The sequence below is a fragment of the Cololabis saira genome, chromosome 18 (assembly GCF_033807715.1).
Source record: "Cololabis saira isolate AMF1-May2022 chromosome 18, fColSai1.1, whole genome shotgun sequence".
Classification (NCBI taxonomy): Eukaryota; Metazoa; Chordata; class Actinopteri; order Beloniformes; family Belonidae; genus Cololabis; species Cololabis saira.
Genome location: NC_084604.1, coordinates 2,108,718 through 2,243,231, shown reverse-complemented (window position 1 = coordinate 2,243,231; position 134,514 = coordinate 2,108,718). Strand labels below are relative to the sequence as shown.

General features: G+C 44.1%; 3 protein-coding genes across 4 annotated transcripts in view; 1 reads left to right on the top strand and 2 right to left on the bottom strand.

Moving 5' to 3' along the window:
• Window positions 1-26,186: 26,186 nt before the first annotated feature.
• On the top strand, window positions 26,187-87,318 carry ccn6 (cellular communication network factor 6). Of its 2 annotated transcripts, none has more exons than XM_061706918.1 (5): window positions 26,187-26,320; window positions 68,735-69,020; window positions 73,863-74,099; window positions 78,491-78,663; window positions 85,097-87,318. In XM_061706918.1, the coding sequence occupies exons 1-5, from the start codon at window positions 26,273-26,275 to the stop codon at window positions 85,376-85,378; spliced, it is 1,026 nt and encodes a 341-aa protein (XP_061562902.1). In that variant the 5' UTR covers window positions 26,187-26,272; the 3' UTR covers window positions 85,379-87,318. The 2 variants fall into 2 exon arrangements, with proteins under 2 accessions (XP_061562902.1, XP_061562901.1); XM_061706917.1 differs by having other exon boundaries at window positions 78,470-78,663.
• On the bottom strand, window positions 87,186-126,853 carry tube1 (tubulin, epsilon 1). Its single transcript, XM_061706916.1, has 12 exons — window positions 126,716-126,853; window positions 125,572-125,645; window positions 117,674-117,726; window positions 117,381-117,435; window positions 117,025-117,140; window positions 109,682-109,803; window positions 104,018-104,205; window positions 103,755-103,927; window positions 97,102-97,242; window positions 92,228-92,368; window positions 88,374-88,548; window positions 87,186-87,485 (listed from the first exon to the last, which is right to left on the bottom strand). The coding sequence occupies exons 1-12, from the start codon at window positions 126,738-126,740 to the stop codon at window positions 87,330-87,332; spliced, it is 1,419 nt and encodes a 472-aa protein (XP_061562900.1). The 5' UTR covers window positions 126,741-126,853; the 3' UTR covers window positions 87,186-87,329.
• A 7,625-nt stretch (window positions 126,854-134,478) lies between these two features.
• LOC133418667 (laminin subunit alpha-4-like) overlaps window positions 134,479-134,514 on the bottom strand; it is a 114,115-nt gene continuing 114,079 nt past the window's right edge. Inside the window, exon 40 of the mRNA XM_061707485.1 lies at window positions 134,479-134,514. This exon is cut by the window's right edge and continues 1,487 nt beyond it. The gene's annotated coding sequence lies outside the window, so the exon portion shown is untranslated.

Here is a 134,514-nt window from a genome sequence, read left to right as displayed (position 1 = left end):
TTTTCCTTGCCACTGTTTGGCTTAAGGTTTTTCTCCCACTAGGGGAGTTTTTACCTGCCATTGTTTATGTAATAACTGCTCGGGGGTCATGTTCTGGGTATGGGTCTCTGTAAAGCGTCTAGAGACAACTCTGTTGTATTAGACGCTATATAAATAAAATTGAATTGAATTGAATTGAATCAAAATATGCGTCTCCATCCTGTGACTACGGGCATAACTTTTCTCTTTCAAAAGTGTTACCGTGGCAACGCTAGACGCCAAAAAGCGCGCCCACCCTTCATCTGATTGGTTCAAACAGAAAAAACTTTGTGCCTCAAGCCCCACAATACGGTTTGATGTACATGAAAGAAAATTGGTACACACCTGTATCATGTCGCAACTTAAAGAAAAGTCTCTTGGCGCCATGGCTGAAACCGAACAGGAAGTCGGCCATTTTCAACATTCTGAATTAATTGCGTAATTTTGTAGCAATTTATGCCATTCCTTCGACAATTAATACGGCCCGAACCGTAACGTGAACCCAGATGTGTCATCAAAATATGCGTCTCCATCCTGTGACTACGCGCATTACTTTTCTCTTTCAAAAGTGTTACCGTGGCGACGCTAGACGGCAAAATGCGTGCCCCCTCTTCATCTGATTGGTCCATATTTGATAGTTCTCCAAAAGTCATCAAATTTTGCATGCAAGCCAGGCCTGGCGATAAATTTGATATTTCATGGTTTGCATTAATGGGCGTGGCAAAATGGCTCAACAGCGCCTCCCGGAAAACTTTGTGCCTCAAGCCCCAAAATACGGTTTGACGTACATGCATGAAAATCGGTACACACCTGTATCATGTCGCAATTTAAAGAAAAGTCTCTTGGAGCCATGGCCGAAACGGAACAGGAAGTCGGCCATTTTGAATTAATTGTGTAATTTTGGCGCAATTTATGCCAATCCTTCGGCAATTAATACAGCCCAAACCGTAACGTGCACCAACGTGTGTTCAATTCAATTCAATTCAATTTTATTTATATAACGTCTAATACAACAGAGTTGTCTCTAGACGCTTTACAGAGACCCATACCCAGAACATGACCCCCGAGCAGTTATTACATAAACAATGGCAGGTAAAAACTCCCCTGGTGGGAGAAAAACCTTAAGCCAAACAGTGGCAAGGAAAAACTCCCCTTTAGGAGGGAAGAAACCTTGAGCAGGACCAGGCTCATCAGGGGGGACCCTCCTGCCGAGGGCCAGACTGGTGGGTCAGGGACGGCAACAGCACAGCAGGCAGGTGGAAGCAGCAACGGGATGACCGGGGGTGGGGACCGCAGGCCAGCACGCAGCTCCCGAAGCTCCGGCCCAATCAGCAAGTCCCAGGTTGGGGTGCAGGGTCAGGAAAAGACTTGTGCTCCGTAATGCAAGCTACAGCCACCCACGACCACCTGCAGGACAAAAGAGAGAAAAGGGAGGAGAAGAGGGGGCCAGCAACGGGATGACCAGTGTTATAGATCAAAATGTGCGTCTCCATCTTGTGACTACGTGCATTACTTTTCTCTTTTAAAAGTGTTACCGTGGCGACGATAGACGCCAAAAAGCGTGCCCCCCCTTCATCTGATTGGTCCATATTTGATAGTTCTCCAAAAGTCACCAAGTTTTGCCTGCAAGCCAGGCCTGGCGATAAATTTGATATTTCATGGTTTGCATTAATGGGCGTGGGCCGCGTGGCCTAACGGCTCAACAGCGCCCCCTAGAAAACTTTTCTCTGCCATAACATTTGAATGGTTTGACATAAAGAGTCGTGGGTGGTGTCATGGGACTCGGTATTGAGTCCTTGACCATAATTGGTGAAAATTAGCCCCGCCCCTTCTTTTGATTAGTTGTCACTATTTCCTGCTATAACTTTTGAATGGTTTGACATAGAGAGTCGTGGGTGGTGTCATCAGACTCTGTATGGACTCCTTGACCTTCATTGGCTTGAATTAGTCCCGCCCCTTCTTCTGATTGGTTGTCCCTTTTTTCTGCTATAACTTTTGAATGGTTTGACATAGGAAGTTGTGGGTGGTGTCATTTCTGATATGCTTATGGGGGACGGTGGCCGTGAGTGCGAGGGCCCGTTCATCGCTGCTTGCAGCTTTAATTAATTTTTTTTATTGCACTTTTTGTTTTAGTTTACAATTTCATGTTTTTACATTTTTTGGCACCAGAACTGATAAGCTTTGTTGAAATATATGTCCATGTTGTTCTCCAATGGACAATAAAAGAAACTTGGGATAATTTAGTTTTAGTCCTCTTTTTTTTTTAATTCATTGCCAAAATGTATCTGATCAGGAAGTATCCCGAAATGTTTCGGGAGCCAAAAAAAGTGATTGGATCGGGAAAAATTGGCAGAAACTCAAACTCAAGTGATCGGGATCGGATCGGGAGCTAAAAAATCCTGATCGGGACAACCCTAATATGTAATAAAACATTTAAGGTTCATTTTACTTGACACTGAACATTTAAACTGAGATCTGTGGATTCTGAGATGCAGAACGCAGGTTTCTGACTATTTCTCTGAGCATAGCATTGTGTCCAAAGTCGGTCCTCGAGGGCCGGTGTCCTGCATGTTTTAGTTGTTTCCTGCATCAACACACCTGATTCTAATTAACGGTCGTCACCACCTTGTCATCAAAGTCTGGATAGTTCTGTCGATGACCAAGCTCCTTGTAGCACGGTTTGATAAAAAAAGGGACATATCTAAAACATGCAGGACACCGGCCCTTGAGGACCGACTTTGGACAACCCTGCATTAGGGCGAACTTGCCGTGACGAAGATGGGAAACTGTCTGGAATAGTTGACGCTTGAGAATAATTTTTTTTTTTTTTTTTTTCAGAATAATTTATCTTGCTACAGAAAGATGGATTTCAAATTGGACAAAGACAAACAAGGACAAAGACCATCTCAAGGTGTTGTAATGTAACCTGTACTGAGACGATGGTCATGAATGTGTACGTCCTTTGGGTCAAGGGGAGGGCTTTCTGTGGAATGGCCTTGGCTGCCACACATCAGAGCCTGTCACACTGGCATCTGGTGAGCTTGAACGCTGAGCAAACACCTCTGTTAGACCTCCCTAAACAGTTTTGATGGGGTCCACTGATGTCCTGCTGGGAAAGCTGGCTGCTGTTGCCATGAGGGGGAGGGCTCTGCAAGGATGTTCAGGTAGTCGGCGACAAGTGTGTTAAATACGCATAGTGTTGCACTGTCTGACCCCCCCCCACCAGTCTCCCGGGCTGCTGAGCTGTCAGCTTTGACCGCTGTACACTGCACCAAAGTCAAGAGTGCCAAGAAGTCTCAGCTTTAATTAGAATTTACAACGACAGAGAAAGAACTCTTGGGGAATATCAAGTACTTTTAAGTTGCTGAGTGTCTAAGGATCCAAAGATGACGAGGCACTTGGTCTTTGACTGTGTCTTGGTCCACTCTGTGTGGTTCCAGTATTTGTTGACAGGAAGAAAAAGCATACAAATAAAGAAGATAGGATAAGAGACATACCCCTGGCAGTTATGTTGGCTTCTGGACTACATCTGGTCGAGACTACACCTAGACCTCTGGACTACATCTGGTCGAGACTACTGCTAGACCTCTGGACTACATCTGGTCGAGACTACTGCTAGACCTCTGGACTACATCTGGTCGAGACTACTGCTAGACCTCTGGACTACATCTGGTCCAGACTACGCCTAGACCTCTGGACTACATCTGCTCAAAACTACACCTAGACCACTGGACTACATCTGGTCCAGACTACACCTAGACCTCTGGACTACATCAGGTCCAGACTACACCTAGACCTCTGGACTACATCTGGTCCAGACTACACCTAGACCACTGGACTACATCTGGCCCAGACTACATCTAGACCTCTGGACTACATCTGGTCCAGACTACATCTAGACCTCTGGACTACATCTGGTCTAGAATACAGTCGAGACTACAGACTAAATATATCTTGGAGTTGGTTCGGCAGGTGAGGACCATACAAGCTGAACGCTGCCTCACCGGGTTTGGTTCTAACTCTGGGTGCAGGAAGTAGGCATGGCCCTGACCACCTGAGGGTTCTGCTTCCCTCCCAGATTTCTGGCTTGGCTCTTCGTTTTTAGCTTCATTGCTTCAAGTTGAGTGCTGACTTTTAATCTTCATTCTTTGGCTCCAAACACTATTATTTCTGTTCTATCTTCATTTAACTGAAGATTCTGGCACATCCACTCTTTAATTTGATCAATGTTTGAATGATATTATAGTCTCCTGTACTGCAGCGGATGTTATTAAGGCCCTTTACTAGAGCTGTCTCAGCGCTGTGATGTTTCTGGAAACATGAATGGAAAACATCAAAACAGTCATTTAGTGTCAGGAGGTTGTAAAGCTTTTTCTATGGTTTTACTAAGAAAGGGGAGCTTTGATACCTATAGCTGTTCGTGAGTGGTCTGTGTAGAAAGTGTTTTTTCAAAGTGGCTTAACGACGGCTGTTTTTAGGGACCGAAGACAGAGACCTGAAAGTAGAGACATATTTACAACGTCTAGAAGATCTGAGGACATACAATGTTCAACACTCTTAAAAACCCAGTTGGCCGAGTATCAAGGCAGCAGGTGGTGGAGTTCAGGTGTATGATGTCACCCAGGTTCTGATGGGTGACTGGACAGAATTGTGTCCTGGTTTCTCTCATTGGACCCACGGGAGACACATATCCTGCATCTAGCATAGGAGCTGACTGAATCTTGTTCAGGGTCAGCTCTGAATTATATCTGCTCAGTCTCTCTTTATAGACGTCATAATGAACCTGTAAGTTAGGGTTACACCTGCGTTCAGCTCTTTCACTCTAGTTTCAGCTCCGACCCGTGCAGTCTTTCTCCAGGGAGGTTTCTTTCTAGCTGTGATGACCTTCACCTTGGTGGGGGAAATGGTACCAATACTACTTCACCTTGGTGGGGGAAATGGTACCAATAATACTTCACCTTGGTGGGGGAAATGGTACCAATAATACTTGACCTTGGTGGGGGAAATGGTACCAATAATACTTCAGCTTGGTGGGGACAATGGTACCAATAATACTTCACCTTGGTGGTAGCAATGGTACCAATAATACTTCACCTTGGTGGTAGCAATGGTACCAATAATACTTCACCTTGGTGGGAGCAATGGTACCAATAATACTTCACCTTAGTGGGAGCAATGGTACCAATAATACTTCACCTTGGTGGTAGCAATGGTACCAATAATACTAGTAATCTTACTACTGAATGTATCCACAAGCTCACCGGGACCGGGACCGCAGGCCAGAATGCAGCCCCCGAAGCTCCGGCCTGCAAACATGCACAAAAGAGAAAAAAGGGGGGCCGGCACAAGAAACTACAGGAGCGATGGACAAAAATGATAGCTATGAGATATTTATAATAAATAAAAATGGAAAAGGAGAAGAGAGGAAGGGAAAAGGAGAGGAGAAGAAGGGTGAGAGGCACCGCCCAGCGGATCATGTCGGTGCCCCCCTGCAGCATAAGCCTATAGCAGCATATCTACCGCGAAGCTATATTTGAGACTAACTATTATAGTCTTGTTCAATAGCTGCAACTATGACTACTAACTACTAACACACTAGAGTTTACACTACCTAGAGATTTACCAACACCAGCTAGAGGTTTACTAAACACTAACTATAGGTTTACTAAACACTAACTGTTCAGAGTGTTCACAATGTTCGGCTGTTAACATCTCTGGACTCGGAGGCTTCTGGGATGGACCATCACACCGTGGGAATGTGTCTTATGAACACTGAGGTTTTAGAGCTACATCTACTGGCTTCCAGACCACACCTTTCCCAGGAATGTCCATGAAGTTATCAGTAAGACAATGGAAAACCATCTTGTGTGCGCATCACAAAGACATGGCTGAAGAAGAGGAAGAAGGCACAGGTACAGGACAGGCCAGGCTGCAGTCCTGACATATCCTCAATACCAAAACCACAACTCTGTTTGTAGGAAGAATGGGACTCTTCATCACTTGGTATCCTCAATGCCAGAACACCTTTTAAGGTTTATGGGAAGGAACGGCAACATTACAAAATTAAACATTTTTAAAATGAAATTGCTGCAACTGGTTTTGGAACGTGTCACCGGTCTGAAATGAACAATTGGCTGTATAAATGAAACTGACAAGATGAAAGCATGGTATACCTTAGGTCCATGCTGCTGACAAGAAAAGACAAGACAGTCAATGTAAATGTAAAAATGGCCTTTTGTTGTTGTTTTGTTTGCATTTTTGGTGTCATTCCAATTTTTTCTAATTTGGGGTCATATTATTATATTATATGGGGTCACATTATTATAATATTATCACATTAATATTTAAATACTGCACTTTTCCTCTTGTCTACATATCTTAGGTTAAATCATTTGATGATGTTTGGCAGTCTGAGCGCGGTTTACAAAGCCAGAGAGAATATGACTGACCATCCATCATATTCACATGCTTATCCCGACGAAGAGCACGAGGAGAACATGGACCCTCCGGATCTGAACCAGGAACCTGTTCACTATGTGGCTACATGGCTACGTGGCTACCTGGCTACGTGGCTACGTGGCATCAGTGTCGACCATCGAACCTCCGTCCTGTCTGAGATTGAATGGCACGCCATTATCATGGTTACAATGAAAGCGGAATAATTACCCATAAGGCAAGGCAAGTTTATTTCTATAGCACAATTCAATTTCTTTTCAATTTCAATTCAAAGTGCTTTACATCAACATTAAAAGCGGCAAGACACAATTAAAACATAAATAACAAATAAAATGAAATAAAATGATAAGAAAAGAGGTAAAATAATAAAAAGCACAAGTTGTTAAAAAGTAAGGGCAGTAGAGTCCAGCAGGTTCATCTCATTCTTACAATGGCAAGAATTAGGTTTCTATACGGTCAAAACGTACAAAGACCAGGTCAAATACAGTATTACAAAAGTAATCTGTAACAATTTGTGCGGTGAATCAAACCAATTTGACATTTCTACAGGTACATCACAATGCCTGCATTCAGGGCTTCTCCATAACTTCGCGCGGTTTTCAAAAAGTATTTAATTTAAGAGTAACACCCATAAGACATTTCTAGAAAACACGGCAACCCTAACAAGTGTCACAGAGAGGCCTAAACAGAGATATCCCCTGAATAATTACCACTTCAGCCTTTGGTTGAAAGTATCTTAACTCACAAAAGAAAGCTTGTTGGAGAAACCCCTTATACAATGTGGAGCGGTGATTTTTGGTAACGGTGCAGTTTCCGTTGTTAATGTGGTTAGATGACTTATTTTCATGATCTCAGACGAGACAAGTTGATAGATGAGACAAGCTTGAATAATCAGCAATACAAGCTGTTTGATCATGTTACATCATGTTTGTACTGACTGGAAGACGAAGATAAAGTTAGTGGTGCATCACTTAACACCAGAGGCATCCACATACCACTCTGATGACTCAGGGGAAGTCTTACAGGAGCAGCTTCCTTTTCAGTCAAGTCTTCACCAATCGAGCGTGTCCTGGTAAAACACACAGCTATTTGGTGCATCGCCACAAACGTCAGTGAGAGTCCATTCATTGAACCGAAGGTGCAGGGAAGACGCCCTGTCACCTACTGGGAAAACCCCCAACGAGCAGCCTCTGAGCTGTTTCCAGGGCCGTTCCAGCCTGAAAACACTTACCCTGGGCACAGGGCCGCCGCAAGGGGTGTGCGAACCGTGCGACCGCACGGGGCCTCGCGCCCCAAGGGCCTCGCGCTATGGGCCGTTTTTTTTTTCTCGTTTTTTTTCCTTCTTTCCCTTATAAATATCAACAGTCACGTTCCATTACAGACCTATATGTGTAGTAGTCTGTGCATATCAATAAATATATGTGCAGTGATGTGTTTGCTGATTGATGTCTCTGCGCAGCTGCGCGTGTCTGTTGTTCAATACAACTGATCAGACCAAGCGCAGACACAAGCTGCTCTGATCCAGACGGTGGAGTTGGAACAAATTGTCACACATTGTCGAGAGAACGAGACAGATTCAGGAAATTTACATCAGGGGATGAAAAAAGAAAAAAACTAAAGAAAATGGAAGAGTTTAATGTCTCTCTGAAAGGCTTGTTTGATAAATTTGTTTATCGGGGGCCGGATTCACCAATATGTTCTTAAGAACGATCTTAAGAAATGTTTTAAGATCTAAAATTAAGAAGTTCATAACAAAGTTCTTAAGTGCAATTCCTCAATATTTTCTTAAGAACCGTCTTAAGAACTGTCATTTCTTACGGATTTCTTATTTTTCCTACTTAAGAACTTCTTAAAATATGTCATTGCATTGCACGCGCCAACAAACAACATTTATACAGGTAGTTTGGGTCTTACACAGTCACTCACTAAACACGGAGAAGGAGAAAAAGAGAAGCAGGAACTTTTCGAGGTTATGGTGGATGAGATTAATGTGTTGAAAAAGGTGATATTAGAGTCTTACCTTTTCATTGAAGAAATTTTAAGACAGGTCAAGGTTGTCTTAAAGTCAAGAACAAATTTTAGAACTTTTATGTCAAGAATACCATGTATTCTTAAGTTTTTTCTTAAGAAGAAACTTAAGAAGAAAGTTGAGAAAATACTTAAAAACTTTTTTGGAGAATATGACTTCTTCTCCTTTTTCTTCTTAAGACTGAACTTAAGAAAAAAATTACACTTAAGAAGATTTTTTTTCTTAAGAATGTTTTGTGAATCCGGCCCCGGGTCTCAAGCAGCCGCGGGGCCCCGCATCGAGGCAGTCGAGGCACAAATTTTTCATTTTCATTTATTTAGCCTCTATAATTTGAGAAGATTACGACTTTTATGCCTAAGCATGTTGTTAATGTGTTAACTTCTGGAGCAATTTTGTTTTGTGTAGAACTGGAATGAATCACACACTATATAATCCAGAATGCAGCAGCACGAGTGCTGACAGGAATCAGCAGGAGATACCACGTCTCTCCAGTGTTAGCGTCGCTCCATTGGCTACCTGTAAAATTCAGAATTCAATTTAAAATTTTATTACTTTCATATAAAGCCCAAAACGGCTTAGCTCCGCAGTATTTACAAGATTTGATAGTGCCTTATGTTCCTGGCAGAGCTCTCCGCTCCCAGGGTGCAGGTTTACTCATAGTTCCTAGAGTATCTAAATGTAGATTTGGAGGGCGGGCGTTCTGCTATCAGGCACCATTACTTTGGGACCAACTTCCAATCTGGGTTAAGGAGGCTGACACCACCTCCACCTTTAAAACTAAACTTAAAACCTTTCTGTTTAGTAAAGCCTATAGTTAGTGTTTAGTAAACCTCTAGCTGGTGTTGGTAAATCTCTAGGTAGTGTAAACTCTAGTGTGGTAGAGTCAGTAGTCATAGTTGCAGCTATAGAACAAGACTATAATAGTTAGTCTCAAATATAGCTTGGTGGTAGATATGCTGCTATAGGCTTATGCTGCAGGGGGGCACCGACATGATCCGCTGGGCGGTGCCTCTCACCCTTCTTCTCCTCTCCTTTTCCCTGCCTCTCTTCTCCATTACCATTTTTATTTATTATAAATATCTCATAGCTATCATTTTGTCCATCGTTCCTGTAGTTTCTGCTGTTGCTGCTTCCGCCTCCCCCCCCCCCCCCCCCCCCCCCCCTCTGGTCATCCCACTGCTGCTTCCACATGACTGCTGTGTGCTGCTGACACCCCCACCTCTGGTCATCCCGCTGTTGCTTCCACCTGCCTGCTGTGTGCTGCTGACGTCCCTGACTCCCCCGGTCTGGCCTTCGGCAGGAGGGTCCCCCCTTATGAGCCTGGTCCTGCTCAAGGTTTCTTCCCTCCTAAAGGGGAGTTTTTCTTGCCACTGTTTGGCTTAAGGCTTTTCTCCCACTATGGGAGTTTTTACCTGCCATTGTTTATATATTGCTCGGGGGTTTATGTTTATGTTTATGTTCATGTTCTGGATCTCTGGAAAGCGTCTAGAGACAACATCTGTTGTATTAGACGCTATATAAATAAAATTGAATTGAATTGAATTGAATAATGTCAGAGAGCTATGTCTCTAAAATATAACTCGCTCTCAGTAACAGGCTATTTGATTCATGTAAGATTATTTGTGTGTGAACAATGTTGTAATAAACAGGCATTACTATAAAAAATATCTTGACTTGTCATGTCTTGTCAATGCAATGCTTCATAATGAAACATGTGTATGTGTTTGTATCCAGTATTTTGCTTATTGGAGAGTTAAAATTGCGCATATAGACACCCGATCCAACCGAAAAACCCCAAAATTTCGCGCACCAGGGCCCCCCCCGGCCATTTCGCATAGGGCCTCGCAAATCTCCCAGACGGCTCGGCCTGGGCAGCTCCTGCCCCTCAGAAGATCTCATGCCGTCTCATCATATCACATAGGTATGAACAGTGACCGAGGGCAGGGGGTGGGGAACCCTGGCCCTCCAGGGCCGCTGTTTTAGATGTTTATCTGTTTCAACACACCTGACTGAAACAAAGAGTCACTAGCAGCTTGTCTTCAAGGTCTGCACAAGTATGTGAGTGACAGTCATTAGTATCGGGGGTGTTAAAGCAGGAAACATCTAAAACAGGCAGGACAGCAGGTTCCCCACCCCTGCTCTAGGGCCAATGTACGTCTCAGTTATGTTCAAACACTTATGGTATCGCTGCTGCGGAAGTTTGACGTTGTTTTGTGGTTCATTTGAAGTTTGACAGATGTGTCTGGTCCCAGAACACGTTCAGTCCTCCAGCCGCTCATTACTTTCTTACAGGCCTTCAAAACACGCCCCGTTTAATCCCCAGTTATGTCTCGCTAACAACGCCCCTCCCAGCTGCTTCTCACTTCATTCCCAGCTGAATAAAGGTCACAAAAGCTTTTCTTCATTTCTCTTTCCGTCATTTTTTTTTCCATGTTTCTTTATTGGGTAGTCGATGTAATGCATATTACAGAATAAACATTTTTAAAAGGATTCAACAGATTACCTCGTTTTATATTTTAGCACACACACACAAAACAAAAAAAAACAAAAAAAGTATAATAAATAAAGACACAAAACTTAACATAACAAACCCCCCAAAACACACACACTGTAAAATACGTAATTATAAACAGGTCCCAAAGTAAGTACCAATTACCAATCAAACTCTGACTGAAGACAATAATAATAGGAAAAATAAATTAATAAAATAAAATACAGGACCCACAAAACAACAACAAAAATAATAAAAAAAATAAAATGAAATAAAATAAATAAATAAAAATTAAAATAAACAGACATAAGAGGAACCCTAAATAAAATAGACATGGTTAGCAATATCATACTTCCCTATAATTAAATTAAATCAAATTAAATTAATCTTCCAAGGATGCCAAAGAATTAACAAGAGAAAGAATAGGTTCCCAAATATAAGAAAACTTATCAGAACAACCCCTAATACCGTATTTAATTTTCTCTAAATATAAAAAGGACATCAGGTCTTTCAACCAAGAATTGGGAGATGGAGGTTTTTGGTCCTTCCATTGAAGTAAAATACGTCTACGAGCTACAAGAGAGGAAAAAGCTATTATATTAATCTGCTCTTTCCGTCATTTTTTCATGTTTAGTTCAACAATTGTCTCAATACTGCCACCACCATTTCATAAACACCTAGACGATGTGCAGAAAGGTTTCATCCTGGATGAATCCATCGCTGAGGCTCCACATAAAGGCCTTCAAGCTGGTTACGGAACCGGATTCTTTGGTTAAGTTGGAACAAACATCCTGGTACAGCGTCTGTCCCTTTCACACCTCCATCTCATGCAAGTAAGGAAAACATAATCAATCCATATCTATGTATCCAGTACTCCAGTTGTAAAACAAAATTGGGGGGGGTGGTGGATTTTATCATATGGGGACAGATCATTTGTGCTGATTATAAATAATATAATATATTACAAATAATAGCAGTGACCAAAACACCTGCAGAAATACTGCAGGAATGACATAGCAGCAGTCAAATGCAGCCTTCTGTAAGCTTTAAATATCCACTGGGCTTACATCAAATACATCAAAACACAACAATAAAAAACACTTTTCTGAACTTATCAATATGACTCTGTCCTTCACAGGATAAGTAACATGGATCACTGCAAAAACTCACAATCTTAACAAGAATATTTGTCTTATTTCTAGTTAAAATGTCTCATTTTAGTAAAAACAACTCATTACACTTAAAACAAGACTCATCACTGGAAAAAACAACAATTTTCACCTGTTTCAAGTAGATTTTCACGTGAAATAAGTAGAAAAATCTGCCAGTGGAACAAGATTTTTCGCTTGTAATGAGAAGATAAATCTTGTCCCACTGGCAGATTTTTCTACTTATTTCAAGTGAAAATTTACTTGAAACAGGTGAAAATTGTCAAATAAGTTATTTTTCTGGTGATGACTCTAAATGTTGAAATAGCAGTAAAACCACATTCATTGATGAAATTACATATGGGATGGAAAGGAGGGATGGCAGTTTTACAGGGGGGATGATTTGGACCATTTTTATTTCAGGGGGGATGATTTGGACCGTTTTTATTTCAGGGGGGATGCCATCCCCCGTCATCCCCCCTCATCCCCCTCAACTCCAGTACTGACTGTATCTGAAGCAAAAGAGGGATCCATTTAACAGATTATCATCAACAGCCTTGATGAATCTCTGGGGAGCGAAGGTGGACGGAGATGTTCACTGCCAACAAATGTGACAAAATCCTCAAAGTGAGATTGCAAGACGCATATATGTAACTTCTTCTAATTCTCTTTCTCCTTCTATCATAAAATCATTCAAGGAATCTGGAGGAACTTAAACTGCAGTTGTGATCTCTGATGCCATGGAGAACCATTATTAATTGGTCGCGATGCGCCCCCGAGACAAGGATTTACTGCGTGAGGCCTTTGTGAGACACGAGACATTAGAGCCACATTCACAATAACAATCAAGACTTTACAGAAAAGACTTAGGTTAGCCTTTGCAGAGGTCGCATCGCTGACCTCAGAGGCATATGGGACGGAGTTCAGATCTCATTCTCATTATCTGCATTCTGAGATCATCTAGTGTGGATTGGTTGGCGGTAACGTATTGCGTCACTTCCTGTTTCTTATTTGCAGTCTGTTGGTATTTGCACGGTGTTGTGGGCTCGGATTCTTCCAAACTTTTTAGTCTAAACTGAGCTTGTTTTTTCTGATAAAATACTACATTTGGTAAACTTCTGTTTTCAATTGAGCATTTGAACATTTTCCCTTCTTAACTTTCATTGTCACCAATTACTGATACATTTTCTGTCTGTTAGCCTCTGTTAGCCTCTTAGCATGGCCTCCCCTTCTCCCACCGTTTCACCTCTTTGCTGCTCAGTGTGTGAAATGTTTAGCTATTGCTCTGCCTCCTTTAGCGAAGACGGTAAGTGCTTGAAGTGTAGTTTATTTGCAGGGCTGGAGGTGAGGCTCAGCCAGTTAGAGGTCCGGTTCTGCCAACTTGACCATAGTCCAATAGACTCGTCAGCTAGCCAGGCTAAGTTAGCGGCAGACCGGCCTGTAGCAGCAGCTGGTAGCCGCTCCCCTGCAGCTCTCGAGCAGCCGGCCAGGCAGGGCGGCTGGGTGACGGTTCGGAGGAAGCGTAGTCCTAAAAGGCGCACGGGACACCACCACTCGCTTCACGTGTCTAACCAATTTTCCCCACTCAGCGACACACCCATTGAGAAGCCGACCCCTTGGAGACTCCATAGTCAGGCATGTGAAGCAGACTCCAGTGACCATAGTTAGGTGCATCCCGGGGGCCAGAGCGGGCGACATTGAAGCAAATTTGAAGCTGCTGGCAAAGAGTAATCGTAAATTTGGTAAATTTATCATACTGTACATATCAGCACTAATGAAACCCGCCTACGCCAGTCGGAAGTCACTAAAAGGAATATTGTGTCGGTGTGTAAGTACGCCAAAACCATGTCGGACTCCGTAGGTTTCTCTGGTCCCCTCCCCAATCTGACCAGCGATGACATGTTTAGATAGATAGATAGATTTATTTACTGTACCCTTGGGTAAATTTGGTTTACAGTAAGTGCTTCCTCATACAATCTAAAACCATATACTCAACAACACAAGATAAGATAAAGTGACGACAGTTTTGGCTAAAAGAACAAAGAACAAGAAGGACGGCCCCAAGATATGAATCAAGATAAGTTAGGGTCAGTAGATAAACATCAGTAGATAAAAAACACTAAAATATTCAAACCAAGCCAAAGGATAAAAAATGTGCCTTTTCATAAAAACAAGATAAAGGAAACAATACAAAACATAAATACAAGGTTATGTTGCAGTTCCCTCACTTGTTAATAGCACTGATGGCTGCTGGTACAAAGCTGTTTTTGTAGCGTTTAGTTTTACAAGCAGGAACCATGAACCTCCGACCTGATGGAGCAGCTGAAACTCACCTTTAAGAGGGTGGGAGTTGTCTTTTAAAATAAACTCACCTTTGAGAGAGAGGGAGTTGTCTTTTAAAATAAACTCACCTTTAAGAGGGTGGGAGTTGTCTTTTAAAATAAACTCACCTTTAAGAGGGTGGGAGTTGTCTTTTAAAATAGAGCCAGCTCTCCTCTGTAACCGTTTAGAATACAGGGATTCTGGATGAAGCTGAGACTCACCAATCAGCTTGCTCGACCATTTCACGATTTGGTTTAAACAATTTTTGTTTTTAAGGGACACATTTCCAAACCATGAAGCAAGACAGAAAGATAAAGATAGCTGCATGCTCTTGCTCCGTCGCTGGGTGTCGTGGTTCAGAAAGCGACGTGGCCTTTATTGACAATTGGAAGATGTTTTGGGGAAAGCCCGGTCTGATTAGAAGAGATGGCATTCACGGGGGGCACGCTGGCGCAGCAGGTAGTGCAGCCGTCTCACAGCAAGAAGGCCCTGGGTTCGATTCCCGCCGGGGACGCTGTGGGTGCTGAAGTGCGTGTAAGTTCCTCCATGACTTCAGTGCCCACACCCTGGGTGGGGTTGGAACCCTCAACCCTCACCCTGGGTGGGGTTGGTGAAAGGTCTTTCTGTGTGGAGTTTGCATGTTCTCCCCGTGTTCCCTTGGGTAGCTAATGTTCTCTACCCTCACAAAAACATGCATACAGTCCTGGGCTCTACTGCCCCCTCTGGCCAACAGGATGGGGTGGGGAGGATCCGGCCGGAATAACGTGATCCTTCCACGCGCTACGTCCGGCCAGAGAAACCCCACCCTGTCTGGTGAAAAGATGCTGCTGCTCCTCAGGTTAAGGATAAAATGGTGAGATAAAATGGGGGAAAAAAACGGGATAAAAATATATATAAAAAAAAAAAAGAAGAGACACAGGTGCAGCTCTTGTCTCTAGTAATCTGGCCAGTCTTATTAGACCCTCCCCCTGACAATGCAGGGTCCAGGCCAGGATTACAGTCTTACACGCTTCTCTGCTGCTTCTCGAGGACCAACGCCTGCCAATAAAACTGTAGGATTGCATTATGAAATTGACGATTCTAACAATCATCCTTATGATCCAGGTCTTGGTCCAGGTTTCTTCCTCCTAAAGGGGAGTTTTTCTTGCCATTGTTTGGCTTAAGGCTTTTCTCCCACTAGGGGAGTTTTTACCTGCCATTGTTTATGTAATAATTGCTCGGGGGTTCATGTTCTGGTGTCTGGAAAGATCTTAGAGACAACTTCTGTTGTAAAAGACGCTATATAAATAAAGTCTAATTGAACTGAATTGAATTTGGAAGAAATGGCTGCCAAAGAGGAAGAGGACTGTTCAGGCACTGTGACGGTACGGGGTTGACTCCGTGTCCTTGGCGAAGGTCATACCAAATGTTACGTGTCTCTCCTTCCCTCTTCTCTCTGTAGAGGATTTTATTGACCACATCCTGACCACGACTGGGTCAGGAGGACCGTCTTGGTCTTCACCACCGGTGAGGCCCGCTTGGGTTGTCCAAGTGCAAAAGCAGAAACAAGCATTGTTTCCGTCAGATTTAGACTCTGTATTCTTTTACAGCTCCCAGTCACGGTATAGTCCCACTTCACTCCTCCATGTTTGGGCAACACTTATATAATTATCGTTTGCATAGATTTAAAGTAGTTCTCTTAATTTCCCATAAGAACTGTGACATCTATTAAAAACCCTGCTAAAACCAGAGAGAATTATGCAAAAGTTCATTTTTTTTTTCAGACTGAAGAAAATAAGAAACACAAAATAAAGAACTTGAGAGGTCCTTCTTTTTGCATCGAAGTAGCCGATATTCTTAAAGATTAGGGGCTGTTTGACTAAAATGTTAAGCCGATGCGTGTGAAAGGTAAAAACGTGCACATGTTTCATCAGTAAATGACGGGTTAAACCTCTACAATTACCACAGAACACAAACTGAAATATGCGAGTGGTACGCACATTCTCACCACACATTCTTCCTTTCATAAACACCAGTTTATGAGTTAGAAAAGACTTGCACATGTCTTTTGTGCACACCCATCAGGTCCCCAGATGCTGCTGTCTGAGACTTCATCCGCTGGAAACCACAAATGCACTTTTTTCTTTGTACCCCGTCTCACGCAGAACAATTAGGAATAAAAGGTGAGCAAATTAAGTTTGGTCGGAGCGATGTGGTAGTATGTTGACATCGTTTCAGAGCTCACTACATGCGCTTTACTACACTCTACAATTACCCAGGTGGCAATTTGGGCCAAATCTGGTCTACTTTGTTTATGTTAAGGCAGTACACGCTGCCTACACACAGTTTCCTGAAGTCCATTAAATGTCGCACTTGGGCTTTGACATGTGTTGCATGAACCAGATATTGCAAAGGCTCGTTTCAACGTGGGCTACTGGACTGGTCAGAGGCTCAAAGAAGATGAACTGGGTTTCTGCCGCTTCATTCACCGAGTTAGTGCTGTCAATCAAACCCAAATATGAATCAAAGAAACTTGCAGATTTGAGCCAAACATCCTTTGCTTTCTTGGCTCTGTCACTGCTTCAGTAATCTACAGGACTGTCTCGGAAAATTAGAATATTGTGATAAAGTCCATTATTTTCTGTAATGCAAAAATGCCATACATTCTGGATTCATTACAAATCAACTGAAATATTGCAAGCCTTTTATTTTAATATTGCTGATCATGGCTTACAGCTTAAGAAAACTCAAATATCCTATCTCAAAAAATTAGAATATTCTGGGAATCTTAATCTTAAACTGTAATCCATAATCAGCAATATTAAAATAATAAAAGGCTTGCAATATTTCAGTTGATTTGTAATGAATCCAGAATGTATGACATTTTTGTTTTTTTAATTGCATTACAGAAAATAAAGAACTTTATCACAATATTCTAATTTTCTGAGACAGTCCTGTAATTCAATTCAATTCAATTCAATTTTATTTATATAGCGTCTAATACAACAGAGTTGTCTCTAGACGCTTTCCAGAGACCCATACCCAGAACATGACCCCCGAGCAGTTATTACATAAACAATGGCAGGTAAAAACTCCCCTAGTGGGAGAAAAACCTTAAGCCAAACAGTGGCAAGGAAAAACTCCCCTTTAGGAGGGAAGAAACCTTGAGCAGGACCAGGCTCATCAGGGGGGACCCTCCTGCCGAGGGCCAGACTGGGGGGTCAGGGACGGCAACAGCACAGCAGGCAGGTGGAAGCAGCAACGGGATGACCGGGGGTGGGGACCGCAGGCCAGCACGCAGCTCCCGAAGCTCCGGCCCAATCAGCAAGTCCCAGGTTGGGGTGCAGGATCAGGAAAAGATAAAGTAACTGATAAAGTCAAAATTTTATACAGAAAGCTAGTCTAACAGTTTTGATAGATGGCTGCTGTAAGTGTAATTTCTTTTGTAACCAGTTATTGTTGTTTTTTATGTGATTTGACTTCTGTATAATTGACTATTTTCCTTCTGCCAGCCTTCAGTAGGAAACTTTATCACGTGAGTCCGTGGGTTCAAGTGAGTCCGTGGGAGTGCAAGAGAGAACGTCTGGAGCAGAAAGCTTGAAGCTGTGTGATTCCGTGTAGGTTGTGATGTCGTACATTAAATAAATCAACACTTTATAAGGGAACATCTGCCTGATGTGAGCAGCAGGTGTGTGTCCCCCTGACCTCCTTCTACTCTGAATCATCCAGTCTGTTCTCTGCACGTCCATCACTGTCTGGTTCAGATCAGCCACCAAACTAGACAGAACAGACTGTAACGGACAATCAGGTCTGGGAGAGGAGAACTGGGACTAACCTCCATCTATCCAGGACCTGGACCGGTCCAGGACCAGGACCAGGACCAGGACCAGGACCAGAACCAGACCACTCACACCCAGGACCAGGACCAGGACCAGGACCAGGACCAGGACCAGGACCAGGACCAGGACCAGGACCAGACCCCTCACACCCAGGACCAGGACCAGGACCAGGACCAGACCCCTCACACCCAGGACCAGGACCAGGACCAGGACCAGGACCAGGACCAGGACCAGGACCAGACCCCTCACACCCAGGACCAGGACCAGGACCAGGACCAGGACCAGGACCAGGACCAGAACCAGGACCAGAACCAGGACCAGGACCAGGACCAGGACCAGGACCAGAACCAGACCACTCACACCCAGGACCAGGACCAGGACCAGGACCAGGACCAGGACCAGGACCAGGACCAGAACCAGACCACTCACACCCAGGACCAGGACCAGGACCAGACCCCTCACACCCAGGACCAGGACCAGGACCAGGACCAGGACCAGGACCAGACCCCTCACACCCAGGACAGTCTCTCTGAACTCCTCCCCTCTGGACGGCGCTACAGAGTACGCTAAAATCTCCAGACTCAGAGACAGTTTCTTCCCCCAAGCTGTTGCTCTGATGAATCTCATCACTCATAGAGTCTCAGAGTAATCAACACTGTGCAATAATAATAATAATAATAATAATAATAATAATAATAATAATAATAAAAATAATAATAATAATAATAATAATAATAATAATAATAATAATAATAATAATAATAATAAATAATAATAACTGAGTCAAATTCCATGTCTTGTCTGACCTGACTTGGCCAATAAACATGATTCTGATTCTGGGCGGTTTCATACGGTGGCCAGCTGAAAATTAAAGAAACGCTGCAAATAAAAAGAAACGCTGCTGCAAATAAAATAAACGCTTTGCAAATAAAATAAACGCTGCAAATAAAAACAAACGCCGCTGCAAATAAAAGAAATGCTACAAATATAAAGACACACCGCTGCAAATAAAAAAAAAAAACGACGCAAATAAAAAAGCCACAACGGAAGTGAATTACCGGGGACTATTTTTGCTGATGCACCGGTGTTTTTACGTGAGAGGAGGAGAAGACGAAGAGGACGTAAGTGAAAAGGAAGAAATAAGAAGAGCGAGGAATAAGAAGAACAAGGAACGAGAAAATAAGTGAAAAGGTTAGTGTTCAACGTCGCTACGTGTAATTTTTTATGTGCAACACCGGTGCATCAGCAAAAATATTCCCCGGTAATTCACTTCCGTTGTGGCTTTTTTATTTGCGTTGTTTTTTTATTTTATTTGCAGCTGGGTTTGTTTCTGTTTGCAGCGTTTCTTTTATTTTCAGCAATGGCGGGTCTCGGCCACCGTACTTTCCTATTCCCATTCCTGCCCATTCCTGCAGAGATTTGTCCATCACTATCACACAGTAGCCCACAAAACCCAAACAATGGGCTGGCGTGCAGCTCGGCTGGCGGAGCATCACGCCACCAGGACGAGTTTTTACGAGTTTCTGTACTTCACAGAGAGAAGGTTCTGAAAATACAAAAAAGTAAAGTTAAAGCAGCACAAAGGAGTTTTTATTTCCAAGTTAAAGTTTCGGTTAAAACAGAGTTTATTTTGGAGGAGTGTTGTCCACCCCTGGTTAATGATGCCATAACTCCGAGCCTGCTGTCCTCTCCGTGTTGCCCAGGAGCCGGTGTGTGGAATGGGAGACGGTGCATCCTCCAGGGGACCCCTCCTACGCTTGTGGGAACTACCTCGGGCTTTTCACACCTTTAAACAGCATAATTATGGTCGTGTTTGATCCTGCATGCTTTGCCTTATTGAGGACTGTCAGTGTCACATTCCAGCTCCGCTGAGACGTTAGCGTTACCGCTCCGTAAACCTGTTGCCCTGACAACATAGTTGGAATGACGATCCACGTGGACCGATGATGCACATGTAACAACAGTGAACATGTAACAGTGACGAAGCAGAAACGTCCTGATGAGTTATTTAAGTCCAGCAGCGTTGTGCAAGTTCATACTTCCCATGAACTAGTTCAAAGTTTAGTTGACATAGTTTAAAAATGAATAGTTCACGTTCGTAGTTCAGCATTTTCATTTAGAACTAGTTCAAATTCAGTTCATTTCAATATTTTTAGGTGAGAAGTACGAATGAAACGCCACCCTAAAACTGTTTACTGTATTCAATCATGCATCGTCCCCCTAGTGCAGGGCTCGGCAACCCGCGGCTCTAGAGCTGCATGCGGCTCTTTAGCGCCGCCCTAGTGGCTCATGGAGCTTTTTCAAAAATGTTTGACCTTTTTTTCTCAACATTTCAACTTTTTTCTCTACATTTCGACTCTTTTCTCGAAGTGCATAATGAAAAAATAAATCTTCCTCTTCCGCCTGGCCCTAATACTCTTCCGTAAATATATAAACAGCAGCATGTGTCACCTTCATGATACAAGACTTTTCATTTTTTGCGGCTCCAGACATATTTGTTTTTTGTGTTTTTGGTCTAATATGGCTCTTTCAACATTTTTGGTTGCCGACTGCTGTCCTAGTGGCTTTTCAACTTTACTCAGAGACTGTAAATCTCCAACAATGTCGTCCATTATCAGTTTATCTACCTGTTGCAGGTAAATCCTCCCCCTGAAGGAGCAGCAGTGGGACTGGGGTCGTTGGGGCTGTTGGGTCTTCTTGGTCTTTCCTGATCACTTTGTTTGATTGTCAAGGACTTGCAGATATTTTCTCACACTGGACGGATGCTTCAACTCCACATGACGTTTCACATGTGAAGTTGACGAGGCAGACGCTCGGACTTGTTTTCTCAGCGCAGGTGGACATGAATTTCTACCGTCGGACTCTTTGGGAGACAATGTGTAAAATTCCTGCAGATAATGATAAGGATCATCATCTGCGTCTGCAACGTCTCTCTCTTCACTGGTCATGTAAAGACTGCACCGGGCTCGGGCGCCGTTGCCATGGAGCTGGTGCCCGTTGTTATGCTAGTGTGTGCACTGCATTGTGGGTAATGTAGTGTGAAGTCGTCGTCTTGTTGAGTATTTTAAATGTGCGCGCCGCCCGCTGGTGAAATGAGAAGGATTATTTTGTAATAATTGGACCTAAACAGTGAAGCTGAAACTCACATAATCTGAACAGTTCAAATTCCAGTTCGTGATCTGCAGAATGAACAAGTTCACGTTCAAGTTCTTTATTTGCAAATATGTTGCGTTCAGTTCAACGTTCTCACAGAAATGAATGTGTTCAATGAACACGTTCATGCACAACACTGAAGTCCAGATAACATGAACTCACGGTGTTTCTTCATTTCTGTTGTTAATATTATAAATTCAGTTTTGCGTTTCAGACCTACAACGTGTTCTAAGAGGTTGGTGTTCAGGACATTGAAAGATGATGGAACCATGTGCTTGGAATGGTTTTTAGCACAGAGGATCAACAAACGTGTCAAGATGTCTCAAGATATTAGAAAAAACATTCTCGAAGAAGTACTTTCTTCTGCTGCAGTGCAGAGTATCATTAGGCCATCCAAGGCAAGGCAGGGCAAGGCAAGGCAAGGCAAGGCAAGGCAAGGCAAGGCAAGGCAAGGCAAAGCATAGCAAGGCAAAGCATAGCAAAGCATAGCAAGGCAAGATGGCAAGGCAAGGCAAGGCAAAGCATAGCAAGGCAAAGCATAGCAAGGCAAGGCAAGGCAAAGTATAGCAAGGCAAGATGGCAAGGCAAGGCAAGGCAAGGCAAAGCATAGCAAGGCAAAGCATAGCAAGGCAAGGCAAGGCAAGGCAAGGCAAAGCATAGCAAGGCAAAGCATAGCATAGCAGGGCAAGGCATGGCAAGGCAAAGCATAGCAAGCCAAGGCAAGGCAAGGCAAGTCACGGCAAAGCATAGCAAGGCAAGGCAATGCAAAGCAAAGCAAAACATAGCAAGGCAAGGCACGTTTATTTTTTATAACACGTTTCATGTGCAAGACAATTCAAAGTGCATGACATAAAAATATATTTTAAATGCATTAAAAAGTAAAATAGATTAAAAGCAGAAGTAAAGACAGAGACAAATTAAAAAGAATAAAATAAACGAGATGCAAGAAATAAAGACTGCATTGCATTGTGGGAGATTACTGCAGCAGTAAATAAAAAAGATTTCAACCTTGACTTAAACCACCCAAGGGTTTCAGCAGCCCTGATGCATTCTGGGAATTTGTTCCACAGGTGAGGAGCATTAAAGCTGAACGCTTCCTCACCGGGTTTGATTCTGTATGCAAGTGTTTTAATTAATTATGTCTTTATGTAATTAACTTATTTGTTTGTTTGTTTTTTATCTTTTAATTCTGTAACTATGTTGCTGCTATCGTGGCCAGGTCCCCCTTGTAAAAGAGACCCCAGATCTCAATGGGACTAACCTGGTTAAATAAAGGCTAAATAAAAATAAAAAAATACAAAAAAGTTCTAACTCTGGGTACAGAAAGTAGGCGTGGCCCTGACGACCTGAGGGTTCTGGTTCCATCCCAGATTTCTGGCTTGGTTTTTTTCTTGGTTTTTAGCTTCACTGCTTGAAGTTGAGTGCTGACTTTTAATTATTTGGCTCCAAACACTATTATTTCTGTTTTGTCTTCATCTGACCAGCGATGACATGTTTAGCCGCATGCTCTCGCTCCGCCGCTGGTTGTATCGGTGGTGTTCAGAAAAACCACGAGAACTTTATTGACAATTGGAAGATGTTTTGGGGAAAGCCCGGTCTGATTAGAAGAGACGGCATTCATCCCACCCGGGATGGTGCAGCTCTTATGTCTAGAAATCTGGCAATTATTATTAGACACTCCCCCTGACAACGCAGGGTCCAGGCCAGGATGCAGAGCTGCAGTCTTACACACTTCTCTGCTGCTTCTCGAGGACCAACGCCTGTCAATAAAACTGTAGGATTGCATTATGAAATTTGCGACTCTAACCAGGTGCCTAGCAAAATAGAAGTGGTTTCAATTCCTCGCCCTCCAAAAGTTTACCAGGTGCGGTGTGATAGAGGCGTTAATCAAAATAACCTTGTAAAAATGAAAACCAATGTGCATTTGGTACCAATTAGAGACCGAAAACTTAGCTGCGGACTACTAAATATATGATCGTTAAGCTCCAGGTCTGTATTAGTAAACAATCTAATTACAGCGCATCTAGCATAGAAGCTGACTGAATCTTGTTCAGGGTCCTCTGACTCAGAGGGGAGGGGGGTTGTTAGCCTGTCAAAAGTAGTGAACCAGGTGCATTATGGTTGTTTCTGTCAGTGATATCAGATAAATATGATTGTCTTGCATCCCTCAGCTCTGTATTATATCTGCTCTTTATAAACGTCATAATGAACCTGTAAGTTAGGGTTACACCTGCGTTCAGCTCTTTCACTCTAGTTTCTGCTCCAAACCGTGCAGCATTTCTCCAGGGAGGTTTCTTTCTGGCTGTGATGACCTTCACCTTGGTGGGGGAAATGGTACCAATAATACTTCACCTTGGTGGGGGAAATGGTACCAATAATACTTCACCTTGGTGGGAGCAATGGTACCAATGATACTTCACCATGGTGGGAGCAATTGTACCAATAATACTTCACCATGGTGGGGGCAATGGTACCAATAATACTTCACTTTGGTGGGGGCAATGGGTCCAATGATACTTCACCATGGTGGGAGCAATTGTACCAATAATACTTCACCATGGTGGGGGCAATGGTACCAATAATACTTCACTTTGGTGGGGGCAATGGGTCCAATAATACTTCACTTTGGTGGGGGCAATGGTACCAATAATACTTCACCTTGGTGGTAGCAATGGTACCAATAATACTTCACCATGGTGGGAGCAATGGTACCAATAATACTTCACTTTGGTGGGGGCAATGGTACCAATAATACTTCACCTTGGTGGGGACAATGGTACCAATAATACTTCACCTTGGTGGGGACAATGGTACCAATAATACTTCACCTTGGTGGGGACAATGGTACTAATAATACTTCACCTTGGTGGTAGCAATGGTACCAATAATACTTCACCATGGTGGGAGCAATGGTACCAATAATACTTCATCTACATGGGGGCAATGGTACCAATAATACTTCACCATGGTGGGAGCAATGGTACCAATAATACTTCACCATGGTGGGAGCAATGGTACCAATAATACTTCACCTTGGTGGGGGAAATGGTACCAATAATACTTCACCTTGGTGGTAGCAATGGTACCAATAATACTTCACCTTGGTGAGGGTAATGGTACCAATAATACTTTACCTTGGTGGGGGCAATGGTACCAATAATACGTGGGAGAAATGGTACCAATAATACTTCACCTTGGTGGGAGAAATGGTATCAATAATACTTCATCTACGTGGGAGCAATGGTACCAATAATACTTCATCTACGTGGGAGTAATGGTACCAATAATACTTCATCTACGTGGGAGCAATGGTACCAATAATACTTAATCTACGTGGGAGCAATGGTACCAATAATACTTCACCTTGGTGGGAGCAATGGTACCAATAATACTTCATCTACGTGGGAGTAATGGTACCAATAATACTTCATCTACGTGGGAGCAATGGTACCAATAATACTTAATCTACGTGGGAGCAATGGTACCAATAAAACTTCACCTTGGTGGTAGCAATGGTACCAATAATACTTCACCTTGGTGGGGGCAATGGTACCAATAATACTTCACCTTGGTGGTAGCAATGGTACCAATAATACTTCACCTTGGTGGTAGCAACGGTACCAATAATACTTCACCTTGGTGAGGGTAATGGTACCAATAATACTTTACCTTGGTGGGGGCAATGGTACCAATAATACTTCACCTTGGTGGGAGAAATGGTACCAATAATACTTTACCTTGGTGGGGGCAATGGTACCAATAATACTTCACCTTGGTGGGAGAAATGGTATCAATAATACTTCATCTACGTGGGAGCAATGGTACCAATAATACTTCATCTACGTGGGAGCAATGGTACCAATAATATTTAATCTACGTGGGAGCAATGGTACCAATAATACTTCACCTTGGTGGTAGCAATGGTACCAATAATACTTCATCTACGTGGGAGTAATGGTACCAATAATACTTCATCTACGTGGGAGCAATGGTACCAATAATACTTAATCTACGTGGGAGCAATGGTACCAATAACACTTCACCTTGGTGATAGCAATGGTACCAATAATACTTCACCTTGGTGGGGGCAATGGTACCAATAATACTTCACCTTGGTGGTAGCAATAGTACCAATAATACTTCACCTTGGTGGTAGCAACGGTACCAATAATACTTCACCTTGGTGGGGGCAATGGTACCAGTAATACTTCACCTTGGTGGGAGAAATGGTACCAATAATACTAGTAATCCTACAACTGAATTTATCCACAAACTCATTAACTGGGGGAGTGGAGTTCTGAATGAACATTTCTCATCTATGTACCATTTAACGATGAAGATCGAGGTGGGAGGGGGTGTTTCTAGAAGAACTCCTGCAGGATCGTCCTGATTTAACCATGAAGGTGGAGGTGGAGGTGGTGTTTCTAGAAGAACTGCTGCAGGATCAACAAATAGATGTTTCTTGTAAGAAGTGCAACTGGGTTGTGTGTGGTGGAAACACGGATTACAGATTTAACTTCTAGCTGCACCGAGATAAATGTGAGTACGGTCCAAAGACCAAGAATAAACAAGTGGGCAGGACCTGAAGGCCTCGGAGCCACCCAGCAGTTATGAAGACAAATATTTCCCCTCTGCATCGGCGAGGCCGGCCCGGTGTGTTTGCAGAGGAGACAGAGGGGTGCTTTGTCCCCGTCTCCGGCGGGTCAGCTCTCCGGTCTCCCACCCTACCCCACCCCATTCCACTCTGCCTCTCCCAGTCGAACCTCCCTGAAGCTCCGGGATCCTCATCCCCCTGTGAGCCGGAGCTGGAGCCCACACCGATCTCCAGACCCAAGAGATGCTGTCGCTGCTGTGCTACTCTCTCCTGCTCGTCTCTGCTCAGCAGGTAAGAGGGACATGCTCTTCTGTTCTTACACACAGACACATCGGGTTTCTGATTGGACCACACCGGGTCAGGGAGTTACCGGTACCAGGATGTTCTCAGTGGCTGAAAATACAAACCGAAAAATATGACCGGAAAGGTCTTTTACGGGTGTGAGGTTTATGCTGTCACACAGACGGGGTAAAGAGGGTCAAACTTCTAAGGTTTTTTTCCGTATAAAGCTCTTTTCAACCCATTTTCACACCCTGAAATGAGCTCATTCAGTAAAACTGGCATATCGGCTTCAGATTTTTGGCATAACCCCTCAGTGACCTTTGAAAAGTGCGAGCCGAAGGCTTTTCTGAGGCAGCAGAAACCTGGAAGCTGCTCTGAGCGTTGGAGTCGTCACCAGACCCAGACATTGGGCCGTTTCAAGCATCCAGCTTCATCCGAGCAGGTTACCGAGGAACAGTGAGGGAAAAGAGCTGAGATTTTCCCTTAGGAAATACATACAACAAATTGATCTTTAATATAGTGGAAGACATGAAGGAGTTAATCCCTAAAGGTTTGACTGTTGATCAACGCAACAGGCATCCTTGAAAACCTTAAAGGTCCCATAATCTCGGACTCCGCAGTTTTGGGGGACAGAGAATCGCTGTAGCCTAGCTTTGATTCAGTCTCAGGGACCTGAAATGGTTGCTGTTTGTGTCTCTGCATGTGTTATATATATATATATTTATATATATATATATATACATACATACATACATACATACATACATACATACATACATACATACATACATACATACATACATACATACATACATACATACATACATACATACATACATACATACATACATACATACATATATATATATATATATATACATATACACACATACAGGACTGTCTCAGAAAATTTGAATATTGTGATTTTCTGTAATGCAATTAAAAAAACAAAAATGTTATACATTCTGGATTCATTACAAATCAACTGAAATATTGCAAGCCTTTTATTATTTTAATATTGCTGATTATGGTTTACAGTTTAAGATTAAGATTCCCAGAATATTGTAATTTTTTGAGATAGGATATTTGAGTTTTCCTTAAGCTGTAAACCATGATTAGCAATATTAAAATAATAAAAGGCAAAAGGAAAATCACAATATTCAAATTTTCGGAGACAGTCCTGTATATATATATATATATATATATATATATATATATATATATATATATATATATATATATATGCCTTAGGTTTTTACCATCATGGTATTAACCATTAATATATATGCAGACAAAAAAAAAAAAAAAAAAAAAAAAAAGGTCCCATAATCTGCTTTCCTGACTTTCAAAGGCTAAAAAAAAAAACGCCAGTTTTCCCGCCGTGTACCCGTCATCGTGGAAGGTGCACGACTGAGTCAGCAGTAAATGAGTTTAGAAAGATCCGTCGTCCCTGTCGACTCGTCCTCTGAACTCTAAGAGCAGGACGCTCCGGTCCATGAATCCACCCCCAAGTGGCATCAGACAAAACCAAACCCCCAAAATAAAGAATAAAATGAAGTTAACGCTCACTGTTTCCACAGGAGTTGATGGGATGCAGCCTCCAGGTTGTCAGGGTTTGACATTCCCCCCAGCTTTTCAGTTTCTGTTTTGCCCCGCCTGTGTCCCATCTGCCCTGATTGTCTGCAGTGCACCTGTGTCTCGTCGTGTCTCGTTATCCCATGAGTATATCTGGTCTTGTCATTCCCTTGTTCCCTGTCGGTCCGTACTGTTTTTACCTCCATGTTTTCCTCGTCAGGTTTTTGTAGCCACGTTCATGTTCTTGTTTTGTATCCTGCTCTGCAGTGCTTTTATTTTATTTTTTTTTGTTAAATAAACCCTTTTTTCGTTGAACTCCTGCCTCCTGCCTCCTGCTCTCCTGCGTTTGGGTCCACACCTTACCCCAGACGTGACACAAGTGCTGCCAATCAAATCCACTTGATTACTTTTTCATCAGTAACGGAGTTACTGCGTAAAAGCGTTTGGTCTTTTTTTTTTTTTTAATATTTTTTTATCCCCGATTTTTTACCCATTTCATCACCCAGTGCTCATACCTAAGTAACAGTCCTGGGCATTGCTCTCCTCTGCCAACCCAGGGAGGGCCCTGCACTGAGCTCAGGTCTCCTCCTTAACCTGAGGAGCGACGGACCGCTTCTTTTCACCAGACAGGGTGAGGATGCTACCGGACGTAGCGCGTGGAAGGATCACGTTATTCCGGCCAGATCCTCCCCACCCCATCTGGCGCCCCGGTTGGCCAGAGGGGGCATGTATAGCCCAGGACTGTGTGCATGTTTTTGTGAGGGTAGCTCACATTAGCTACCCAGGGGAACACGGGGAGAACATGCAAACTCCACACAGAAAGATCCTTTCGCCAACCCCATCCTGGGTGTGAGCACTGAAGTCATGGGGGAACTAACACGCACTTCAGCGCCCACAGCCTCCCCGGCGGGAATCGAACCCAGGACCTTCTTGCTGTGAGACGGCTGCACTACCAGCTGCGCTACCGTGCCCCCAGCGTTTGGTCTTTTGTCGCGTTTCCATTTGATTTGTGCAAAACTCAGATATGGAAAAGGAAAACAGCTCCAATTAAAAAAAAACAACTCCAAAATATCCCAAAAACCTATTCACGCTTTCACAAGGTGGTTTTTCAGGTGTTGTTAGAATGGATGTTCATTAATCTTAACAGCTGCTCAACCACTCAGTCACAAGGAGATAAAAATGTCATCTTTTAAAATTCACTTATAAAATAAATGTACTGTACAAGTCTGAATAGGCCAATTAGCCTGCAGTTACAAGACAGTAACGAGGCGCCTGGCTGGCTGACAGGAAACACCGGTCCAATGAGAGCGCCGGCGGCCACTCAAGGGGAGGGGCTAGAAAAGTCCTTTAGGATATTTCAATTCCAATATAGCAACATATTGGAATAAGATTCCACCACATTTAACCATGATAAACAATAAAGATAGATTCAAAAATAAATTAAGAAAAAGCAGTAAGGAAGTCAGTTTTAGTTAGTTGGTTTATTCTGAAATTCTTGGTTTATTCTGAGTGCGTAAAAATGAATATTTTTTGTTGTTTGGTTCTGGCTGGTTTCAACAATTTAAGGGTTGAATTCCATAACATCTTATACCATTTTTGTTTCGATTTAGTTATGTTTTAATTAGGGATGCCCCGATACCGATACTGCTCTCATATACTCGTACTGGCAAAAATTCTCGGATACCACGCACCACATTGTTGTTGTAGTTACTGGTTAGCGCCGCTAGGGGGAGGTTGAGCGCTCAGCCAGCTGTTCCATGTTTCAGTTTGTTCTTCCTTAATTATACAAACTGGACGGTTGAGTATTACCCTTACTCACAGGGAACTTTATTAAACGCTCCACGTAACTCACAGTAGCCTACAACATAAACAATCCCATTGTTACATTCCGGCTAGCCGTGTTAGCCGCATTAGCCGCGTTAGCCGCGACAACAGCCCACAGTCTGTCTAGCTTCTGTCGTCGTCCCTTATTTTGAAATATGTTCACCCTGCTGACGTCCCGCTGCATTAATTGTCGCTATCTTGCCTGAAACGGCACTGCCAGTCTCACCCACGGGCACCACTCTATATAACCGGACTGTAACAATGGGATTGTTTATGTTCTTCTTCTTCTTCTCTGTTTTATTGGCGGATCACCACCCACTTTAAGGAGCATACCGCTACCTACTGTAGAAGAGTGTGTAACTTCATTTCATTTAGCCTGTTTTTTAAATTCTATTTGATAGTTTATGTTGTTTCACACGGACGGCTTCAGGTGAAGCACCGCACATGCTCAGTTGATGTTCCTGCGATGAGACGCGGAGGAAAGACCGGCCGGCTGAGTTTTGTTTAAAATTGAATTTCTGTTGCAAATCAAACCTATCTTCCAATTCATTGCATTTTTCATTGCATTTTTAGCCTAGTTATTTTTGTGGTAGAAGTATCGGATCGGTACTCGATATCGGCGAGTACACAAATTAAAATACTCGTACTCGGTGTGAAAAAAATGGTATCGGGACATCCCTAGTTTTAATTGTAAGGATTGTATTTTATTGTTTTATGTGTGCAATGTTGGATCCCAGGAAGTAGTCCTTAACCCTTGTGCTGTCTTCGGGTCAAGGAAGGAGGAATGGAAGAAGGGAGGAGAGAAAAGAAGAAAGGAAGGAAGGGAGAAAAGAAGGAAGGAAGGAAGGAAGGAAGGGAGGAAAGAAGGAAGGAAGGAAGGGAGGAAAGAAGGAAGGAAGGAAAGAAGGGAGGAAAGAAGGGAAGAAAGAAGGAAGGAAGGGAGGAAAGAAGGAAGGAAGGAAAGAAGGGAGGAAATAAGAAAGGAAGGGAGGAAAGAAGGAAGGAAGGAAAGAAGGGAGGAAGGGAGAAAAGAGGAAGGGAGAAGGAAGGAGAGAGCAGGAGAAAATAAGGAACAGGAGAATTAGGTAATTTTGACCCAAAGACAGTACAAGGGTTAATGGGGGGGCCGTTTACAGACCATTAGTTTTTGCACTGCTTTAAGTTTAAACGAGCTGTTTTACAACATGTTCCGTCTGAAGACCCGTCTGCCACCTCTCACCTCTGCAGACAAGAGCAGGGGCCTCATTTATAAAAGAGTGCGCAGGATTCATACTAAAAGTGCACGTAAAGCCAAAAGCCGAAATGGCGGGCGCAAAAAAAATCTGGATTTATAAAACCGTGTGCACGCACACTTGCACGCAATGTCCGCTTTATAAATCACAGTCCAGCTGGAAGGTAGCGCAGCTGAATTCGCCTCATATCCCGCCCTCTACACGCCCACTTCATACCATATATGGGCAATGCAAAGTAGTATTTGCATATGAATGAGCCTGCTGAGAATGTGCAGCGGCTTCCTGCAGCCTGTTTGGGCGTCAGGATGAATGAGACGTGTCGAGCAACCGTGCCACTAAATTTCACAGAGATTGAGAACGAGATGTTGAGGATGAGGCGGAGGACAGGAAAACCACATTATTTGGTGGTCACAGTAAAAGAAGAAAAAGTATATAAATAGTATAAAATAAAGCGAGTGAGTGGCAGCACGGCGTTGCTGCGCTAAACACCGTGAGTGCCTGGGGACAGGGGGGACATGTCCCCCCCACTTTTCAAAATCATGTTTTCGTCCCCCCCACTTTTTACAGTTTAAAAACTAACGGTAGGCTCAGCCTGTAATTGCAAATCATCAAGTCACTCTGCGAAGGCGATGCAAGAATGGCCCGGCAGCCCCTCCTCCCCTCCCGTCTCCCCTCAGTGCTGCTCAGGGCTGATTTATGGTTCTGCGTTACACCAACGCAGAGCCTACGGCGTAGGTGCGTGTCGCCGTGTACACTACGGCGTAGGCTCTGCGTCGTTTTAACGTGGAACCATAATTTAGGCTTACGCCCGCACGTAAAGGTTTCACACGCGCGTAAAAATCATTATATTTATAAAAAAAATCTGTGTCCCTTTAGGGGCTTCGTAGAGCCCCTAAACGCTCTACGGAGCCCCTCATTTGTTCTGTCCTCAGTCACTCTACGGTTGGAAGTGGTGGGTGACGAGGAGGTTCCCGGCGTGTCCTGCACCGCGGCTGCAGCACCGGAGTCCTGACTGGCGCTGAGCTTCAAACACAGAGGGACATGATCAGCGCTATTATACAGTATTATAAGTCTGATATGTGATGACATTATTAAGAGTATGACATGAATCTGGCTTCATTTCACCACCTCACCGCCTGCGTCGCCAGTTCCCCATATCTTAAGTAAGTTCCTACGGGAGGGTCAGGGTTGGCGTAGGGATACGCAGATTTTTCGGTTCGTTTTTTCTTTTTAAATCCCAACCTTTGCGTAGAAGGTGGCTTGCGCATCTTTCAGCCCTGTTTTGTGCGCAAGCAAGCTTTATAAATGAGGCCCCAGGGCTTTATGGAGCTTTTCCACTAGAACCTACTCAGCCCGACTCTCCTCTCCTCAGTTTGGTTCTTTTCCACCAGGATCTAACGTGCCGAGTAGATACTTTTCTGTAACTACTCTGCTGAGGTTCTAAGCGGCTGAGTCGGCTGTATCTGACATCATCACACTACAGGCCACCGATTGGTCGGGGGGTTGGACTCAGACTCGCGGCTTCTTGTTCATTTTATTCAACAGGCAATGGCAGCACAAAAGTCTGTTTCTGATCCAACTCTGAGGGTCAGATGTTCATAAACCTGGTGCTGAGGAGAGAATTAAAAAGGGATCTAGACGGAGATAAGGAACGACCAGATCTACCAGGAGATCTGTCTCTTCATAGCTGCTCACGGCTCCAGCTGACTTTTCAGCAGCGCAGAGACAAACTAAAATAAAATTAAAAAGCGTCACCACTTGAAGCTTCTCTCACTCTCATTTTTTAACTTGGTATCAAACACAAGCCACACTGTAAAACCTAACAGTACATCTTAATAACAGAAATAAGTTGAAATAACTTAAACTTTGGAAAAAGTTGTGATCACTCATTGCCATCAGTTAAGATAACTCAAAAATGAATTCAATAAATATTTGAAGCTGGTATAAGATGTCTGTGTTTGTATTGTGTTAAAGCAACTTAAAGTTGAGTTATTTAAGTTATGACAACTAAAATGGTTTAAGGCAAATCGGTTTCCTAAAATGAATTGAGGAGCTAGAAGTTGTGACCACTAGAATGTGATCATTTAATTTAAAGGAATGAAACTGAGTAACTTGAACTTAAGTTCTAACATTTATGTAAAGAAGATTCAATTAAGTTAGTCTGGCTTGATGCAAATTAATACAATCAACACTTTTTAAATAAGTCTGAAGGAAATACTACATATGACTGTATAATACGTATTAGTTTTAAGTTCAGTTTACTGAATGAAATGCCATCCATCCATCGTCCGCCGCTTATCCGTTCCCGGGTCGCGGGGGCAGCAGCCTCAGCAGAGATGCCCAGACTTCCTTCACCCCAGACACTTCCTCCAGCTCTTCCTCCAGCTCTTCCTCCATCTCTTCCTCCAGCTCTTCCTCCAGCTCTTCCTCCAGCTCTTCCTCCAGCTCTTCCTCCATCTCTTCCTCCAGCTCTTCCTCCAGCTCTTCCTCCAGCTCTTCCTCCAGCTCTTCCGAGGGGAGTCCGAGGCGTTCCCAGGCCAGCCGAGAGACATAGTCTCCTAGTGTCCTGGGTCTTCCCCGGGGTCTCCTCCCGGTGTCTCCTCCCGGTGGGACATGCTTGGAACACCTCCCTAGGGAGGAGGGACATGCCTGGAACTCCTCCCTAGGGAGGCGTCCAAGAGGCATCCGGTACAGATGCCCAAGCCACCTCAGCTGACTCCTCTCAATGTGAAGGAGTAGCGGCTCGACTCCGAGCTCTTCCCGGGTGACCGAACTCCTCACCCTATCTCTAAGGGAGCGTCCAGCCACCCTGCGGAGGAAACTCATCTCTAAGGGAGCGTCCAGCCACCCTGCGGAGAAAACTCATCTCGGCCGCTTTTATCCGCGATCTTGTCCTTTCGGTCACTACCCAAAGTTCATGACCATAGGTGAGGGTAGGTGCATAGATTGACCGGTAAATCGAGAGCTTCGCCTTTCGACTCAGCTCCTTCTTCACCACGACGGTCCGGTACATCGACCGCATAACTGCGGACGCTGCACCGTCTCCGTCTGCCCGAGATACTTGAACTCCTCCACCTGAGGCAGGACTTCTCCACCCACCCGGAGAAGGCACGTCACCCTTTCCCGGTGGAGAACCATGGCCTCGGTTTTGGAGGTGCTGATTCTCATCCCTGCCGCGTCGCACTCGGCCGCAAACCGCCCCAGCACATGCTGAAGGTCCCGGTCCGATGAAGCCAACAGGATAACGTCATCCGCAAAAAGCAGAGACGAAATCCTGTGGTTCCCAAACCGGATCCCCTCCGGCCCCTGGCTGCGCCTAGAAATCCTGTCCATAAAAATTGTGAACAGGACCGGTGACAAAGGGCAGCCCTGCCGGAGTCCAACATGCACCGGGAACAAGTCTGACTTACTGCCGGCAATGAGAACCAGACTCCTGCTCCGATCATACAGAGACCGGACAGCCCTTAATAGAGGGCCCCGGATTCCATACTCACTTAGCACCCCCCACAGAATGGCACGAGGGACACGGTCAAATGCCTTCTCCAGATCCACAAAACACATGTAGACTGGTTGGGCAAATTCCCATGAACCCTCGAGCACCCTGCGGAGGGTATAGAGCTGGTCCAGTGTTCCATTGTTCCTCCTGAATCCGAGGTTCAACTATCGGCCGTAATCTCCTCTCCAGTACCCTGGAGTAGACTTTCCCGGGGAGGCTGAGAAGTGTGATCCCCCTATAGTTGGAACACTCTCCGGTCCGCCTTTTTAAACAGAGGGACCATCACCCCGGTTTGCCACTCCAACGGTACTGTCCCCTTCTTCCATGCGATGCCGCAGAGGCGTGTCAACCAAGACAGCCCTACGACATCCAGAGACTTGAGGTACTCCGGGCGAATCTCATCCACCCCCGGTGCCCTGCCACTGAGGAGCTTACGAACTACCTCAGTGACCTCGGCGTGGGTGATGGATGAGCATGTCCCCGAGTCCCCACTCTCTGCTTCCTCAGTGGAAGGCATGTCAGTCGGGTTGAGGAGATCCTCGAAGTATTCCTTCCACCGTCCGATGATGTCCCCAGTCGAGGTCAACAGCTCCCCACCCACACCGTAAATGGTGCCGGCAGAGTACTGCTTCCCCCTTCTGAGGCGCCGAACGGTCCTCCAGAATTTCCTCGAGGCCGACCGAAAGTCTTCCTCCATGGCCTCCCCGAACTCCTCCCAGACCCGGGTTTTTGCCTCCAGGACCGCCCGAGCCGCGGCTCGCTTGGCCTGCCGGTACCTATCTACTGCGTCAGGAGTCCCACCGGCCAACATAGCCCGGTAGGACTAGAAGGAACCTTCTTCAGTCTGACGGCATCCTGTACTTCCGGTGTCCACCACCGGGTTCTAGGATTGCCGCCACGACAGGCACGGAGACCTTGCGACCACAGCTTCGAGCCGCCGCGTCGACAATGGAGGCAGAGAACATGGTCCACTCGGACTCGATGTCCCCCGCCTCCCCCGGGATCCGAGAGAAGCTCTCCCGGAGGTGGGAGTTGAAGATGTCCCTGACAGAGGGCTCGGCCAGACGTTCCCAACAGACCCTCACAATCCGTTTGGGTCTGCCCGGTCTGTCCAGCCTCCTCCTCCGCCAGCGCATCCAACTCACCACCAGGTGGTGATCAGTTGACAGCTCAGCCCCTCTCTTCACCCGAGTGTCCAAGACATGCGGCCGAAGGTCAGATGAAACAACAACAAAGTCGATCATTGACCTCCGGCCTAGGGTGTCCTGGTGCCACGTGCACTGATGGACACCCTTATGCCTGAACATGGTGTTCGTTATGGACAAACTGTGACTAGCACAGAAGTCCAACAACAAAACACCGCTTGGGTTCAGATCGGGGAGGCCGTTCCTCCCAATCACGCCTCTCCAGGTATCACTGTCATTGCCCACGTGAGCGTTGAAGTCCGCCAGTAGAACAATGGAGTCCCCAGTTGGAGCACTATCCAGTACTCCTCCCAGGGACTCCAAGAAGGCCGGGTACTCCGCACTGCTGTTCGGCCCGTAGGCACAAACAACAGTGAGAGACCTTTTCCCGACCCGAAGGCGCAGGGAAGCGACCCTCTTGTTCACCGGGGTGAACTCCAACACATGGCGGCTGAGCTGGGGGGCTATAAACAAGCCCACACCAGCCCGCCGCCTCTCACCCTGGGCAACTCCAGAGTAGTGGAGGGTCCAGCCCCTTTCAAGGAGCTGGGTTCCAGAGCCCAAGCTATGTGTGGAGGTGAGCCCGACTATCTCTAGCCGGTATCTCTCAACCTCACGCACAAGCTCCGGCTCCTTCCCCCCCAGCGAGGTGACATTCCATGTCCCCACTGTGAGGGTTGATGTCCAGGGATTAGGTCGTCGAGGCCCCACCACGACTGCTACCCAGCCCACAATGCACCGGCCTTTCATGGACCTTCCTGCGGGTGGTGGGCCTACGGGAAGGCGGGCCCACGTCGCCGTTTTGGGCTGACCCCGGCCGGGTCCCACGGGCAAAGACCCGGCCACCAGGCGATCGCTATCGAGCCCCAACCCCAGGCCTGGCTCCAGGGCGGGGCCCCGGTGACGCCGATCCGGGTGACGTAACTGTCCTTGATGTTTTCTTCTTCATAGCAAGCTTGTGAACCGCTCTTAGTCTGGCCCGTCACCTAGGACCTGTTTGCCATGGGAGTCCCTACCAGGGGCGTAATGCCCCCGACAACGTAGCTCCTAGGATCACTCGGGCAACACAAACCCCTCCACCACAGTAAGGTGGCGGTTCAAGGAGGGGCTGAATGAATGAAATGGTACAATCAAATTTATTTAACCAAATTACCTTAACAATAAATATTTGAGTTACTTACCTAAATGGAATATTTTTTTACACTTGAATTGTTTGAGTTAATAAACTTAAATGGTTTTAGGCAATCGCTTTCCTCAAACAGTTTGAGTTCAACTAACTTATCAGGTTTTACAGTGCACAGACCCAGCAGCACATCTATCATCTCCTCCAGGTTCTACATCTTTAGTGTTGTTGTCTTCTTCGTTTAGACCACACAATCAAATACGTCACAGCAGCTTCACTCCAACCTCCTACCAGGTCGAGCTGAGATGTTTAGAGCCAAGTAGGTACTAGTGGAAAAGCGCCATTAGATTCTCGTCTCGTACCGCTGATTTCATGTGCTCCACATCACTGATGTCTTTAGGCCTCTTGGGGTTTCACTGTTTTACTGAATTAAGTTCCGGCTGAGGAAATCCCCCGGCCGTCTGGATCTTATTTGAGTAGAACGGTGGCTGAGGAGAGTTCAGTCCTCCTGCACGTGCAGCCGTCTGCTCCGGCGGCTCCACACCTCTCTGCCGCTGGTGAACTGAAGCGTCAATTGCGCGGCTATGGGCAGAAATATGTGCCACTAGAAACTGAATTTGAATAATTTATATTTGAATTTGAATTGCTCAACTTGAATAATTGCATTAAAAAAACTGAATCTGAATCACATTATTAGGGCCCGAGCACTTGCAGTGCGAAGGCCCTATTGTATTTGCAGGAATTTTTATTATTAGGGCCCGAGCACTTGCAGTGCGAAGGCCCTATTGTATTTGCAGGAATTTTTATTATTATTATTATTAGGGCCCGAGCACCTTCAGTGCGAAGGCCCTATTGTATTTGCAGGAATTTTTATTATTATTATTATTATTATTATTATTATTTTCCTGACAAAGTGAAGGCCTTTTTGCCCCCCTTAACATGCCCAAAAAGTCACCAAATTTTGCACCCTAGTCAGGCCTGGCGAAAAATTTGATATTTAAAGGTTTGCATTAATGGGCGTGGCAAAATGGCTCAACAGCGCCCCCTTGAAAACTTTGTGCCTCAAGCCCCACGATACGGTTTGACGTACATGCACGAAAATCGGTACACACCTGTATCATGGGACAACTTAAACAAAAGTCTCTTGGGGTCATGCCCGAAACCGAACAGGATGTCGGCCATTTTGAATTAGTCGTGTCATTTTGGCGAAATTTATGCCATTCCTTCGAAAGTTAATTCAGCCCGAACCGTAACGTGCCCCCAAGTGTGTTATACATCAAAATGTGCGTCTCCATCCTGCGACAACACGCATTACTTTTCTCTTTCAAAAGCGTTACCGTGGCGACGCTAGACGCCAAAAAGCGCGCCCACCCTTCATCTGATTGGTTCGACAGAAAAAACTTTGTGCCTCAAGCCCCATAATACGGTTTGACGTACATGAACGAAAATCGGTACACACCTGTATCATGTCGCAACTAAAAGAAAAGTCTCTTGGCGCCATGGCCGAAACCGAACAGGAAGTCGGCCATTTTGAACATTCTGAATTAATTGCGTAATTTTGGAGCAATATATGCCATTCCTTCGAGAGTTAATTCAGCCCGAACCATATCGTGAACCCAGATGTGTTATACATCAAAATGTGCGTCTCCATCCTGCGACTACACGCATTACTTTTCTCTTTCAAAAGTGTTACCGTGGCGACGCTAGACGCCAACAAGCGCACCCCCCCTTCATCTGATTGGTCCATATTTGATAGTTCCCCAAAAGGCACCAAATTTGGCATGCAAGCCAGGCCTGGCGATAAATTTGATATTTCATGGTTTGCATTAATGGGGGTGGCAAAATGGCTCAACAGCGCCCCCCGGAAAACTTTGTGCCTCAAGCCCCACAATACGGTTTGACGTACATGCACGAAAATCGCTACACACCTGTATCATGGCACAACTTAAAGAAAAGTCTCTTGGAGCCATGGCCGAAACCGAACAGGATGTCGGCCATTTTGAATACATTGTGTCATTTTGGCGAAATTTATGCCATTCCTACGGCAGTTAATTCAGCCTGAACCGTAACGTGCCCCCAGGTGTGTTATACATCAAAATGTGCGTCTACATCCTGCGACACCACGCATTACTTTTCTCTTTCAAAAGTGTTACCGTGGCGACGCTAGACGCCAAAAGGCTTCATGTGATTGGTCCATATTTGATAGTTCTCCAAAAGTCACCAAATTTTGCATGCAAGTCAGACTTGGCGATACATTTGATATTTCATGGTTTGCATTAATGGGCGTGGCCTAACGGCTCAACAGCGCCCCCTAGAATACTTTTCTCTGCCATAACTTTTGAATGGTTTGACATAGAGAGTTGTGGGTGGTGTCATGGGACTCTGTAATGAGTCCTTAGGCTTCGTTGGCCTTAATTAGCCCCGCCCCTTCTTCTGATTGGTTGTCCCTTTTTTCTGCTATAACTTTTTAATGGTTTGACTCCCGCTTCCTGATTCAAACGTCTGCCGGCCCCGCCCCCCGACCAATCAGTGGCGAGTAGGGTGATGACGGCCCCGCCCCCCGACCAATCAGTGGCGAGTAGGGTGATGACGGCCCCGCCCCCCGACCAATCAGTGGCGCGGAGGGTGATGACGGCCCCGCCCCCCGACCAATCAGTGGCGAGTAGGGTGATGACGGCCCCGCCCCCCGACCAATCAGTGGCGAGTAGGGTGGTGACGGCCCCGCCCCCCGACCAATCAGCTCCCTGTAATGTGGTGACGTCAGAAATATTCCCGGCTCAGCCCGGCTAAAACCTTGGCAGAATGGTTACAGAAAAAGTAATAATTAAAATAGTAGGGTTTTACTAATATTTATAACTTACAAATATTTAAAAAAAATTAGAAAAAAACAGTTCGAGACTTACATCACTAAATATCGATATGTTGGTCTCTCCTATACCAGTAGGTCAAATTGAAATAAGTAGCTGAGTCTTAGCTCAGCCAGAGCGTTCCCGTCTTTGGAGTCAGATATCCAGAGTTCGATTCCAGCAGTATCCAGATATTTTTGTCAGCAATTTTTTTTTTTCTGTATCAAAATGTGCGTCCCTGTCCTGCAACGACGCACATTACTTTTCTCTTTCAAAAGTGTTACCGTGGCAACGCTAGACACCAAAAAAGTGCGCCCACCCTTCATCTGATTGGTTCAGACGGAAAAAACTTTGTGCCTCAAGGCCCATAATACGGTTTGACGTACATGAACGAAAATCGGTACACACCTGTATCATGTCGCAACTTAAAGAAAAGTCTCTTGGCGCCATGGCCGAAATTGAACAGGAAGTCGGCCATTTTGAATTAATTGTGTAATTTTGGCGCAATTAATGCCATTCCTTCGGCAATTAATACGGCCCGAACCGTAATATGCACCCAGGTGAGTTATACCTCAAAAGGTGCGTCTCCATCTTGCGACTACGCGCATTACTTTTCTCTTTCAAAAGTGTTACCGTGGTGATGCTAGACGCCAAAAAGCGTGCCCCCTTCATCTGATTGGTCCATATATGATAGTTCTCCAAAAGTCACCAAATTTTGCATGCAAGCCAGGCCTGGCGATAAATTTGATATTTCATGGTTTGCATTAATGGGCGTGGCCTAATGGCTCAACAGAGCCCCCCGGAAAACTTTTCTCTGCCATAACTTTTGAATGGTTTGACATAAAGAGTCGTGGGTGGTGTCATGGAACTCGGTATTGAGTCCTTGACCATAATTGGTGAAAATTAGCCCCGCCCCTTCTTTTGATTGGTTGTCCCTATTTCCTGCTATAACTTTTGAATGGTTTTACATAGGAAGTTGTGGGTGGTGTCTTTTCTGATATGCTTATGGGGGCGGTGGCCGTGAGTGCGAGGGCCCGTTCATCGCTGCTTGCAGCTTTAATTATTATTATTATTATTATTATTATTTTCCTGACAAAGTGAAGGCCTTTTTGCCCCCCTTAACATGCCCAAAAAGTCACCAAATTTTGCACCCTAGTCAGGCCTGGCGAAAAATTTGATATTTAAAGGTTTGCATTAATGGGCGTGGCAAAATGGCTCAACAGCGCCCCCCAGAAAACTTTGTGCCTCAAGCCCCACGATACGATTTGACGTACATGCACGAAAATCAGTACACACCTGTATCATGGGACAACTTAAACAAAAGTCTCTTGGGGTCATGCCCGAAACCGAACAGGATGTCGGCCATTTTGAATTAGTCGTGTCATTTTGGCGAAATTTATGCCATTCCTTCGAAAGTTAATTCAGCCCGAACCGTAACGTGCCCCCAAGTGTGTTATACATCAAAATGTGCGTCTCCATCCTGCGACAACACGCATTACTTTTCTCTTTCAAAAGCGTTACCGTGGCGGCGCTAGACGCCAAAAAGCGCGCCCACCCTTCATCTGATTGGTTCAACAGAAAAAACTTTGTGCCTCAAGCCCCATAATACGGTTTGACGTACATGAACGAAAATCGGTACACTCCTGTATCATGTCGCAACTAAAAGAAAAGTCTCTTGGCGCCATGGCCGAAACCGAACAGGAAGTCGGCCATTTTGAACATTCTGAATTAATTGCGTAATTTTGGAGCAATATATGCCATTCCTTCGAGAGTTAATTCAGCCCGAACCGTATCGTGAACCCAGATGTGTTATACATCAAAATGTGCGTCTCCATCCTGCGACTACACGCATTACTTTTCTCTTTCGAAAGTGTTACCGTAGTGACGCTAGACGCCAACAAGCGCACCCCCCCTTCATCTGATTGGTCCATATTTGATAGTTCCCCAAAAAGTACCAAACTTGGCATGCAAGCCAGGCCTGGCGATAAATTTGATATTTCATGGTTTGCATTAATGGGCGTGGCAAAATGGCTCAACAGCGCCCCCCGGAAAACTTTGTGCCTCAAGCCCCACAATACGGTTTGACGTACATGCACGAAAATCGATACACACCTGTATCATGTCGCAACTTAAAGAAAAGTCTCTTGGAGCCATGGCCGAAACCGAACAGGAAGTCAGCCATTTTGAATTAATTGTGTAATTTTGGCGCAATTTATGCCATTCCTTCGGCAGTTAATTCAGCCCGAACCGTAACGTGCACCCAGGTGTGTTATACACCAAAATGTGCGTCTCCATCGTGCGACACCACGCATTACTTTTCTCTTTCAAAAGTGTTACCGTGGCGACGCTAGACGCGAAAAAGCGCACCCACCCTTCATCTGATTGGTCCATATTTGATAGTTCTCCAAAAGTCACCAAAATTTGCATGCAAGCCAGGCCTGGCGATAAATGTGATATTTCATGGTTTCCATTAATGGGCGTGGCCTAACGGCTCAACAGCGCCCCCTAGAATACTTTTCTCTGCCATAACTTTTGAATGGTTTCACATAGAGAGTTGTGGGTGGTGTCATGGGACTCTGTAATGAGTCCTTAAGCTTCGTTGGCCTTAATTAGCCCCGCCCCTTCTTCTGATTGGTTGTCCCGATTTTCTGCTATAACTTTTGAATGGTTTGACATAGAAAGTCGTGGGTGGTGTCATCAGATTCTTTATGGAGTCCTTGACCTTCATTGGCCTGAATTAGCCCCGCCCCTTCTTCTGATTGGTTGTCCTTTTTTTATAATAAAATTGCCGCGAGCCGCCAGTCGCTCTCGCGCTGACTCCCGCTTCCTGATTCAAACGTCTGCCGGCCCCGCCCCCTGACCAATCAGTGGCGAGTAGGGTGATGGCGGCCCCGCCCCCCGACCAATCAGTGGCGAGTAGGGTGATGACGGCGCCGCCCCCCGACCAATCAGTGGCGAGTAGGGTGATGACGGCCCCGCCCCCCGACCAATCAGCTCCCTGTAATGTGGTGACTTCAGAAATATTCCCGGCTCAGCCCGGTTACAACCTTGGCAGAATGGTTACAGAAAAAGTAATAATTTAAATAGTAGGGTTTTACTAATATTTATAACTTACAAATATTAAAAAAATTAGGAAAAAAAAAGTTCCAGACATTTTATCGCTATGTTGGTCTGTCCTAAGCCAGTAGGTCAAATAAAAAGAATAGCTGAGACTTAGCTCAGCCAGATTATTGCGGTCTTTGCTGCCAGAGGTCGAGAGTTCAAGCCTGGCTTGATATGCCAAAATTTTTGTCAGCAATTTTTGTGGTTTTTTTACATCAAAATGTTTGTCTCTGTCCTGTGACGACGCACATTACTTTTCTCTTTCCCCTTCTTCTGATTGGTTGTCCCGATTTTCTGCCATAACTTTTGAATTTGAGTGGAGTTTGCGCGCGCAGCTCCCGCGGGGGGAGGGGCTGATGTTCAGCGCGGCCGCCATCTTGGTCGAGGCGCCGCATTGACTGCCTGAGAACGTCGGGCGTGGCCGCCATCTTGGATCGGTATCGCTTTAACTCTAGAGCGTTCACTTCTATTGTGGAAGGAGGTGTCTGCATAAGTAAAATAACTATAACTCACTTGATTTTCAACCGATTTTCACGCGGTTTGCTTTGTTACAAACGGCAGACATGTAGCTATGATACAGGATGCTTGATGTACGTTTAATATGCAAGCTTTCATGCTAAAATACGTTCTGCAGGTAGTCACACTTCAGGTATACACACACACACACACACACATATATATATATATATATATATATATATATATATATATATATATATATATATATATATACACACACACACACACACACACACACACACACACACACACACACACACACACAATATACACAATACAAAATACAGTATAGCATATTAATGAATGTATTAATATATTTGAATAACAGACATAAGCTTAAAAACAAAAAACATAACGGATGACAGCATACAATTGTCTTAATGGAGAAAAAAAAGAAACATTTGGAAGGAGTGTGTGTGTGAGGAATTGTATATTAGTGTTATAAATTGAAATTATATAATAATGCAATCGCTATGATATATAATTTTACAACATAATACAGTCAAAAATATATGAAATGAAGCAACATACAATGCAATAATACAATATGCTATATTACTGGGTACGCTAATATGAAATAACAACATGTAATATAATATGGTATAATAGATTAATATAATATCATACATTCTGGACCATGAGATACAGCTGTACTGTATGATCGTCGTTCATTTGAGTGATCAGATTTTTTTTTTCATGGTTTGCATTAATGGGCGTGTCCTCACGGCTCAACAGCGCCCCCTAGAATACTTTTTTCTGCCATAACTTTTGAAAGGTTTGACATAAAGAGTTGTGGGTGGTGTCATGGGACTCGGCATTGAGTCCTTGACCATAATTGGTGACAATTAGCCCAGTCCCTTTTTCTGATTGGTTGTCCCTATTTTCTGCTATAACTTTGGAATGGTTTGACATAGAGAGTCGTGGGTGGTGTCATCAGATTCTGTATGGAGTCCTTGACCTTCATTGGCCTGAATTAGCCCCGCCCCTTCTTCTGATTGGTTGTTCCTTTTTTCTGCTATATCTTTTGAATGGTTTGACATAGGAAGTCGTGGGTGGTGTCATTTCTGATATGCTTATGGGGGGCGGTTGACGTGAGTGCGAGGGCCCGTTCATTGCTGCTTGCAGCTTTAATTAGGGCCCGAGCACCTTCAGTGCGAAGGCCCTATTGTATTTGCAGGAATTTTTATTATTATTATTATTAGGGCCCGAGCACTTGCAGTGCGAAGGCCCTATTGTATTTGCAGGAATTTTTATTATTATTATTAGGGCCCGAGCACCTTCAGTGCGAAGGCCCTATTGTATCTGTAGGAATTCTTCGCGTTATTATTATTATTATTATTATTATTTTTCTGACGAAAGGAGGGCCTTTTTGCCCCCCTAAACGTGCCCAAAAAGTCACCAAATTTTGCACGCAAACCAGGCCTGGCGAAAAATTTGATATTTTATGGTTTGCATTAATGGGCGTGGCAAAATGGCTCAACAGCGCCCCCCGGAAAACTTTGTGCCTCAAGCCCCACGATACGGTTTGACCTACATGCACGAAAATCAGTACACACCTGTATCATTGCACAACTTAAAGAAAAGTCTCTTGGAGTCATGCCCGAAAGCGAACAGGATGTCGGCCATTTTGAATTAATCGTGTCATTTTGGCGAAATTTATGCCATTCCTTCGGCAGTTAATACCGCCCGAACCGTAACGAGCACCCAGGTGTGTTATACATCAAAATGTGCGTCTCCATCCTCCGACACCACGCATTACTTTTCTCTCTCAAAAGCGTTACCGTGGCGACGCTAGACGCCAAAAAGCGCGCCCACCCATCATCTGATTGGTTCAGACAGAAAAAACTTTGCGCCTCAAGCCCCAGAATACGGTTTGACGTACATGAACGAAAATCGGTACACATCTTTATCATGTCGCTACTTAAAGAAAAGTCTCTTGGCGCCATGGCCTAAACCGAACAGGAAGTCGGCCATTTTGAACATTCTTAATTAATCACGTAATTTTGGAGCAATATATGCCATTCCTTCGAGAATTAATACGGCCCGAACCGTATCGTGAACCCAGATGTGTTATACATCAAAATGTGCGTCTCCATCCTGCGACTATGCGCATTACTTTTCTCTTTCAAAAGTGTTACCGTGGCGACGCTAGACGCCAAAAAGCGCGCCCCCCCTTCATCTGATTGGTCCATATTTGATAGTTCCCCAAAAGGCACCAAATTTTGCATGCAAGCCAGACTTGGCGATAAATTTGATATTTCATGGTTTGCATTAATGGGCGTGGCCTAACGGCTCAACAGCGCCCCCTAGAAAACTTTTCTCTGCCATAACTTTTGAATGGTTTGACATAGGAAGTCGTGGGTGGTGTCATCAGATTCTTTATGGAGTCCTTGACCTTCATTGGCCTGAATTAGCCCCGCCCCTTCTTCTGATTGGTTGTCCCTTTTTTCTGCTATAACTTTTTAATGGTTTGACATAGGAAGTCGTGGGTGGTGTCATGGGACTCTGTAATGAGTTCTTAAGCTTCGTTGGCCTGAATTAGCCCCGCCCCTTCTTCTGATTGGTTGTCCATATTTTCTGACTATAACTTTTGAATGGTTTGACATATTTGAAATATGCTGGTAATGTGTCAGCCAACCTCAAAAATCTCTGGAATTTTGGTGGAATCATTTATTTTTTGTCCTTGCCCGGTGCAAATGACATAAATAAAGTGCTTGGTTTGGTTGTGAAAAAATAAAAGTAATGTTACGTGAACAATAAATCAAACGCTCCCTTCCATGCAGTGTGTTTGTCTAGGAAGTAAAGACTGGAAGATGTTATTCACAAAAGAACAAATAGTGGGGTTTTACTAATATTTATATCTTACAAATATTTTAAAAATTACGAAAAAACAATTCGGGACTCAGATTACATCGCTATGTTGGTATCTCCTAAGTCAGTCAGTCAGAAAATGGCCAAGCTGATTCGTGGCTCAGCGGTATTGTCACCGTCTTTCGTGTGGGAGATCGTGGGATCGATCCCAGCTCAATGCAAAGATTATTGTCAGCAATTTGTGTTTTTTTTTTTTACATCAACATGTGCGTCTCCTTCCTGCGACGACGCGCATTACTTTTCTCATTCAAAAGCGTTAACGTGGCAACACTCGACGCCAAAAAGTGCGCCCCCTTCATCTGATTGGTCCATATTTGATAGTTCTCCAAAAGTCACCAAATTTTGCACCAAGCCAGGCCTGGGGATAAATTTGATATTTCATGGTTTGCATGAATGGGCGTGGCCAAATGGCTCAACAGCGCCCCCTAGAATACTTTTTTCTGCTATAACTTTTGAATGGTTTGACATAGAGAGTCGTGGGTGGTGTCATCGGACTCGGTATTGAGTCCTTGACCATAATTGGTGCAAATTAGCCCCGCCCCTTCTTCTGATTGGTTGTCCCGATTTTCTGCTATAACTTTGGAATGGTTTGACATAGAGAGCTGTGGGTGGTGTCATCAGATTCTGTATGGAGTCCTTGACCTTCATTGGCCTGAATTAGCCCCACCCCTTCTTCTGATTGGTTGTCCCTTTTTTCTGCTATAACTTTTGAATGGTTTGACATAGGAAGTCGTGGGTGGTGTCGTTTCTGATATACTTATGGGGGGCGGTGGCCGTGAGTGCGAGGGCCCGTTCATCGCTGCTTGCAGCTTTAATTATTATTATTATTATTTTCCTGACAAAGTGAAGGCCTTTTTGCCCCCCTTAACATGCCCAAAAAGTCACCAAATTTTGCACCCTAGTCAGGCCTGGCGAAAAATTTGATATTTAAAGGTTTGCATTAATGGGCGTGGCAAAATGGCTCAACAGCGCCCCCTTGAAAACTTTGTGCCTCAAGCCCCACGATACGGTTTGACGTACATGCACGAAAATCGGTACACACCTGTATCATGGGACAACTTAAACAAAAGTCTCTTGGGGTCATGCCCGAAACCGAACAGGATGTCGGCCATTTTGAATTAGTCGTGTCATTTTGGCGAAATTTATGCCATTCCTTCGAAAGTTAATTCAGCCCGAACCGTAACATGCCCCCAAGTGTGTTATACATCAAAATGTGCGTCTCCATCCTGCGACAACACGCATTACTTTTCTCTTTCAAAAGCGTTACCGTGGCGGCGCTAGACGCCAAAAAGCGCGCCCACCCTTCATCTGATTGGTTCGACAGAAAAAACTTTGTGCCTCAAGCCCCATAATACGGTTTGACGTACATGAACGAAAATCGGTACACACCTGTATCATGTCGCAACTAAAAGAAAAGTCTCTTGGCGCCATGGCCGAAACCGAACAGGAAGTCGGCCATTTTGAACATTCTGAATTAATTGCGTAATTTTGGAGCAATATATGCCATTCCTTCGAGAGTTAATTCAGCCCGAACCGTATCGTGAACCCAGATGTGTTATACATCAAAATGTGCGTCTCCATCCTGCGACTACACGCATTACTTTTCTCTTTCGAAAGTGTTACCGTGGCGACGCTAGACGCCAACAAGCGCACCCCCCCTTCATCTGATTGGTCCATATTTGATAGTTCCCCAAAAGGCACCAAATTTTGCACCCAAGCCAGGCCTGGTGATAAATTTGATATTTCATGGTTTGCATTAATGGGCGTGGCAAAATGGCTCAACAGCGCCCCCCGGAAAACTTTGTGCCTCAAGCCCCACAATACGGTTTGACGTACATGCACGAAAAACGGTACACACCTGTATCATGTCACAACTTAAAGAAAAGTCTCTTGGAGCCATGGCCGAAACCGAACAGGAAGTCAGCCATTTTGAATTAATTGTGTAATTTTGGCGCAATTTATGCCATTCCTTCGGCAGTTAATTCAGCCCGAACCGTAACGTGCACCCAGGTGTGTTATACACCAAAATGTGCGTCTCCATCGTGCGACTACACGCATTACTTTTCTCTTTCAAAAGTGTTACCGTGACGACGCTAGACGTGAAAAAGCGCACCCACCCTTCATCTGATTGGTCCATATTTGATAGTTCTCCAAAAGTCACCAAATTTGGCATGCAAGCCAGGCCTGGCGATACATTTGATATTTCATGGTTTGCATTAATGGGCGTGGCCTAACGGCTCAACAGCGCCCCCTAGAATACTTTTCTCTGCCATAACTTTTGAATGGTTTCACATAGAGAGTCGTGGGTGGTGTCATGGGACTCTGTAATGAGTCCTTAAGCTTCGTTGGCCTTAATTAGCCCCGCCCCTTCTTCTGATTGGTTGTCCTTTTTATAATAAAATCGCCGCGAGCCGCCAGTCGCTCTCGCGCTGACTCCCGCTTCCTGATTCAAACGTCTGCCGGCCCCGCCCCCCGACCAATCAGTGGCGAGTAGGGTGATGACGGCCCCGCCCCCCGACCAATCAGTGGCGAGTAGCGGATGACGGCCCCGCCCCCCGACCAATCAGTGGCGAGTAGGGTAATGACGGCCCCGCCCCCCGACCAATCAGCTCCCTGTAATGTGGTGACTTCAGAAATATTCCCGGCTCAGCCCGGTTACAACCTTGGCAGAATGGTTACAGAAAAAGTAATAATTTAAATAGTAGGGTTTTACTAATATTTATAACTTACAAATATTAAAAAAATTAGGAAAAAAAAGTTCCAGACATTTTATCGCTATGTTGGCCTGTCCTAAGCCAGTAGGTCAAATACAAGGAGTAGCTGAGACTTAGCTCAGCCAGATTATTGCGGTCTTTGCTGCCAGAGGTCGAGAGTTCAAGCCTGGCTTGATATGCCAAAATTTTTGTCAGCAATTTTTGTGTTTTTTTTACATCAAAATGTTCGTCTCTGTCCTGTGACGACGCACATTACTTTTCTCTTTCCCCTTCTTCTGATTGGTTGTCCCGATTTTCTGCCATAACTTTTGAATTTGAGTGGAGTTTGCGCGCGCAGCTCCCGCGGGGGGAGGGGCTGATGTTCAGCGCGGCCGCCATCTTGGTCGAGGCGCCGCATTGACTGCCTGAGAACGTCGGGCGTGGCCGCCATCTTGGATCGGTATCGCTTTAACTCTAGAGCGTTCACTTCTATTGTGGAAGGAGGTGTCTGCATAAGTAAAATAACTATAACTCACTTGATTTTCAACCGATTTTCACGCGGTTTGCTTTGTTACAAACGGCAGACATGTAGCTATGATACAGGATGCTTGATGTACGTTAAATATGCAAGCTTTCATGCTAAAATACGTTCTGCAGGTAGTCACACTTCAGGTATACACACACACACACACACACACACACACATATATATATATATATATATATATATATATATATATATATATATATATACACACACACACACACACACACACACACACACACACACACACACACACACACACAATATACACAATACAAAATACAGTATAGCATATTAATGAATGTATTAATATATTTGAATAACAGACATAACAAGCTTAAAAACAAAAAACATAACGGATGACAGCATACAATTGTCATAATGGAGAAAAAAAAGAAACATTTGGAAGGAGTGTGTGTGTGAGGAATTGTATATTAGTGTTATAAATTGAAATTATATAATAATGCAATCGCTATGATATATAATTTTACAATATAATACAGTCAAAAATATATGAAATGAAGCAACATACAATGCAATAATACAATATGCTATATTACTGGGTACGCTAATATGAAATAACAACATGTAATATAATATGGTATACTAGATTAATATAATATCATACATTCTGGACCATGAGATACAGCTGTACTGTATGATCGTCGTTCATTTGAGTGATCTGATTTTTTTTTTCATGGTTTGCATTAATGGGCGTGTCCTCACGGCTCAACAGCGCCCCCTAGAATACTTTTTTCTGCCATAACTTTTGAAAGGTCTGACATAGAGAGTCGTGGGTGGTGTCATGGGACTCGGCATTGAGTCCTTGACCATAATTGGTGACAATTAGCCCAGTCCCTTTTTCTGATTGGTTGTCCCTATTTTCTGCTATAACTTTTGAATGTTTTGACATAGAGAGTCGTGGGTGGTGTCATGGGACTCTGTAATGAGTCCTTGATCTTCTTTGCCCTGAATTAGCCCCGCCCCTTCTTCTGACTGGTCGTCCCTTTTTTCTGCTATAACTTTTGAAGGGTTTGACATAGAAAGTCGTGGGTGGTGTCATTTCTGATATGCTTATGGGGGGCGGTTGACGTGAGTGCGAGGGCCCGTTCATTGCTGCTTGCAGCTTTAATTATTATTATTATTATTATTTTCCTGACAAAGTGAAGGCCTTTTTGGCCCCCTTAACATGCCCAAAAAGTCACCAAATTTTGCACCCAAGTCAGGCCTGGCGAAAAATTTGATATTTCATGGTTTGCATTAATGGGCGTGGCAAAATGGCTCAACAGCGCCCCCCAGAAAACTTTGTGCCTCAAGCCCCACGATACGATTTGACGTACATGCACGAAAATCAGTACACACCTGTATCATGGGACAACTTAAACAAAAGTCTCTTGGGGTCATGCCCGAAACCGAACAGGATGTCGGCCATTTTGAATTAGTCGTGTCATTTTGGCGAAATTTATGCCATTCCTTCGAAAGTTAATTCAGCCCGAACCGTAACGTGCCCCCAAGTGTGTTATACATCAAAATGTGCGTCTCCATCCTGGGACAACACGCATTACTTTTCTCTTTCAAAAGCGTTACCGTGGCGGCGCTAGACGCCAAAAAGCGCGCCCACCCTTCATCTGATTGGTTCAACAGAAAAAACTTTGTGCCTCAAGCCCCATAATACGGTTTGACGTACATGAACGAAAATCGGTACACACCTGTATCATGTCGCAACTAAAAGAAAAGTCTCTTGGCGCCATGGCCGAAACCGAACAGGAAGTCGGCCATTTTGAACATTCTGAATTAATTGCGTAATTTTGGAGCAATATATGCCATTCCTTCGAGAGTTAATTCAGCCCGAACCGTATCGTGAACCCAGATGTGTTATACATCAAAATGTGCGTCTCCATCCTGCGACTACACGCATTACTTTTCTCTTTCGAAAGTGTTACCGTGGCGACGCTAGACGCCAACAAGCGCACCCCCCCTTCATCTGATTGGTCCATATTTGATAGTTCCCCAAAAGGCACCAAATTTGGCATGCAAGCCAGGCCTGGCGATAAATTTGATATTTCATGGTTTGCATTAATGGGCGTGGCAAAATGGCTCAACAGCGCCCCCCGGAAAACTTTGTGCCTCAAGCCCCACAATACGGTTTGACGTACATGCACGAAAATCGGTACACACCTGTATCATGTCGCAACTTAAAGAAAAGTCTCTTGGAGCCATGGCCGAAACCGAACAGGAAGTCAGCCATTTTGAATTAATTGTGTAATTTTGGCGCAATTTATGCCATTCCTTCGGCAGTTAATTCAGCCCGAACCGTAACGTGCACCCAGGTGTGTTATACACCAAAATGTGCGTCTCCATCGTGCGACACCACGCATTACTTTTCTCTTTCAAAAGTGTTACCGTGGCGATGCTAGACGCGAAAAAGCGCACCCTCCCTTCATCTGATTGGTCCATATTTGATAGTTCTCCAAAAGTCACCAAAATTTGCATGCAAGCCAGGCCTGGCGATAAATGTGATATTTCATGGTTTGCATTAATGGGCGTGGCCTAACGGCTCAACAGCGCCCCCTAGAATACTTTTCTCTGCCATAACTTTTGAATGGTTTCACATAGAGAGTCGTGGGTGGTGTCATGGGACTCTGTAATGAGTCCTTAAGCTTCGTTGGCCTTAATTAGCCCCGCCCCTTCTTCTGATTGGTTGTCCCGATTTTCTGCTATAACTTTTGAATGGTTTGACATAGAGAGTCGTGGGTGGTGTCATCAGATTCTTTATGGAGTCCTTGACCTTCATTGGCCTGAATTAGCCCCGCCCCTTCTTCTGATTGGTTGTCCTTTTTTTATAATAAAATTGCCGCGAGCCGCCAGTCGCTCTCGCGCTGACTCCCGCTTCCTGATTCAAACGTCTGCCGGCCCCGCCCCCTGACCAATCAGTGGCGAGTAGGGTGATGGCGGCCCCGCCCCCCGACCAATCAGTGGCGAGTAGGGTGATGACGGCCCCGCCCCCCGACCAATCAGTGGCGAGTAGGGTGATGACGGCCCCGCCCCCCGACCAATCAGCTCCCTGTAATGTGGTGACTTCAGAAATATTCCCGGCTCAGCCCGGTTACAACCTTGGCAGAATGGTTATAGAAAAAGTAATAATTTAAATAGGAGGGTTTTACTAATATTCATAACTTACAAATATTTAAAAAATTAGGAAAAAAAAGTTCCAGACATTTTATCGCTATGTTGGTCTGTCCAAGCCAGTAGGTCAAATAAGAGGAATAGCTGAGACTTAGCTCAGCCAGATTATTGCAGTCTTTGCTGCCAGAGGTCGAGAGTTCAAGCCTGGCTTGATATGTCAAAATTTTTGTCAGCAATTTTTGTGTTTTTTTTACATCAAAATGTTCGTCTCTGTCCTGTGACGACGCACATTACTTTTCTCTTTCCCCTTCTTCTGATTGGTTGTCCCGATTTTCTGCCATAACTTTTGAATTTGAGTGGAGTTTGCGCGCGCAGCTCCCGCGGGGGGAGGGGCTGATGTTCAGCGCGGCCGCCATCTTGGTCGAGGCGACGCATTGACTGCCTGAGAACGTCGGGCGTGGCCGCCATCTTGGATCGGTATCACTTTAACTCTAGAGCGTTCACTTCTATTGTGGAAGGAGGTGTCTGCATAAGTAAAATAACTATAACTCACTTGATTTTCAACCGATTTTCACGCGGTTTGCTTTGTTACAAACGGCAGACATGTAGCTATGATACAGGATGCTTGATGTACGTTAAATATGCAAGCTTTCATGCTAAAATACGTTCTGCAGGTAGTCACACTTCAGGTATACACACACACACACATATATATATATACATATACATATATATATATATACATATATATATATACATACACACACACACACACACACACACACACACACACACACACACACACACACACACACACACACAATATACACAATACAAAATACAGTGTAGCATATTAATGAATGTATTAATATATTTGAATAACAGACATAACAAGCTTAAAAACAAAAAACATAACGGATGACAGCATACAATTGTCATAATGGAGAAAAAAAAGAAACATTTGGAAGGAGTGTGTGTGTGAGGAATTGTATATTAGTGTTATAAATTGAAATTATATAATAATGCAATCGCTATGATATATAATTTTACAATTATATATACAGTCAAAAATATATGAAATGAAGCAACATACAATGCAATAATACAATATGCTATATTACTGGGTACGCTAATATGAAATAACAACATGTAATATAATATGGTATAATAGATTAATATAATATCATACATTCTGGACCATGAGATACAGCTGTACTGTATGATCGTCGTTCATTTGAGTGATCTGATTTTTTTTTTCATGGTTTGCATTAATGGGCGTGTCCTCACGGCTCAACAGCGCCCCCTAGAATACTTTTTTCTGCCATAACTTTTGAAAGGTTTGACATAGAGAGTCGTGGGTGGTGTCATGGGACTCGGCATTGAGTCCTTGACCATTATTGGTGACAATTAGCCCAGTCCCTTTTTCTGATTGGTTGTCCCTATTTTCTGCTATAACTTTTGAATGTTTTGACATAGAGAGTCGTGGGTGGTGTCATGGGACTCTGTAATGAGTCCTTGATCTTCTTTGCCCTGAATTAGCCCCGCCCCTTCTTCTGACTGGTCGTCCCTTTTTTCTGCTATAACTTTTGAAGGGTTTGACATAGGAAGTCGTGGGTGGTGTCATTTCTGATATGCTTATGGGGGGCAGTTGACGTGAGTGCGAGGGCCCGTTCATTGCTGCTTGCAGCTTTAATTATTATTATTATTATTTTCCTGACAAAGTGAAGGCCTTTTTGCCCCCCTTAACATGCCCAAAAAGTCACCAAATTTTGCACCCTAGTCAGGCCTGGCGAAAAATTTGATATTTAAAGGTTTGCATTAATGGGCGTGGCAAAATGGCTCAACAGCGCCCCCTTGAAAACTTTGTGCCTCAAGCCCCACGATACGGTTTGACGTACATGCACGAAAATCGGTACACACCTGTATCATGGGACAACTTAAACAAAAGTCTCTTGGGGTCATGCCCGAAACCGAACAGGATGTCGGCCATTTTGAATTAGTCGTGTCATTTTGGCGAAATTTATGCCATTCCTTCGAAAGTTAATTCAGCCCGAACCGTAACGTGCCCCCAAGTGTGTTATACATCAAAATGTGCGTCTCCATCCTGCGACAACACGCATTACTTTTCTCTTTCAAAAGCGTTACCGTGGCGACGCTAGACGCCAAAAAGCGCGCCCACCCTTCATCTGATTGGTTCGACAGAAAAAACTTTGTGCCTCAAGCCCCATAATACGGTTTGACGTACATGAACGAAAATCGGTACACACCTGTATCATGTCGCAACTAAAAGAAAAGTCTCTTGGCGCCATGGCCGAAACCGAACAGGAAGTCGGCCATTTTGAACATTCTGAATTAATTGCGTAATTTTGGAGCAATATATGCCATTCCTTCGAGAGTTAATTCAGCCCGAACCATATCGTGAACCCAGATGTGTTATACATCAAAATGTGCGTCTCCATCCTGCGACTACACGCATTACTTTTCTCTTTCAAAAGTGTTACCGTGGCGACGCTAGACGCCAACAAGCGCACCCCCCCTTCATCTGATTGGTCCATATTTGATAGTTCCCCAAAAGGCACCAAATTTGGCATGCAAGCCAGGCCTGGCGATAAATTTGATATTTCATGGTTTGCATTAATGGGGGTGGCAAAATGGCTCAACAGCGCCCCCCGGAAAACTTTGTGCCTCAAGCCCCACAATACGGTTTGACGTACATGCACGAAAATCGCTACACACCTGTATCATGGCACAACTTAAAGAAAAGTCTCTTGGAGCCATGGCCGAAACCGAACAGGATGTCGGCCATTTTGAATACATTGTGTCATTTTGGCGAAATTTATGCCATTCCTACGGCAGTTAATTCAGCCTGAACCGTAACGTGCCCCCAGGTGTGTTATACATCAAAATGTGCGTCTACATCCTGCGACACCACGCATTACTTTTCTCTTTCAAAAGTGTTACCGTGGCGACGCTAGACGCCAAAAGGCTTCATGTGATTGGTCCATATTTGATAGTTCTCCAAAAGTCACCAAATTTTGCATGCAAGTCAGACTTGGCGATACATTTGATATTTCATGGTTTGCATTAATGGGCGTGGCCTAACGGCTCAACAGCGCCCCCTAGAATACTTTTCTCTGCCATAACTTTTGAATGGTTTGACATAGAGAGTTGTGGGTGGTGTCATGGGACTCTGTAATGAGTCCTTAGGCTTCGTTGGCCTTAATTAGCCCCGCCCCTTCTTCTGATTGGTTGTCCCTTTTTTCTGCTATAACTTTTTAATGGTTTGACTCCCGCTTCCTGATTCAAACGTCTGCCGGCCCCGCCCCCCGACCAATCAGTGGCGAGTAGGGTGATGACGGCCCCGCCCCCCGACCAATCAGTGGCGAGTAGGGTGATGACGGCCCCGCCCCCCGACCAATCAGTGGCGCGGAGGGTGATGACGGCCCCGCCCCCCGACCAATCAGTGGCGAGTAGGGTGATGACGGCCCCGCCCCCCGACCAATCAGTGGCGAGTAGGGTGGTGACGGCCCCGCCCCCCGACCAATCAGCTCCCTGTAATGTGGTGACGTCAGAAATATTCCCGGCTCAGCCCGGCTAAAACCTTGGCAGAATGGTTACAGAAAAAGTAATAATTAAAATAGTAGGGTTTTACTAATATTTATAACTTACAAATATTTAAAAAAAATTAGAAAAAAACAGTTCGAGACTTACATCACTAAATATCGATATGTTGGTCTCTCCTATACCAGTAGGTCAAATTGAAATAAGTAGCTGAGTCTTAGCTCAGCCAGAGCGTTCCCGTCTTTGGAGTCAGATATCCAGAGTTCGATTCCAGCAGTATCCAGATATTTTTGTCAGCAATTTTTTTTTTTCTGTATCAAAATGTGCGTCCCTGTCCTGCAACGACGCACATTACTTTTCTCTTTCAAAAGTGTTACCGTGGCAACGCTAGACACCAAAAAAGTGCGCCCACCCTTCATCTGATTGGTTCAGACGGAAAAAACTTTGTGCCTCAAGGCCCATAATACGGTTTGACGTACATGAACGAAAATCGGTACACACCTGTATCATGTCGCAACTTAAAGAAAAGTCTCTTGGCGCCATGGCCGAAATTGAACAGGAAGTCGGCCATTTTGAATTAATTGTGTAATTTTGGCGCAATTAATGCCATTCCTTCGGCAATTAATACGGCCCGAACCGTAATATGCACCCAGGTGAGTTATACCTCAAAAGGTGCGTCTCCATCTTGCGACTACGCGCATTACTTTTCTCTTTCAAAAGTGTTACCGTGGTGATGCTAGACGCCAAAAAGCGTGCCCCCTTCATCTGATTGGTCCATATATGATAGTTCTCCAAAAGTCACCAAATTTTGCATGCAAGCCAGGCCTGGCGATAAATTTGATATTTCATGGTTTGCATTAATGGGCGTGGCCTAATGGCTCAACAGAGCCCCCCGGAAAACTTTTCTCTGCCATAACTTTTGAATGGTTTGACATAAAGAGTCGTGGGTGGTGTCATGGAACTCGGTATTGAGTCCTTGACCATAATTGGTGAAAATTAGCCCCGCCCCTTCTTTTGATTGGTTGTCCCTATTTCCTGCTATAACTTTTGAATGGTTTTACATAGGAAGTTGTGGGTGGTGTCTTTTCTGATATGCTTATGGGGGCGGTGGCCGTGAGTGCGAGGGCCCGTTCATCGCTGCTTGCAGCTTTAATTATTATTATTATTATTTTCCTGACAAAGTGAAGGCCTTTTTGCCCCCCTTAACATGCCCAAAAAGTCACCAAATTTTGCACCCTAGTCAGGCCTGGCGAAAAATTTGATATTTAAAGGTTTGCATTAATGGGCGTGGCAAAATGGCTCAACAGCGCCCCCTTGAAAACTTTGTGCCTCAAGCCCCACGATACGGTTTGACGTACATGCACGAAAATCGGTACACACCTGTATCATGGGACAACTTAAACAAAAGTCTCTTGGGGTCATGCCCGAAACCGAACAGGATGTCGGCCATTTTGAATTAGTCGTGTCATTTTGGCGAAATTTATGCCATTCCTTCGAAAGTTAATTCAGCCCGAACCGTAACGTGCCCCCAAGTGTGTTATACATCAAAATGTGCGTCTCCATCCTGCGACAACACGCATTACTTTTCTCTTTCAAAAGTGTTACCGTGGCGACGCTAGACGCCAAAAAGCGCGCCCACCCTTCATCTGATTGGTTCAACAGAAAAAACTTTGTGCCTCAAGCCCCATAATACGGTTTGACGTACATGAACAAAAATCGGTACACACCTGTATCATGTCGCAACTAAAAGAAAAGTCTCTTGGCGCCATGGCCGAAACCGAACAGGAAGTCGGCCATTTTGAACATTCTGAATTAATTGCGTAATTTTGGAGCAATATATGCCATTCCTTCGAGAGTTAATTCAGCCCGAACCGTATCGTGAACCCAGATGTGTTATACATCAAAATGTGCGTCTCCATCCTGCGACTACACGCATTACTTTTCTCTTTCGAAAGTGTTACCGTAGTGACGCTAGACGCCAACAAGCGCACCCCCCCTTCATCTGATTGGTCCATATTTGATAGTTCCCCAAAAGGCACCAAATTTGGCATGCAAGCCAGGCCTGGCGATAAATTTGATATTTCATGGTTTGCATTAATGGGCGTGGCAAAATGGCTCAACAGCGCCCCCCGGAAAACTTTGTGCCTCAAGCCCCACAATACGGTTTGACGTACATGCACGAAAATCGATACACACCTGTATCATGTCGCAACTTAAAGAAAAGTCTCTTGGAGCCATGGCCGAAACCGAACAGGAAGTCAGCCATTTTGAATTAATTGTGTAATTTTGGCGAAATTTATGCCATTCCTTCGGCAGTTAATTCAGCCCGAACCGTAACGTGCACCCAGGTGTGTTATACACCAAAATGTGCGTCTCCATCCTGCGACACCACGCATTACTTTTCTCTTTCAAAAGTGTTACCGTGGCGACGCTAGACGCGAAAAAGCGCACCCACTCTTCATCTGATTGGTCCATATTTGATAGTTCTCCAAAAGTCACCAAAATTTGCATGCAAGCCAGGCCTGGCGATAAATGTGATATTTCATGGTTTCCATTAATGGGCGTGGCCTAACGGCTCAACAGCGCCCCCTAGAATACTTTTCTCTGCCATAACTTTTGAATGGTTTCACATAGAGAGTCGTGGGTGGTGTCATGGGACTCTGTAATGAGTCCTTAAGCTTCGTTGGCCTTAATTAGCCCCGCCCCTTCTTCTGATTGGTTGTCCCGATTTTCTGCTATAACTTTTGAATGGTTTGACATAAAGAGTCGTGGGTGGTGTCATCAGATTCTTTATGGAGTCCTTGACCTTCATTGGCCTGAATTAGCCCCGCCCCTTCTTCTGATTGGTTGTCCTTTTTTTATAATTAAATTGCCGCGAGCCGCCAGTCGCTCTCGCGCTGACTCCCGCTTCCTGATTCAAACGTCTGCCGGCCCCGCCCCCTGACCAATCAGTGGCGAGTAGGGTGATGGCGGCCCCGCCCCCCGACCAATCAGTGGCGAGTAGGGTGATGACGGCGCCGCCCCCCGACCAATCAGTGGCGAGTAGGGTGATGACGGCCCCGCCCCCCGACCAATCAGCTCCCTGTAATGTGGTGACTTCAGAAATATTCCCGGCTCAGCCCGGTTACAACCTTGGCAGAATGGTTACAGAAAAAGTAATAATTTAAATAGTAGGGTTTTACTAATATTTATAATTTACAAATATTTAAAAAATTAGGAAAAAAAAAGTTCCAGACATTCTATCGCTATGTTGGTCTGTCCTAAGCCACTAGGTCAAATAAAAGGAATAGCTGAGACTTAGCTCAGCCAGATTATTGCGGTCTTTGCTGCCAGAGGTGGAGAGTTCAAGCCTGGCTTGATATGCCAAAATTTTTGTCAGCAATTTTTGTGTTTTTTTTACATCAAAATGTTCGTCTCTGTCCTGTGACGACGCACATTACTTTTCTCTTTCCCCTTCTTCTGATTGGTTGTCCCGATTTTCTGCCATAACTTTTGAATTTGAGTGGAGTTTGCGCGCGCAGCTCCCGCGGGGGGAGGGGCTGATGTTCAGCGCGGCCGCCATCTTGGTCGAGGCGCCGCATTGACTGCCTGAGAACGTCGGGCGTGGCCGCCATCTTGGATCGGTATCGCTTTAACTCTAGAGCGTTCACTTCTATTGTGGAAGGAGGTGTCTGCATAAGTAAAATAACTATAACTCACTTGATTTTCAACCGATTTTCACGCGGTTTGCTTTGTTACAAACGGCAGACATGTAGCTATGATACAGGATGCTTGATGTACGTTAAATATGCAAGCTTTCATGCTAAAATACGTTCTGCAGGTAGTCACACTTCAGGTATACACACACACACACACACACACACACACACACACACACATATATATATATATATATATATATATATATATATATATATATATATACACACACACACACACACACACACACACACACAATATACACAATACAAAATACAGTATAGCATATTAATGAATGTATTAATATATTTGAATAACAGACATAACAAGCTTAAAAACAAAAAACATAACGGATGACAGCATACAATTGTCATAATGGAGAAAAAAAAGAAACATTTGGAAGGAGTGTGTGTGTGAGGAATTGTATATTAGTGTTATAAATTGAAAAATATATGAAATGAAGCAACATACAATGCAATAATACAATATGCTATATTACTGGGTACGCTAATATGAAATAACAACATGTAATATAATATTGTATAATAGATTAATATAATATCATACATTCTGGACCATGAGATACAGCTGTACTGTATGATCGTCGTTCATTTGAGTGATCAGATTTTTTTTTTCATGGTTTGCATTAATGGGCGTGTCCTCACGGCTCAACAGCGCCCCCTAGAATACTTTTTTCTGACATAACTTTTGAAAGGTTTGACATAGAGAGTCGTGGGTGGTGTCATGGGACTCGGCATTGAGTCCTTGACCATAATTGGTGACAATTAGCCCAGTCCCTTTTTCTGATTGGTTGTCCCTATTTTCTGCTATAACTTTTGAATGTTTTGACATAGAGAGTCGTGGGTGGTGTCATGGGACTCTGTAATGAGTCCTTGATCTTCTTTGCCCTGAATTAGCCCCGCCCCTTCTTCTGACTGGTCGTCCCTTTTTTCTGCTATAACTTTTGAAGGGTTTGACATAGGAAGTCGTGGGTGGTGTCATTTCTGATATGCTTATGGGGGGCGGTGGCCGTGAGTGCGAGGGCCCGTTCATCGCTGCTTGCAGCTTTAATTTGAATTTGTATTGTTTCATTTGAATCATTGCATTGAAAAACTGAATCTACATTCAGTTCTCACAATTCAAATTCAGTTCTTGCAATTCAATTTCAATTTACTGGAGTTATATAAGAAAATAGAGGTTATAGTAGGCTACGTGAAAAGGAGTTCTTTGTATCTGCACTCGATTGCTCTTCCTCCGGAAGACCCGGATGTCTGGCACAGTAACTCCAGTAAATTGAAATTGAATTGCAAGAACTGAATTTGAATTGTGAGAACTGAATGTGAAAGTATAAAGAGAGTTGAATTTTCAGTGACAATCAAATACAGTTTCAGAACAATTGAATTCAATTTCATAATGTGACATTCAGTTTCAAGTTTATAGAAATTCAGTTCCAAACTAATAAATTCAATTTCAAATTATGCTATTCAGATTCAGTTTCTAGTGGCACATATTTCTGCCCATACGCAGCGCTCAGCGTTGTCAGCTTGATTCAGACGGTATGATAGTTTCCTACGGAGCAGGGAAACACCAGGTGTGTCGTAACAACTCACCACATCAGCCAAAAAAGCCCAAAGGAAAAACGTGCTCTTTCCTTCCAACTGCAACACATGTTGTTTTATTGTTCCAGTCAAACTGGTCGCAGCGTGTTTGTAGATTAGCGCGGCTTTAACATGAATGCGGGGAATTGTTTGGTTGATGACAGTTGATGACAACTCACTGCATCACGGCGGGTCTGAACGCTTCATCACCCTGTCAATCACTGATACATTTATACAGCCGATCACTGCTGTTGCTCCAACATGACAAAGAGGAGGAAGATTTTTTTTTTCATCATGCACTTCGAGAAAAAAGTCGAAATATTGAGAAAAAAGTCGAAATTTCGTTAATAAAGTTGAAATGTTGAGAAAAAGGCAAAATTTCGAGAATAAAGTCAACCTTCTGAGACTATAACAAACAGCGCATGTGACTGTGGCTTTACGATATTGATTTGAAACACATATGAATGAATGAATGAATGAATGAATGAATGAATGAATGAATGAATGAATGAATGAATGAATGAATGAATGAATGAATGAAGTTTATTCAGTCATGACAACACAAAACACAACACCAAAAAAACATTGTGCACAGCTTTAACATTTCACACAAAACCAATAATCATGTGTTGAACAATGACTGAAAAGGCATAGGCTGAAGCAGACTGCTTATAAAAGCCTGGCCTACATTACCAACTTTCTTTTTGTGGCTACCGACCTCCAGAAAACCAAAAAGAGAATAGAAGAGCAAAGAAACAACAGAAAAGCAAAGAAACAACAGAAAAGCAAAGAAACAACAAAAGGCAAAGAAACAACAGAAAAGCAAAGAAACAGATAGTCAATCGCACTTATAAGCTTCAAAAATAGCTTTACAAACCATTTTCTTAAAAACCAAAAGATAATGACATGTTTTTAAATGTATGTTTTCATCATTCCAGAGTTTAACTCCAGAATTTAACCTTTTTAAGCTTTTTGTACAGTAAAATTGCAGACACCTCTAAGATTATAGGGAGATTCCTGAATTGAAAAGAACCTCTGTATTGAGTCAGGGAGCATCACACATATGCAGTTGCATAAGTTCAGAAACGTCTCCTTAACGTTCTACTCCAAGGATGTAAGTTAGTTAGTTAGTTAGTTACGGCTGCTGCTGCAGAGCTGTCAGTCTCTCTGCTAACTGGATTTGATGGAGGAGGAGACATTTCCACTTTATTCACCAAATTGTATTTCAACTTTATTCTCGAAATTTCGACTTTATTCACAAAATTTCGACTTTATTCTTAAAATTTCATTTCTGCAAGTCTGTAAGCCTGCAAACGCTGAGCGGCCCCGCAGCTCCTTCAGCTGAGGCAGCGTGACGCCACGGTTAACTTTGAAGAGTATAAGGTGGACACGCTTCCCAGACCTGTTTGTCCATAGACATATATGTATACATATAAACGTAGACGCCCCACCGAGCGCTGAGCCGTACGTCAACGTCGCCGCCATATTGGATGTTGGATTTACTTGTAAACTAAATAAAGTAAACTAAAAGTAAATGGACTTATTTTCATAAAGCGCCTTTCTACAAAGAAATGTACGTTTTACGTCTCATTGATCATGGCTTACAGCTTAAGAAAACTCAAATATCCTATCTCAAAAAAATAGAATATTCTGGGAATCTTAATCTTAAACTGTAAGCCATAATCAGCTATATTAAAATAATAAAAGGCTTGCAATATTTCAGTTGATTTGTAATGAATCCAGAATGACATTTTTGTTTTAATTGCATTACAGAAAATAAAGAACTTTATCACAATATTCTAATTTTCTGAGACAGTCCTGTATGTCTATGTGTTTGTCCCGACCATTTGCAACATATTGCTGCACAGTATGAGCAAAGAGACTACAAAAGCCATCTTCAGAAAACCTACGTCGTCCAGTCATTTTTACACTCTACTCCAGGGGTCACCAACTATATTTGTCAGAGGGCCAGAATTTTACCGGCCACCTCAAATACCCTCAAATAAAAATTAAATAAAAATACAATTCTGGCATAATATTATTATTTGATGTTTATTGTTTATATCTTTTTTTCCCATTTCATTACAAAACTGAAGGCATTTTTAGCCTTTATGAGTCAGTCTCCTATCACCTGGACCACAGTCATCCACCAGGACTGCTACCCAGCCCACATTGCACCAGCTCATCATGGTCCTTCCTGCGGGACCCAATTAAGTCAACTTTATTTATAGAGCACTTGAAAAACAAACACCATGGAAGTGATAGGAAAAGGCCTATTAACAGGTAAAATGGCTCTCAAAGGTCAGGAAACGAAAAATTGATGTGGAAAACAGATCCTTTAACGATGACTGAACTGAAGAGTAGCATTTATCACGCCAACCTTCCCAAATGCGTCACGTGTACGCCTCATTTGCAACGAAACTGTTGCAAAAGAATATAATCTGCACCCTCACCACAACACTAAACATACAAATTTCAAGGATTCATATCCTGAGCTGTCAGAGGCCCGTCAGAGAAGAATCCAGTCGCGGGCCGGATTGGACGGTTTCGGCGGGCCGGATTCGGCCCGCGGGCCGCCAATTGATGATCCCTGGTCTACGGTCTGGCATAAACACCATATCCCTCTCATTGCTTAGACGGTTGATCTGAAGCTTGAGCATGAACCAGGCTTTGGTAGATGTTAGGTGACTGTAGGACAATGGCCCAAACGCATCTCTGAATGCACAACACTGGAACCTGCAGCGTGGGAGTGAGGGGGGCAGGGTAACGGCCCGGGCAGGCGGGGGAGAGATTTGTCCGTCAAGACTCCTCTCCCTGGCCCTGCCCCTTCTCAACCTTTCCCCGACCCTGCACCTAACCTGGGGCTTGCTGATTGGGTCGGAGCTTCAGAAGCTGCGTGCTGGCCTGCGGTCCCCACCCCCGGTCATCCTGCTGCTGCTTCCACCTGCCTGCGGTCCCCACCCCCAGTCATCCTGATGCTGCTTCCACCTGCCTGCGGTCCCCACCCCCGGTCATCCCGCTGCTGCTTCCACCTGCCTGCGGTCCCCACCCCCGGTCATCCCGTTGCTGCTTCCACCTGCCTGCGGTCCCCACCCCCGGTCATCCCGCTGCTGCTTCCACCTGCCTGTGGTCCCCACCCCCGGTCATCCCGCTGCTGCTTCCACCTGCCTGCGGTCCCCACCCCCGGTCATCCCGCTGCTGCTTCCACCTGCCTGCGGTCCCCACCCCCGGTCATCCCGCTGCTGCTTCCACCTGCCTGCGGTCCCCACCCCCAGTCATCCTGATGCTGCTTCCACCTGCCTGCGGTCCCCACCCCCAGTCATCCTGATGCTGCTTCCACCTGCCTGCGGTCCCCACCCCCGGTCATCCCGCTGCTGCTTCCACCTGCCTGCGGTCCCCACCCCCGGTCATCCCGTTGCTGCTTCCACCTGCCTGCGGTCCCCACCCCCGGTCATCCCGCTGCTGCTTCCACCTGCCTGTGGTCCCCACCCCCGGTCATCCCGCTGCTGCTTCCACCTGCCTGCGGTCCCCACCCCCGGTCATCCCGCTGCTGCTTCCACCTGCCTGCGGTCCCCACCCCCGGTCATCCCGCTGCTGCTTCCACCTGCCTGCGGTCCCCACCCCCGGTCATCCCGCTGCTGCTTCCACCTGCCTGCAGTCCCCACCCCCGGTCATCCCGCTGCTGCTTCCACCTGCCTGCTGTGTGCTGCAGACGTCCCCGACCCCCCAGTCTGGCCCTCGGCAGGAGGGTCCCCCCTTATGATCCAGGTCCTGGTCCAGGTTTCTTCCCTCCTAAAGGGGAGTTTTCCTTGCCACTGTTTGGCTTAAGGTTTTTCTCCCACTAGGGGAGTTTTTACCTGCCATTGTTTATGTAATAATTGCTCGGGGGTTCATGTTCATGTTTTGGGTCTCTGGAAAGCGTCTGGAGACAACTTCTGTTGTATTAGATGCTATATAAATAAAATTGAATTGAAAATATTTAATTCAAACAAGGACGTAAACAACCACAGAATGGCTACAGAAATAAAACCTCCATTCTGGAGCGGTCCAGAGTCCAGACTGCTGTCCCAAACAGATGCAGCGATCTGAAGAGAGCCATTCACACCAGACATCTTACAAGTATACCTGAGCCTGAAGAGAAACTCTGGAAAGAGAAACGCTCCTAAATGTTCCCTGAATGGCGCAGTGTGTAACTGTAACGCCACGCCGGCGCCGGTGATCAATGGTCCCGACTGTTCCCTCAGAGAGAGCCGGGCTTAAGCAACGCCGGATTAAAAGGACCAATGACCACAAACTAGAAGAAAGCAGCTGCTCAGAGGGGACGCGCTACACAGTAGAACTGGGAATGAGGGCAAAACACTGAAGACCAAAGTGTTCAAAAACACACAAAAAACCACGCAGAGCCGTGGACGTGGCATCAGTGTGTACATGTACACAGAGGCTGCTCCACTCAGCACGTTTGGCAGGTTAGCACCAGCTCCGTAGGCTTAAACCTGGGAGTGGAGGTGTCGGGTTATTCCTGAGCTAGCTCGCGGCTCCAGGACATGAGGTCGTCACTAAAGCAAGGCAAGTTTATTGGTACAGCACAATTCAACACAAGGTGATTCAAAGTGCTGTTCTTCCCCAAAGCTTTGAACTTTCTAAACCAGTAAACTACCTCATACTGTGCAATATTCTCTATCCATTATGTGCAATAATCTTCCACTCATTCATGTGCATTTTCATTCTCTCATTCACTCATTTCTATAGTGTATATATATTTATGTTTCCTGTTTCCCATTTTGTTGTTTTACACAGTCTTCCATAGTCTTTGCATGTGTGCACTTTTACGGAGCTGCTGCCTAATCTCATTGTACCAGTATAATGACAATAAAGGCTTTCTATTCTATTTCTATTGTACATCAAGATTAAAAGCGACAAGACACAATTAAACAGTAAATAACAAATAAAATGATAAGAAAAGAAGTAAAATAATAAAAAGCACAAGTTGTTAAAAAGTAAGGGCAGTAGAGTACAGCAGGTTCATCTCATTCTTACAATGGCAAGAATTACGTTTCTATACGGTCAAAACGTACAAAGACCGGGTCAAATACAGTATTACAAAAGTAATCTGTAACAATTTGTGCGGTGAATCAAACCAATTTGACAATTCTACGTCACAATGCCTGCATTCAGGGCTTATCCATAACTTTTTGCACTTGAGATACAGTCAGTCCGGAAAGTATTCAGAACGCTTCACTTTCCCCACATTCTTTTATGTTACAGCCCTATTGATAATAGGAATAAATTCTTTTGTTTTTTCTCAGAATTCTACACAAAATACCCCATAATGACAACATGAAAGAAGTTCTGTTATGATTTTTGTAAATTTATAAAAAATAAAAAACTATAAATATCACCTGTGCATAAGTATTCAGAACGTTTGCCATGAAGCTCAAAATTGAGCTCTGGTTCATTCTGTTTCCACTGATCTCTCTCAAGTTGTTTCTACAGCTTAATCGGAGTCCACCTGTGGTGAATTCAGTTGATTGGACTTGATTTGGAAAGACACACACCTGTCTATATAAGCTCTCACAGTTGGCAGTGCATGTTGCAACACAAACCAAACATGAAGTCAAAAGAATTGTCTTCAGACCTCCCAAACAGGATTGTTTCGAGGCACAAATCTGGGGAAGGGTACAGAAAAATGTCTGCTGCTTTGAAGGTCCCAGTGAGCACTGTGGCCTGCATCATCCTTAAATGGAAGAAGTTTGGAACCACCAGGAATCTCCCTAGAGCTGGCCGCAGCTTAAGCTGAGCAATCGGGGGAGAAGGGCCTTAGTCAGAGAGGTGACCAAGGACCCGACGGTCACGCTGTCAGAACTCCAGCGTTCCTCTGTGGAGAGAGGAGAAACTTCAAGAAGGACAACCATCTCTGCAGCAATCCACCAATCAGGCTTGTACGGTAGAGTGGCCAGGCGCAAGCCCCTCCTTACTAAAAAGCACATGGCAGCCCGACTGGAGTTTGCCAAAAGGCACCTGGAGGACTCTCAGACCATGAGAAAACAAATCCTCTGGTCTGATGAGACAAAGATTGAACTATTTGGCATGAATTCCACGCGTGGTGTTTGGAGGAGACCAGGCACCGCTCATCACCTGGAGAACACCATCCCTACAGTGAAGCATGGTGGTGGCAGCATCATGCTGTGGGGGTGTTTTTCATCAGCAGGACCTGGGCGACTAGTCAGGATTGAGGGAAAGATGAATGCAGCCATGTACAGAGACATCTTGGATGAAAACCTGATCCAGAGTGCTGTTGACCTCAGACTAGGACGACGCTTCATCTTTCAGCAGGACAACGACCCAAAGCACACAGCCAAAATATCAAAGGAGTGGCTTCAGAACAACCATGTCAATGTCCTTGAGTTTCCCAGCCAGAGCCCAGACCTGAATCCCATCCAACATCTCTGGCTGTACACCGACGCTCCCCATCCAACCTGATGGAGCTTGAGAGGGTCTGTAAGGAAGAATGGGCAAAACTGCCCAACAATGGGTGTGCCAAACTTGTAGCAACCTATTCAAAAAGACTTGAGGCTGTAATTGCTGCCAGAGGAGCTTCTACAAAGTATTAAGCAAACGTTATGAAAACTTATGCTCATATGATTTCTTGTTATTTTTATTTTTAATACATTTACAAAAGTCGCATCAAAACTTCTTTCATGTTGTCATTATGGGGTGTTTTGTGTAGAATTCTGAGGAAAAAAAATGAATTTATTCCTATTATCAATAGGGCTGTAACATAAAGGGAATGTGGGAAAAGTGAAGCGTTCTGAATACTTTCCGGACTGACTGTACATCTGTGTTTCCTGTTTCTCGTAATTCATATCAAAAATAGCCACTTATATAGGCATTTATAGTTGTATAGATACAGTATCTTCTGGTGACCCTCAGGTCCCTTTAACCACAGAAGAGTATTAGGGCCATGCAGGAGAAAAAATATTGGAGAGGGGAAGATTTTTTTTTTATTGTGCACTTGAGAAAGAAGTTGAAATGTCGAGATTAATGTTGAAATACAATTTCAAGAATAAAGTCGAAATTTCGTCTTTTTTCTCAACATTTCAACTTTATTCACGAAATTTTGAAATTGTACTTCAACATTAATATCAACATTTCGACTTTTTTCTCAAAGTGCATAATGAAAAAAAAAATCTTCAAATTTTTCTCCTGCCTGGCCCTAATACTCTTCCGTACTTTAACTACTGCACTTTAGGAGGCTTTACTTTTCGTTGTACAACAGTGTTTTTTTACTGTTTTATTCTGTCATCTTAAAGGCGTTCATGAGTCTGAGCTCAGCCGTTCTGAATCAAGATGAAGTCTGTTTAAATGTTTTTATATTGTCCAGAAACATGTCTCATCTCAGCTGAACTCCTGTCTCCCTCCCTGTGATGCAGGACACGAGCCGCGCTCAGAGAAATGTCCCGCTGGCTCCGGCCGGAGGGGCCGGGGGGGCCCGGGGGGCCGAGAGGCGGCAGTTCTGCCAGTGGCCCTGCAAGTGTCGGGAGAGGCCGCCCTGCGCTCCGGGCGTGAGCGCCGTCCTGGACGGCTGCGGCTGCTGCAAGAGCTGCGCCCGGCAGATGGGCCAGGCGTGCAACGAGAGGGACGTGTGCGACCCCCACAAGGGCATGTACTGCGACTTCTCGGCCGACCGGCCCAGATACGAGGTCGGCGTGTGTGCGTGTAAGGCTCTGCTCGTTTTAACAGTCTATTCTCTATTCATCAGTGGCAGGGCTAGAGCTAGACAGACTATGGCAATTAATTAGTTTCTCAAACAATCAATTGCAATCGGAGTCTCTAAATGTTGAAATGTCCATATTAAGCACAGATTTGTGTATAGAGGGTCTGCATTCACGTCACTTCAGCAAAAACAGCTGCAACTAGTGGCAAAAACGGGATAACAGCCGATTATCGGCTTAAATTAAAGGCAGTTGGACTTGACAGTGACCCGTACAGTTACCCCAAGAACCAGTGGTCCATGGACATTAATATTTGGTACAGTTACCCCAAGAACCAGTGGTCCATGGACATTAATATTTGGTACAGTTACCAAGAACCAGTGGTCCATGGACATTAATATTTGGTACAGTTACCAAGAACCAGTGGTCCATGGACATTAATATTTGGTACAGTTACCAAGAACCAGTGGTCCATGGACATTAATATTTGGTACAGTTACCAAGAACCAGTGGTCCATGGACATTAATATTTGGTACAGTTACCCCAAGAACCAGTGGTCCATGGACATTAATATTTGGTACAGTTACCAAGAACCAGTGGTCCATGGACATTAATATTTGGTACAGTTACCCCAAGAACCAGTGGTCCATGGACATTAATATTTGGTACAGTTACCAAGAACCAGTGGTCCATGGACATTAATATTTGGTACAGTTACCAAGAACCAGTGGTCCATGGACATTAATATTTGGTACAGTTACCAAGAACCAGTGGTCCATGGACATTAATATTTGGTACAGTTACCAAGAACCAGTGGTCGATGGACATTAATATTTGGTACAGTTACCAAGAACCAGTGGTCCATGGACATTAATATTTGGTACAGTTACCAAGAACCAGTGGTCCATGGACATTAATATTTGGTACAGTTACCCCAAGAACCAGTGGTCCATGGACATTAATATTTGGTACAGTTACCCCAAGAACCAGTGGTCCATGGACATTAATATTTGGTACAGTTACCAAGAACCAGTGGTCATGGACATTAATATTTGGTACAGTTACCAAGAACCAGTGGTCCATGGACATTAATATTTGGTACAGTTACCAAGAACCAGTGGTCCATGGACATTAATATTTGGTACAGTTACCAAGAACCAGTGGTCCATGGACATTAATATTTGGTACAGTTACCCCAAGAACCAGTGGTCCATGGACATTAATATTGGGTACAGTTACCAAGAACCAGTGGTCCATGGACATTAATATTTGGTACAGTTACCAAGAACCAGTGGTCCATGGACATTAATATTTGGTACAGTTACCAAGAACCAGTGGTCCATGGACATTAATATTTGGTACAGTTACCAAGAACCAGTGGTCCATGGACATTAATATTTGGTACAGTTACCAAGAACCAGTGGTCCATGGACATTAATATTTGGTACAGTTACCAAGAACCAGTGGTCCATGGACATTAATATTTGGTACAGTTACCAAGAACCAGTGGTCCATGGACATTAATATTTGGTACAGTTACCAAGAACCAGTGGTCCATGGACATTAATATTTGGTACAGTTACCAAGAACCAGTGATCCATGGACATTAATATTTGGTACAGTTACCCCAAGAACCAGTGGTCCATGGACATTAATATTTGGTACAGTTACCCCAAGAACCAGTGGTCCATGGACATTAATATTTGGTACAGTTACCAAGAACCAGTGGTCCATGGACATTAATATTTGGTACAGTTACCAAGAACCAGTGGTCCATGGATATTAATATTTGGTACAGTTACCAAGAACCAGTGGTCCATGGACATTAATATTTGGTACAGTTACCAAGAACCAGTGGTCCATGGACATTAATATTTGGTACAGTTACCAAGAACCAGTGGTCCATGGACATTAATATTTGGCCACCAATCCAGTTTCCTGATATTTATATGTAATTAATTTCTACGCCGGGGAAATACACGAAGCAAAGCTTGAAGGCTTACAAAAGTCTTGACGCTTGGTCCGACTTCAAGGCAGGATTTGTTGTAGAAATTAAAGTGATGAGGACACCGAACTTTATGATTTGACCGTTTAACGTTAGCTACCCAAAAATCCAACATTACCTGATACAAAATGGGAACCACAAATCCACGTTTCGGTGTCTGGAATCCAGAATTGTGAATTGCAGCGATCCATTTGTCTCTCTTAAGCTTATTTTTCAGCAGTCTGTAAAACAATAACTCAAATTTCTTGCTAAATCTTTGAGTACAGTCGATCGCACAACAGCTTTTTCCCATTTTAGATGTTTTCCAGTTGCTCAAAGTTTACGCTGCCGCTCAGTCTTTCTGCCGCTCAGTCTTTCTGACACTCAGTCTTTCTGACACTCAGTCTTTCTGACACTCAGTCTTTCTGACACTCAGTCTTTCTGACACTCAGTCTTTCTGACACTCAGTCTTTCTGACACTCAGTCTTTCTGACACTCAGTCTTTCTGACACTCAGTCTTTCTGACACTCAGTCTTTCTGACACTCAGTCTTTCTGACACTCAGTCTTTCTGCCACTCAGTCTTTCTGACACTCAGTCTTTCTGCCACTCAGTCTTTCTGACACTCAGTCTTTCTGACACTCAGTGAGCGTAACCTGCTGTGAAGTCTCATCTGTGACGTCATGCACATTCCCTCTATTTCAGGGGGTCCACAGACTATGACAATGAATCAGTTTCTCGAACAATCCATTGCAATCGGAGTCTCTAAATGTTGAAATGTACATATTAAGAACAGGAGATGAGATTTTTGTATTTATATACTTAAGTTTATTCTCTCTCCTCCTCTTCCTCTTCCTCTTTTTATTTTGTCGATCTCTTAGCCATTTTTAAGTTCAAATTTGGCTCCAGGCACTCCAGCAAAGATAACGTCTGACACTAATAGATAACGTCTGACACTAATTCAAATCTTACTCTTCTTCTGTGGTGATTCTTCTTTTCTCCTAATCAGGTGGATTATAACTCTTTGTGGTAAATGGCGCTACTGTACAGGTGGGACGTAGCAGTCAGGAGTCATGATTTCAAAACGCAACTGGCTCCTTTCGACGAGACGTGCGCGGTGCCCTGATATAGTTTAGTTTAGTTTATTGTTTTGCACAGTTTTAAAAATATACAGGAAATATCAAATATAAATACTATAGGTGCAGGAAGAGGCAAAAGACCCAATGGGCTTATTTGAAGCCTCCACCGAAGTTATTAAAATGTCATGTGTTATAAAGAATACAAGATTAACATACAAAAACAAAAAGTATAACTACACAAAAGTGATGGCAAACTAATAATGTAATATATAAATAATAAAGAATAAAGACAAAAAAATAAGTGTCTGTGAGTGTGCATGGGATATTGTTTTTACAACTTAAATTACTTATATTGACTCCTGAGCAAATAAGACGATACATGTCACTATGAGTGAAACACAAAAAAAAAAAAAAAAAGAACATACGTCAATCATCTGGGGTGGCACTTGGGGGGGCCATTCAGATTTCAGGGGGGTCCAGTGCTACCCAGGCCCCCCCTCTAGCTCCGCCAGACGGGATGAATAGTATTCATCCCGTCTGGTGGCCGGTCTCAGCAGGTGTCCAGACTCAGACTTGGTGTCCACCCCAAGAATTTAAGGGGCTCCATCTGGCCCCCCTTATGAAACCTTTTTGGAGGCGCCCCTGCGTGACTCGGGCAGACCTGCGCTGTGAGGGCCGGGAGTCGCTGATGCACCGAGCCGTGGGCAACCGCCTCAGCTGGAAATAGATTTGCATGAAAGTGTGGAAAAGCCCGCAGGGATTTGATATCTTTGTCTTTCAAAGCGGCTCACACCTTCGGTTACGTCAGACACATGCCGGGCATGTTTTCCAGGCAACATCTGCATTCCTGCTGAGGCAGGCAGGACCAACCGCGTCAATAACTTCAGATTTAAATACACTGGAGTTTGAGCCTGAATCCAGAAACCTTGTTTTTTTAATTAAGAGCCTATTTCATGAGCCCGAACTCCGTCAGTCACCTAAGGTTTTACTGGGATGTGAAAGAAAACAGTCACATGTGTTCTGTGGCCTGTGTTGAAAGAATTGATTTTCCGATTCTAAATCGATTCTCATATTAATTTCTAAAAATCGATTCGTATGTCTAAAGATCGATTTATTTTTCATCATTACAGCTTTTGGTATTTTTTTGTTTATGCCCAAAAAAATAATTATTTGTTGGACACAAGAATAACTGGTGCCATGTTTTTGCCTTTAAATATGTATAAAGGTATGAAAATATTAAAGTTTTTAGTTATAATTGCATAAATTGTTTATATTGCATTACTTTATATACTGTCTTGGGGTTACATTTGCATAAAATGCTAAAAACCAAATTCTCAAAAATGAAAAACCGAAATAGAACAAAAATGGAAAAAATAAAAACGGAATGTGTTTAAAACTAAAAGCGATTTAATCCTGCTCTGTTTCCTCCCTAGATCTGTTTGGTAATTCTGACCCACAAGATGTTTCTGTTTGCAGTTCTATGAGCATTCTGGGAGCTGATTGGTCCTTACAGCATCATTAGCTGCAATACTTGCTGTTGAATCTCAATATAATAGTGTACTAGTAGTAATATGTTGCTTAACTACAGTCATATAATTCATGCAACAGCTCAAAAAACAGTTCTAATAACACTAACCCAAATCAATATCGGAATGGAATCGGATCGAACCAAATCTTGATAATCGACTCTAAATCTTAAGAATTGGAATCGAATCGATTCCTGACATTTGAATGGATCCCCAGGTCTAATGTGCCCACTGATGCGTTTCCCCTGGTTCTCTCAGACATGATGGCGGTGGGCTGCGACCTGAACGGGGTCCACTACGAGAACGGAGAAGCCTTCCAGACCAGCCCCCTCTATAAGTGCACGTGCATCGGTGGCGCCATCGGCTGCACGCCCGCGTTCATCCAGAAGCCCGCCAGTCTCCTGGGCCCCGCCCCGCTGATGGGCAGCCTGCCGGCAGGCCTTCGCAGCGGCCAGAGCCCTAAGAAGCACCGACAGGAGACGACCTACATGTCAGGTGTGTGCTCGGAGGGGGAGGCGTGAGCGGGGGACGGTCCTTCTGGAAAATGACCTGGAGTCCAGGTGGAGGGATGTCATTACTCATGTGCCGTCTCGGTAGAAGGTTTCACATGAGAAGATTCAGGTTCAAAAGGCATGAGAGCTGGACTTCCTGTTAAGATCAGAGGTTCATGCACCGCTGAAAGAAGCTTTGCTTTGTCTGACAGCAAAGTTGAGGAAACTGTTTCAGTTAGGATTCCCAGGATGACCGTTATTGGTGAAACGTCTGAATGGGATCACTTATCAGAGATTCTTATTCCTACTTCTACCTTCAGAGTTTGAAGTTAGACGCTCTTTATTATCGCTGAACTTCCTCAGACGTTTGAACCCAACACAACCACTGGTGTCTGTCCGACCTGCTGCCGTATCTGTCCGACCTGCTGCCGTATCTGTCCTACCTGCTGCCGTATCTGTCCGATCTGCTGCCGTATCTGTCCGATCTGCTGCCGTATCCGTCCGACCTGCTGCCGTATCCGTCCGATCTGCTGCCGTATTCGTCCGACCTGCTGCCGTATCTGTCCTACCTGCTGCCGTATCTGTCCTACCTGCTGCTGCCGTATCTGTCCTACCTGCTGCCGTATCTGTCCCACCTGCTGCCGTATCTGTCCCACCTGCTGCTGCCGTATCTGTCCCACCTGCTGCTGCCGTATCTGTCCTACCTGCTGCTGCCGTATCTGTCCTACCTGCTGCTGCCGTATCTGTCCTACCTGCTGCTGCCGTATCTGTCCCACCTGCTGCCGTATCTGTCCCACCTGCTGCTGCCGTATCTGTCCCACCTGCTGCTGCCGTATCTGTCCCACCTGCTGCTGCCGTATCTGTCCTACCTGCTGCTGCCGTATCTGTCCCACCTGCTGCCGTATCTGTCCCACCTGCTGCTGCCGTATCTGTCCCACCTGCTGCTGCCGTATCTGTCCTACCTGCTGCTGCCGTATCTGTCCTACCTGCTGCCGTATCTGTCCTACCTGCTGCTGCCGTATCTGTCCTACCTGCTGCCGTATCTGTCCTACCTGCTGCTGTATCTGTCCTACCTGCTGCCGTATCTGTCCGACCTGCTGCCGTATCTGTCCGACCTGCTGCCGTATCTGTCCTACCTGCTGCTGTATCTGTCCTACCTGCTGCTGCCGTATCTGTCCGACCTGCTGCTGCCGTATCTGTCCTACCTGCTGATGCCGTATCAGTCCGACCTGCTGCTGCCGTATCTGTCCTACCTGCTGCATATCTGTCCGACCTGCTGCTGCCGTATCTGTCCTACCTGCTGCTGCCGTATCTGTCCGACCTGCTACTGCCGTATCTGTCCGACCTGCTGCTGCCGTATCTGTCCGACCCGCTGCCGTATCTGTCCTACCTGTCGCTGCCGTATCTGTCCGACCTGCTGCCGTATCTGTCCGACCTGCTGCTGCCGTATCTGTCCGACCTGCTGCTGCCGTATCTGTCCGACCCGCTGCCGTATCTGTCCCACCTGCTGCCGTATCTGTCCGACCTGTCGCTGCCGTATTTGTCCGACCTGCTGCTGCCGTATCTGTCCGACCTGCTGCCGTATCTGTCCGACCTGCTGCTGCCGTATCTGTCCCACCTGCTGCCGTATCTGTCCCACCTGCTGCTGCCGTATCTGTCCGACCTGCTGCCGTATCTGTCCCACCTGCTGCTGCCGTATCTGTCCGACCTGTCGCTGCCGTATCTGTCTGAACTGCTGCCGTATCTGTCCTACCTGCTGCTGCCGTATCTGTCCGACCTGCTGCTGCCGTATCTGTCCGACCTGCTGCTGCCGTATCTGTCCGACCTGCTGCTGCCTTATCTGTCCGACCTGTCGCTGCCGTATCTGTCCGATCTGCTGCCGTATCTGTCCGACCTGTCGCTGCCGTATCTGTCTGACCTGCTGCCGTATCTGTCCTACCTGTCGCTGCCGTATCTGTCCGACCTGCTGCCATATCTGTCCGACCTGCTGCCGTATCTGTCCTACCTGCTGCCATATCTGTCCGACCTGCTGCTGCCGTATCTGTCCTACCTGCTGCTGCCGTATCTGTCCGACCCGCTGCTGCCATATCTGTCCGACCTGCTGCTGCCGTATCTGTCCGACCTGTCGCTGCCGTATCTGTCCGACCTGCTGCTGCCGTATCTGTCCTACCTGCTGCTGCCGTATCTGTCCGACCCGCTGCTGCCATATCTGTCCGACCTGCTGCTGCCGTATCTGTCCGACCTGTCGCTGCCGTATCTGTCCGATCTGCTGCCGTATCTGTCCTACCTGCTGCTGCCGTATCTGTCCGACCTGCTGCCGTATCTGTCCGACCTGCTGCTGCCGTATCTGTCTGACCTGCTGCCGTATCCGTCCTACCTGCTGCTGCCGTATCTGTCCGACCTGCTGCTGCCGTATCTGTCCGACCTGCTGCCGTATCTGTCCGGGACTTCCTGCACACACTTCCCTTTAAAAGGTCCGAGTTTTACCGTCACGCCAAGAACCAGTTACACTGAGGCTACTTTGCAACTCACTTTAAGATTTGAAGACGTGGTCTTTGGAGGACCGACCCAAACTTCTTGGCTGATGACCCAGGCTTCCTCCTTTGTAGGCGACTGCGACAGATTGACCCGGGCCGTGAGTGGCAGGGGAGCGACGCTGGGCCCCCGCGGAGCCTTCCTTCCTCCTCCCAGCTCTGGCGGCACCTTGTTTTGGATGTTGTTCCAAAGTTAATCAGAAGCTCACTCGTCTCGGCACACGGGAGGCTCCTCCTGGGGCTGTTCATACTTGTGTGTTATTACTCTGACAGATAAACATAGGAGCTTCAGGCATTTGGAAGAGGTCCCCGAGGACAAGCCAAGCTTGTAAAGCTTGACAGTTACTTCCCTGATGTCTTATTTGCTTTTTGATTTTCCCATCATCATGCAACAAAGCCCTTCTGCTTGAAGGTTCACCTCAAGATCCACAGGGTTCCTCCGGTTTTACTGGACCGATGTCGTTTAGCCTGATGCGAGCTCCTCATGCCCAAAACGTAACCTGTGTTTAGGACCATGGTCAATGCAGCGTGTAAAACTAAGGGGTAACAAACTCTCTCAAGAAAAAACTCACATTAACGAAATATCATTCAGAAATCCTGAAGCAGAACTCTCCTTGACTTTGCAGTCAGACATGGAGAAACATGTCTGTGGAAACAGGTTTGCCGCATTAGATGAACAAGATATCATTATTTATAGTTGAAGAGCAGACATGGTAATTGATACCTGTCTGGCCGGATGACTTTTACCGTCTGGGTGGGTGGAGGGTTTTACCGCCTGGGTGGAGGGTTTTACCGTCTGAATTCAATTCAATTCAATTTTATTTATATAGCGTCTAATACAACAAAAGTTGTCTCCAGACGCTTTCCAGAGACCCAGAACATAAACCCCTGAGAAATTATTACATAAACAATGGCAGGTATAAACTCCTATAGTGGGAGAAAAGCCTTAAGCCAAACAGTGGCAAGAAAAACTCCCCTTTAGGAGGGAAGAAACCTGGACCAGAACCTGGATCATAAGGGGGGACCCTGCTGCCGAGGGCCAGACTGGGGGTCAGGGATGGCAACAGCACAGCAGGCAGGTGGAAGCAGCAGCGGGATGACCGTGGGTGGGGACCGCAGGCAGGTGGAAGCAGCAGCGGGATGACTGGGGGTGGAAACCGCAGGCAGGAGGAAGCAGCAGCGGATGACCGGGGGTGGGGAGCGCAGGCAGGTGGAAGCAGCAACGGGATGACCGGGGGAGGGGACCACAGGCAGGTGGAAGCAGATGCAGGATGACCGGTGGTGGGGACCACAGGCAGGTGGAAGCAGCAGTGGGATTACCGGGGGTGGGGACTGCAGGCAGGTGGAAGCAGCAGCCGGATGACCGGGGGTGGGGACCGCAGGCAGGTGGAAGGAGCAACGGGATGACCAGGGGTGAGGATCGCAGGCCAGCACGCAGCTCCCGAAGCTCCGGCCCAATCAGCTAGCCCCAGGTTAGGTGCAGGGTCGGTGAAAGGTTGAGAAGGGGCAGGGCCAGGAAGAGGAGTCTTGACGGACAAACCTCTCCCCCGCCTGACCGGGCCGTTACCCTGCCCCTCTCACTCCCACGCTGCAGGTTCCGGTGTTGTGCATTCAGAGATGCTCTTCGCCACCAGCAGAGTGGAGGGTTTTACCGTCCGGGTGGAGGGTTTAATGGCCCTGGGTGAGAGTTTTACCATCCGGGTGGAGGGTCCCTCCCCACCCCCACCCAGCTGAATGGGGGCAGTAGAGCTGGTTCAGGAGTTGACTCCCTCCTCACTGACGGGTGGTGCTTCCTGGGGTGGGGTTGCTGACACGGTGCCTTTAACTTTAACACTGAAAGCTTCCAGGGATCCTCCCCTAGCCTGGAAGAAGAACTGCCTGGTCCAGACCACGCCGTGGAGCTCCTGCTCCAGGACCTGCGGCCTCGGCATCTCCGTGCGCGTCAACAACGACAACAGCAAGTGTGAGATGAGGAAGGACCGGCGGCTCTGCCTCCTCCGGCCATGTGACAAACGCGTCATGACGAGCATCAAGGTGAGACGTCGCACACTCAATGTTACTCCACAGTCGAGAGATAAAGGAAGTGAGCCCAAGAAGTCAACGGCTGTGTCCATTCAATTCTACGGCAGAGTATTAGGGCCATTAAATAGAAAGAAAGCAGAACATCCATTCTGTAATAGTGCACATTTTTAGTGCAGTAACAAGAGTGCAAACAGAAAGTAGGCTGTAGGCTGCAGTTGTAGTAAAGAAGAAAAGAATAACTTATGAACTCAACAGCTCAATGCCATTTTCCATTGGCATTTTATGACTATTTTCTGACTCTCACAATAATATGGGACGAAGTGCGTCCCTTTTCAGCTCAATACGGGACGCGTACTTTAGTTTACGGGACGATTACGTTTTTCAAGGGACGGTTGGCAAAGCCTAGAACCATCGTCCTCCAGGAGGGAATGTGGTCGGGGAGAAATCTGGAATGATCGGGATCAGTGATCACTTAAGCCTGAATTATGGTTCTGCGTCAAATCGACGCCGTGCCTACGCCGTCACCGTGACGCCGTCATGAACCTTCGGACTTCTCCGTCACTCCATTTCTCTGCGATGCAGTAGCCCCCGTGATCGCTAATTCGCAATCTTTTCCTGAATGGTTTATCCGACTTTTTCCAGTCACAGTGAATCAAAGAGATAAGGACAACTATTGTGCAAAAAAACAAAAAAACAAAAAAACAAAAAAACAAAAAAACAAAAAAACAAAAAAATCACACATACACGAAGAAAAGAGCGCTGCTTCAAGAGCGCTGCTTCAAACCGGAAATCGGAAATGCGTTGCTACCAAGCGAACCAATCACAGCCCTCTCGGTCTGCGTTTGGTCTGCGTCGCCTCGACGCGTAGTTACAATTTTTGGGAGGTGCAGGTCAGTGACGGCGTCAGTGACGGCGTCAGTGACGGCGTCAGTGACGGCGTCAGTGACGGCGTCAGTGACGGCGTCAGTGACGGCGTGTGGTCTGTGTCGACGCGTACCACACGCCGTAGGCACGGCGTCGTTTTGACGCAGAACCATAACTCAGCCTTTAAAGAGCATATTGCAGGTTGGAGACCCCTGTGAATCAATATGTAGGAAAATAATGTAGGAACTGAATTTTCATTGAAATATGCATAAATATATACTACAGTGACCTCCAGAGTTGTTTTTGTGAGAGTATTTTACTTCCACATCTGAAAAAGCTGAACCGGAAGTGACGTGGCACCAGGGAGCGCGGTGAATTTCAACAATAGGAAAAATAATGGATCTTAATGTTATTTGTGACACTGAAGAGGTTGTGAATGTGTATTCACACCAATATGACGGGCCACAGCCTTATAATTACGAAACCCGTTAGTCCCCCCACGTTCTTTTGATTGACAGCTGAAACTCGCTTTTTAAAAGGCTGATTTATGGGTCTGCGTTACACCAACGCAGACCCTACGGCGTAGGTTACGCGGCGACGCACCGAACGCTGCGGGCGCCGCGTAACCTACGCCGTAGGCTACGCCGTCGATTTTACGCGGAACCATAAACCAGCCTTTATTCACTGCAGCACTCCTGCTCCGTGCTCCTGAAAGAAACTCAGAAAAAATAACTCCTAAAAGATGGGTGAGTACTTGTAATCTGTCTACGTTTGTACTTTCTAAACAGAAAACAAGCTTATTATCTTCTCTTTTTTCTGATTAAATGCATCCGAAATAGCCGGGTATTTTTAAAACCGAATATTTCCCCCCCTTGTTTATAAAATAATTTGTATCCACATTACATCGTTGTTAAAAAAAAAAACCTTCCACACATAACCGAAGATCTGCGTTTTCGACCACATTCATAAGCATTCCAAACCTGTAGATCATCTGGTCTTCCCACCGTGTCCCGCCACGGAGCTGCCGCGTTAAACCGACGCAGCCCTACGGCGTAGGGTACGGCGTAGGGCTGCGCGTCGCCGCGTACCCTACGGCGTAGGCTCTGCGTCGGTGTAACGCAGTAAACGCTGGTCAAGAGCAGAGACCATTTATTTCATAAATAGCTTGGAGAACAGATGCTGGATCATCTGTAGTTCTGTAGTAAACAAAGGTCGCACGTGTAAACGTCAGACTCAGAGCAGATTTGTTGTGGTTTTGGAGCATGATGTGACGTTCGAAAACGCAAAACTCCGGTTGTGTCTGTCTACACGCATCTACATAAAAGGAGTTTTCAAAAATCTTCACTTTGCCCGGAGTTTTTTTAAACATTCGTTTATTTGCGTTTTCATGTGGATGACAGGTCCAAACGTAGGAAAATATCTTGGGTTTAGCAGATACCCGGCTACGTGTGTACGGGGTCTGCACAGTCAGATGGGGCAGAGCTGTGGAGACGTCTCCCCAGTGCTACGTCATATGACGCGGTGTTCGAAAAAAAAAGCGTTTGTTGGAGCTTGGCTAAAATCAGCCACTTTTTCCTCTGAATACGTGCCCTTATGTCTTGTAAAACATATTAAATCCTACATTAACTTCTCACATAGTCATTTTCAAATAAGGTCAAGTACAATTTTTGAAAAAACCCTAACATGCAATATGCTCTTTAAACGTTTGCTGAGTCCAGCTCCAGAGTGATGGGCGTATCAGAGCAAGAAGAGAGGTGGGTGCAGCGATGCTCCCATCATGCCTAGTGCCTACCGTACAAGCCTGTGGGGTTGCTGGCATTGGTCAGGTCTGGGTTCAGCAGCGTTGTTGGGTCAGCTGACCAACCTGAAGATCCTGAATGACCCGGTTCTTCCATCAGTGTGTGTATCCTCCTGACGGGTCGGCCTTATTCAAGATTGGGATGTCAGGAATCATTGGCTCAAACGGTGAAAGGGGTTCAGGGAGCACGAGACATCATTCCCCCCCCATGGACAGAGTCCGGACCTGTACCTGTACTGGAGGTCTGACCCCCATCATCAACAACAGATCCTGCAGAAAGATCAACGGAACTCTGGATGGAAATAAAGGTGACGCTGTCCAGCTTATGGGAACGATGACACAGCGAGTGTGTGCTGCAGTCAACGCTGAAGACGGATCAACCAAGACTCACAGCCAGACTTTTGTCTGGGCAGGCAGTTTATGTGAGGAGAAGAAGTTAAAACTGGAGAACATGATCTCTGCTGCTGGTTCTCCTCAGAACCCTGTCTGCAGCACTCTGGAGGGTTTTTACAGACCTTTTAGGACAACCTGATAATAAAGAATTACAATAGTCCAGTCTTGAAGTAACAAATGCATGGATCTGTTATTCTCCGTCAGTCTGAGACGAGATGTTCATGATGAACAACATTACAAAGGTTAAAGGAGGCGGTCCTAGAAACCTGTTTAATGTGTGAATTGAAGGACAGATTCTGGTCAAACATATCTGCCAGACTCCTAACTGGGGTACTACAGGTCAAGGTGACGCCGTCTAGAGTAACTTCATAGGAAAGCAATATATCCATAAAGCACTCAGGTCTAAATACAACAACTTCAGTTGTCTTTAAGATATGCTAGTAGTCTGACCCATAGACAGACGCCGCATCCAGTGGTTTTGCTGCTGCTGCGATACGTCAACGTCGCCGCCATATTGGATGTTCAAGACTGCGCTGTAAACTAATACAAGTAAATGGACTTATTTTCATAAAGCGCCTTTCTACAAAGAAATGTACGTTTTACGTCTCATTTATTCATTCACACACGCACTAATATACTTAGGAAACAGTTAGGCACCAAATATAATATATTTAATTTTCTCTGATGGCAAAAATAAGAACTTTATTGATCCCACATAGGAGTAATTCATGTTATATCAGCTATAGAGAAACATATTTTACATTTTTCAAGTAACAAAATAACATATTTGAACCTTTTTAAAGATTTCGGTAATTTTATTGTCTGAAAAATGGTTCAAATATGTTACATTAAAATTTGTTTTGTTGATGAGAAAATATCTTTCTCTATTTTTCTTATTTTTGGGAGGGGGATATATATTGTTTTTCGGCACTACCTTGTTCTCTATAGCTGATATAACATGAATTACTCCTATGTGGGATCAATAAAGTTCTTATTTTTGCCATCTGAGAATATGTAATATATTATATTTGGTGCCTAACTGTTTCCCAAGTATATTAGTGCGTGTGTGAATGAATAAATGAGACATAAAACGTACATTTCTTTGTAGAAAGGCGCTTTATGAAAATAAGTCCATTTACTTCTATTAGTTTACAGCGCAGTCTTGAACATCCAATATGGCGGCAGCGTTGACGTATCGCAGCAGCTCCATGGGAGGAGGAGGAGACATGTCTATGGTCTGACCAACTGGTTATCTTCCTCTGGTTTGACGGACAGGTATAGCTGAGTATCATCAGCATAGCAATAGAAATGTAGGACAGGACTTCAAATGGAAGCTAATATAAGGTGAAAAGAATCAGTCCAAGCACTGAACCCTGCAAAAAACTCCTCAGTTACATTAACGAACTGGAATCTATCAGATAAATAAGACTTAAACCAGTCGAATCCAGTATCTTTAATCCCAATAACTTGTTCAAGTCTCTGTAGTAAAATGTTGTGATCAATCGAATCAAATGCAGCACTGAGATCCAACAGGACAAGCACAGATACCAGTCCTCCATCAGAGGACCAGCACAGATACCAGTCCTCCATCAGAGGACCAGCACAGATACCAGTCCTCCATCAGAGGACCAGTACAGATACCAGTCCTCCATCAGAGGACCAGCACAGATACCAGTCCTCCATCAGAGGACCAGCACAGATACCAGTCCTCCATCAGAGGACCAGTACAGATACCAGTCCTCCATCAGAGGACCAGTACAGATACCAGTCCTCCATCAGAGGACCAGCACAGATACAGATCCTCCATCAGAGGACCAGCACAGATACCAGTCCTCCACCAGAGGACCAGCACAGATACCAGTCCTCCATCAGAGGACCAGCACAGATACCAGTCCTCCACCAGAGGACCAGCACAGATACCAGTCCTCCATCAGAGGACCAGCACAGATACCAGTCCTCCATCAGAGGACCAGCACAGATACCAGTCCTCCACCAGAGGACCAGTACAGATACCAGTCCTCCATCAGAGGACCAGCACAGATACCAGTCCTCCACCAGAGGACCAGCACAGATACCAGTCCTCCATCAGAGGACCAGCACAGATACCAGTCCTCCATCAGAGGACCAGTACAGATACCAGTCCTCCACCAGAGGACCAGTACAGATACCAGTCCTCCACCAGAGGACCAGCACAGATACAGATCCACCATCAGAGGACCAGTACAGATACCAGTCCTCCATCAGAGGACCAGTACAGATACCAGTCCACCATCAGAGGACCAGCACAGATACAGATCCACCAGAGGACCAGTACAGATACCAGTCCTCCATCAGAGGACCAGCACAGATACCAGTCCTCCATCAGAGGACCAGTACAGATACCAGTCCTCCATCAGAGGACCAGCACAGATACCAGTCCTCCACCAGAGGACCAGCACAGATACCAGTCCTCCATCAGAGGACCAGTACAGATACCAGTCCTCCATCAGAGGACCAGCACAGATACCAGTCCTCCATCAGAGGACCAGCACAGATACCAGTCCTCCACCAGAGGACCAGCACAGATACCAGTCCTCCATCAGAGGACCAGTACAGATACCAGTCCACCATCAGAGGACCAGCACAGATACAGATCCACCAGAGGACCAGCACAGATACCAGTCCTCCATCAGAGGACCAGCACAGATACCAGTCCTCCATCAGAGGACCAGCACAGATACCAGTCCTCCACCAGAGGACCAGTACAGATACCAGTCCTCCACCAGAGGACCAGCACAGATACCAGTCCTCCATCAGAGGACCAGCACAGATACCAGTCCTCCACCAGAGGACCAGTACAGATACCAGTCCTCCATCAGAGGACCAGCACAGATACCAGTCCTCCATCAGAGGACCAGCACAGATACCAGTCCTCCATCAGAGGACCAGCACAGATACCAGTCCTCCATCAGAGGACCAGCACAGATACCAGTCCTCCATCAGAGGACCAGCACAGATACCAGTCCTCCATCAGAGGACCAGCACAGATACCAGTCCTCCATCAGAGGACCAGCACAGATACCAGTCCTCCATCAGAGGACCAGCACAGATACCAGTCCTCCATCAGAGGACCAGTACAGATACCAGTCCTCCATCAGAGACCAAGAGGAGATCATTGGACTCCAATTAATCTTTGCTGAAACAATTAGTGTTTGGGTTCACTTACTTTTTCTCCAGCACTGTGAATATTTGATGTTTAATAAAGACACAATAAATTATAGTTTCTGTATCATCCTGTTCAGATTGTGGCTCCATTATTGTGATGTAAATCAGGATTAGATCACATTCTATGTAAAATTGCTAATCAAAAAAGTGACACCAGTAGACACCAACCAATGTTTTCATTCCTAGATGCCCAAGGGAAAGACGTGCCGACCGAAGTTCCAAGCGAAGAAGGCAGAGAAGCTGAAACTCTCGGGCTGCACCAGCACCAAGAAGTTTAAGCCCACCTTCTGCGGCGTCTGCAGCGACCGGCGCTGCTGCGTCCCCAACAAGTCCCGCATGATCCGGGTGAACTTCACGTGCAAAGGGGGGTCCAGCACGCAGTGGAAGATGCAGTGGATCACCTCCTGCGTGTGCCAGAGGAAGTGCAGCGACCCGGGGGACATGTTCTCTGACCTGCACCTCCTTTAACCCGGAAACAGCGGCGTTGCCGTGGAAACACCAGGACTGAAGCGCTCACGGACCTCTGGAATCACATTCCTGTCGGTTGTGTTTGTGTTTTACTTGACAAAGAACAGGGCCGGCCCAAGCCTCCATGGGGCCCTCAGCAAAATGGGATTTTGGGGCCTGTAGCACCCTATAATGTAATAATTTCACCCTATAATGTAATAATTTCACCCTATAATGTAATAATTTCACCCTATAATGTAATAATTTCACCCTATAATGTAATAATTTCACCCTATAATGTAATAATTTCAACCTATAATGTCATAATTTCACCCTATAATGTCATAATTTCACCCTATAATGTAATAATGTAATAATTTCACCCTATAATGTAATAATTTCACCCTATAATGTAATAATTTAATGAAAATGTAATAAAATTTGCACTTAACTCAATCAAAAATGTAATAAAACCCAGTAATGTAATAACTTCACCAATAATGTAATAAAATACCCTGACGGATAATGTTATAACATTTTTACCGATAATGTAATAATAATGTGGATAATTTTACCGATAATGTAGGTGTTATTACATTATTGGGAATTTATTACATGGTACTCAAAGTCTGCAATTTAACCCAATAGTCATTCTGGTGTTTCAAATCCAGCGTATATAACATTCTTAGATACTTAAAACACAAAATGTAGAACTCTGGACTGAAAATGAACATATATATTACATTATTTGTCAAGTATTACATTATCAGTTTTGGAAAAAAAAGACCCACCTAAAAATGTAATAAATTCCCAATAATGTAATAAGGTATTACATTATCAGTAAAAATGTTATTACAATATCAGTCAGGATATTTTATTACATTATTGGTGAAGTTATGACAAGTTATTACATTTTCAGGAAATTATTACACCCCTCTATTACTGCCAACAATACTGATTATTGATCATTCACACACCCACTATAAACTTATTTCATGTTCTTCCCACTCATTACAAATACACTTGGAAAACTAGATGGAAGAACTTTTGGTTGTAGTTAGATTGTAATCCACAGTGATTAAGACCATAGAAGCTACAACAGATTAACAAACTTGCAGAAAAATCTTTCAATTCATATTGATCAAAAAATTAAAAAAAACGACGCAAATAAAAAAAGCCACAACGGAAGTGAATTACCGGGGACTATTTTTGCTGATGCACCGGTGTTTTTACGAGAGAGGAGAAGAAGAAGACGTAAGTGAAAAGGAAGAAATAAGAAGAGCGAGGAATAAGAAGAACAACGAACGAGAAAATAAGTGAAAAGGTTCGTGTTCAACTTCGCTACGTGTAATTTTTTTAATCTTCTTCTTCTCCTCTCACATAAAAACACTGGTGCATCAGCAAAAATAGTTCCCGGTGGCTTTTTTATTTGCGTCGCTTTTTTATTTTATTTGCAGCAGCGTTTATTATTTTATTTGCAGCGGCGTTTCTTTATATTTTCAGCGTTTCTTTTATTTGCATTTTCAGCAATGGCGGGTCTGGGCCACCGTATAACATGATACCTTTGATAATATATGAATCATCACTCACACATACTGTAAAAAAAATTATTGTATTTGTTTTTACTCTTGGGTGCCCCCTAGTGGTCACGGGGCCCTAAGTAGCCGCTTAGTTCACTTATGCCTTGGGCCGGCTCTGGTTCAGAACTAGGAAAAAGGACTTTTGTGTTATTTGTTAAACCCCCATCAGGTGACGGATCAGGTGCAATAATACGTTTTGTTTGTGACACCTGGTACTGATTCCTGGTCAACTCACAACAGTCCAGGCGTTCGTTCTTCTGACTTGCTTTTTATTTGTTCTGATGGGAATACACTTTAACTTGGTCATTCATTAAATATTACATAATTTATAAACGTGTACACAAAAAAACTGTGTTTGTGTGAACTTGTTCCCCCTGGAAAGTGCCCCCTCGTTAGGCGATACCGAGCCTGGGAGCGTCGGGGACGAGCGTGGCCCGCGTGGCGTCCAGGTGATGGTACTGTTGGATCAGCGAGCTGAGGGAGGACACGGCCTCGGAGAAGAGGCTCTGCTCCATGCCCTCCACCTGCAGGTAGTGGTGCAGGTGGGCCTGGGGGGAGACGGGACACAACATCAGCTCATCTGGAGAGTCTACAACTACGCCCCACGACACCTCTTTACTGGAGTCAGGACACGACGTCTCGGACGGATTTGGTCCGTACGAGTAAATTAGGAGATCTGAAGGGAGATTGTCAGAAAAAACTGAAAAAAAAACATTAAGACCGATCCTTTAGGGAAATAACATACCTACGCAAGAGTATTAGGGCCATGCAGGAGAAAACATATTTGAGAGGGGAAGAATTTTTTTTATTGTGCACTTCAAGAAAAAAGTCAAAATGTCGAGAATAATGTTAAAATACAATTTCAAGAATAAAGTTGAAATATCGAGAATAAAGTTGAAATACAATTTCAAGAATAAAGTGGAAATGTCTCCTCTGTATGGAGCTAGAACACAATGCAGAAGGATCTGCAACCAATCAGATATCTTCCTTTGATTCAGCCAATCATAAGAGCGCACCCCACAGTGTTTACATCCATGGTTTAAACATACAGCTGAACGGTAATGTGATTTTTATCTGACTATATTTATATACAATATTTATATCACTGTACAACGCTCTACATTACGAGACGTTTCTTTATTATATTTTAACGTTACAGTCAGCTTTCTTGTTTTATATGGTTTTGTGCTTTGCATCGTTTCTCTATTTGCAGCGTTTGATGATGCTGCATTTGTCTTTGTTTTTTGCAGCAGGTTTTTTCATTTGCACCACGTTCCTCTTTTTGTACCTCGTTTAGACTTGTGTTTGAGTTTGTGAATTTGAATCGTTTCCGTACTTGAAGCCGTTTTCCTTAACTTAGGCCGTTGCAGTGCGTTTGGCCCTTGTCGGCCACCGTACATTTGGGACATTGCAGACATTGATTGGTGGAGAAGCACCTTCTTCCTGTAGAGCTTGAGGAAGCGCTCCCGCAGGTCCGTGAAGGTTTGCTTCACACACGTGTTGTTGGCCAGCGCCAGCAGGGAGTGGGAGTGGCCGACCGGCGGCACCGAGCACAGCCCCGTCTTCCAGCCCTCCTGGTTCCACGACACGAACGACAGCGACGGCTTCAGCCTGGGGGGGCGAGGAGAGAGCTGCTGAAGTTAGACGGCTCAGGCTACAGAGGAGTCGCAAGTCAAAAATAAGTCCAAAGTCACGTCAGACCCCCAAGTTACGTTTAAGTCATCATGTCGTTTTCACGGGAACAAAAACTGATGGAACTAATGGAGCTTTTCCACTAGAACCTACTCAGCCCGACTCCACTCGGTTTGGTTCTTTTCCACTAGACCAGGGGTCGGCAACCCAAAATGTTAAAGAGCCATATTGGACCAAAAACACAAAAAACAAATATGTCTGGAGCCACAAAAAATGAAAAGTCTTGTATCAGCCTTAGAATGAAGACAACACATGCTGCATGTTTCTATATTAGTTAGAACTGGGGGAAGATTTTTTTTTTCATTATGAACTTTCTCTAGTACCTACTCAGCCCGACTCCACTCCCCTCGGTTTGGTTCTTTCCCACTGGTCTAACGTGCTGAGTAGATACTTTTCTGTACCTATTCTGCCGAGGTTCTAAGCTGCTGAGTCGGCTGTATCTGACATCATCACACTACAGGCCACCGATTGGTCGGGGGGTTGGAGTCAGACGTCTGAGTCAGGAGGAGGAAATCAGAGAAAGAGACTCTGACGGATTCTGGTTCATTTTATTCGACCAGCAACGGCAGCAAAAGTCTGTTTCATGATCCAACTCTGAGGGTCAGATGTTCATAAACCTGGTGCTGAGGAGAGAATTAAAAAGGGATGTAGACGGAGATAAGGAACGACCAGATCCACCAGGAGCTCTGTCTCTTCATAGCTGCTCACGGCTCCAGATGACTTTTCAGCAGCGCAGAGACAAACTAACAAAAATTAAAAAGTGTTGCCGCTTGAAGCTTCTCTCACTCTCATTTTTTAACTTGATATCAAACAGAAGCCACAGATCCAGCAGCACATCTATCATCTCCTCCAGGTTCTACATCTTTAGTGTTGTTGTCTTCTCCGTTTAGATCACACGATCAAATACGTCACAGCAGCTTCTACAACCTCCTACTTCTCCAGGTGGCGGATTGTTTGGAAAAGAAACCAGGCCGAGTTGAGTCGAGCTGAGTAGGTGCTGGTGGAAAAGTGCCCTGTAGCAGCCTATAATGTAATAATTTCCTATAATGTAATAATTTCCTATAATGTAATAATTTCCTGAAAATGTAATAATGCTGAAAATGTAATAAAATTTGCACTTAACTCAATCGAAAATGTAATCAAATCCAATAATGTAATAACTTCACCAATAATGTAATAAAATATCCTGACGGATATTTTAATAACATTTTTACCAATAATGTAATACCTTATTACATTATTGGGAATTTATTACATGGTACTTAAAGGAGCTTGAGGCTCCTTTTAAGAAATGAGACTCTCTAGCGCCACCCTTCACCACGACGGCCGTTGGGGGTACTGCAGCCAACAGTGAAGCCGGCACGGGAGAACGGGGAGAACGGGGAGAACGTGCATGCAGCGTCATGTGACGTCACATCCGCAGCCCAGCGCGGGAAATTCGGGACCGAATTGCAGCACATTTTGCAGCACACAGCCTGTTCAAGGCAACGGAGAGATACACTAGATCAGTGTCTCCCAACCTGGGGTCCTCCCCCCCCGGGGGGGGGCGCCTGAGATCTCTGGGGGGGCGTGAAACTTTGTCTGCTTTGAAATTATGCAGTTGTAAAAATGATATTTGCACATGTTAAATAAATAAAAACCTAATGGAATATGTAATCCAAGTCTGTGTAAACCCACTTAGAAATATTTTGGTAATTTTAAAATACTAAGTTATTTATCAGGTTAAAAACGTATTATTATATCATTATTCAACTTAATTTACTCAATTTAATCATACTACTACTCCGACAGGTTGTTAAAGGAAAAACGTAAAAAGAATTGCTCTCATATTAAAAGAGACATTTTTCAGAAATATTTTATGTCCTTGCAATTATTTTTTGTGCGTATTTTATACATTGGTGACACAAAATAAAGGTGAGAAAAACAAAGTCATATGTATACAGGGTAAACCAAAGAGAAATGAATCAAAAAAACATAATTGTTATAGATAATCAATTAAAGGTTTGTAACAAATCACTTTACTCTTTTGGTGCTAGTACGTACGGGTCGGGGGGCCGGCTGGTTTTAGACACAAGTAGGGGGGGCTCCATGGAAAAAAGGTTGGGAACCACTGCTCTAGAGGGCTCATTCTTTTTGGTCTGGAACGCTTCATCTGACATTATTACTAGAAAACTTCATAAATGCTGCCTCAAGCTCCTTTAAATTCTGCAATTTAACCCAATATTCATTCTGGTGTTTCAAATCCAGTGTATATAACATTCTTAGATAATTAAAACACAAAATGTAGAACTCTGGACTGAAAATTAACATATATTTGCATTACATTTCATTATTTGTCAAGTATTACATTATCAGTTTTGGAAAAAAAAAAAAAGACCCACCTGAAAATGTAATAAATTCCCAATAATGTAATAAGGTATTACATTATTGGTAAAAATGTTATTACAATATCCGTTATACATTATTGGATTTTATCACATTTTTGATTGAGTTAAGTGCAAATTTTATTACATTTCCAGGCGTTATTACGCCTTTTTATTAGGAAATTATTACATTATAGGAAATTATTACATTATAGGAAATTATTACATTATAGGAAATTATTAAATTATAGAGTACTACACACCATAACAGCCATGGAGACCGCCCCACCCCCCTCTCGCACCCCCCTGCAGGCTCTTTAAGGTGTTGAGGGTGGAGTTTACGCCCCAGCAGGCTGCCGGATACCTGTGGTCAGTCCCTGGAGCGGGGGCTCCAACCAGCACAGAGAAAACATGCAAACTCCACACTGTACGCTCCTGTGCGCCCCCCGTCCCCCCCCGCCTATATTTCCACTGTGCACACAGAAAAACAGCCCTCGGACGGCCGCCTGCATCTCCGTGGAGTCGCAGGTCGGGGGGGGGGGGGGGGGGCTGCTACTGAATGGAGCAGTCACACGCTGCTCCTGCAGGGGCTGAATAGGGGCTTTATCCGGGGGCCCGAGGCCAGGGTGGTCTGTAGTGTACGGTGGCCGACAAGGGCCAAACGCAAAAAACGTGATGCAAAAAACAAAGACAAATGCAGCATCATCAAACGCTGCAAATAGAGAAACGATGCAAAGCACAAAACCATATAAAACAAGAAACCATCTTCAAAAGAAAAACGCTTCATAACCGGTCACTACAACAGGAAGTGCTCCAAATTTATCTGACTATATTTATATACGATGTTTATATCACTGTACAACGCTGTACATTACGAGACGTTTCTTTATTATATTTTAACGTTACAGTCAGCTGTTCCGTCTCTCTCTACATCCCGTGTGTCTGTCCATTGAGCTGTTACGCTGAGAGCGCCCCCTGCAGGTTTGGAGCACTCCCGGGTGTAGCGTTTGCAGCGTTTGATGATGCTGCATTTGTCTTTGTTTTTTGCAGCAGGTTTTTTCATTTGCACCACGTTCCTCTTTTTGTACCTCGTTTGCGAGTTTGTGAATTTGAATGGTTTCTGTACTTGAAGCCGTTTTCCTTAACTGAGACGCATTAGGCCGTTGCAGTGCGTTTGGCCCTTGTCGGCCACCGTAGTAGTGGGCCGTTTGGGGGGGGCAGGACGGCGGTCTGACCTCTCGATGTTCCTACGGAGGTCCGACACCTGCACGTTTCCCCGGAGCAGGAGGGCACAGGCCAGGTACAGGTGCTGCCGGGGGTCGGCCCGGATCAGCTGGTGGTCTCTGCTGAAGGCGTCGCTGAACATCTGGTCCAGCCTGCAGGAGACCAGAGACGGAGAGAGGAGAGAGGAAAGGGAGAGAGAAGATGGCGTCTCATCAGTTTTTCTTTTCATTATGCACTTCAAGAAAAAAGTCGAAATGTCAAGAAAAAAGTCAAAATTTTGAGAAAAAAGTCATAATGTCGAGATTAATGTTGAAGTACAATCTCGAGAAAAAAGTCCAAATGTCGAGAAAAAAGTCGAAATGTCGACATTAAAAAAGGAAAAGGGAAGAAAAAAAAGGAAAAAAAGAAAAAAAAGAAAAAGAGAAAAAAGAAAAAAAAACAAAAAAAAGGAAAACAAAAATAAAAAAGAAGAAAAAAGGAAAAAAGAAAAAAAAGGAAAAGAGAAAAAAAGAAGAAAAAAATAGGAAAAAAAAGGTCAAACATTTTTGAAAAAGCTCCAGGAGCCACTAGGGCGGCGCTAAAGAGCCGACCCCTGGTCTAGACGGTTGGGGCCAGACCGTCGTGGGCAGCAGTTTCCTCAAGTCCGGCTCTGCTGGACCAGAACCAGATGAAGCTTAGCTCCGTCTGAAGTTCAGCACTCACAACAGTGAACTTAAATCAATAGTCATTAATCAAACGTCTCTCCTTAACATGGAACAGGAGTATGTTTAGGGCTGGGGATCCATTCAAATGTCAAGAATAGATTCAATTCTGATTCAGAATCGATTATCAAGATTTGATTCGATCCGATACTGATTTAGATTAGTGTTATTAAAACTGTTTTATTAATACTAGTATTATATTGAGATTGAACAGCAAGTATTGCAGCTAATGATGCTGTAAGGACCAATCAGCTCCCAGAATGCTGATAGAACTGCTTTCAGAAACATCGTGGGGCAGAATTAACAAACAGATCCAGGGAGGAAACAGAGACGGATGAAATGGCTTTTATTTTTTCTCACATTCCGTTTAAATTTTTTCCATTTTCGGTCTATTTTGGTTTTACATTTTTGAGAATTTGCTTTTTAGCATTTTATGCAAATTTAACCCCAAGACAGTATATAAAGTAATGAAATATAGACAATTTATGCAATTATAACTGAAAACTTTAATGTTTTCATACCTTTAAACATATTTAAAGGCAAAAACATGGCACCAGTTATTCTTGTGTCCAACAAAACATCCTTTTTTGGGCATAAACAAAAAAATACCAAAAGTTGTAATGATGGAAAAAAAAAAAATAATGGATCTTTAGACATACGAATCGATTTTTAGGAATTAATATGATAATCGATTTAGAATCGGAAAATCGATTTTTTCAACACAGGCTTAAGTACAGGACTGTCTCAGAAAATTAGAATATTGTGATTTTCTGTAATGCAATTACAAAAACAAAAATTAATTACAAATCAACTGAAATATTGCAAGCCTTTCATTATTTTAATATTGCTGATCATGGCTCACAGTTTAAGAAAACTCAAATATCCTATCTCAAAAAATTTGAATATTCTGGGAATCTTAATCTTAAACTGTAAGCCATAATCAGCAATATTAAAATAATAAAAGGCTTGCAATATTTCAGTTGATTTGTAATGAATCCAGAATGTATGACATTTTTGTTTTTTTAAATTGCATTACAGAAAATAAAGAACTTTATCAAAATATTCTAATTTTCTGAGACAGTCCTGTACGAATCGATTTTTAGGAATTAATATGAGAATCGATTTAGAAAGTATGTTTAAGGTAAGAGGAAGAAGGAGACCTGAACGGAGCATGAGAATAACGGCGGCTCCTCGGTGCTGGACGTCTGTGAGAGAGCTGTGAGGAGCGTTACGAGGGGCTGCAGCGTTACGAGGTGCTGCAGCGTTAGGAGGTGCTGCAGCGTTAGGAGGTGCTGCAGCGTTAGGAGGTGCTGCAGCGTTAGGAGGTGCTGCAGCGTTACGAGGGGCTGCAGCGTTACGAGGTGCTGCAGCGTTACGAGGTGCTGCAGCGTTAGGAGGTGCTGCAGCGTTAGGAGGTGCTGCAGCGTTAGGAGGTGCTGCAGCGTTACGAGGGGCTGCAGCGTTACGAGGTGCTGCAGCGTTAGGAGGTGCTGCAGCGTTAGGAGGTGCTGCAGCGTTACGAGGTGCTGCAGCGTTAGGAGGTGCTGCAGTGTTAGGAGGTGCTGCAGCGTTACGAGGGGCTGCAGCGTTACGAGGGGCTGCAGCGTTACGAGGGGCTGCAGCGTTACGAGGGGCTGCAGCGTTACGAGGGGCTGCAGCGTTACGAGGTGCTGCAGCGTTAGGAGGTGCTGCAGTGTTAGGAGGTGCTGCAGCGTTACGAGGTGCTGCAGCGTTAGGAGGTGCTGCAGTGTTAGGAGGTGCTGCAGCGTTACGAGGGGCTGCAGCGTTACGAGGGGCTGCAGCGTTACGAGGGGCTGCAGCGTTACGAGGGGCTGCAGCGTTACGAGGGGCTGCAGCGTTACGAGGTGCTGCAGCGTTAGGAGGTGCTGCAGCGTTACGAGGTGCTGCAGCGTTAGGAGGTGCTGCAGTGTTAGGAGGTGCTGCAGCGTTACGAGGGGCTGCAGCGTTACGAGGGGCTGCAGCGTTACGAGGTGCTGCAGCGTTAGGAGGTGCTGCAGCGTTAGGAGGTGCTGCAGCGTTACGAGGGGCTGCAGCGTTACGAGGGGCTGCAGCGTTACGAGGGGCTGCAGCGTTACGAGGTGCTGCAGCGTTAGGAGGTGCTGCAGTGTTAGGAGGTGCTGCAGCGTTACGAGGGGCTGCAGCGTTACGAGGGGCTGCAGCGTTACGAGGGGCTGCAGCGTTAGGAGGTGCTGCAGCGTTACGAGGGGCTGCAGCGTTACGAGGGGCTGCAGCGTTACGAGGTGCTGCAGCGTTAGGAGGTGCTGCAGCGTTACGAGGGGCTGCAGCGTTAGGAGGGGCTGCAGCGTTAGGAGGTGCTGCAGCGTTACGAGGTGCTGCAGCGTTAGGAGGTGCTGCAGCGTTACGAGGGGCTGCAGCGTTAGGAGGGGCTGCAGCGTTACGAGGTGCTGCAGCGTTAGGAGGTGCTGCAGCGTTAGGAGGTGCTGCAGCGTTACGAGGGGCTGCAGCGTTACGAGGGGCTGCAGCGTTACGAGGGGCTGCAGCGTTACGAGGGGCTGCAGCGTTAAGCCGCGTTTATACTTGCAATTCAGAACGCGTACGCGAGACGCAGGATACGCGTGACGTCACGTCTCGCGTATCCTGCGTATCCTGCGTACATTTGACGCGTCGACGTGCACGTTCTCAAAAAGACACTGAACGCGTACGCGACCTGCAGTTCTCGCTCTGGCCGCTAGTATCGCTGTTCCCGGTCTGATCCCGGCTGGCACGATTATGCTGCTCTCCCCTGGAGAAAGTTCCCCGTGCATATATTTATGCAATATTTAACTTCCCCCCAGGGTTTCCGTTGTCCGGTAAAATATGCCGAAGTCCGGTATTTTATAATCTCTCCGGTCAAAATACTCACTGGTGCTGCGGGACTAGAGTCCCCGGGAGTACCGCGGATGGCGAGCCCCGGCCGCCGAGCCCCGGCCGCCGAGCCCCGGCCGCCGAGCCCCGGCCGCCGAGCCCCGGCGACCGAGCCCCGGCGACCGAGCCCCGGCGACCGAGCCCCGGCGGAGGTACGCGCCGAGCCTCGGTGCCTCCCGGAGCCGGGAGGAAGCGGAGCCGGGAGCCAGGAGTCAATTGACGGGACTTATTTTATTTTAAATACTCTGTTTTTCAATAAAAATACTATTGAATGACTTGGAATCATATTAGGAACAATACATTTTTTTTACCATGTTAATCTTTCTTATATATTGACATCTACTTCTCCATATGAACCTAAAATTAACTGGATTTATTGTTTCGTCATTCTTGTTGAGATGGGTGAGGAGAATGCTGGATAAATTAGTCTGGAAAGACTATCCACTTTTGATAATAAGCAATAATAATAAGATAAGATAAAATAGTCCTTTATTACTCCCTCAACGGGGAAACTCACGTAGCAGAAGTACACACACACACACAGGGAAGGGGGTAAAACAGTAATATAAATAAGTAATACACATTAAAAAAAGAGTAATAATAATAATAATAATGTTATGGTTTTCTTTAGCTTCCTTCTAGGCACCCAGAGCTTTACAGAGATCATTATTCATTCACACACATTCTCCCCGGTGGTAGCTCCGTCTGTAGCCGCAGCTGCCCTGCAGACTGACGGGAGCGTGGCTGCCATATCGCGCCAAACGGCCCCTCCGACCACCACAAACATTCATACACACTCATACACATTCACACGATGTTATAATCTCCTACATCATCCAATATTGTCCTGTAAAAGTGTTCGTTTTTCTAATCTGCTACCGCTGCTGCTGCTACTACTTCTGCTACTTAATATAAGTAGCTTTTCCAACTGTTGCTCTGCTTACTGCCCCCTATCGGTCACCATCGGTATGACAGGCTCTACTCGGGTGGTACGCGACGTACGCAGTGGAGCATGAACAGACACAAAGCAGGCTACGCAGGCTACGCAGGTTACGTGCGTAGAGTATATTTCCGGCTTTACGAGGTGCTGCAGCGTTACGAGGGGCTGCAGCGTTAGGAGGTGCTGCAGCGTTACGAGGGGCTGCAGGCCTGAAATGCAAAAGTGAGGGTTTGTGTCGGTGCCGCTGCCTCTTTGTGTCACACCAGAACCAGGTCAGCGCCGGGTCACGCCAGCCCAGAGCCCAGAGCCGTGAATGGAGGCAGCTGTGAAGTGAAAGGAGCCGGCGGGCGTCACAGACCTCCTGGGGGGGACGTGGACGTCGGCCAGCGTGTACAGGGGCGTGAGGCTGGGGACCAGGTAGTGCAGCTGGGGGAACGGCACCAGGTTCATGGCGATCTCGTTCAGGTCCATGTTGAGAGATCCTTCGAACCGCGCCGAGCTGCAAACACAGGACACAGTCAAGGAGGACGCCTGGAGGACGCTGTTGAATAAAGCTCACACTCATTTAACATGTTTAGTGGCGTTGATCTAAAACAATTAGCTTGTTTTACATCAGCCCCCCCCCCCCCCCAAAAAAAAACACCTGTCTACATCTGTTTAACTAGTAATCCCTGTATTGCACTAGTTAGCCATTGTGTCTGTGTCTCTCCTTTCTCTGTTCTTCATCCTCTCTTTCCTGTCTCTCTTTTCCTGCTCTGCCCAGCTGGTCTTCAGCAGGAGCCCCCCCTTATAAACCAGGTCCTGGTCCAGGTTTCTACCCCCTTATGATCCAGGTCCTGGTCCAGGTTTCTACCCCCTTATAAACCAGGTCCTGGTCCAGGTTTCTACCCCCTTATAAACCAGGTCCTGGTCCAGGTTTCTACCCCCTTATAAACCAGGTCCTGGCCTAATCTTAAACTGTAAACCATAATCATCAATATTAAAATAATAAAAGGCTTGCAATATTTCAGTTGATTTGTAATGAATCCAGAATGTATAACATGTTTTGTTTTTTTAATTGCATTACAGAAAATAAAGAACTTTATCACAATATTCTAATTTTCTGAGACAGTCCTGTATACCGGGAACTCGTGCAACGAGAAACGTTCATCACTGTTTGGAGTGCAAAAGTAAATTGCGATTAAATGTGTTTCTTTTTTTTGCTGCGTTATTTTTCTGTAATTAATTAATCGTAATTAACGCGATAAAGTCCCAGCCCTAGTAATAATTGCTCGGGGGTCACGTTCTGGGTCTCTGGAAGGATCCTAGAACTTCTGTTGTAATAGACCCTATATAAATAAAATTGAATTGAATAAGAACCAAATCAAGACTTGGCTTGGCAGTGTCTCTGTACCTGGAATAACGCTGACCTCGGCAGGTAAAGCAGCGTGACGGCAGATCCTCTGATTAGAGCATGAGCAGCGCTGCGTACTGTATGTGCGTCTTAATGACCAGTAAAATAAAGGCTGTAAACATTTATTTTCTGGCCGAGCGCCTTCTTGGCTGACGCGAGTGGCAGCTGTGCTGGACGCCGAGCTCAGGGTGGGAGAAGTTTCTGGGAGTCTGAGCTGCAACCCGGATTTATCCAACCCATTTGGTCCAGTTGAAGATTTTTTCATGGCCTCTCCTGTGATGACGTGGAGCAGAATGTACCGAAGGAGGAACTGATTATTCTTGAAATTTCTTGAATTAGTGGAACCACAGAATTCTGCAAATTATTTGGAAAGCTCATAAGATCAATATACAGAAAAAAATTGAAAAAAAGAGAAAATAAGTACAACTTAAAAGGAACAGAGATCTTTAAAAAAACAAAATTCAGGACAAAATTAATAAAATGTTGTGTTTCTGTAAAAGGTATCAGTTTATGGAACAATCTGGATACAGAAGCCAAAGAATGCAAATCAAACATTACATTTAAAAGAATAATAAAAGCCAGTTTGGTGAAGAAATATCATGCTAATTGTTAAATAAGGTGGGTTTTCTTTTTTTCTCTCTCTTTTGAGCACTATTGTCATATTTCTTTTTTCTTTGAATCAAAAAAGAATACGACTATTTGTGTTTGACGACAGATATTTTGTGTTATTTTATATCTTTGTTGTAGTTTTGGTTTTGTTTTGTGTTTGTTTGTTTTTTTGTTCTTTTTAAATTACGTTTATTGGAAAGTGTTTATTTTTTAAATTGCGTAATTGGTTTTTTATTATTACATTAATTGAAATTTGATTTCTTAGGTAAAAAGGGACAGATAAAATAAGCTTAGTCTTCTTTATGTTCCCTTTCATTCAAGGAAAGAGATTTGTTGTAATTATATTGAACCGTTTTGTTTTTCTTTTAATCAATGAAATAAAGAATATTCTTGGATACCTAAAATAAAACATAAACAGGTGTTGTTGTTGTTGTTTTTTTTAATCACGTAGCCTTTCCATAATGATTAAATGTTCAGCTGCTAACGTCAGCACACGTAACGTATGCTATATTACAGTGTTTAATCATACACTCCCTTATCTCCCTATTCCTCTATTCTTTCCTGCTTATCGCTCAAACAAATCATTATTTATAAATTAACATCAGCATTAATTTAAGATACCTTCATTAGTTATGGGAGGGAGGCCACTGTCTAACATCATCAATCCAGCTATTCATGATGCTGTGTAGAGGTTACAATAACAGCAGTGCGGTGGCAGATTGACACCTGCCACCGCAGCAATGGCGCCGCCGCAAGATGGCGGCACACACAAACCGGTCGCCGGATTCGTGTATATGGAGGGAATGCGCATGACGTCACAGATGTGACTTCACAGCGGGTTATGCCCACTGAGTGGCAGAAAGACTGAGTGGCAGAAAGACTGAGTGTCAGAAAGACTGAGTGGCAGAAAGACTGAGTGTCAGAAAGACTGAGTGACAGAAAGACTGAGTGTCAGAAAGACTGAGTGTCAGAAAGACTGAGTGACAGAAAGACTGAGTGTCAGAAAGACTGAGTGTCAGAAAGACTGAGTGTCAGAAAGACTGAGTGTCAGAAAGACTGAGTGACAGAAAGACTGAGTGTCAGAAAGACTGAGTGTCAGAAAGACTGAGTGTCAGAAAGACTGAGTGACAGAAAGACTGAGTGTCAGAAAGACTGAGTGTCAGAAAGACTGAGTGACAGAAAGACTGAGTGTCAGAAAGACTGAGTGTCAGAAAGACTGAGTGTCAGAAAGACTGAGTGTCAGCGTAAACTTTCAGTTTGAGCAACTGGAAAACATCTAAAATGGGAAAGAGCTGTTGTGTGATCAACTGTACTCATAGATTTAGCAAGAAATCAGAGTTATCGTTTTACAGACTGCTGAAAAATAAGCTTAAGAGAGACAAATGGATCGCTGCAATTCACAGAAACAACTGGATTCCAGGCACCGAAACGTGGATTTGTGGTTCCCATTTTGTATCAGGTAATGTTGGATTTTTGGGTAGCTAACGTTAAACGGTCAAATCATAAAGTTCGGTGTCCTCATCACTTTAATTTCTACAACAAATCCTGCCTTGAAGTCGGACCAAGCGTCAAGACTTTTGTAAGCCTTCAAGCTTTGCTTCGTGTATTTCCCCGGCGTAGAAATTAAGTACATATAAATATCAGGAAACTGGATTGGTGGCCAAATATGAATGTCCATGGACCACCGGTTCTTGGTAACTGTACCAAATATTAATGTCCATGGACCACTGGTTCTTGGTACCTGTACCAAATATTAATGTCCATGGACCACTGGTTCTTGGTAACTGTACCAAATATTAATGTCCATGGACCACTGGTTCTTGGGGTAACTGTACCAAATATTAATGTCCATGGATCACTGGTTCTTGGTAACTGTACCAAATATTAATGTCCATGGACCACTGGTTCTTGGTAACTGTACCAAATATTAATGTCCATGGACCACTGGTTCTTGGGGTAACTGTACCAAATATTAATGTCCATGGATCACTGGTTCTTGGTAACTGTACCAAATATTAATGTCCATGGACCACCGGTTCTTGGTAACTGTACCAAATATTAATGTCCATGGACCACTGGTTCTTGGTACCTGTACCAAATATTAATGTCCATGGACCACTGGTTCTTGGTAACTGTACCAAATATTAATGTCCATGGACCACTGGTTCTTGGGGTAACTGTACCAAATATTAATGTCCATGGATCACTGGTTCTTGGTAACTGTACCAAATATTAATGTCCATGGACCACTGGTTCTTGGTAACTGTACCAAATATTAATGTCCATGGACCACTGGTTCTTGGGGTAACTGTACCAAATATTAATGTCCATGGATCACTGGTTCTTGGTAACTGTACCAAATATTAATGTCCATGGACCACTGGTTCTTGGTAACTGTACCAAATATTAATGTCCATGGACCACTGGTTCTTGGGGTAACTGTACCAAATATTAATGTCCATGGACCACTGGTTCTTGGTAACTGTACCAAATATTAATGTCCATGGACCACTGGTTCTTGGTAACTGTACCAAATATTAATGTCCATGGACCACTGGTTCTTGGTAACTGTACCAAATATTAATGTCCATGGACCACTGGTTCTTGGTAACTGTACCAAATATTAATGTCCATGGACCACTGGTTCTTGGTAACTGTACCAAATATTAATGTCCATGGACCACTGGTTCTTGGTAACTGTACCAAATATTAATGTCCATGGACCACTGGTTCTTGGTAACTGTACCAAATATTAATGTCCATGGACCACTGGTTCTTGGGGTAACTGTACCAAATATTAATGTCCATGGACCACTGGTTCTTGGTAACTGTACCAAATATTAATGTCCATGGATCACTGGTTCTTGGTAACTGTACCAAATATTAATGTCCATGGACCACTGGTTCTTGGTAACTGTACCAAATATTAATGTCCATGGACCACTGGTTCTTGGGGTAACTGTACCAAATATTAATGTCCATGGATCACTGGTTCTTGGTAACTGTACCAAATATTAATGTCCATGGACCACTGGTTCTTGGTAACTGTACCAAATATTAATGTCCATGGACCACTGGTTCTTGGGGTAACTGTACCAAATATTAATGTCCATGGATCACTGGTTCTTGGTAACTGTACCAAATATTAATGTCCATGGACCACTGGTTCTTGGTAACTGTACCAAATATTAATGTCCATGGACCACTGGTTCTTGGGGTAACTGTACCAAATATTAATGTCCATGGATCACTGGTTCTTGGTAACTGTACCAAATATTAATGTCCATGGACCACCGGTTCTTGGTAACTGTACCAAATATTAATGTCCATGGACCACTGGTTCTTGGTACCTGTACCAAATATTAATGTCCATGGACCACTGGTTCTTGGTAACTGTACCAAATATTAATGTCCATGGACCACTGGTTCTTGGGGTAACTGTACCAAATATTAATGTCCATGGATCACTGGTTCTTGGTAACTGTACCAAATATTAATGTCCATGGACCACTGGTTCTTGGTAACTGTACCAAATATTAATGTCCATGGACCACTGGTTCTTGGGGTAACTGTACCAAATATTAATGTCCATGGATCACTGGTTCTTGGTAACTGTACCAAATATTAATGTCCATGGACCACTGGTTCTTGGTAACTGTACCAAATATTAATGTCCATGGACCACTGGTTCTTGGGGTAACTGTACCAAATATTAATGTCCATGGACCACTGGTTCTTGGTAACTGTACCAAATATTAATGTCCATGGACCACTGGTTCTTGGTAACTGTACCAAATATTAATGTCCATGGACCACTGGTTCTTGGTAACTGTACCAAATATTAATGTCCATGGACCACTGGTTCTTGGTAACTGTACCAAATATTAATGTCCATGGACCACTGGTTCTTGGTAACTGTACCAAATATTAATGTCCATGGACCACTGGTTCTTGGTAACTGTACCAAATATTAATGTCCATGGACCACTGGTTCTTGGTAACTGTACCAAATATTAATGTCCATGGACCACTGGTTCTTGGGGTAACTGTACCAAATATTAATGTCCATGGACCACTGGTTCTTGGTAACTGTACCAAATATTAATGTCCATGGATCACTGGTTCTTGGTAACTGTACCAAATATTAATGTCCATGGACCACTGGTTCTTGGTAACTGTACCAAATATTAATGTCCATGGACCACTGGTTCTTGGGGTAACTGTACCAAATATTAATGTCCATGGACCACTGGTTCTTGGTAACTGTACCAAATATTAATGTCCATGGACCACTGGTTCTTGGTAACTGTACCAAATATTAATGTCCATGGACCACTGGTTCTTGGGGTAACTGTACCAAATATTAATGTCCATGGACCACTGGTTCTTGGTAACTGTACCAAATATTAATGTCCATGGACCACTGGTTCTTGGTAACTGTACCAAATATTAATGTCCATGGACCACTGGTTCTCGGTAACTGTACCAAATATTAATGTCCATGGACCACTGGTTCTTGGGGTAACTGTACCAAATATTAATGTCCATGGACCACTGGTTCTTGGTAACTGTACCAAATATTAATGTCCATGGACCACTGGTTCTTGGTAACTGTAGGCTACCAAATATTAATGTCCATGGACCACTGGTTCTGGGTAACTGTACCAAATATTAATGTCCATGGACCACTGGTTCTTGGGGTAACTGTACCAAATATTAATGTCCATGGACCACTAGTTCTTGGTAACTGCACCAAATATTAATGTCCATGGACCACTGGTTCTTGGTAACTGTACCAAATATTAATGTCCATGGACCACTGGTTCTTGGTAACTGTACCAAATATTAATGTCCATGGACCACTGGTTCTTGGGGTAACTGTACCAAATATTAATGTCCATGGAACACTGGTTCTTGGTAACTGTAGCAAATATTAATGTCCATGGACCACTGGTTCTTGGTAACTGTACCATAAATAAATCAAATCAAATCAAATGATCAGAATGTACCTGGTGATGTTGAGCAGCAGGTTAGCCACGATGTTATTCATGGCGTCGAAGGGTTTCTCTGCTCCAGCGAGTCCCCCGCGCCCCGACGCCAGCGTGCCGTCCCTCCTGATGACGGAGCCCGGCTTGGCACCGTGGGACATGGCGTTGATCTTGTTCACCATGTCCACCAGAGACTGGGACGGGAGGAGGCAGACATAACAGGTCAGGAGAGAGTACTCGTTTGTAGAGGGAGGTTTCTGAGCGGCGCCAGGGGGAGTGGGAACCTGGTTTTCCACCGGCAGGACGCAGTCGGCGTGCTCCGTGAGCTCCCTCATGGCCAGCACGCTGTTGTAGGGGGAGGTGATCACGTCGTCCTCTGCAGACGGAAACATGGAGGTGACGATTCGACACACGCCGGGGAAGTCGTCCTCCAGCAGGCTCAGCACCTTGGTCCCCAAGCCGGACCCGGTACCTGGAAACCACAGCCACTCTGTAAAGCTGGGCAGACACTGTGCAATATTTTAAATAGTTTGATTCAGCCCCATCTCAAACTGCACAACTAGATCGCTGAGTTCAAAAGTTCACAGCCCACGATTTATGGTTTCACACTGCACGACCCGATGCTCTGATGCTCCGTCTGCTCACACTATACGATCATAATCCTCACGTCTGCTCACACTATACGATCATAATCCTCACGTCTGCTCACACTATACGATCATAATCCTCACGTCTGCTCACACTATACGATCATAATCCTCACGTCTGCTCACACTATACGATCATAATCCTCACACTATACGATCATAATCCTCACGTCTGCTCACACTATACGATCATAATCCTCACGTCTGCTCACACTATACGATCATAATCCTCACGTCTGCTCACACTATACGTTCATAATCCTCACGTCTGCTCACACTATACGTTCATAATCCTCACGTCTGCTCACACTATACGATCATAATCCTCACGTCTGCTCACACTATACGATCATAATCCTCACGTCTGCTCACACTATACGATCATAATCCTCACGTCTGCTCACACTATACGATCATAATCCTCACGTCTGCTCACACTATACGTTCATAATCCTCACGTCTGCTCACACTATACGATCATAATCCTCACACTATACGATCATAATCCTCACACTATACGATCATAATCCTCACACTATACGATCATAATCCTCACGTCTGCTCACACTATACGATCATAATCCTCACACTATACGATCATAATCCTCACACTATACGATCATAATCCTCACGTCTGCTCACACTATACGATCATAATCCTCACGTCTGCTCACACTATACGATCATAATCCTCACGTCTGCTCATACTATACGATCATAATCCTCACGTCGGACCTCTGTGTACTGGAACTCGAGGCCGGTTTTGGGGCAGGGGGGGGGCTGTGCCCACCCAAACGTGCGTCCTGCCCACCCGATCAAAGGTTATGGGGATCCTTTATTTTTTTATAAATATAAAAAAATATCACAGAATATCTGTACCGTTTCTGATTGGGTGGGCACTGCGCATCATTTTTAGACACAACAATGAACGCATACCGCAAAAGTTGTGTCTCGGCGGAGGGACCCGACGTCCCAGCAAAATGAACACAACAGAGAAGTGTTCGGAACAGCACACACAGCACACACTGAAGGCTGATTTATGGTTCCGCGTTACACCAACGCAGAGCCTACGGCGTTATCAGTTAATGAATTTGGGTTTACTGGTACTCTTCCATGAGAATGCCATGACTCTTTTTGCAAGCAATTATTTATTTAATACATATGAAAATACTTCTCTTCTTGGTTACCGTATTTTCCGCACTATAAGGCGCACCTAAAAGCCTTCAATTTTTTCAAAAGCTGACCATGTGCCCTATAATCCGCTGCGCCTTATATGTGGATCAATATTGAGCTGCAACAGGTCTCACAACCATAGACATATATACGTATTTTGAGCGACGAAAAACAATAAAATATATTTATTCTAATATGTCAAGATCACAATAATCTTCCAATTTAGAACTAAAATATTAAAGAACTAACACAAATAAAATACACTTCAATTAAATACTTAGTTTTGTTTTTTTCAATAATGTTGAAGTACAATTCTGAGAAAAAAGTCGAAATCCACTTTTTTCTCGAAATTGTACTTCAACAGTCCATCCATCCATTATCTTACCCGCTTTATCCCTTGCGGGGTCACGGGGGTCTGCTGGAGCCTATCCCAGCTCATTTTAGGTGAGAGGCAGGGGTTACACCCTGGACAGGTCACCAGTCCATCACAGGGCCACATATAGACACACAAACCATGCTCACAACCACACTCACGCTCACACCTACGGGCAATTTTTTAGAATCATCAATTAACCTAATATGCATGTTTTTGGACTGTGGGAGGAAGCCGGAGTACCCGGAGAAAACCCACGCAAGCACGGGGAGAACATGCAAACTCCTACTACTACTACTACTACTTCAACAGTGCACAATAAAAAAAAATCTTCCCCTCTCAAATATTTTTTCTCCTGCATGGCTCTAATGGCCCTTTTGGACCAGGTTTATGAACATCTGCACCTCAGAGTTGGATCACCAAACAGACGTTTTTCGCTTTATAATAAAATCGCCGTGAGCCGCGAGTCGCGCTCGCGCTGACTACCGCTTCCTGATTCAAACGTCTGACGCCCCCGCCCCTGACCAATCAGTGGCACGGAGGGTGATGACGGCGTCCCCCTGACCAATCAGTGGCGCGGAGGGTGGTAACGTCAGAAATAGTCCCGGCTCAGCCCGGATAGAACCTCGCCAGAATGGTTACAGAAATAGTATCGGCTTGGAGCGGCTCTACCCGTCTCAGCCCCGAGTGCCAAAGCGCAAGACGGGGCCGTGGCGGGTAGAACCGAGCTGAGGCGGGACTAGTGGAAAAGGGCCATAATACTCTTCCATAGTACAGGACTGTATCAGAAAATTAGAATATTGTGTTGTAAGTTCTTTATTTTTTGTAATGCAATTAAAAAAAAACAAAAATGTCATACATTCTGGATTCATTACAAATCAACTGAAATATTGCAAGCCTTTTATTATTTTAATATTGCTGATTATGATTGATTTGTAATGAATTCAGAATGTATGACATTTTTGCATTACAGAAAATAACGGACTTTATCACAATATTCTAATTTTCTGAGACAGTCCTGTACAATTTCGAGAAAAAAGTTGAAATGTTGAGAAAAAAGTTGAAATGTCGACAGTAATGTTGAAGTACAATTTTGAGAAAAATCCAATTTATTCACGAAATTGTATTTCAACTTTATTCTCGAAATTTCGACTTTATTTTACAAAATTTCGACTTTATTTTACAAAATTTCGACTTTATTCTCGAAATTGTATTTCAACTTTATCTCGACATTTCGACTTTTTTCTCGACATTTCGACTTTTTTCCTGAAGTGCACAATAAAAAAAAAATCTTCCCCTCTCAAATATTTTTTCTCCTGCATGGCCCTAATACTCTTCCATAGTATGTTGTATAGTGCTATGAGTGATTTAAAAATAATGTCTGCATCATCTGAGCCTGGATCTGGGGGGGGGGGGATGAGGAGCCAACTATGTAATGTGTGTAAAAAGTGTGATATATTAAAGAAAGGCAGGGACAGGAATGGAGGATTTTTTGTGCCAAAATTATATAAATAAATACATCATTAATTAATTGAAATGGGAATGAAATATATCATTAATTAATTAAATGTGTCATTAATTAATTAAAATTAGAATTAAATATGTCATTAATTAATTAAAATACAATTCATTTTAAGTAAAAAAATATACCGTATTTATTATTTCAGCATTTAATTAATTAATGACACATTTAATTAATGATTTCGTGTTGCTGCGTGTGAATCATGAAATGTAAAACTGTCAGTTTCACTCTGCAAACTCAGTGGGCGGATTCCAAACACCTCATTGGTTCCCCTGCACATCAAGTCAAGGCAAATCGAATCCACATAATAGATTGTTGCAGGGCTTGTGAACACATTCCGATACACTACACTATTCACTATTCACCTCTACGTTGGTTTGGATACTCCACTCCAAAATTTTTACTCTAATCCAAAATCTTTACTCTACTCCAAAATGTTATTGTTGGCAACCACTGAAGACTTGGTCCTCTAACCACAAATGTTGGTACAGCAAGGTGTACAAAATGTCAAAATCCGTCCCAGAGCTGCTGAGAGAAGCAGCGAGTTGAATTGAAGAAGCTCTGAGCAGAACTCCTCCGGCTCCAGCGGCTCCGTCACAGCAGATACCTGCTGCTGCATCACGCAACTCTCTACAACACGCAACTCACAGCTGTCGTGTTTAGAAAGGCTCCTCTTCTACCTCCAGTTTCAGACCAAAGCAGTGGATTCCACTAGATTTGCATTAGCTCCGCCCACTGAGTTTGACGAGTGAAACTGACAGTTTTACATTTACATTTCATGATTCAGCAACACAAAATCATTAATTAAATGTGTCATTAATTAATTAAATGCAGTTTTACATTTCATGATTCACACGCAGCAACACAAAATCATTAATTAAATGTGTCATTAATTAATTAAATGCTGAAATAATAAATATATTTTTTGACTTAAAATGAATTGTATTTTAATTAATTAATGACATATTTAATTCTAATTTTCATTAATTAATGACACATTTAATTAATTAATGATATATTTCATTCCCATTTTAATTAATTAATGATGTATTTATTTATTTAATTTTGGCACAAAAAATCCTCCATATACATGTTCACTAGGGGTGTAACAATATATCGTGCCACGAAATTTCGCGATACGTGTCGTGGAGGTGACAAAGTGTATCGCGATATTGGGTTATTAATATTAATCTATTGTGTTGACTAGTAACGCGCATCTGACCACGCGTGACGACCGCGCCTCGACCCGTGGACCAAAATCTTCCTCCGCTCAGAAGAAACTAGTCCCGTTTTGGTCCCGATCACGGGACTCTTGCAGGGTTTTGAGCTCTGAACTTTTACTGATGTAAGGCTGGTGTAGAGTTAAGCCTTACCTTATTAAATTAAACCTTTTTGGGGTGGTGAGTAGGATAAACACGGGGAAACTTCTGCTGAGTTCCAGTGTACTTTAATGTCCCTCAACAGTGTAGGATTTTAGAACATCAACACAGCACCTAGTGCCGTACTGTGGCGTATCACTCCGCCCAATCTAAAACATACTAACAACTGATATACTGACTAGTGTCATTATAGTCCCTGATTTACATCAGAATAGAAAGAATATATTTATAAAATAATCAACCCTGAATTACCAAAATAACCTTAACAAAAATAAATCTCCTCTTACACTTATAAGGTGAACATGAATCAATCTTTTTATGATGTAAACTTGTATGTATTTATTTACTTTCATTTATTTAATTTTAGTTGTTAAATTTCTGGAAAAGGAAAAAGTGAAATCCTACATGAGAGAAACTCTTCAGTTTGTGGCAAAATATTTGTACTTGTATGAAACTGAAGATCATAATGCAAACGTGACATTTACTTTTAGTTCAGTTTGTGGAAAATGGTTGGCCTGGCTTTCTCTTTAAAACTTAAACAGTTATAAAGCATTACAAACTGTTACAATAGGGCAAACACACAGTATTGTTTTGTATTTTGTGTCTTTCAAATAAAAGACAATTTTTTCCAGCCATATGTTCCTCATGCAAGGTTGTTAAAAAAATACTGCTATATCATCGTATCGTATCGTATCGTATCGTGACCTGAATATCGTGTATCGTACCGTATGGTGAGATTAGTGTATCGTTACAGCCCTACTGGTCAGTGTGTGAGTGTAGGAGTGTAACCTGCAGACCAAACAACAGGAAGTGGATCTGAACCCGTGAGGGTCCGGGTAGGTTCGGGGCTTTACCTCCTCCCATGGAGTGGATGAGGAAGAAGCACTGCAGACAGTCACAGTGCTCCGCCGTCTTCCTCAGCTGCTCGGAGATCCGCTCGCTGTAGGCCGAGCCGTATGTCATGTGTCCCACCGCCCTGGAGGCAAAGGTTGGTATTTAGAGGTCTTGCAAATGCCAAAAGCTGCTTGTTGCATTGTGTGGTTCCCAAACCTTCTGCTGGGCCCGCTTTGGCTCACGCCCCACGACACACACACCCTCCAACCACACACACATTTGGTTTTCAAACTCCATTGCAGTTTATTTCATACGACGGAGTATAAGGGCCAAACTAAGACAAAAAAAAAATGGAAATTACGAAAATAAAGTCATAATAATATGAGAATAAAGTCGTAAAATTACCAGAATAAAGTCATAATGTTGCAAGAATAAAGTCGTAATATTAAATATATTATAAATATGTAAATATAACTTCACAAGATGCTCAATATTCCTCATTTTAACACAGGGAGAAGATGCTCTTCCTGTTAGAGTTCTCATAAATTAACACTTTATTCTCATAAATTACGACTTTATTCTTGTAATATTACGACTTTATTCTCATAAATTACCAATTTATTCTCGTAATGTTACGACTTTATTCTTGTAATATTACGACTTTATTCTCATAAATTACCAATTTATTCTCGTAATGTTACGACTTTATTCTCGTAATGTTACGACTTTATTCTCGTAATGTTACGACTTTATTCTCGTAATGTTACGACTTTATTCTCGTAATGTTACGACTTTATTCTCCTTATTGAAGACGGTGTGTGCACGAATAAACCTACTTCTCTCGATTCCCTCTAGATTTATTGGCTTTATAGTATTATTTTCATAACTGCTTACTTTGTGTTCATGCTTAAATAATAATAGTTATAGATTTTTGATGGTGGTGACGTCAGCCGTCCCTTCAGCAGCCGCTGCTTGGCTGGGATTCCTTATCCGTCACGCTCATCAGGGTACCAAATCAGTTGGTATTAACAAGATAATACAGTTACAGTTTCACTTGTAACTGTCTTTGTTTATTGTGTACATACCTCTCAAGTCTTACACACACACACACACACACACACACACACACACACACACACACACACACACACACACACACACACACACACACACACACACACACACACACACACACACACACACACACACACACACACACACACACACACACACACACACACACACACACACACACACACACGTTTCTTTTATATTACAGGACTGTCTCAGAAAAGTAGAATATTGTGATAAAGTTCTTTATTTTCTGTAATGCAATTAAAAAAACAAAAATGTTTTTTTTTGTTTTTTTTTTTTATTCCAAGCCTTTTATTATTTTAATATTGCTGATTATGGCTTACAGTTTAAGATTAAGATTCCCAGAATATTCTAATTTTTTGAGATAGGATATTTGAGTTTTCTTAAACTGTAAGCCATGATCAGCAATATTAAAATAATAAAAGGCTTGTAATATTTCAGTTGATTTGTAATGAATCCAGAATGTATGACATTTTTGTTTTTGTAATTGCATTACAGAAAATCACAATATTCTAATTTTCTGAGACAGTCCTGTACATTTCTTTTCTTTATTTAATGTTTTTGTTTGTTTAGAACAGAATGAGACCGCTGATGTCCAATTATTATTATCATTATTGTTCTACATCACTGAGACACATTATTTAATATAGCATGAATGTTGTTATATAACAAATCAAACAGTATATTTGATCATTTAAGTTGTTCTTTCTGAAGAAGCTGGGCAGATGAGACACTGGGAAGGAGACGATCCTCTGCACGTGACCCCCCCCCCCAAACTGTTTTCTTTGCCGTCAGTGTAATTATTTCACGTAGAACAGGTTTTTATCTCTTAACTGTGTAACACATTAAGATATCTATCAGCACATTAAACGCCTCTGAGCCAAACTCCTCCCCGCCAAACAAAGACCTCTCCGTGAAGACGGCAGTGTCCGAGCGTTGCTCGTGTTTTCTCAAACGGGGCGGGGGCGGTGATGACATGTAGTGTTCAGGACGGACGGACGGACGGAGGACCCCACGACAAAAGTGTGAGAAACTCCTGGAACAAAGACGGTGAGGGACGGGCTGAGTGAGCGGTTGAGGGAGGGGTGACTCGTGTGACAGCTCATACTCGCAAAAATCTCGTGGGAGCGTCTTTTAATGCGCTGAAAGTGAAACTCTCCCAGTGAATCATCCGCACCTCCACTGCACGTGCACCAGAGACGGCCCGGGGGGAAATGTGCATAACAAGAGCCCTGCCCTTCATTCCACGTAACGTCCTCAAGGACAAACTGGACCAAACTAAACCACCAGAGTCACACACACTGGCCACGGTTACATGATGTTTTTTAATTCGGAATTAATTATTCCCAATTAAATAATTCAGAATTAAACTATTTTCCTTCGACTTTACATGGAAATAGTAATTCCGAATTGAGTTTTATATGGACTACGTTTACACGCAGTCAAAATTCGGGTTATTGCTAATATTCCGGTTACTGAAACATTGGGAATATTCCGTTTACATGGTAATTAATCATTTGGGATATCTGGATCAAACCAGCGATGCACGGAGAACATCATGACACAATTACCGTCATTTCCTCTTCTTCTTCCTGTATCCAAATTCAAAACAAATGCTGCTTCACGCAACTTTTCTCTCACCTTCTTGTAAATCTTCTATCCCGGTACTTTCTACCGTCTACAAATGCAGAAATGTTCATATCCTTCATTACATTTATGAAGTGATTAGTCTCCTCCTGGTCTTGGTTTCTCCGTGTTTAGAAGAACTTCCTGGACTCAAAAGACCAGGATTCCTTGTGAACAGAACATGTGCAGAAAACTAATTCCTGTTCCGTTTGATGGGGATATTCCGTTTGGTGTTTACATGACCCAATATTCAGGTTTTAAAGGAGTAACCCAGGGGTCATATTGGGGTTTTTAAAAACCTGAATATGAGCAAATTCTGGTTATTCAAAGGGGTTATTGGTGTTTACATGGCCGTGCAAATTTGGGTTATTGCCAATATTCGGGTTTTAAAAGGGTTATTGATGCATGGAAACACAGTGATTGAAAACATGTTTGATGGTCTTTCTCCAATTCCTCTCCAGGTCTGGGGGTTGGGAAGGTTCTGATTGGATAGGGGGGGACCGGAAGTTAAACTACCGGAAGAAAAACTAACTTAGCCGCTACAACTTTGAAAAGTTCACAATTTTAATGTTTCCTGTTTCCATCTGTTCTTTTTATTATTTCTATTTATTAAATAAATGGTCTCTGCTCTTGACCAGCGTTTACTGCTGCTGCATCTTGAAACTTTGTTAGGAAAACCAGCCCAGTGGAATATAAGATCATGGAGACAGACGGGCGAGAGAATGAGCAGAAAGAAAGACCGGGATTAATTTAAAGAGGAATGAGTGTAAACATGATCTGGAATTATTCTATTCAGATTTAAAATCAGAATAAACCAGACACTTACTTGGGAATTAAGTCTAATTCGGAATGGCTTTTTTCATTCAGAATTAGGTGTTTACATGGTAATTTTTACTCATTTTAAATCAGATTTAATTTCAAGTCTGAATTAAAGAGGAATTAAACTTCCCATGTAAACGCACTCACTTAAAGCCAGTGGTGACCCGTGTTTTGCACTTTTTTTTTATTATTTCATAAATATGGCACCTGTACAAGAAAAAAAACCTCATGGTTTTAGATACTATTTTGTTAATAACTCCCAAGTTCATAGTTATTCAACCCGACAGGTTAAGAAACTTCATCTTTCATTGTATAAAAGATGCAGTGGTCAGTTTTCTATTAAATACTGTGCAGTTATCATGTGGAACAATTATGTACATTTAATTGATTTATCTTTGTCACTGTCCATGTACAAAAAGAAACTTAAGAATGCTCTGCTCTCCAAGTCATTTGATTTAGAATAATAGGACTCCCTGTTTTGTTTTTCACTTTTTCCTTTACAGGAAATGTTCCGTTTGTGCATTGAATATGTAATTGTGATTTTTATATTTGTTAATATCTTAACTTTAGCATATTGTTTGGGCGTGGTTTTCATATAAGCCTATAGAGGCTTCTAACCTCCTCACACATATTTCTTGTTGTTTATGTGAATTTTTTCTTCTGTTTTTTTTTTTTTTTTTCTTTCTTCATCCTTGTATTTGGGTGAAACAAAATAAAAAAAGGGAAATATTTGTCACCTTAAATATTCTGAATTCCTTCCCCACCCACGAGCCTCTGTGTCATAAGATCACGTGACGGTTGTAAAACAGTTGTGGAAGCCGCCGCCCTCACCCTCACCCTCACCCTCACCCTCACCCTCACCCTCACCCTCACCCTCACCCTCACCCTCACCCTCACCCTCACCCTCACCCTCACCCTCACCCTCACCCGCCCTCACAAATGGCTTCTGATGATATTTCAGGTTTGTGAATCTTCACATTTGTAACACTCATCCTAACTGCATTGAATTAGTGACGTGACATGTGACTGATACGATTTACTAGCTGGCAATCAATAACGTTCACGTCAACAACAGCAACCGCAATGAAAATGAAAGACAGCAAGGTTAATGTTACGTTACATGATAAGAATTCAAACAAGCCAGTGCAATAATGATAAAAATAAATACTGAATAACGGGCTGCTGGTGTTTGATATCTGCCCTCTGGCTGAGGAAACAAGGGAAAAATAGTCATGTAATGTTCACCAGGGCTGGTATTCACATCCTTTATCGTTACTTCAGTCAAAGTAACGTTACACCCACACTGTGAAAATACTCCACTACAAGAAAAGTCCTGCATTCAAAACCTTACTGAAGTAAAAGTATGTAAGTATTATCAGCAAAATGTACTTAAAGCAGCACTATGTAACTTTTCCACCTTAATATCATATTTCATCATCATCATTGTGATGGAACATCAACTTCCAACAGGTTTAATTTCTCCTCTGTCATGGTCTGAGGGGTCTGTATCTCCTTCACTGGCACTATGTAACTTTGAGGAGCATGGTAGGAACCCTGCCACACTAAAAAACTACACATTTTTACGGCTTTCACTGCTTTACGGCATACGTCACTTCCCCCTCCTTCCCCATTCGTAGTCCAGACCAAAGCTGGGCGGGGCGTGGAGATCAGAGCTCAGCAGAAGCTGGTGTCATGGCCCAAGCAGCGGAAAAACCCAAGAAAATAAAAGTTTTATCGGAGGAGATTTTTATTTTGTCAGTAAGTATGTTGGACTACTAATTTATGACGAAGTCCCTCTAAAAAACGTGACAGGAAAATGGTGCAGTAGAACTAAACCAGAGCATGTACAGACGAGCTCCCTCTTCGTTTTGTCTTAAGCTTGAGTTCTGGTTCTGCGTCAAAACGACGCTGTGCCTACGGCGTGTGGTACACGTCGACGCAGACCACACGCCGTCACTGACGCCGTCAGTGACGCCGTTACTGACGTCACCTCCCAGAAATTGTAACTACGCGTGGAGGCGACGCAGACCAAACGCAGACGGAGAGGGCTGTGATTGGTTCGCTTGGAAGCAACGCATTTCCGGTTTCCGGTTTGAAGCAGTCGTGAACTTTCAACGCTCTTTTCTTCGTTTATGTGTGATTTTTTTTTGTTTTGGTTTTTTGTACAATAGTTGTCCTTATCTCTTTGATTCACTGTGACCGGAAAAAGTCGGATAAACCATTCAGAAAAAGATCGCTAACTAGCAGTCGCGGGGGTACTGCACCGCGGAGAAATGGAGTGACGGAGAAGTCCGAAGGTTCACGACGGCGTCACGGTGACGGCGTGTGCTCTGCGTTGTTTTGACCCAGAACCTTAATTCAGCCTTTAGCCTACCGGTGCTTGTAATCGTTACTTTCCGTTATTCTGTAACCATGGTAACCCGTCGCTGTGTTGTAGCTGCAGCAGCTCCACACAACAGACGTGGGGAAAAGATCACTAATGGTTTAACTTTTCACCGCTTTCCTGCTTAGAGGCAGAACCACGGAGGCCCAGTATCTGAGATAACAGAGTAAAAGAGTGAAAGAGTCACTCACACAGACCGGGGTTGGATCATTCATTCGGGTTTTATTCCCCACTTCTCCAGCTAAACGCAGTTGCTGGCCAGCTCTCTGCGGTGCGATTAACCCCAATCTTCAGATAAAACTAGTTTGTTGAGTAAAAAATATTAACTCTATTTGTAGCTGCAGAGGAAAAAAATAATCCCACAAGGAAAACAAAAATATTGCTCACGCCTCTGAGCCTCTTCAGCATAATATAGCAGTCAAAAAAGAAAAAAGTAAGAGTGATACAAAACATGTACTGTATGTTGTACTATTATACAAATTTATTGAAACACATGGCGAGTCAAACATTTACCAAAGCAGCTGCCAAACACTCCTTTAGTACTTCCACTCTTTAGTAGGGATTTCATATGGATCCAAACCGTTAATAATCATTATTTTCTCCATATACCGCTCCCTGGCTTCCTTCTTTAAGGTATCCCGGTAAATCCCAGTTTCTTTGCATGTGCTCAGAAAATCTATTTTTAAGAGTTTTAAAATAGTTTATTTCTATGAAGAAGTAGGAGAATGTTCTCAACTCATAAAGAAACACTTAATCCTTTCAGTTTATCACAAACATTTGGAGATACATGGTTTTTTACTGGACAGGAAGGGAATCTGAAAAATAACTAAAGCTGTCAAATAAATGTAGAGCAGAAGATGTACAATATTTCCCTCTGAAATGTAGTGGAAGTATAAAGTATTAGCAGTAGTAGTATTTTATTATGTGTTTTTTGCATCTTGAGTTTCCGATCAATCTTAATAGCTTTTTTGTTTTATATTTTCTTCCTTTAGTGGATGGGAGGCATGTGCAGTTGATTTCCTGGATCCAGTGACTTCAAGCAGCTGCTTAGTAGAGCTGCAACTAACACTTATTATCTGGATTCTTGATGAATTGATTAGTTGTTTGGTGATGAAAAATGTCACTTATTTTTTTATCAAAACCCATGATGTCATCCTCAAATGTCTTGTTTTAGACATATTTTAGACATGTTAAAAATATTCAGTTTACTGTCATAGAGGACGAAAGAAACCAGTTCAAGCAGCTGCTGTCTACTGTAACTAGTGTAACATTTCTATAGTAAAAGGGTCTGAATTTATAAGTTGTCCAGTGCTTTTTGTTCACATTTTCACAACCTGAGCACCCCCCGGGGGCTAAGCCCCGGATCTCCTGACATCCTCCCCCGCCCCTGATCCCCACCCTCACCCTCCCCCCCGCGGTGAGCCCGTCTCCGTCTCTCACCAGTTGTTTCCTGAGCCAGACACGTCTGTGAGGAGCTGAGCATCGTCCAGCACTTCCCTCAGCGGGCCCTGCAGGATCTGGTTGATCACGCCCTCCTCCATGTCCACCAGCAACGCCTGCAGATTCACATTAACATTCCTCCTAACTCCTTTCATAACTCCGGCCGTCTCTGATCGGGCTCCACCCGGCCTCACTCACAAATGTGCAGCATCTCGATCATCACCATTTCTGATCTTTAGCTGCAACGTAAACGTGCTTTTCACACATTTTCTGCAGTTATTGATGAATTCTGAGTTCATCTAATCAACTGTGAAGACCAGAAAAGGTTGGGATTTTTAAAGTTCAACTGAACTTACTCTGGCCTTCAGATGCTGGATCCTCCCGCCAAGACCCCCGACCCCATCACTTCTCCTAAAAGTTGATGTCAACACATAAACGTTATACACACACATGTATATACACACACACACACACACACACACACACACACACACACACACACACACACACACACACACACACACACACACACACACACACACACACACACACACACACACACACACACACACACACACACACACACACACACACACACACACACATATATATTAAAAAAACATGAAGCTCTGTGACGTGTTCAACTTACCTGGAGTCGACGTTACGGAAGAAGCTCCCGAGGGCGTCGTCGTACAGCCCCCCCTGAGGACCAGAGCACACGTTACAGCTGTGGGATGGGATTTCATTCAAACAAGAAGCACCATATAGAAAACCATTTCTACAAAACCTGCACAGTGAAAAGTAGAATAAGAATAGGAACGATTTGCAGAGACGTGTCCCGATCCGGTCTGATAGAGGACCGTTCCGGTCCGGTCTGATAGGGGACCGTTCCAGCACCATTGCTCCTGGATCGCTCCTGTAGTTTCTTGTGCTGGCCCCCCTTTTCTTTTTTTCTCTTTTGTACATGGTGCAGCATCCTCTGCTGGTGGCGAAGAGCATCTCTGAATGCACAACACCGGAACCTGCAGCGTGGGAGTGAGAGGGGCAGGGTAACGGCCCGGTCAGGCGGGGGAGAGATTTGTCCGTCAAGACTCATCTTCCTGGCCCTGCCCCTTCTCAACCTTTCCCGACCCTGCACCCCTGGTTGGGCCGGAGCTTCGGGAGCTGCGTGCTGGCCTGTGGTCCCCACCCGCAGTCATCCCGCTGCTGCTTCCACCTGCCTGTGGTCCCCCACCCCCGGTCATCCCGCTGCTGCTTCCACCTGCCTGTGGTCCCCCTCCCCCGGTCATCCCGTTGCTGCTTCCACCTGCCTGTGGTCCCCCTCCCCCGGTCATCCCGTTGCTGCTTCCACCTGCCTGTGGTCCCCTCCCCCGGTCATCCCATTGCTGCTTCCACCTGCCTGCACCCCCCCCTCTGGTCATCCTGTTGCTGCTTCCACCTGCCTGCTGCCCCCCCCGCCCCCCCCCGGTCATCCTGCTGCTGCTTCCACCTGCCTGCTGTGTTGCTGACGTCCCTGACCCCCAGTCTGGCCCTCGGCAGGAGGATCCCCCCTTATGATCCAGGTCCTGGTCCAGGTTTCTTCCTCCTAAAGGGGAGTTTTTCTTGCTACTGTTTGGCTTAAGGCTTTTCTCCCCCTAGGGGAGTTTTTACCTGCATTGTTTATGTAATAATTGCTCAGGGGTTTATGTTCTGGGTCTCGTCGCGTCTGGAGACAACTTTTGTTGTATTAGACACTATATAAATAAAATTGAATTGGATGTGGTGACGGATGCAGGCCCGTCCGGATGGGAGCAGGCCTCGTAAAACCGTAGATATGTTCAGTCCACACCGAGGCCTGCAGAGGTTCCTCCAGCTGTGGTTTCAGTTCCACTTACGTTTCCAGCCTTTCCACTCGGAGACATTTGCTGCCATCAAATTCACAACGAGCTTATGTTTCTAATGAGCTGATAAATATCTCACTTGCACCAGCCGACCCGTTAACTGGGTTCTGGTGTGAATTAAAAACATGGCTTGATGAAGTCAGAATTCTTTGTGGTTGGGAACGCTGGACATGATGCAGGTTTTACTTGAAGAGTCCCCTTTCACTGGTGTTTTAGTTACGGAGTTTGTTTTTGATTGAAAGTTGCTCTGAAACTCTGAGTGTCATCTTCTAGTTCTGTTAATATTAAAGGGAGCAACTGAGAATGACTTTCACCACAAAGAAATGTGTAAACAGAGTTCTTAATCAAACAGGAGGAGAAGGAAAACAGCTGTGGAAGATTTACTGATGCATCCAGGGACCTCTGACAATAGATCCTGACAGTCCAGAGCCCCAGATTTATGAGGTACCAGAGCTTAATCGGGACCAAATGGGACATTATTCCCATTTGAGACATCGGTTTGACTCTGAAGCTTCATAAGAAAGTGCAAATTAAAGAAGCACAATAAATACGGCAGGAAGGGGAGGTGGAGAGACGGAGAAGCTGACGGAGATGGGGATGCTGCTTCACTTTCAGGTGCGTCGCCGCGCTAACAAAACCATATTCATTTGAACAGTTTACAGAATTCAAGTTACACACGTCACAGCGTTAAATATAGGAGGACTAGTCCACCGTCTGGAGGACTAGTCCACCGTCTGGAGGACTAGTCCACCGTCTGCTCCAGGTCTTCAGTTGGGGCCGTTTTATTTTTCATGAATCCATTTAACTAGGAGCCGGCGTTTAAACCCATAAACAGCTTAAACGTTAGATCACTCTGGGACCTTTTCCACTTGGTTCCTGTAAACGTCTCTTTAGTACCAAATCATTCACTAATGGTTATTGCAGTTAAAGTGGAAAACCCTTAAAAAAAGAGGAGATGTTGATTTAAGCAGCGCTCCTAAACTGTGTGCGGTTGCTTTTGGTCAGAAACACTTGTGGAAAAAGTCCTGCGTGGGTATTACGTGACTCCGTCTGGGGATTCATTGATTGGTCTGATCAGCAAATATTGGTGCTCAGCGGTTGTTTTGATCTGACACAAACCACAGAATCACTCCCTTCACACTCCAACTCGTCACGTCAAACAAAACCGTTTCATTTGTTTTCTTGTTCATGTCTTTTGCCTTTTCTGATGCTAAAAACCTAAGCCTTGTTGCACAGCAAGTACAGCGAACACAAGAGGTCCTCCTGCTTGGGAACCAGAGCGTGCCAGCGCCCCCTGCTGGTCACACGAGGCTTTGCAGGTTCTCTGAGTTTTTACGTTTCTGGGTCTCAAAATATACTTATAAAGGAGGGAGCTAGATTCTCCCTTAGCTGCTCCACATGAGGAGGATTTATGGCGACCTGGGGAGGGACGCTGCACTACCGGCACACCCGCTGGCCGGATTCCTCCCTCACAAAGAATGCAGTTCCTCCAGGGGCTTAGAGATGATTTATTTGCGGGGGTTCTACCCGTGACCACAGCTGTGAGTCTTATTCTGGTGAATTCTTAACTTAAATTACTTTTTTTTTTTTTTTTTTTTTACCTTGTCTGCACACATATTATTGATTGATACCATGACGGTAGAAACCAAAAGTGTATATATGTGCATTATTACTATATGTAATATATACATATATATACGCACACATATGCGTACACATACATAAATATACACATACAAACCCAGTGTTTTTTTTTTTTTTTTTTTTTTTTTTGGGGGGGGGAGGGGGTGGGGGGGGGGGGTGACGACATCCACTGCCAATCCAGGAAGCAGGAACACACGGAGACACACGTCAAGCACTGGAAATCTGCAACAAAAAACCACAAACAAAGCACGAAACCGGCACGGAGCCATCCAAAACTAGAACAGCAATCGACCTAAATCTTGAGATCTGATCGCAGTCTGAGCTAAGCTATCGCTACCGCTACCTAAACCCAAAAACTAGAGAGCCAGCATGCAGGTGAACAAGCCAGTGTGTATGTCTATGTGTGTGTGTGTGTATGTATATGATCATGCGTGTGTGTGTGTGTGTGTGTGTGTGTGTGTGTGTGCATGTGACTAAATGACTATATGTGTGTGTGTGTGTGTGTGTGTGTGTGTGTGTGTGTGTATGTGTGTGTGTGTGTGTGTGTGTGTGTGTAATAAACCAAACAAAGCTCCACCTGAAGTGTATCTATAGTGGGGGAGGGGGGGGAGCGACCCCGCCAACCGCGAGACCAGAGGCCGACAAGGAAGAGCCCGGAACCCAGGCCACCGGCAAACCCCACAGAGGGGAGAAGTAGGAGGGAGGCAACCCACCGCCTGCGAGGCCCCCCCCCCACCCGGCGGCGGCCGAGGGGGCCCGCGGGCGGGGCCCCCACGGCGCGGAAAGAAGCAGCCAGGGATCCCGCGGCGGCGGACCGCGACCCAGGCAATCCCCGGCCACCCGGTCCGGGCCGGACACGCGGCCAGGAGGCCCTCACCCTTCAGGCCAACGACCCCCACCCGGCAGGGGGCCAGCCTGCCCGGAGAGACAGAGCCGCCCCGGCCGCCGACGCGGGCAGGCGCACCCGTCCCCCACGAAAGTGGCCCTCCAAGACCAGAGGGTCGCCCCGCCGTAGAGGCAGCGGGGGGGACCGGAGACGGGCCCGGAGAGAGGGAACCCCCCAACAAGGCGACACCCGCGCAGGCCCGACAACGGAGGGCCCCAGACCCAGGCATCCCATTCATTCATCCATTCACCTATCCGATACCTATACTAATAATAATATAATATACTATACATAATAATACTAATAATACTAATAATAATAATAATAATAATAATAATAATAACCATCTTTGTATAATATAATATTGATAAATTATTAAGTTTTTGATGTCCTGCCAATGGAGGCTCAAATCCTCCATGGCAGGACCCTTCCATACCGCATTCTCACCGACACAGACATACAATCACGCACCGTTTCCCCCTCCCCTGGGGGGTCCAGCACCGCCAGAAGGCACCCCAGGCTGCACGGCGGGCCCCGCCAGGCCCGGGTAACCCGACCCACCTGTCCGAGGCCCAGGCCGGTGAGGGAACGCGGGTGATGTGGGACCCCCTCCCGCCCCTTGTGTTGAGTGCATGTGATTAATGCCATAAAAACAGGGAGGAGGGAGGGCCAAGTATCGATTGACACCGACCCCCCCCCCCCTCCCGAACTACGTGTCCTTGTCAAGTGTATTTATAAAGTGTTGAATGTGCAGTGTCTAGTTTGCTGTTAAAACCGTGAGGCGGGGAGTGCCGGGCCACGCGGGACAGTGCCCCCCACGACCCGGACCCCCCGCCTTTCGCCTATGTGCGTATGAATCGTGTAGGGGGGGCAAGAGGGGGAGCGGAGGCCGAAGCCAGGAGGCAGGACCAGCAAAGCCGGCCCTGATAAGACACCCGCGTCCCCCCACCGGCCGTCCAGTAGACGGGGGCCGGCCCCCCGAGCCGGGCAAGGGCCCCACCGTACCTCCACGGGCGCCCCCGGAGCCGCCGGAGCCCCCAGACGGAGGGGGAAACGGTCCAACATCCTCCCATTCATACTGACAACATAAGACATAGATACCTGGGAATGGCGCCACCCCGCCGCCGCGCCCGCCCGTGCACCCCCCGGTCAGGGGAGGCCCGATCTCCGGACCCGGCCCCACCCCCCCCCCCGAGGCCACCCCGGCGGACACCCCAAGGGTCACGGAGTCCCCACATCCGCAGGGGCACTTGGCCCCAGCCCAGCGACGGAGGACCAAGGCAGCAATGCCCCCCCAGCGCAGACAGCCACCCCCCACCCAGGCAGGACCGGGCCCTCCGGGTGGGACCCCCACGTCCACGGCCCAGCCCCCCCCAGGAGGCCCGGAGACGCCCAAGCCACCGCCCCCCGCCCGAGCCCTCCCCAGCCACCCCCCCCACCGCCATGAGGTACCCCCCCCCACAGGCCCCCAAGGCCCCCACTGGCCAGGGACAGGACCCCGCGGCCCCACCCACCGCCCCCCAGGGGCCACCAGAGGCCCGCGCCCCAGACCCCCCAAGCCGACCCCCAACCCCAAGGGCTACGAGATCACCCCCCCCCCTGCCCCCACTAGGTAACGAGGCCAACAATCGGGGACCACAGAGAGTGCAATTCAGCCGAGTGTTGTTCAGTGGAGGCAGACATTATCTCACTACTAATATGATCTGATAAAAGATTCCTAAAATGGTTAATACATAAACTGGATTTTTGTTTCCAATTTACTAGAATGGTTTTCTTTGCGATACATAAGGCAGTGAGAACCCGGTGTGTCCAATTAGGATCTATTTGAGTGTCTCCCAGGTGACCTAATATACACACCGTGGGGCACACTGGGATTCTGTGGTCGATCCATGTGGATAAATCCTCACAAATCTCCTTCCAGAACCTCTGTACCGGTGTACAGAACCATAAAGCATGCATATAATTATCTGGGGTGTTCTCTGTGCACTGTGAACAGATATTAGAGGTGACAAAGCCCATCTGGAACATCCTTTGTCCAGTATAATGTATTCTATGAAGAACTTTATACTGTATAAGTTGTAAGTTTGGGTTTTTAGTCATAGTAAACGTATTTAAGCATATTTGTGACCAAGAAAGCTGGTCGGTATTAAGAGAGAGATCCGCCTCCCACTTAGAGATCGGGAGAGAGACTGAATCGTCCAGTTTAGACACTAACCTGTAGAGTTTTGATAACAACTTTAAATTGCTTAGATTTAATAAATCTATTATCTTAGCGGGAAGTTGTAAGTCTAATTGTCTAATTTTGTATGTTTTATTTATTATGGCCTTGAGTTGTTGATACTCTAAAAATTTACTCCTGCTAACTCCGTATTGAACCATAAGTGTATTGAAAGGTACAAACTGTCCTCCCCCCTGCCCCCCCAATTACGTGCTGTAAGTACCGTATTCCTTGATCTCTCCATTGAACGAAGTTAACCATCTTTTTATCATTTTTCACGATGTCTGGGTTGTTCCATATGGGTGTACGGTCACATGGAAAAAGTGAAATTTTAGCTACTTTAAGAAATTCCCACCAAGCTGATAAAGTTGTGCTAATATTAATGCTTTTGAAACATTGATGACGTTTGATACTTTGACTAATAAATGGTAACTCTGAGATTTCTAGTTCGTTGCAAAACACTTGCTCTGAGTCCAGCCATTGACTATCTAAAGGATGATCTTTTGACCATTTTACAATATACTGTAATTTATTGGCAAGTAATTTATTAATAAATGTAATTTATTGGTAAGTAAGTAACTTAAATTACTCTTGATCATCTTCCATCTTCATTTTTTTCTCTGAGATGTATTAAAGTAATTTCTTCCTCTGGGTAATCATCCCTTTGAGCTGCAGCAACGTTTCTTTTGTTTATTTTCCCTATTAAATCACACGTAATTCCTTTGAACACATTAACAGTGTCTTGAAATGAGCCTTACAGTTTTTTATGTTACTTCATTTTCTGTTGTTTCCAGTACTCGAGTTGTAAAATAAAATCAGGGGGGGTGGTGGATTTTATCATATGGGGACAGATAATTTGTGCTGATTACAAATAATATAATATATTACAAATAATAGCAGTGACCAAAACACCTGCAGAAATACTGCAGGAATGACATAGCAGCAGTTAAATGCAGCCTTCTGTAAGCTTTAAATATCCACTGGGCTTACATCAAATACATCAAAACACAACAATAAAAAACACTTTTCTGAACTTATCAATATGACTCTGTCCTTCACAGGATAAGTAACATGGATCACTGCAAAAACTCTAAATCTTAACAAGAATATTTGTCTTATTTCTAGTTAAAATGTCTCATTTTAGTAAAAACAATCTCATTACACTTAAAACAAGACTCATCACTGGAAAAAACAACAATTTTCACCTGTTTCAAGTAGATTTTCACGTGAAATAAGTAGAAAAATCTGCCAGTGGAACAAGATTTTTTTGCTTGTAATGAGAAGATAAATCTTGTCCCACTGGCAGATTTTTCTACTTATTTCAAGTGAAAATTTACTTGAAACAGGTGAAAATTGTCAAATAAGTTATATTTCTGGTGTTATTTTTCTGGTGATGACTCTAAATGTTGAAATAGCAGTAAAACCACATTCATTGATGAAATGACATAAGGGATGGAAAGGGGGGGTGGCAGTTTTACAGGGGGGATGATTTGGACCGTTTTTATTTCAGGGGGGATGATTTGGACCGTTTTTATTTCAGGGGGGATGATTTGGACCGTTTTTTTTCAGGGAGGATGCCGTCCCCCATCATCCCTTAACTCCAGTACTGAGCACAACAGTTAAAACACTCTCTTGAATGTGTTTATTTGGTTTTACCTTCCTGGCTCTTGATTGGTTGGTTTAGTCACGTGGGGATCAGAAAGCAGGAAGTTGTGGTTGTCATGGTGATTTCTGATGCCGGAGCTTCGGTAAAAGTTCTGCTGGAAAGCCAACTCTCTCCCGTCTGCTGTTTTCTCTCATGAACAGTGTCTGAATAACCACCTATCGAACCCTCACGTTGCATACTGTTTAGGCTGGCATTTCAGACGCACCGATCGATAGATCGATTGATTGCTGTGCGCGTGCGCGACGGCACCCACCTTATTAACGTGCGCGTGCTCGCGCAGCGCGAGGTCCCAGAACCTGCAGCCCACCTGGTTCCCACACTGGCCCACTGGAAAACACCCCAAAACACATGATTGATTATGTGTGTAAGTAGATATAGGACTGTCTCAGAAAATTAGAATATTGTGATAAAGTTCTTTATTTTCTGTAATGCAATTAAAAAAACAAAAATGTCATACATTCTGGATTCATTAAAAATCAACTGAAATATTGCAAGCCTTTTATTATTTTAATATTGCTGATCATGGTTTACAGTTTAAGATTAAGATTCCCAGAATATTCAAATTTTTTGAGATAGGATATTTGAGTTTTCTTAAGCTGTAAACCATGATCAGCAATATTAAAATAATAAAAGGCTTGTAATATTTCAGTTGATTTGTAATGAATCCAGAATGTATGACATCTTTGCATTACAGAAAATAAAGGACTTTATCGCAATATTCTAATTTTCTGAGACAGTCCTGTATACATAAATATAGAGCAGATGCAGTTTAGTGTAAATAAGTATATTTATGTAAATTTATATTTATATAAATATTTATATGGGCATGTGTGTACAAATATATAGAAATATCCAACTATGTGTATGTATGTATGCATGTATAAGTATGTGTGTGAGTATAATTACAGTATATAATAATAATAATAATAATAATAATAATAATAATAATAATAATAATAATAATAATAATAATAATAATAATGTTATTTAGCAGTGTGAGTACAGTGTGTGAGTATTTATAAATACAGGTGAAATGATCAGTGAATGGGGGTAGGACTAAATAAGTTTACACTTCTTCCTACTCCTTTTTTGGCACATGTAAATCAAGATAGCAAGTTTTAAAGGATGACATTCTTTGTTTTGTTTTCTTAAACTTCTCATGAAGTATTTTTTTTTTTTTTTTTTTTTTACATGTACAAAAATAAAATAAATCAAATGAAAAAAACAGACAAACACACCACACGTTTCTCCAAATAGCGTCAAAAGAAATAAATGCAAGTAACTACGGTGGTCATGTAAAGGTGTAACCGTCTTTATTACTGTTAATGACGCCGGGAGAGAAAGAAGCTGTCAAAGGCGAACACACTTTAATGCCGTTTTCAGCCGAGACGACTCACCCTGAACGACGATCGACTGCGTCATCGCAGCAGCGGAGTAAAGCCGCACTTCTGCATATTTGTTCACAGTTTCGCCAGAAAAAAACAATCACGTTTCAACTCTCTTTTACTTCGCGCCGTTTGTCATGTTTGGTCGCCTGCTGATGACGGTGTTGCCATGGCAACCATAGACATGTCTCCTCCTCCTTCCATGGAGCTGCTGCGATACGTCAACGCCGCCGCCATATTGGATGAGGCAAGACTGCGCTGTAAACTAATACAAGTAAATTAACTTATTTTCATAAAGCGCCTTTCTACAAATACATTGACGTTTAACGTCTCATTTATTCATTCACACACGCACTAATATACTTGGGAAACAGTTAGGCACCAAATATAATATATTTAATTTTCTCAGATGGCAAAAATAAGAACTTTATTGATCCCACATAGGAGTAATTCATGTTGTTTCAGCTATAGAGAACAAGGTAGTGCCGAAAAACAATATATATCCCCCCTCACAACAATAAGAAAAATAAAGAAACATATTTTTCTCATCAACAAAACAATTTAAAAAAATGTTCAAGTAACAAAATAACATATTTGAATCATTTTTCAGACAATAAAATACCATTTGAACCATTTTTCAGAAAATAAATTAACATTTGAACCATTTTTCAGACAATAAAATAACATTTGAACCATTTTTCAGACAATGAAACAACATTGAACAATTTTTCAGACAATAAAATAACATTGAACAATTTTTCAGACAACAAAATAACATTTGAACCATTTTTCAGACAATAAAATAACATGTTTTGTTGATGAGAAAATATGTCCTACGTCGATGGGATTCAGCTTATAGTCTAGACCAGCCTTTCTCAACAGGGGTGTCGCGGCACCCTGGGGTGTCCCCTGACTGCTTTAGGGGTGTCTTCAAAAAATTACCTATTCTGACATTTCATATATAAATATATGAATGCATACATAAATACATTATTTTTGCCTATGAATGAATAAATATATAAATAAATAAATAAGATACCGTATTTTGACGACCATTAGGCGCATATAAACATCTTCTTTTTTTTTTTAATATGCGCCCATTGTATTATTGTAAGGCAGACATAATTGCAGCCACCATGAGAAGTTAAAGGGAGAAGCGGGCGCGTGAATCACCCGTGATTTGCGGACGTGTTAAAGACCATCATCATTAGAGACCAGCTGACTTTCGACATCCCGGTGAATCACACGGTGGAGAGGACGGGGACCAGCAGGGTGGCGATCCGCACAACGGGGTATGAGAAGTCATCGTTCACTGTTGTGCTTGGTTGCCACGCTGATGGACAGAAACTATGGTGATTTTTAAAAGCAAGACTTTGCCTAAAGAGACTTTTCCAGCCGGAGTCATTATAAAGGCAAATGAAAAGGGCTGGATGGATGAAGGGATGATGATGAGTGGCTGAGGCAGGTCTATGTAAGGTAACCTGGTGGTTTTTTCCACACATCCCCATCGCTGCTAATCTGTGACTCTATGCGCACCCATCTCACAGACAATGTAAAGAAAGAAGTGAAAAATATGAACGCTGTTTTGGCTGTTATTCTGGGAGGTCTGACGAAGGAATTCCAACCGCTGGACGTCGGTGTGAACCGGCCGTTCAAAGTGAAGCCTGATTTATGGTTCTGCGTTAAAACGACGCAGAGCCTATGACATAGGGTACGCCGTAGGCTAGGCGGCGACGCGCACCATACATGCGCGTCATATGCATTTACAGCGATGCAGTGTGGTTTTTAATTATATTTTACCCTGGGGTGTCGTGAGATTTTATTCACTTTTGAAAGGTGTCATGACTGAAAAAGGGTTGAAAAAGGCTGGTCTAGACGGATTTCAGAAAAAATGCCTTTTATAAGAAGTAAGGAACATTTATGGGTACAAGTCGGGAACCGGCCTACCTTACATATTTCAAGGTTGCTGAGTCCAAAAAAACCGGTACCCGAGTGAAATTTTGAGTTTTTTACCTTCTGATTTGCATATTAAAATGGCCGCCAAATTGCCCATCTTGCACAGTTATTGGACCATTTCCTCCTATTTTTTTTTGTAAGTAGGCAATCAAGATGAGGAAATTAAGTAGATTGATAGTCAAGGGTCAAACAAGGATATAGTGGAGGCTCATTGCCTTTTTTATGTATATATATATGCAAAATACCAACTTTTAAGGTGAAATTAAGCATTATTTGTGTCATTTTTTAAGGCCGACATAAATATTAAATAAAAGTTACTCTGAAATTTTCCCTGTTGATATGACATATGATGTACACCATATTATATGATAACAAAGAAAAAAATCCATTGCAAGTTGTCTGGGATTTCATGTTTTTTTTTTTTTTTTTTTGCAAATTAAGCATTTGTTCTCTAAATTCTCTAAAAACCCAGGTAAATAGGGAAAAAATATTCAAAAAGAGACCACCATGACAACCACCTATAGCCACCTGCAGCCACCTGCAGCCACCTATAGCCATCTGCAACCACCTGCAGCTACCTATAGCCACCTGCAGCCACCTATAGCCACCTGCAGCCACTTATAGCCACCTATAGCCACCTGCAGCCACCAATAGCCACCTGCCGCCACCTATAGCCACCTACAGCCACCTGCAGCCACCTATAGCCACCTGCAGTCACCTATAGCAACCTGCAGCCACCTGCAACCACCTATAGCCACTTATAGCCACCTGCAGCCACCTATAGCCACCTATAACCACCTGCAGCCACCTATAGCCACCTGCAGCCACCTATAGTCACCTATAGCCACCTGCAGCCACCTATAGTCACCTATAGCCACCTGCAGCCACCTATAGCAACCTGCAGCCACCTATAGCCACCTGCAGCCACCTATAGTCACCTATAGCCACCTGCAGCCACCTATAGTCACCTATAGCCACCTGCAGCCACCTATAGCAACCTGCAGCCACCTATAGTCACCTATAGCCACCTGCAGCCACCTATAGTCACCTATAGCCACCTGCAGCCACCTATAGTCACCTATAGCCACCTGCCGCCACCTATAGCCACCTACAGCCACCTGCAGCCACCTATAGCAACCTGCAGCCACCTGCAACCACCTATAGCCACTTATAGCCACCTGCAGCCACCTATAGCCACCTATAACCACCTGCAGCCACCTATAGCCACCTGCAGCCACCTATAGTCACCTATAGCCACCTGCAGCCACCTATAGTCACCTATAGCCACCTGCAGCCACCTATAGCAACCTGCAGCCACCTGCAACCACCTATAGCCACCTGCAGCCACCTATAGGCACCTGCAACCACCTATATCCACCTGCAACCACCTACAGCCACCTATATCCACCTGCAACCACCTATATCCACCTGCAACCACCTACAGCCACCTATAGCCACCTATAGCCACATGCCGAAAATCGGGGCTGTTATGCACTGCAATGTGTACATGTCAGAGCGATGACATGTCCTTGTTTAAATGTGGAGTTGTAGTCCTCAAGCATACCAAGGCAATGGGTAACCAAAGAACTTGGAAAAGGACTGCAGAAAGAAATACTAATCAAAATGAAATTCCAAAGACAAATGGCACACAAGCAAACTAGAAAGGTATAAAAACAATTTACCAAAACAAGTGACCTATGGAACTTACAGAAGAAGAGAGATGAAAGCAAAGCCTTTCAGCTAGAAACATGAAAGAAAATATACAGAAACAAGATCTGATTTGTAGAACTGTTCAAGGGAAGTTTCATGTTTTTTTTTCCCTATTCACTTACATTTTTCGATGTTTGAATTAAGAGCATTATGCTTTGTTTGCATAAAAAAATGAATTCTCAGACAACTTGCAATGGTATTTTTCTTAATTATTATGTAAGATGGAATACATCACATATCATATACACACTGGGAACATTTAAGAGTGACATTGACTGAATATTTATGTCGGCCTTAAAAATGACACAAATAATGCTTAATTTCACCTTAAAAGTTGGTATTTTTCATATATATATACATAAAAAGGCACCGAGCCTCCACTATATCCTTGCTCTGACCCTAGACTATAGATCTAGACACTTAATTCATCATCTTTGAATGCCTACTTACAGAAAAACTTGGGGAAAATGGTCCAACGGCTGAGCAAGACAGGCAGTTTGGCGGCCATTTTGATATGCAAATTAGAAGGTCAAAAACTCAAAATTTTGCTCGGGTACCGTTTTTTTTTTGGGATTCAGCACCCTTGAAATATGTAAAGTAGGCCGGTTCCCGATTTGTACCCATAAATGCTCCTTACATTCACTTTTTGGGTACATCCCGTCTAGTCTATTATGATGGCAACCGCGTCTAGCGGGCCTGTGCCGTATGTCCTACGTAGGCATCGTCAGTGAATGAATGAATGAACAAGTATTCACCATATAGACTCTAAAAAAAAGCTTTCATAATCAGTCTGTGTTCATAACACGTAGATAAATGTTATTATGATTATTTGACATTTGTCCAGGTTGTGCAGAAAAGTTAAAGTTATTCATCATAATGCAATAAGAATACTATTAATATTAATAATAAAAATATAAAAATAACATTTGTTATAGATTTTGAAAGGTGTTTGCTTTGAAAAATGCTATTATATTCATTGATCTTTGTGAAAAGAAAATATCCTTTGAGGTTTAAACGACTACCGAGAATTTGAAGAGTGATCAGAACCATGATTAGATATGATCTTATCTACCCTCTGTTCATCTTTTAAATCAGATTCAGATTTCTTTATTGATCATTGTATGTGAGTACAGTGCAGGCCCGGTTCTACGAGGGTGCATAAGCATGCATTGCACCCTCAGTTTATGTGTTTGCATGCTCAGTTGAAAAGACGAAAAGAAAACTGACAAATGCGCGCTTGTTAAGCCTCATTTATGGTTCCGCGTTAAATCGACGGCGTAGGCCTCGGCGTAGGGTACGCGGCGACGCGCACCGTACGTTCGCGTCCCCGCGTATCCTACACCGTAAGCTCTGCGTTGGTGCAACGCGGAACCATAAATCAGCCAGTGTCCGTCATTCATCTGCTTCCAGCAGTTTCCTGCAACAGCAAGACGCTGCTCTCTGCTGCTCCGTTAACACAAAGTAACATGGATATTCAGAAATGGTTCAAGCACAACGACGCAAGCAAGTTTACAGGACTGTCTCAGAAAATTAGAATATTGTAATACAGTCCTTTATTTTCTGTAATGCAATTAAAAAAACAAAAATGTCATACATTCTGGATTCATTACAAATCAACTGAAATATTGCAAGCCTTTTATTATTTTAATATTGCTGACTATGGTTTACAGTTTAAGATTAAGATTCCCAGAATATTCTAATTTTTTGAGATAGGATATTTGAGTTTTCTTAAACTTAAAACCATGATCAGCAATATTAAAATAATAAAAGGCTTGCAATATTTCAGTTGATTTGTAATGAATCCAGAATGGATGACATTTTTGCATTACAGAAAATAAAGGACTTTATCACAATATTCTAATTTTCTGAGACAGTCCTGTATATTTATGGTTATATTTATTTTTGTTGCTATGTTTTATTTACTGTTGCTAGATTGTCTGATGGGTGAGGTAGTCCAGACTAAATGTAGCATTTGCTTTGTTCTGCAGCAATATTGCTGCAATAAAGCATTTTAAATACACTTTAAATATTCTTATTTTGCTAGTATCATTCCGCTTGAAATTATGGGAAAATGCATAATTTAGTGTTGAATAAGGTGCCAGGCGTGCACCCCCTCTGATCTGAGATGTCATCATTTTCTAGAACCGGCCCTGGTACAGTGAAATCACATCCCTGTAGGAGTTTGGAAACAAAAGAGCTGAAGAATGCTTTTTGTGGACGAAGGAAAAACTAGTGTTGTTTATTTCACTCTCTCATTCCAACGTTAACGAACCCTCACAGAACACTTCCTGAAAGGTCATCACCGCTAAGGAACATGGGTAATGTAGTCACACAGCATTGCTAACAACGGATAGATCCTTTTGAATTCTAACCCACTGAAACTACACATTGTCCTGCTAGTGAGTGGCTGCTACATCCCCACATTTAAATATTTAATAGTATGGAAAAGTAGAAAAAAATACAGAGAATAAATTACTACAATAAGATAGTAAGAGAGATCCATAGACACACCCAGCGTATCTAGGCTTATGCCCTGAGGGGTCACCGCTGCAGATCCTCGCACCCATTTGGCACAGGTTTTACGATCTTTACTCACCGCTCTTGTGATCATTTTTACCCCCCGGGGTGAGATCTTGGAGCCCCAGATGGAGGGAGATTATCAGTGACTTGTACGTATTCCATTTTCTAATAATTGCTCCCACAGTTGATTTCTTCACTCCAAGCTGATTATTGCAGATTCAGTCTTCCCCGCTGGTGCAGGTCTACAATTTAGTGTAAAAGTGTCTTTTATACTGATAACCAGTTAAAACAGGTGTCTTTTATACTGATAACCAGTTAAAACAGGTGTCTTTTATACTGATAACCAGTTAAAACAGTTGTCTTTTATACTGATAACCAGTTAAAACAGGTGTCTTTTATACTGATAACCAGTTAAAACAGGTGTCTTTTATACTGATAACCAGTTAAAACAGGTGTCTTTTATACTGATAACCAGTTAAAACAGGTGTCTTTTATACTGGTAACCAGTTAAAACAGGTGTCTTTTATACTGGTAACCAGTTAAAACAGGTGTCTTTTATACTGGTAACCAGTTAAAACAGGTGTCTTTTATACTGATAACCAGTTAAAATAGGTAACGAGTGGAGGACAGAGGAGACTCTTAACCCTTGTGCTGTCTTCGGGTCAAGGAAGGAGGAAGGGAGGAAAGAAGGAAGGAAGGGATGAAAGAAGGAAGGAAGGGAGGAAAGAAGGAAGGAAGGGATGAAAGAAGGAAGGAAGGGAGGAAAGAAGGAAGGAAGGGAGAAAAAAAGGAAGGAAGGAAGGAAGAAAGGAAGGAAGGAAGGAAGGAAGGAAGGAAGGAAGGAAGGAAGGAAGGAAGGAAGGAAGGAAGGAAGGAAAAAAGGAAGGATGGAAAAAAGGAAGGAAGGAAAAAAGGAATGAAGGGAAAAAAGACGGAAGGAAGGAGGGAAGGAAAGAAGGGAGAAAAGAAGGAAGGAAGGAAAGGAGGAAGGGAGGGAAAAAAGAAGGAAGGAAGGAAAGAAGGAAGGAAGGGATAAAAGAAGGAAGGAAGGAAGGGAGGGAAGGAGAAAACAAGGAAAGAATGTATGAGGGGAGGAAAGAAGGAAGGAAAGGAGTAAAGAAGGATGGGAGAAAAGAGGAAGGGAGAAGGAAGGAGAGAGCAGGAGGAAAGAAGGAACAGGAGAATGAGGTGATTTTGACCCAAAGACAGTACAGGGTTAAAGAAGAAGTTACAGGTCTGTGAAAGCCAGAAATCCTGCTTGTTTGTAGGAGACCAAATACCTATTTTACCAAGGAATTTACCAATTAATTCAGTAAAAATCCTACAATGTGATTTCCTGGATTCTTTCCCCCCTTTCTGTCTCTCATAGTTAAAGTTGGTGGCTGATTAAATGCTTTTTTGCCCCACTGTATGTCTGCTTTCATGTAAAAACTATGCATGAAGTTAAGCCAAACAAAAATGTTTTCTCATAAGTGTGATTCACAAAAGATAATAAAAAAAATATATGTCTACATCTTTATCCAGTAAAAAAACTTAAAAAGACAAGATTTATAATTCTATGGAAATCAAAAGGAAACGCTCAGGCTTGCTTACTTAAGATATTATTTATTTTCAGAAATAAATCA

Excerpts from the sequence above, each read along its gene's own strand:
- ccn6 (XM_061706917.1), top strand. The coding sequence starts at position 26,273 with ATGCTGTCGCTGCTGTGCTACTCTCTCCTGCTCGTCTCTGCTCAGCAG. Across the intron at positions 26,321-68,734 it reads TGCTCGTCTCTGCTCAGCAG|GACACGAGCCGCGCTCAGAG; the intron begins GTAAGAGGGACA and ends CCTGTGATGCAG. Across the intron at positions 74,100-78,469 it reads GGAGACGACCTACATGTCAG|CTTCCAGGGATCCTCCCCTA; the intron begins GTGTGTGCTCGG and ends TAACACTGAAAG.
- tube1 (XM_061706916.1), bottom strand. The coding sequence starts at position 126,740 with ATGACGCAGTCGATCGTCGTTCAGG. Across the intron at positions 97,243-103,754 it reads CTGCTGCTCAACATCACCAG|CTCGGCGCGGTTCGAAGGAT; the intron begins GTACATTCTGAT and ends CTGTGTTTGCAG. Across the intron at positions 88,549-92,227 it reads CTCCGTAGGAACATCGAGAG|GCTGAAGCCGTCGCTGTCGT; the intron begins GTCAGACCGCCG and ends TCGCCCCCCCAG.